Source organism: Zeus faber (genome assembly GCF_960531495.2).
Source record: "Zeus faber genome assembly, chromosome: 9".
NCBI lineage: Eukaryota > Metazoa > Chordata > Actinopteri > Zeiformes > Zeidae > Zeus > Zeus faber.
The window spans coordinates 26247048-26387433 of NC_137197.1; the positions used below are offsets into that span (position 1 = coordinate 26247048).

The following is a 140386-nucleotide window of genomic DNA, read 5'->3' on the forward strand; positions in this document are numbered from 1 at the left end:
TGGGTGCTGGGCTATCATAAAATCATAAAATTTATAAAATTAAAAAAATACATTTGTGCAAAACACCCTCATCCCATTATCAACCCTGATTGATTTAAATAAGAACATGTTATTCATTTCCAATATAATTAGCACTTATCTTAGTGGCACCTGTTATTGCCGAAGTCTCAAAAATCAGTGTTTGTTTCATTGGTTGAAGACAATAAAACAATGTTAATATTGTTCTTTATGAATCAAATATTCAAATAAACAGTCTGGAAATCCAAAGTAGCCTACATTTCACACAAAAGAACTAGGGTGAGGCATAAACCTAAAAAGATTCAACTGCAATCAATGCAGACCGGCCCATTGGATGGTTAATAATGAACAGCAGTTAAATTCATTTCAGAAATACCAGCAGCACTTAAAGCACCAGCCACCGACTGAAAGAAAGAAGAATCTAAAAACCCTTAGATAATATTATCTACTAGGCCAATCTATCTATTATCTAGTTCTTTTGCAGCTTTTTTTTTTTTTTGGGGCCAGACCGCAGCTCAGCCTCCCCACCTCGCAGCACCCCCCCCCCCGCAAGGCGAGCACAAAATAAGAACTACATCTCCCGCCATGCAGGGGCGGCGTCTCCGCCACATCCGGGATGCGCGGCCGCAGAGCGACGCTCCGCCGCGCCGCAGGAGGATGCGCCGATGGGGGGTGGAGGAGGAGGAGGAGGAGGAGGAGGAGGAGGAGGAGGAGGAGGTGAGAGGGTGAAGGCGGAGGGCGGAATGGACGGATAGGAGGGGAAGAGACTGCGGATCGCGGTGCTGCCAACCGGGTCTCCGTCTGAGAGGGATTTGGATCACAGCGGAGCGGGATGTGCGGAGCAGCGAGCGGCCTTGCGTTGCGGGGGTGGGTGGGGGGTGGTGGTGGTGGTAGGGGTGGTGGTGGTGGGGGCGAGGGGGCGGCTTTCGTGGAGCGCGCGCGCGCGCGCGCGTCGGGGGAGGCGAATGATGTGCATCTTCATTCACAATTAACACGGAGGGTTTTTTAATACTCCCTGTGGGATTTCAATTCTTATGCCTACACGAGATGCCCTCTTGGACTATATGCTATTATATATAATAATCGTGTGTCATCAATGAAGGGCTTCGGGGAGATTTTCTTCTTCAGCCCGCCATCACGCCTGGCTGCAGCTGTCATTTGCGCGAAACCAGCACCTGATCCCGGCGCCGAGATGTCAAGCTAAACACGGCCCAGCAACTCCAAATGAAACCGCATCTGATCTGCGAGATGGGAGCTCTCTGTCGTGTCACCTGGGTGATGCTCCTGTGGGAGGCTGCGTGTCTGGTTGGTGGCAGCCCCCATCACCCCGCGCCCAGCACCCCGGGCCTGCTGCCCCTGGCCATCCGGGTGCCGTTGCGTCAGGGGCTGCGCGCTGACCCGACGCCCGCCGCCGCGGCCGGGGGCCGCGTCGCGGAGAGGCCGCCGCGCAGGCGGAGGAGCGTCAAGGGCGTCAACTTTGTGCACATGATCGATAACTTGCGTGGGAAGTCCGGCCAAGGCTATTACGTGGAGATGGCCGTGGGCTCGCCCCCGCAGAAGGTAAATCTCTTTCCCTCACCCTCACCCCCTCCTCCTCCCCGCCCACTCTTCCTCTGAAATGACATTGAATGTCGTGGTAGGGAAACATACGTTCACATTGCCACAGCAAATGTTAAAGAAAAAAAGAAAAATGTCAACATTGCTTAAAAAAAGAAATGTGTATGTATGTTTGTATGTATGTGTGTATGTATGTGTGTATGTATATATATATATATATATATATATATATATATATGTATATATGTATGTATATATATATACAGTATCTGTCTTCCCTTGCCAAAGACACGCCCACAAAGCTGACTCTGTGTATCTGACTTTGCCTAAAATATAGCCTTGACAACCAGGGCTTAATTTGTGCCAGAACCTGCCGGAACATGGGACCTCCCAGATTGGGACCAGCACCTATTTGATTGGATCCAGCCCCTGGCTCGAGCTGCGAGCTCCGTTTTTGTCGTTTCTCCACGCAAAACAAATAGAAATAGTGTGTTTTTAGATTGTTATTTAGGGCTGTTCCCCGACTAAGAATTTTGTCAGTCGAATCGGATTCGCACCTGTCGCCGACGGTACAGACAATGGGCGGGCCAGCGACGAGGTGCTCGCGATCGGCGCGTGAACAGTGTTTGAATCTTACGTCTCCTTACGGAACGAAACAAGTGCGTATGGAACCGCAGGTGTAATGGGGACACTTTCTTCGTGACTCTCTCCCCGATCGCCGCCTCTCCATGCGTTATGCGCGGAAAATAATCTTAACGGGGCCTACAAGTCGTGGCCCGTTCCTCCGTGCTCTGTCCCCACACTGCTTTTAGTTGTTTTATTTGGAGGAACGGGGCATTGCTCCTCGTGTTGCTCTCCGCCCATCGGGGCGGACAACAATATATTTATGATTCCCCTTATTTATTTATTCTGTTATTGTAATGCACACTGATTGAAAAAAATACAAACAAAACGACTGCTAGACTTGAATTTCAGTCGACTCCCGACTGATGATTCCAATGTCTCTCAGGGGGCAGCCCTGTCATTTTTTTATTTACATTTCCTAATTGAACAAAACAAAAGAAAGCCCTGCGCCTCCTGTGCCGCGTTACGCATGGCAGCTCAAGCCACCACCCCCCTCGTGCGTTACGTGCATACTTTTTTTCTCCACCAGATCCACCAGATCCACAACCCCTCTGTGTTCCGGCACCTCCTGATTTACAAATTAAGCACTGCAGACCACTGGCGGCGCTCTAATTGCCATGCATATTGGTAGGAACAAATGTAGTTAAATTGCTCCAAAATAACTGTGCCTGTTGTCCTGTTGTCCTGCTGTCCTGTGTTGATGTCCTCAGCAATGACAGATGGCGCAAAGTGCCCGTGCGCAAAATAGAGAGCGTGAGAGCGATGGAGGGATGGAGGGATGGAGAGCGGGGTGGGCCGGGGGGCGGTGAAAGATAATGGAACCATTAATTCTGCAGAGAGAAGAGTGCCAGCTGGGCGCAGCTGCAGGGTACAGGCTGGCACAGGAGGCCTCGGATCCAGAGAAGGGTGGGCGGGAGTGACCCCCTGTGAAAACGAGAGATCAGATATGAACGAAAGAAGATAGAGGGGAAGGAAAAAGTCAAGTCAGGTTTAGTACCGTAGCCCTTAATCACAGTAAGGTCTCAAAGGGCTTCACACAGAAATTAATGGCGTCCCCTGGTCTACACCTCCACCCAGGCGAGGGAATACTCCCCGAAAAAAAGGCTAAATAAAAGGAAGAAACCTTGAGAATGTAAATGTAAATGTTGAGAAGAGGCCACGCAGGACAGCCAGGCTGCAGTGGATTTCTAGTGGGTAACATTATTAGCATTATGACAAGTAGGGTTAGGTGTGGTTATAGGTTCTTGTAATAGGGTTAGGGTTATTGTTAAGGGTTAGGATTTAACTAGACAGTATGGGAGTCCATTGGTAGACTTCTGCAGCATAGATGTGGTCAGTAAACAGCACCAGTCCAGGTCCTGGTTCGAGACTCCAGACCCGACAGCGGGTTCTCTGTAGAATACTGGGAAGAAAATCTAAGCTTATCATGCCGACGAAAGTAGATTTGGGTTGAAACATTTACGCTTCCTGGTTTGAAAAAGGACAATCAGAAGTGTGGCGCGATAGGTGAGTGACTCACATCTTCACTTGCTGTTACGACAGATGTCCCCTTTCGCTAAAGCTGCTTTTATGTATTTATTTATTTTTTTAAATAAATAATCCACGTGGCTGGCCAGATTTAACTCCAGTGCATGGAGTTAAATCACACACACACACACGTACACACACAGACACACACACACACACACACACACACATATAATATAATATAATATAAAGAAAAGAAAGGAAGAATTGAGAGTGGGGAAAGGTCTCTGTGTCGTGATGCAGCCTTAAGTCTTGTGTGTCTGTGTGTGTCTGTGTGTGTGTGTGTGTGTGTGTGTGTGTGTGTGTGTGTGTGTGTGTGTGACCAGGTGACTCTCAATCTCTCCCTCCCTGTCTCTGTGTGTTGGGGGAGCGGAAGCCGGCGATGGCTCATTCCTTGGTAGTCAGCCGATTAGTCTCCAGCAGAGGAAGACAAATCCCTCACCGTGTCAACTCTTTACCGTATAAGGGACACAAAAAGGAGTCAAACAGAGAGAGAGGGAGGGGGGGAGAGAGAGAGAGAGAGAGAGAGAGGAAGGGGAAAGAGAAGCGATAATCTATTTCGCAGCGTACTTGTTGTGTGTCTCCTGGCCCAGAGTAGCCGGCCCTCTCTAGATATTTATAGAGCCAATCCATTATTAAACAGCGCGCTGGCGTCAACCACAGACCTGTCTGTCTTCCCATCGTCTGTCCTTCATCCTGTCATTCTATCTATCTATCCGTGTGTCTCTGGGTCTGTCTGTCTGTCCATCCATCTGTGATTTTGTCGTTACTATTAAGACCTCATAGATCACCTTAGATGGACGAAGGAGGTGAGGGTGAGAGGCAGAGAGGGGGATAGGATGGGACGGAGAGTGAGCGGGGGGGGAAAGAGAAGGACACAGGGCGACAGGAAACAACACAAATCTCCCCACAGGATGCTGCAAAGGAAGAAGCGAGAGGGAGGTGGAAGAGGATCCAAGAGAAAACTGCATACGTAGGCACCATCCCCCCCTCCAAAAAAGGGGGGGATGGGTGGGCGGTATAGGGCCAGAAGTAAGATAAGCCTTTTTTTTAATAAATAGTAGTTGAATTTCATCTCTGGGGTTTTATAAAAAATAAAAAAGCCACCCCTGTCTCCAGGGGAACAGACATTTAGAAAATCTGCCCTTCAAAACAAAACAAAAAAAGATACAATCAATTTTGCAGTGTAACTCGAGCTGCAATTTTGCAAACACATTGATTTCCTGCGACACAGTGGACACTGCAGAGAATCAGCGAAATGCTCTTTCTACCTCTTTCTCTCTCTGTACACCTCTCTTCCACTCAGTCCTCCGTCTCTGTAACTCTTCCCTTTGTGCTCTCAATTTCTCTCTCTCTCTCTCTCTCTCTCTCTCTCTCTCTCTTTCAGTTGAACATCCTGGTGGACACCGGCAGCAGCAACTTTGCGGTCGGGGCGGCGTCTCACCCCTACCTGCGTAGATACTACCACCGCTCCCTGTGAGTAGAGATGCGAGTTGAACAAACGCAGTCAATTAACAAAAACAAAAAAAAACATGTTCTACATTCTAAGTGTGTTTTTCGGCTTCAGCTGTGTATGCGGAGGGGAAAGCGTCCTCTGCAAAGCGGGATAGCAACGTTGTTGTGGGCTTTATGCGGATTGTGATGAATTAAAATGGAATTAGAATGGTTTTTTTTATGGAGTTATTACCGTGGCGTGTTCTGAGTTACACCTGACGGTTGTTTCGGGACAGATTGCCTGGCTGTTTTTCTTTGCTGGATGAAGATAAAGATCTTATATATAATAATAGTTTCTTACCTCTGCAAGATTTTCACTATAGTAAATTAGGGAAAAAAGGTTATCAGAATAATCCCTGTGTCATAATTATTTGGTCTTTGTCATGTATGTTTTAGGTCCATCAGGGATAAAGCAAGATTAACTAACAACCCCCCCCCCCCCCCCCCCCCCCATTCCTTTATTTCTACTTCTTCCCACCAGCTCCAACTCGTACCGGGACCTGGGCCGCAGCGTCTACGTGCCCTACACCCAGGGCCGCTGGGAGGGCGAGCTGGGCACCGACCTGGTCTCCGTGCCCCACGGCCCCAACGCCACGCTGCGCGCCAACATCGCCGCCATCACCCAGTCGGACCGCTTCTTCATCAACGGTTCCAACTGGGAGGGCATCCTGGGACTGGCCTACGCCGAGATAGCACGGGTAAGGGAGGAGTGGGTGGAGGTGGAGAGGGTTAGATCACAAGGTAAGATGGCTAGATACAGGGAAAGAAGGTAGGCCTAGCAAAACAGAAAGGTTGGTGTGTGTGTGTGTGTGTGTATGTGTGAGTGTGGCTGACCGGTCACCGTTATATGGGCAAGAGAGTAGAGAATAAGAAGGTTGATAGAACATTGGTTGACCTGAGGAGGACAACCGTAATTTGTTTCATTGTTGTTTCATTGTTTAGAAAAACTCTCCACCCCCCAAGCTACAAACCATTTTTTCTCTTGCTTATTCAGGAGTCAAGCAATCCTCCTCTCCCTGCATGCTGACATCTGTCTCGCTCGCTCTCTTCTTTCCGTAGCCCGACGAGATGTTGGAGCCCTTCTTCGACTCTCTGGTGCGCCAGTCCTCTGTCCCGAACCTCTTCTCTCTGCAGCTGTGCGGGGCAGGGTTCACGCAGAACTACTCCCTGGGCAGTGCCACCGTGGGAGGCAGCATGGTCAGGCGCACACACACAGCCCAAAAAAAACACACACACACACACACACACACACGTCCTCAGACCATGAGTGCGTTGCTCACTCAACACCAGCATTTGATAGTTTTTGTCCTCGTACTCCCAGATCATTGGAGGAGTGGACAAGTTGCTCTGCGTTGGGGAGCTGTGGTACACACCCATCCGCAGGGAGTGGTACTATGAGGTCATCATCGTGCGCATTGAAGTGAACGGGCAGGACCTTAACATGGACTGCAAGGAGGTAATAGCCGTTTTAAGGATCATTGACTGGACGGACCGATGGTTCAGTCCATTTCTGCCACATACTAATGTCTTACCCTTCTCTCCATTCAGTATAACTATGATAAGAGCATCGTGGACAGTGGGACCACCAACCTGCGCCTGCCCAGAAAGGTCTTTCAGGCCGCCGTCAAGGCCATCGAAGCTGCCTCCTCGGTCAGTGCTCTCACCCTGCACACCTTTCCTACTGGGTCTCTCCGCTGCGTCCAAAGTAGTCCACTTCTTCTTTTCACCTTTTGTGTTATTCTCGTTCCACACGTGTATCCACGCATACAGTAGCCATCGCCAGTGTCTCCATCAAGTCCGACTGTTCATTGGTGAAATTGTTCAACCGCACACTGAACGCCTTGACAGTTTATCTGCTTTAGTCTGTGAGTGAAAGCACTTCTCATATGACAGCCATATTTCACCCGTGCCGTGGGAATATCCTGGACGTCAGTTCTTACTGTTGTCCTTAAAGGACACCAAAGAGTTGCCCTGGTTCACTTTTGCTGACGGGAACGACTTCTCGCCCGTCCACCTCTCTGTTTCCCCCTTCCTGCAGACGGAGCAGTTTCCCTCCGGCTTCTGGCTGGGGGAGCAGCTGGTGTGTTGGCAGGCCGGCACCACCCCCTGGCACATCTTCCCCGTCATCTCTCTCTACTTGATGAGCGAGAACCGCAACCAGTCCTTCAGGATCTCCATCCTCCCGCAGGTGGGCGTAACTACTCCCTTCCGCGCCAGTACAAAACTCTTCAACCGACCCGACCCACCACCATATCATCTAAACAGAGGTCTGAAGTGGATATTTTGTCGTCCTTCTGAAAACCACCTCGGTGTGAAGATGATATAAGATAAGATAAGATAAGATAAGATAAACCTTTATTAGTCCCACACTGGGGAAATTTACGTTGTTCCAACAGCAAAAAGGGGACAGCAGAAAATAAAAAGCATAATAAGGTAAGCACTATAAACAATATAAAATATATAGAAAAATATAAATAAAATGAACACCATAAATAGGAACCAGACTACTAAGTGTATTGCATATATCTTGACACATTGCACATCAGGGATTGCATTTTCATTTTTTCTTTTTTAATATATAAAATATTGCACTTGGATTTTTTTCACAAGTGTGTGTGTGTGTGTGTGTGTGTGCGTGCGTGTGTTCTACTGGCTGCACTGTTGGTTATACAGTCTGACAGCCGCAGGAAGGAAGTACCTGCGATAGCGCTCCTTCCCACACTTTGGGTGAAGCAGCCTATCGCTGAAGGAGCTCTCCAGTGCCGTCAGTCTCATGCATGGGATTCGTTCTCCATCATGGATGACAGTGTAGCCATCATCCTCCTTTCTCCCACCACCAGCACTGAGTCAAGGGGGCCTCCCAGGACAGAGCTGGCCTTCTTGATCAGTTTATCAAGTCTCTAACTGTCACCTGTGGTGAGGCTGTTGCCCCAGCAGACCACTCCATCAAAGATGGCTGATGCCACCACAGTGTCAAAGAAGGTCCTCAGGAGAGCCCCCTGCACTCCAAAGGACCTAAGTCTTCTGAGCAGATAGAGTCTGCTCTGACCCTTCTTATAAAGTGCATGTATGTGATTAGTCCAGTCTAGTTTATTGTTCAGATGAACACCCAGGTACTTGTAAGATTCCACTTTGTCAATATCCATTCCCTGGATGTTCACCGGTGTCAGGGGGGGTTTCACGTTCATTCCCGTGGATAATTTTGGTCATTCCCAACAAGGTTTGGATACCATAAGTCGTTCTTCCCCTCGCTTTAATACAGAAAGCAAAGGCCAAGCCGATCAGCAGCAAAAGCAAAATACCATTTCCAGAAGGAGCAATCGAACAGCATCCATTTAGTACCTGTGTGGAAGCTAGTCAGGCTTTGTGATTTCTCACCACGCATAGTGAGTGAGTGCCGCTCAGTCAGTTAACACATACAGTACAAACGGATACACACTCCTCTTGCTCACCTTTTTCCTTTTCACCTGGATCCCCTCAAACATTAGTTGAACTCAAAGCTCCCTTTGACATAATGAGGAAATAGCCGGTCTCTAGAGAGGACAGGTAGTTTATCAGGACAGTGCCAGGTGCTGGACTTTCCAGTTTGTACCCGTCTGGATATCTGATGAGTGGTGCAAGTAATTCACTCACTGGACCGTTCTCTCCACCTCCCCCCGCTTCCCTCTTTCTCTCACACCTATTTTGACCCGGAATTCCAGCAATACCTGCGGCCGGTGGAAGACGTGGCCTCGGCCCAGGAAGACTGTTACAAGTTCGCTGTGTCCCAGTCCAGCACCGGCACCGTCATGGGAGCCGTCATCATGGAGGGCTTCTACGTGGTCTTCGACCGTGAGAGGAAACGCATCGGCTTCGCCGTCAGCAAGTGCCACGGTGAGGAGGTGGAGCTAGGGGGACGGGATGAGAACGGGTTTGTGGTGAATTGAGGAGGCGCGTGTTGTGAATGAAAGGAGGGTTGGTTTACGGCGATAGCCAGGTTTGGAAGGCCCGGGTGGAGATTGATGTGAGAAATAGCGGGAGGTCAGCATTGTTACAACTCATATACTGTACTGTTCTCACTTCCCGTTCCTTCCCCCGTTGTGTTTTTGCTCTCTAGTCCATGACGAGTTCCGCACAGCGTCGGTGGAGGGCCCGTTTCACGGCGTGGACTTGGAGGACTGCGGCTACAACACGCCGCAGACGGACGAGTCCACGCTCATGACCATCGCCTACATCATGGCGGGCATCTGCGCCCTCTTCATGCTGCCACTGTGCCTCATGGTGTGCCAGTGGCGCTTCGACCGCTGCCTCAACCCCCACGGAGACTTTGCCGATGACATATCCCTCCTGAAGTGAAGGGGAAGAGCAAAAAAAAAAAAACGGATAGAGAGAGAATGTCAACTCTTTGGACTCCCTGGTTGAAACGTAGCGGGATAAACACGTTATGGTTAAAACTATAGAGCATCACCAGCCGTGGCGGCTGGTCATGGGGAGGTTTCTCCGCCGGCGTTCCCCCAGCTTTTCAACTGGGAAAATATGGATGGGTAAATGAATACGAGGCATGTCCGACATATAAGGCAAAGCAAAAGCAGATGTGTGTGTGTGTGTGTGTGTGTGCTTGGATAGTGGCGTAGCTGAAAGACGCTGGTATGTATGCAGCATGCTTGTAAGCGTGAACGCCACTAATTTAAGTGAAGACTATACGCAGAAAGATTCAACAAAGATGCAAATTTTTGACGACGAATAACGTATTTGAAATAAATGATTTTGCTTGTGCAAAAAAATACAAAATAAAAAATGCACAAGCAAAGATCTTCCGTTAATGCATATCATATAAGCATTAAGAAGCTGATTTGATTGGATATCGGATTCTTACAGCATTTACGACAGCTTCAGTTTTATTGCGTGTAAAACTGAAACTGATGATTAGGAATAACAACAGGTGTCACTTTTTCTTCCTATATTCTTAGCTTAAGTGTATTTATTATAAAAGTTTGTGCATTCCATATCTACGTGTATATGTTCAAATTTGTGCACGCACACAAACATGCACTCACGTTCGTGCACACGTTGCTTTAATCTCGCCTACTACTATTCCACTCTGTGATATAGGATTTGAATACATAACCAACCTAACAAACGTGTAAACCAAGATTTAAACCTAAGCCTAAATCACAAGCAGATACAACGGGGACCATCTTTTTACCAGCAGGATGAAACAAGCCCAAAAAAAGATATTAACACAAAATAATTATACCAACAAACACCAACAAATGTATGTCTTTATCAATTTCTACTGTCTGTGGGAAAACTGTAACTAGAACATCTCAGAAGTGTGTATTGAAATCTGCCAGACGACTGCTGGCAGCACTATTGAACCAATAAAACGTCTATTGTAAGTGAACCGCATCTTCGATTACTTGCAGCTTCTCAAGCACACCTTTCAACACTGGACGGGTCTGATGAGCACCCATTTTTGACTGAGTAACAAGGGGGGGGGGGGGGGTGAACAAATCATTGGGTCGTTCAAAAAATGTTTTGAACTCGTTGGAGATCCGCTGCGGAGGCCAACGACCAGCGTCCTCACAGAGCACAGGCTGCTGCCATCTGGCGGCCCCGGCCTCCCTGCGGCCTTCTACTGGAGCTCGGAAATCTACGTCGCTCCGCCGTTTCCGAGCCAAACGGGTTCCATTTTTGCACGCGGTCAATTTCTGGTTTTGTTTGCGAGAAGTCTGAAAGGTACGAACGCATGTCAGCGTCACTGGGAAATTCGACGGAGCAGTTAAGATCGAAGCCAGACGTGTTTTCGTGGGTTGTGAAAGGTGCGCGACGCCGTCGCTTAGTCGCAGGTCGGATCTCCCGCCGAGGTCCGAACTTCCGACTCCGCTGGAAGGCGGCGCAGCACGCGACGCTCCGCGCTCAGCCAATGAGAGATACCCGGGTTTCCGTCCAATCAGATTGCACGTTTTGACGTGTACGACGCTGTGACGTGGGCACGTCTATTTATGTTCTGCGGAAGTGCGATGACCCGCTGCTCCAATTCTCTCACTCACAAGCGCAGAAGGAGAAAACATTGACGCCGAAAGGTACAAGCCGCGCGGTTTTTTGTTAGTTACATTCACACGCGGATAAGTTGCGCTGGTCACCTCTTCGTACTTTTACACTTGTTCCGCTTAAGAAGCCGCTGTAACAATCGCTAAATCGCTGGCGTGTGTTTAGCATCTAAATTAGCTTTGACAAGTAGCCATGTACCTGCTACAGTTACAACTGGGCACTCAGCAGATCGCGCTTCACAGCGGTTTGAGGAAGGTCACATTTCTTTGGAAGTCACCTCTTCCACTAAGGAAGAGCTGCTGGACTTGTTGACTGGAACCACATGCAGGAAACGTTGGCGTTTTTACAGGAGATTTTTGAACCATGTAACATGTACAACAATTGTTTGGGTGGGGATACGCCATAGTTACAGGAAGCCCTCCACTAGAATGAGACCAGTGTGTGTGTAAGACTACTTATGGTTCCTGAAATCCTTTCACCGTGAGATCAGAAGCAGAGCTGTATTGTAATTCAAATGAAGACAATTTCTAAATCATTAGATTTAATGATCTCAAAGTTACTCCTGATGTCAATGCTATTCCCGGGTGTCATGACATTTCACTGCATATATGTATGACCGTATGTATATGTATGGGACAAATAATCTCTTGAACTAGAACTAATTAAGAACATTTTATTTCTGTGTGGGAGACATCCTGTCAAGAGTAGGTGTAACATCAGAATCTGCTTATTTGGCCAATATTTTCAAAGGAATTTGCCCATTGTTGTACAGTTTAACAGCCAAAGAAAAAGTTACAGTGCTAAAAAGCTAAACGAAATATACAAAATGCACACTTATGAGAGTACAGTTGGTAGTATTTCTAAGTGAATATTCTGTCCAGGATTATATATACAATAATATAAGCATGCATAATAATGGAGGAGTATGTCTAAATTACTACAATGTTATAACAAAATGATAACAATATATTAAGATTATCAAGACAATAATGGTTCCTAAATCCTTAATCGTGAGATCATGGTATTGTAATGCAAATCCAAATTATTATAATTTCTTTAGAGTTATATCTAAGAAGCTCAAAGTTACTCTTGATTCCAATACTATTAACATAGTGTTTTTTTCTTCCTTTAGTTATTTACATTTACATTTAGTCATTTAGCAGACGCTTTTAGCCAAAGCGAGTTACAAGGGAGAATAACATTCAAGCTACATTGGAACAGAAACATTAGTGTAACAACAAATAAATACTGCTAAGTAGTGCTAAGTAATTGTAAGTTAGGAGAGGAGGTGCTCTCTGAAAAGCTGGGTCTTCAAGTGCTTCTTAAAGACAGAGAGGGAGGCCCCTGATCTCGTGGTTTTTGGCAGCTCGTTCCACCAACGTGGAACTACAAATGAGAATAGCCTGGATTGCCGTGGTTGTGCAGCCGGCAGAGCCAGGCGACACTCATTTGATGAACGCAGCATCCGGGGGGTGACGTGCTCTTACAAGAGCATTTAAGTAAGTGGGAGCATTCCCAACAATCACTCTGTAGGCAAGTATCAGAGACTTGAACTTGATGCGAGCGGCTCCTGGTAACCAGTGGAGCTCGATGAGCAGCGGAGTGACATGTGCCCTCTTTGACTGGCTGAGCACCAGTCAGACCGCCGCATTCTGTATCATCTGCAGTGGCTTCACTGCACAAGCCGGCAAGCCTGTTAAGAGAGCGTTGCAGTAGTCGAGGCGGGGAAATCACCAAGGTTTGTACCAGCAGTTGATTGGCATATTGGGTCAGGTACGGCCTGACTTTTCGGATGTTGAATAGTGCGAAGTGGCACGACCGAGAGACGGTGGCAACATGGTCCGAGAATGTCAGTTGGTCATCGATAATGACACCTAGATTCCTTGCAGCCTTGGTAGGAGCAATTGATAAAGAGTACATTTTGATATCAATGTTGTGATAAATACCTTGTTTGGCCGGGAAGACCAACAGTTCAGTTTTTGCCATGTTTAGTTGAAAATGGTAATCTTTCATCCACGTGGATATGTCAGCGAGGCAATCCGAGATCCGCGTCGAGACAGTGGGGTCATCAGGCAGGAAGGACAGATAGAGTTGAGTATCATCTCCACAGCAGTGATATGAAAAACCATGCGAGCGGATGATCAGGCCCAGTGAGGTGGTGTATATGGCAAAGAGGAGAGGTCCCAGCACAGAGCCTTGGGGCACCCTTTTGGTGAGGTTGTGAGGCAAAGACAGCTGGCCTTGCCATGTCACACTGAACGAACGCCCAGTGCGGTAAGATTCGAACCAGGAAAGTGCACTGCCAGAGATGCCCATACTTGAGAGTATGGACAGGAGAATGCTGTGATTGACAGTGTCAAAAGCAGCTGATAAGTCTAGCAGAATGAGAACCGAGGATTGGGCAGCAGCTCTAGCAGTTTTTAAGGCCTCCGTCACAGACCTCAGGGCTGTTTCAGTGGAGTGTCCACTTTTGAAGCCAGATTGAAGTGGATCAAGAAGGTTGTTTCTTGACAGGAATTCTGTAACCTGTCTAGAGACCGCCCTCTCAATGGTTTTGGAAAGGAATGGGAGGAGTGAGACCAGCCGATAGTTTTCCACTTGAGTGGGATCGAGTGAAAGTTTTTTTGAGCAGTGGTGCTACCCTAGCCACTTTGAAAGCAGAGGGGAGCAGGAAGTGAGGGAGGAATTAATCAAATGTGTGATTGCCGGGGTGACAACGCCCTGTTTCACATTCATATAGTACATCACGCACGCAAGATATGAAAAATTGCATAAAATCAAATGGTAAAATGTGGTTCAATTAAGGCAAGTCTACAAACAGTTAACGCTGACCGACACTTTCAATTAAAACCCTGCTCCCGACAGAAACATTCAGCTGAAGTTCTCTCGGTAGGCTCTTCAAGGCAGAGACAGTTTTCTATGCAGCTGTCTTTCTGTGAGTCATCTGTTCAGAGGAAATCCTATGGAAATGGACCAGTTCCACTTCTCCAATGTTTCTGCAACATCTTTGTTTGCAGCATATCTTGTGTTCCGTTTGATCAGCAAATGAATGGGTGGTTAATATTATAAATATCAGTCCTTGTCCTTTCTTGCCAAACTCAGTTCAAATAGAAAAAGAAATTGCCACACAACATACTACTTTAAGTTAATTATTGACTACTGCCATTTAGCTATCTGGGATATCAAAACTCATGGAACAGCCTTCCTCTGTGAAAGCCTCCCCACATTGTGAACTCTTAGCCCAGGGGTAGACACGACGTGTGACAAGTGAAGGAATCTAAAGATGCTCTTCAGCCACAGCTGTCAGTGGTCAATGTGAGCGCCACCCTGCTGATGTAACGTCAACCTTCACTGTAACCACTGGAGATAACGTCTAGCTAGACTGTTCATCATGGCACTAGCAGGTTATCTATTGCTGTTCTTTTCTCATTCCTCCTTTTTTCTCTGCCCTCAGACCCAGGTTGGGGTTCAGATGACGAGGGGCTGCCACCGTGACCCCTCACGTTTCTCTCCGTTGCCATGGGAACACCCTATTTCTCCCTGTTCCTCCTCCTCATTTGCCTGTCCTCCCTCTGTCTGCTGTTTCTGAACTTCTTCCTATCCATTTCCCCCAATTTACCCTTTTCCTCCAATCCACTGCCTTCCCCATCCTGTGGCCTGGGCCAGTCCTGGGCAGTGCGGCTGCACACTGGCCCATATCTGGAGGATGAGGATGGGGAACACAACGCCGTGGACCTCGATGTAATTGCCACCAAGGTGAAGTACTTTATGAGCCAACAAGTTTTAACAGTTTTTGCCATTTCAACATTTACTATGCCTACGACCCAAAACCCACCATTTCAAGCTGTGCTAATCAGCCTTAGCCTTTTCCTCTCCCCAGGTGGCAGAACAGGCTGGGCTGAAGAACTGGGGCCAGATCGGTCAACTTGAAGGTCACTATCTGATGTGTTCCACTGATACTGCGGCTAGTTTTGATGCTGATGCTAAGGGAAAGTGGGCCCATCCGGGCAACCTGCTGGCAGCCCACCCTCATGTCCTCTGGCACTCTCAGGACAGGGTCCTAAGCAGGTCCAAGAGATCACTGGCCTTTAACGACCCCTGCTATCCCAAACAGTGGCACCTGGTGAGATCGGTCACTTATTTTTCCTTTCTCTGATGTTTCTCATCCGACCTCCTTCTTACCAACCCCTGTGTCCCGGCAGCACAACGACCTCAGTAAGGGCATGGACATCAATGTGACGGCCGTGTGGGAGCGCAACATCACTGGCAGAGGGGTCACAGTGGTGGTGGTCGATGACGGGGTCGAGCACACTCTCCAGGACATTCAACCTAACTACGTACGTCCATCCAGTCTGCACTATATGCACAAAAACTCTTTGGGTATTGATAAGCTTTCGCTAAACATGCATAGCCGTCCACCACATGCTGCCTTTCCCCGTGTAGAGTCCGGAGGGCAGCTATGACCTGAACTCTAACGATCCGGACCCCATGCCCCACCCCGACGCCCACAGCGACAACCACCACGGGACCCGGTGCGCTGGGGAGATCGCCGCTGTGCCCAACAACAGCTTCTGTGCCGTGGGGGTGGCCTACGGTAGCAAGGTGGCAGGTACAGTCAGTTAGGTTGTTGTTATTTGCTTTATTTTGATGCCGATTAAACCACTTGAGAGCAACCCCTGTTCCATTTATTTATGCTGAGCATAAAGAGAGCGTTTCGACGAGTTCTTGCCAGTTGGACCAAAAATGTATCACCCTTTGTTTTTTGCTTTATCTTTTTGCAATGTGATATTAAATAGAACTTTATGTGTTCTTATGATTCAAAATGTATTCAGTATCTACATTCTAACATGAAAAATGTAACTTTGCTATAAATTACCCATGTGTTTCACACCCCAACCAAATAACAAACATCTGAATGTCCACTTTAGGATACAGTGTTGGGGAATTTATCACATTATCAAGCTCAATATATTCTGCAGTACCACTTTCAACTGTTCAAATCCCCTTAGAATTGTTTTTTTTATTTCCAAATATCCTGCTGATATTCCCAAAGGTTTCCTCAGTGGTTGCACAGATAAGACTCTTATAAATATTTATTAAATTACTTATTGTAGGTATCAGAGTACTGGACGGCCCACTGACAGACAGCATGGAGGCCATAGCTTTCAACAAGCACTACCAGGTCAATGATGTCTACAGCTGCAGGTACCAAACGCTGTCTCTACTTACGTCTGTCTGTCTGTCTGTCTGTCTGACTGTCTGTCCGTCCGTCCTGTTCTTTTTGACACACATATAAATAGACTACTATTGCTTACCTTTTAATACTTGTATTCATAGACAGAATTTGAGTTTTCAAAACTTTAGTGTTTTGCACTTTCATATTCAAGCTATTTAATGCTTCCTCCTAGAATGATTCCACGGTCATACCTTTCCAAAGCCATACCCTTTTCCCAAATAACTGATTTTTGCACAACAGTAGCCAATTTCTTGTTAAAACTGTGCTTAGCAAAAAGTGATGCATGAATGTTGGAGCTCGCTATGAAATAAAACCACTTCCTTGCACTCGTTCCGTTATTACTGGTTGCCATGGCGTTGTTAATTGCTATTAAAACGAACCACACTCCCATTTCCCATCTGGAGAACAATTCTGGCAAGATGGGAAATTGGCCTTAAAATAAATGTTTTAAGTTTTGTAATTTGTACTTTACCTATGCTTTTATTTGAATTGCCATCAATATCAAGGTGTATGCATCCATTTTAAAACCTTTGATGTTAACTCAGCAAACTGCATGTCTACTCAATGTGTATCTAACTCAGAATGTCTTTATTCCCCCCCCCCCGTCTAGCTGGGGTCCGGATGATGATGGGCACACCGTGGATGGACCTCATCCTCTGGGCAAGGTGAGAGAAAACTGTCAAGCAAGGCAGGTTGTGTCCACCACTTGTTTCCTTTCCTGCAGGTGGCAGTACAGATCATCAAACCAGTCAAAAAGTAGATCCACTACTTTCTGTGCAGCATGTTTTGACCCTATTGTTGTATTTATTGTTTTCCACAAGAGGTGTGCGTGTGCGTGCGCGCGTGCGTGCGACATTAAAAGCAGAATCCTTCCACCTTTTTAAACAGCTCAGTGTTTATGTTTGAAATAAAAGGACATTGTCATGCCCCCATCCCCCGCAGGCGGCACTTCAGCACGGTGTCATCGCTGGCCGACGAGGCTTTGGCAGCATCTTTGTGGTTGCCAGTGGTAACGGGGGGCAGTACAACGATAACTGCAACTACGACGGCTACGCCAACTCAATCTACACTATAACGATTGGTAAGGTACTATAGACACGTGTGTGTGTGTGTGATGGGTGATGGGACAGTGTGCGATGCTGCATGTTTATACTGGTGTTTCCGCGTCCTCAGGAGCCGTGGACGAGAACGGCAGGATGCCCTTCTACGCAGAGCAGTGCGCCTCCATGCTGGCCGTTACCTTCAGCAGCGGGGGAAACAACTTGAGGAACATCGTGAGTCCCCTAATACACCGGCACGCACACATGCACTCATCTGCATGCGTGAAATAAAAAAACATATCACGTATGGAGAGAAAAGGTGGATTATGATGATGATGATGATGAAGGAAGAAGATTAGGCTAGATCTCATACACTGACATTTGTCAGTGGAGTGGCTGCTCATGCCCATGTGCTGTCACTCAGCTACCGCACCATTAATGTTTAATCCAGTTGTGGATCATGATGCGATGGTTCACAAAGACAATGAAGCAGCGAAACGTTCCATATGGGATGAGTCTATTACATGGTGATGAGCATGATACGATAATGCTAGGTGTGTGTGTGTGTGTGTGTGTGTGTGTGTGTGTGTGTGTGTGTGTGTGTGTGTGTGTGTGTGTGTGTGTGTGTGTGTGTGTGTGTGTGTGTGTGTGTGTGTGTGTGTGTGTGTGTGTCTGAGTGTAACCTTTGACCATTACCTCTCGGTCTACTTAAAAAATATAACTCTACCTACTCTGAATAGATATAATTGTGTTCCTGATAATGACCCGACTAACCGGGAGCAGACAAAACCGACAGAAGAGAAGTTTCACCCTTCATGAAGCTCATGTCACAATAAATCACAAATTTCCCTCCACCCCTGTGCGGTTACCGTTTCACTCATTGTTGCTCTCAGACAACAACTTTGTTTTGTTCTCTTTCTTTCTCCCTCCCATTTCTCCCTATTGCGGGCCTCAACACTAAACACATAGTTCTGTTGCGACAGCTCTGTGACACCGGCGCCTCATTGAAGTGCTCTCTGCCACCAGTCTCAGCATCCACCTCCACGTTAGCCACCTTCACATATAGCTTTATATTTATCCTCTGATGTGTGTGTGTGTGTGTGTGTGTGTGTGTGTGTGTGTGTGTGTGTGTGTGTGTGTGTGTGTGTGTGTGTGTGTCGTAAATGTCGCTTTGGAGACATTTTGATTGCATTCCTCATTGTCACCCTCTTATCTTTGCTCTTATTTACATTAATGGCCACTTTTCTTTTCAGGGTTGACTGCTATTGGGTTGATATGTGTCGGCTGGTGTTTCCTGCTACAAAGAATGTTTTAATGTCATGTGTGGGGTCTTCGCAGGTGACTTCAGACTGGTCCATGAGGCAGGGGACGGGCTGCACCGATGGCCACACCGGGACCTCGGCGGCGGCCCCTCTTGCGGCCGGCATGGTGGCCCTCATGCTGCAGGTGCGGCCCTGCCTGACCTGGAGGGACGTCCAGCACATCATCGCCTTCACGGCCACCAAGGTGAGCGCTCAGGGACGGGGACCTCCCAAATTGACGTTCTGCTCTACTTCAGTTCACAAGGTTATGGTGCTTGGATGTAAACATTTATTGGCGATGAGTCATTCTGCCAAAGGGAATGTGGACATCGGAAGTGATTGTGCGAAAGGTAACAAAGGTCAACATATTTTAGAAATTCCAAAAGTAGTTGAGTTGCACAAGTAAATACATAGTATACAACTTGTACAGGGCTCGACTGTGACTGTTGCCCAGTTGCCCTCGGCAACCAGATCAAGTCAATTGGCAACCATTTTGTGGCCTCTCGTTGCCCCCTTTGGCAACCACTTTTTAACATCATAAATAGGGACAGCAAACAGCACAACATGCACCCCAAAATAAATAAATTGGTCACATTAGTGATATTTAAATATTGTTGTTACAGTCGGGAACCATAAGGCTGCACGTGCCTTTGGTGCTCTTACTCAGGTGCGCATGGGCACCTGTTCACATTGTAATGCCTTTCTTCATCATCTGTGATGTGAAAAACATCAGATTTCCACACAGTCAGAGATAGTAGAAGTGTGCGGCCTGATTATAGTTGAGTTATAAAATACCAGTGCACCACGGAGCATCTCTCCTGCGGGGCTGCTGACAGCACTGTCAGCCGAGGAGTCAATCACACCGGATGGCAGTAGTCAGGTGCAGCCCATTTGAGCATTTGTTTGTTTTAATTTTTATCAGTCCAAGAGGAATGACACCATCAGTGATCGATTAACTAGTGGACTCATTCTCTGGAATTATGTTGAGATGAACTGAGAACTGAGATGCGGACACGGCTCTTGTCTCTGGTTGAAAGTACTCCAAAAACAAATCTAAATACAAATTAGAAATTAAACTAAAACTAGGTGTGGAACATTTTTTTTTAGTTAAACTAGACAGAAAAAAACGGAAACTGACAGACACGACAATGTGTACTTACAAAACTAACTTGTATAAAAAAATATACAGGAAATGTCTTTAGTTTTAGTCTTTTTTTCTAGTAATATTTGGTCAAATTTGTCAACATTTAGCCGTTACAATACAATAACCAGTTCTTATCTTTGTATACAGACAGCATTAATAATGAGCATGGCTCAGACCTCATTTGATGGAGAGCATCTTTTAAATGGAAAGATTCAAATTTGAATTTACCATCCTAACCATAATCTAAATAAAAATGAAGGAATCTCTGTCTTTCTGTATGTCCGTTGATTATAATGTCCTTCGATTATCTCAACAACCGGTCAACCGATCTACTTCACACTTGGGTGGCTCGTGTATTGCTGGATACCCAAGCCTGTGCAGTGTCGAATTTGGTACCATTTGGACAGGCGACATGAGTTATATTAATAACCAGCGAAAAGCAACCCGGTGCGGTTTCAGTGCTCTGCGACTGAGTCACAAAGAGTGTCTTTCCTCTGCGTTTGACTTTAATCTGGCAGTTTCTTCTTACATTGTGGAACACAGGACTGAATCATTGACATTTTGTTAAACTGCTATTAAAATGTCTTAGAAAGTCTTCCATTTTTAAAGGGCATGTACTAATTGTTAACAATGAAGGGACAAACAGGACTGTTGAGATTCTTATTGTCTGTGTGGTGAGCATATACACGTGGGTGTAAGAGACAGAGACACAGGCTAATTTTGACCAGAGGAGTCAGTGTTATCACAGCTCTTGTCTGTCTTGACCTGTCTTACTTCCCCTCTGAAGATTCATTATCTTAATTACTCAAAATATAAGGTGACTAAAAATGGCACAAGTACTTATTCTAGTAGTTAAAGATGGCTAAAAGTGATTTTTTATTTTTTATTTTTTCCTGGACCCATGCATAAGTGAATAAAAAGCTTCTATTCTGCTGACATTCACCCGCCAGCGTGAACACAAATGAGTTTGAATGTGTTTGTCCTCAAGTCTGATTGACTCTGCTTTGTCCAGTACGATGTGAGCGCCGACTGGAACGTGAACGGAGCGGGATTACATCACAGCCACCAGCACGGCTTCGGGCTGCTCAACGCCTGGAGGCTCGTCAACGCAGCCAAGGTACAGGACCAAAACCACAAACGTACGGATCACATTGAGCTTACATCAGCCATTCTCATTCGCCGTTTTTCCTCTCCCTCTCCATCTCTCTCAGGTGTGGGAGTCGGTGCCGTTCCTTCTGTCCTATCATAGTCCAATGTTAATGGAGGAGGTGCCAATTCTGACCTATCCTGTCAAGCTGATCCGCACCTGGAATGGTAACTTAGATCCATCGCTTCTCCCCTACCAGAAGTCTAAAGATTTTCTGGACCTGTTTGTCCATAATAGATAAGATAGATGATTGACGAGAGGAAATATTTTATTTTGTGCGATGAAACCATTTGATTAGGTCTACATTGCTCAGTTTGACAACAACTGCATTTGACATAGATGGAAACATATTGAATATGTTTGTAATATTTTGTATGACACAGAGCTGGCCCTAGCCTTTTTGGAGCCCAAGACATAAAACATAAAAAATAATATTTTGTATTATAAAAACTTTCTTCCGTAATTTTCTTTTCTTTCATTTTCATTTCCCCTTCTTGGCTTTGCGCCCCCATGCATGATTGCCGCTCTAGGCGACCGTCTATACGGCCTATGCTCAGAACCGGCCCTGGTATGACCCCTTAACTTATATCATTATGATACATGGAAAATCTGGAAACACTTGTATTCACATGTTATTACACAGGGTTGGGTTGGGGTTCATTGTTGAGGTGTAGGAGCACAAGCAGCTTCATAAACCTAAGGATGATGAGGCATGTGTAGAGGTTGACACCACAGAACTACGTTGATTCTCACATTGTTCATTGATTCAAAGGAGTTGAAGCATAATCTACTGGCTACATTAAAACTGAAGTCGTTCCAATGCATTTTCTTTCCAGTCGGTGGTTCTGCGACTACACATAACATTTTCCGTTGACTTCTGAGCCATATTCATAAAACCTCTTAGGGCTTAAAGCAGTTCTTACCCGGGCAATTATGGAGAAAGTCTGTACTGGACATGTCGTCCCTAACTATATATATAATTATTGTTGTTATTATTTTTTTCTTTTAAGGCAGGAAACTCCTAGTTCTGTGAAAAGTTGGACAAAGTCCTATAACGGATCACTCCACGTTTAGATTTCCTGTGACGACAAACATTGTTGCATAGTATAGTTAAAATTTTAAATGGGACTGGGAAATGTAGACTTGCACGATAAAGCTTGTTTATCCACGGAAACGAGGTCAATGGCCATTTCTCCGAGCTTCAGATTTCTCTTTCCATAGTGAAAGTAGCTCTTATCCGCTCGGGGATTAGGTTTTAAGAGGAAGTTTTAGAATTGCCTCAGGTGTGGCATCGTAAAATTTGTTGTTCACATTTATCCATTGCCCAAATCTGCCGGTGTGCGATTGGCTTCAGAGTTTCCACGTTTCGTCTCACAGCCGACCCCTCCCTCCCGCGCCCCCACCAACAGCCGACCGTCTCTCTGTCCATATTAGGTCATGTTCTCTGTCCTTGTGTACACTCTGCCGACAGATATATTGGCTGAGATATCAGACTCTCCGGCTTGTTATTTTCTAAATACCTCTCAATACTATCACTCCCTTTTATATTTCAAAGATTTTTCTACAAATTTGTTTTACTCCATGTGTCTTGGCTTGTCTCAAACACACACACACACACACACACACACACACACACACACACGCACAGTAACCTCACATTGGCTGAAGCATTTCTCATTTCTCATCTTCCCTCTTCTATGGCCCCTCTGTGGTTGGGACCCGTGGCTGTCTGTGTCTTTATTTGCTACCGGCGGCTTTGAATTTCCATACTGAAATTCTGACGTCACAGAGGTTCCCCGGGACAAAGTACAGAACACTTTCTTTATAGAACAGGTTACGCAACCAATCCGGCTCAAAGTGTTCCTGGGCTGGGTTTGAAACGGCCTCCAATCCGTACTTCCCAGACGCCTTTTTATTGCGCTTTTTCTCCGTTTCCCCAAAGTTCTTTTTTGGTTCTTTTTTCTTTTTTTTTTATATGCACGTCGCCGCACTACACTGCACTGCACAGTGTTTTGTTTGCGCTGGTTGCCATGCGTTTCGGCCGCAGGGACCTCCTCCTCCATGTGACGGCTCTCACCGCCGGCGTGCGTAAAGAAAGACCACGAAACTCGGGCCTCCTTAACCGCCGGCGGCCCAATCCCATACGCCAGGGAAATGAATGATGTTGCTATTTCAGAGATGGAACAGCTGGACAAGCAATAGACGCCATCATTACTGTGCTCATGCTGTTTTCTGTCTTTGTGTGTGTCCACATCTTCAAAAATGACTAAGCTGTCAATTAGCAGAGAATTGATGAGGTTTAGGCAAGATTGAGGTCAGTGGAAGGGAAGGCGCGATGCGAACTTCCCATCGGTGTTTACGAGAGATGGAGGGTGGGAGTGGCGTGGAAAAATTGACGTTTGACGGCTCAGCGGGTTGTTGCCCTGTGGGGCGGGACGCTCCCAAATGTTGGACTACAAGATGTGGTGCGTTAGCAGCAGTGACAGGCCAACAGGGGATAGCTGGTACTTAACTCAGTTTTGTTACCAAGCACAGCAGATGTTATTCACGTGCTCAGAACAGCCGCGTGTTTCTGTACATGTTTGAGTGAGTCCAAAGGTTTGTCTTTCTCTTCTTCTTCCACTCATTGTACCCTGAAAGATTTATTTTCCTCCATACGTCTAGTTCCCAGTCTTCCATGCGCCGTCTCCTGCTTCCTAATTTAATCTCCCCTTATTGGTCTTTTCTCTCCCCCGCTCTTCCCTTCTCCGATACCTGCCCTTCTCCTCTTCACACTCTGTGTAGGGCTGCCTTACATGATGGAATTCATCAACATGTATTTATTACGATATTTGAATTCACCTTCATGTTCATTATTAATTACATGTAATAGAATAGACTAAATTATTTCAGATTGTGGTCCTAACTTCTCATTATTGATTCAGACGACAGACTGTTGAGGGCCTGTGACAATAACGGCTGAAAAGCAGTTATTAAATTGTTAATATGGAAAAATTGACTGGTCTTAGCCACACTTCTGGGCATGCCCGCCTTTTCTCTCTTGTCTTTTCAACACCCTGATGTGTCCCCTGTAGTATGCCCCCCCCCCCTGCCCTAAGGACGGGTGCATCCCTACATGGTCAGGGTGAGCCAGGGTCCATTAGGCGGAGGCAGGGCCTCGGAAATGCCACAGAGTTACTCAACTGTCCCACTGGAATAAAGGAGATGCCGTGGACAAATGAACACTGGTTGCTGAGGGAAGTGTAGGGAAGTGAGAGCGTGTTTGGAGAGAGGGAGGGAGGGAGGGGGGAAGGGGTGGATGAGGGAGGGAGGGAGAGAGGGTGGGATCCTCCTTATGTCGAGTGCCGAATATGTGATTCTGGCCTGTTTTTCACGTACAGTTTTTTTTGGAGATCGCCGACCAAAGCTCCAGATCACAGTCAACTCGGGGCTCGCTCTCGTGAGCTACAATCACTGTGTGTACTGTTAAAGACGTGATCCAAGAGCTTGCGATGCCTCGCAGACGCCCGGAAGATATCAAGGCTAAATATCTGGTCCTGTCAGGGAACCATGCAACAAACTACAGCCAATGAGCGCAGACACGGGGTGAGGGAGAGGGGGGCAGTCGAGAAGGAGAGACGGAAGTGCTCCGGAGCAGCAGCAAGAACTACATGCAAGGCGACAACAACTGCCACATGGCTACAAGATATTTTATAAATTAACAGTGACCAACATTTTTCACCATTTTCTGACATTTTCTGGACCAAACAAGTAATCAATTAATAATAATTAATTAATTGGGGGTCCAGCCCACAGGCTGGCTTTATTATTATTATTATTATTATTATTATTATTATTTTCCTCCTTGGCATTTTTCAGGCTAAAAGTGTCTTGAACACGACAACCGCTGTAGTTACAGACACGATTGATGTCTTGTTAGATCCGGGACGTCACAGACATCCCTTGGTTCAAGTTTCATCCATATCGATGCACATTCGGCGCAGGAATTGGTGAAAAACAGATATAATTTGACCGGAAGTAGCCAAGCATTCGTGCATCGCCCACACGCCAAGGTTCTAAAACGTCCGGTCGGAAAAGTAAAGTGAGATGAGTTGGTGGAGTAAGACACTTTATGACAGCATCATACAAATTGCTGTTATATGTGCAGGTTGTGACTATGCACATTTGAATCGTGCAAGCTGTGTAGTGTAGACTCCCGGGGGGGGGGTGCGTATTTGTGTGTGTGTGTCCCCTTACCTGCTTGACGTCAGCAGGGCTTTCTGTTTGATATTTGATCTCTTTTTGTAACTATAACGCATTCTGTTCGCATCTTACTTGCTGCCATGTCCCTCCTTATTTTACGGCATTCGAGCCAGTCGTAACACAAACTGTAGCAGTCAAAAACAGTCCAAAACATTTTCTGTGTATTCGACATCACACATGGCACACACTCACTTGCAGCTCCAGAGCAACGGGTCTGAATCGTGTCCGTTTTGTTTTAGTCCCAAAAGTTTAAAAAAAGTTGATAATTTTTCTGAGGGACATGCACTATTTAATCCATTTGAATGGAAGTGTGTGATTTCCTTCCACTGAGGCAGGGCTCCTGGACTCCTTCAAATTTTTAGGATACAGTAATAATATACAACATCTGTTTCAGCTTGTATTAGTAATTCCGTGTGTCACCAGGGCTGGGAAAACTCACGTCAATACGTAGTTCAAGGGAAACCTGGAAAATTTTAACTTGTTTTAGTAGTATTGCTGATGTAAAGAGCGACAGCGCGAAGTGATGCTATGTTCCATGGGAACTCAGGAAATGGTAAATGAAGTCTATACTGGACCCCGTGTATTGCTGCCTGCAGCTATATTTATCATTGTTTTTATTACATAAAATGTATTATTATATGATTAGGCAGCCCTATTGTTTTTGCCCAGAGTTGATTATTTTCTCTCTTTATTATTTATTATCTCCTTGGCGTTTTTTTGGACTAAAAGTAACTAGAAGATTGCAACCGCGGTATGCCAGGGCTCCAAATTGCGTCCATTTAGTCTCTCACTCAGACAGTGCTACCAAATGTTATAACTTGGAGCACCTGCACTTACAAATATACAGAGGGTTTTTTTGGTGTTTTTTATTTTTATCCTCATCGTATTTAGTGTGAAACACTAGGAGTGTGAGTGTGTCAGTAATATCAACATTGACCGCCCCATAGGGCCTGCCCCCTGAAAGATGACGAGTCGAATCATCAGTCAGGAACCCGTCAAGACGGATTCTTCAAGTGTTAGTGTGCATTACAATAACGTCATAAAACAGATTACAAAATGCACAGAGATAAAATTTCAAAAAAGGATTTATAAATAAGGGGAATCCTAATATATTTTTATATGTGTGAATCATCCAAACATGGACATGAACACGGCTTTCTGTGCGCCCTCACCGCCGTGCCCGTTCCTCCAAATAAAACAGCTAAAAACTGTGTTTGTAGTTGGTTTATTTGGAGGAACGGGGACAGAGCAGGGAGAAATGGGGCTAGTGTGACGAGTTGGGATGGGTATCATGAATATTTTAACAGTACTACTACACTTACCGATACTGCTTATCAATCCTGTACTTTAAAGGTACTCTTATTAGTTATTATTATTATTTTTATTTTAAATTTTTTTTTAATAAAAAAGAGAAACTACAATAATTTAAGAACAGAATTAACACTGCTTCATTTTCTGCGCATAACGCATAGAGAGGGGGTGATGGGGCGCAATCTGCGCTTGCCGTGCCATTGTCATCACTCAGAGCTGTGTGTGTGTGTGTGTGTGTGTGTGTGTGTGTGTGTGTGTGAGCTAGGCAGCAGGAGCCGGCCCTGTCCCTTGCGATTAATTTTTTTCTTCTTTTTTTATTTAGTTGTTGTTGTTGTTGTTGTTATTTATTTATTTATTTAAAATTGGTGAAATCTTACTTCAATGTAGAACCGCCCAGTATGTACCACGATGGCACCAGTTTGATCGGTCTCTACCAGACCGAATGGCAACGCAGATTGCAAATTGCTGCATGTCTATTTCAGTGGTGCTCATAAACTTTTCAGCGGGGAGCACTGGTGCTCGTTAGAACCGGGACATGACAGACATTGGGAGCAGAAATTTGTGGAAAAACTGTTGTAATTTTACCGGAAGTAGAAGAACGTTGACACGATCTGATTGGTTTCAGGAGTGGGGTGCTTTGTGACATCATCATCCGAAGTTATATAAGTCAAAGTTTCGGCTCTCAGAAGTCATTCACATTTAGCCACTCGCGCCTTTTGTACTGCATCGCATTTGCTACGTGTAGACAGACAACTTGAGCTGACGCTGCGTTTAAAGGAAACTCGTAAAACTGTATCTCGTGCTACGTTTCACAAAGCCCCGAAAACTATAACCAGTCACAGAAGGCGTTTTCGTACAGCAGGAAGTTCTAAGAGCCTTTGGAGGAACCTTCCCTTTCTTTTGTCCCCCCTGCATGACCTAGGAACGATCGTAATTGTTAAAACTCCGTTCTTGAAGGACATTCGACTGCAGACTCGGTCGCGACCCTCAATCACTACAGGTTTTCCTCAGTGAGACCTGACCAAGTGCCATCGCCAGTCAGTAAAGGAGTTGACAGAACATCCACCCTTAGAGTTTAATCACACCCGTGTTTAAGACAACACCAAACAAATGTCATAAAAACCTTGAGGGGAGGAAAAAAAAAAAAAAAAGCTAACGAGTGGAAAAAACGGTGAAAAATTGTAACACGTTCTGAGTTTCACAGAACCCGGAAAACTAATACACACCAAACAAGACTAAACTGGACCCTTTGTATTGCTGCCTGCAGCTATATTTGATTATTATTTAAAAGTTGTATTGGTTAATATAATAATAATAATAATAATAATAATAATAATAATAATAATAATAACTAATCAATCAACTTGGATGGCTCCTTTTTTGCTGACATTCATTCAGGGAGATAAAAATCTTGTCCCACGCATGGTATCGCATCCTTTCCCGTGTCACTTCTCGCGTGTATTTTCATGACAAAATGTAGTTTGGAGACCAGACACTCGTCTGGAAATGAAGTAAAAAATGACGCTACACTATGAGTTGTGTTGCTTACATGAAGCACAAAAACAATCAAGGTGTGTTTAATGTTGAGGGGGGGGCGCTTTCAAAAACTCCCATTTTAGAATCGGATTTTCTTAGTCCGTCAGATATTTCCTGACGGCTCAACAACACACACCCACTTCCTCTCTCCAGTCACCGCGGCTAACCTGATGCAGTCGGGAATGCAGACGCTGGAGCACGTGTCGGTCACCATGACGATAACCCACCCGTGCCGCGGCAACGTGGAGATAGTGCTGGTCTGCCCGAGTGGCATGTCGTCCCTCATCGGAGCCCGCCGTGCCGTTGACAGGTACGCGCGCAAACGCACTCACACACACAGGTGGAACGGATACCTTTATGCTTCTTTGCATTCATCATTTTGGGTTGGCAAGGTCCCGGTGTCATTTCACAGCAAAGAAAAAATCAAATAAAAAGAAAGAGGGGGGAGGGGGGAAGCGAAAGGGAACAGAATAGTTAAAATCCAGTTTCGGGGTAATCTGAGCGGAATCCTATGTGTGTTCCAGAGGTTTGCCTTCTAGAAGGAATACGACCCAAACAGTGAGGACCACTGTGTTCTCCGTCTCTGTTCTGCCGCTTGTCAGCACCAAGTTCCGCTGATGTGTGGATGATTTTAAAGACGTCATACAGGAAGGAGCAGCCACGTGCTGTAGCTCCTCCTCTGCTCGCAGCTGATGAACACTCCTCTGTCTGGCGATAAACAAACAATGCCACGCTGCGATGCTTATGTCAGCCTCTTTGTCAATATAGTGATGAGGTTACCTTTACAATTACGTATTTGAATATTCCCCTTCCTGATGACATGTGAAACTGTCCGCTGGAAGACCAAACAGTTTAATAAAGTTTCTAACCAGGAAGGCATGCAGAGCTGATATTTCTTTGGGATTTTTGTGGTTTGGGTTAAGAGCAGTTGTCAGTACACGAAAGATGTTTCATGGTTGGTGGGGAACTTTCTCTCTCTCTCTCTCTCTCTCTCTCTCTCTCTCTCTCTCTCTCTCTCTCTCTCTCTCTCTCTCTCTCTCTCTCTCTCTCTCTGTGCTTTTTTTTACAGGGACCCCTCGGGCTACCAGGACTGGACCTTCTCCACCGTGCGCTGTTGGGGGGAGAGAGCTGAGGGCCAGTACCACCTCCAGATCACCGACCACAGTAAGACACACACACACACTGATAGAAGGAACATCGTGAAATTGTCTGACAAGCTGGAATCTGAATCTGACCCCCCTCCCGTAGAGGAGCCGTCCTCCATGCTGTGTGCCGCCGTGGGGAAGCTGAAGCAGTGGAAGCTGACACTGTACGGCTCCTCTCTGACCTACGCCGAGGTCAAGGACAGACAGAGGTCAGTGCTCGGCCCCACCACACACCCCCCACTTACATACAACTGGTTCCTGTGAAAACCAAATGACAGTGTCGTTCCAAGTGCTGATTGGCTGTGTGGTGGTGACTTTTCTCTAAACAGCCTGGTGGAGGAGGCCATGAGCGGACGTTATTTGGACGACAGAAACTTCTCTCTGCCCTGCCCCCCCGGCCTTGACGTCCCCCTGGAGATAGTAAACCCCTTCACTTCCAACAGCCTCAAGGTTGGCTACACGCGTATATCCAAGGGTCTCGTATGCAAAACCCTCCCCGCCGGTTTAGTATTTTTGAAACGCAGCAGCAAAAGATGAAAAATGCACTTTTTCCATTATTTTGAAATATGCGAATAACATGTTTTAAGGCATTTTCGATACATTTCCAGCTGACAGTTTTCACCCGCTCATCCGCTTTTTGCCCGCCGTTTCTGTATTTCAAACCCCGACGGGAAACTTGAAATGACTCATGAGACAAACTTATATCATCCACGCTTTACTTGTGTGGGGGAACTTTTTGATTTTTGAAAATGTCAAAATGAAAATGTATTTTACGTCTGACTTTCTTATTCAGCCTTAATTAGAATATTATTCCATATGACAAGTTACTAAATTGACTTATTGAAATCATTTCAATTTAAAACCAGTCGATACAAATACAACCTTTGATGCCCTCTTGATACTGAGCAGTAGGCCGAGTAAGGGTGAACAATTTAGAAGATAAATACTGGTGAAATCACTAATCGTACACTGTTGGGAATGACATTGACTATCTGCCTCCATTCCTCTAGTTCCTCCTACTGATGGGCTGCTTCGCTGTCTTCTGGTCGCTGTACTACACCCTGGAGGTGGTCCTGGCCCACCTGGCTCTGCCGGAGCTGCTCTGTGCTCGCCGGAGCGGCACAGGGCGACGGAGCAGGAGGGGGCGCCGGCCGAACGCCAGGGGCAAAGCAGAGGAGGAGGTGTCAGTGGAGGAAGGGGGAGTGGAAGACGACGACGACGACGAGGAGAGAGACGCGGGGAAAGAGCTGCACGCAGTGCTGGACTTTGACGCCAAAGTGCCGTTTCTAAACGGAGAGAGGCCGGCCACATAAAAGCAGGGCTCGCAGACCTTGGACCCCACACTCCCCACCACTGTACACCCCTCATGAAACTTTCTCAGGCTCTGCCCCCTTTACCACTCTGTTCTGCTGCTCGGCCCTCACCGGCCGAAAGCTGACGTCCCTGCTGACTGAGGGGAGGACTCGCTGTGGCCCCCAGAGTGTGTGTCTGTGTGTCTGTGTGTCTGTGTGTGTGTGTGTGTGTGTGTCTGTGTGTGCGCGTCTGTGTGTGCGCGTCTGTGTGTGCGTGCGTGTGTGTGTGCGTGCGTGTGCGTGGATGAATTGGGAAGAATTTTGGGACAAACTGAATGACCTACTACCACAACAGTCACCTTGGACTTCGATGTGCACTACATTATGGGAAAAGTGTGAGGTTACTGTTGGCGTGAGTTGGAACTTTTCTTACCGTGCAATCGTGTGTGTGTGTGTGTGTGTGTGTGTGTGTGGCCTGTGCGTGTGTGAATGAGATATTTTTAGTGTACAGATAAGCGTTTTTGAGAGACAATTTATCAGCACATATTCAATTCAAAGCCTTCGACCTTGACATCTGAGGTTAATATGCCGGATCTGAATTTCTTCCAGGATTTTTATTTATCTCGTTGGGTTTTTACTGTGAGGGATTTGAATATGTATTTTTTTAAGTGTTAATATATTATACATACGACATGTGCCTGCTGTACCGATATACTTCAACTGGATTTTGACGGTTACATAAAAATTTAAAAGGTATTAAAGAGTTCTAATTTTTTTATGTAAAGGAGCGTTTGGGGTGAAGTGGAAAATGGTTTTGCTGTGTGAGTCACAGGTGATCTGAACGGTAATAAACGAGGTTGATGGAATGTACCTGTCTTGTCTGTTTCTATTACCTGTCAAAAGCACCACCTCGGTCCTGTAATCGGTCAATTACGACAACCAGAATTGACAAGTCAGATCGGTGATGTATTTCAAATTCATTATTTTAATAAGACAACATACAAAAAATACTGGAGCTGAAACGGCAGGACAGCGTAGCATTCTCAAGGAAAATGGAAGATATTGCCAGTTTCATGGAGAGGTTCAGGATTTGTATGCCATCGATTGATTGCATTGCTTCCCAATTCGCATCAAACTTAATTTCATATCAGTTTAGAAATTTAAACAAAATTTATTTGGCATTCAAAGATGCCACAATGTAGACTTGTATTAGTAAGGAATACCTTTTGTAAGGAATTGTCATCACATCATGTAGAGTATGAGTTGGTATAAAAAAAAAAACCACAGTTTATGGTTTTTAGATCTAAATCCACATGTGGTGGCTGTTTTAGAGCACATCATGATTATTATTTTTTTTTCAAAATGTAATTCTGTTTTGCCGGTGTGTGTGTGTGTGTGTGTGTGTGTGTGTGTAACAAGAAGGGGGTTGTTTGAGACTGTGAGCTTGGCAATGATGGCTTTTGCAAGGATCTATGGGAGGTGTTCTAAGGATGTGCACGTTAGTGGTCGTGGAAGATTGGAGAATTAAAAGGGTTGGATTCGACATCTCAGAAGCGGATAAGGTGCAGAGGACGAGGCTCTTGTAGGGGAAGGTTTGCTTAGGTTTGTACAGGTGCTGAGAGTGTACAGGGCAACACAATTCTGAGGCTGAAGAGGTTCCGCGGCGACCGTGGTTCAGTGATTTCAGAGGATCTGTCTGGGTCGTCCATAGCTCATGCCCTCCTGTGAGGCTCCCTTGTTAGATCCCATTTGTAGGCCAATCACCTGTTTGCCTGCTTTCATCTGGTCATCGCTAAAATCCCGCTTGTTTTCCTGGGCTTTCCTGCAACGTACCATTGGAAATGTAATCAAGATGTTGCTTGTGCAGTTCAGAATCAAATAACCTAATTAAAGTATAGGTCGGTTTGAAGTTATGTGCAAAAGGTAGACCAGGTTCTGTCTGCCGTACTTACTTGAAGAACCAGTTGGGGTCTCCGCGGTAGGTGCCGTCGCTCTTAGTGATGGCCAAGCTGCCCAGAGCTGATAGGGTCCTCTGCACGGCTGCAAGGTCCTTACCTGTCACGACAAACACTTTTAAACTAGGGCTACTCCGCCTTGCCTGAGACGACTAACCAAGATGATTATCTCAGAGTCTTACTCCAAAACCGTGCTACACTGCCTTCAATCATTTCTGACCTTCCCAGAGGTCCACAGTCTGGAACATGTCGGTCTTGGTGACACCGTAGGTCTCGGCAGCCTGAAGGAACTGGGAGATCTGCTCCATCTGTTTGAAAGCCATGGCGGAGCTCTGGATCTTCTTCACTGGTTTGTCCCCGGTATACAGGCTGTTGACCAGCTCACTCAACACCTGGCAGGAGGCATTGTGAAGGGGTCCAAAGGAGGAAGATGAGGATAGAGAACGAGATCCAAGTTATACCTGATCCTAAGTACAACCTTGGAGTGAATCAACTACCACACATGTTTTAGTTGGGATAGAGACTCGTGGGCGCCCTTGTAAACTATACAAGCGGAACTGCTAAGACATCGTAAGGAATGAATATGCGTTTATTTTTTAAAGTGGGGGAAAAAAATGGGATTCTCACACATCCGTCCTTGAGCCAAGCCTGGAAGCCCAGTTTGCCCGCCTCGGGCTTGCCGATGCCAGAGCCGCACTGCAGGTTGATCCACTCCACTAAGATCTGCTCCAGCTCTTGGTCGTACTTACTGTCGATCTTATCCTGAATATGCCGGCTCAGGCCGTAGGATGGACCCTTGTTAGCCATTCCCTGGGAAGAGGGGTGAAGGAGGGGGTGAAAGAAGAGATAAAGGAGAGGAGGGAAAACAGATGTGGAGAGTGATGGGGAGGGATACGAGAGGGAGTGTGGGAGAAGGTTAAACGGAAGTTATTTCAATGTGCAAGTATCCAGTACAGAACACAGGAAGACCTCTGCTGTGCTTCTGACTGCAACAATTGAACCGATGTTCCCCCAGACGGGATTGCCTTCAACTTCAAATTAAATACTTCCTATAAGATCCTTACCTGAAATCCCTCGATATATATACAGTATATTACTGTACCTTATATTGCATTACGTCATACGACCGGCCATTGGTTTTTATCCATTTTAGAGTTTTACAACTTCTTGATACTTCAGACTTCTTCCAACTACCTGATCTGAAACTCCCCATCCGTTCAACTCTGCAGCGTTGTTTTGATGCACGACACAAACATGCGGACACATGCAAACGGCTTTGAATGGACATCCGCTCCATAAACCCCACCTGCCTCGTTGCAAATAAAAAAAAAAAAACATACCCACGATAACATGCATGTCCAAGGCGTGTATGTAAAGCACAAATGCTCAGCGTCCTATCGGTGAGAACCTCTATTTTGCCAATAAAGAAATAAACTGCATCAGTAGCCACGTGTCTCCAAATGCACACCAATTCAACTCTCTGAGCCAAAGTGGTTTACAATGGGAGCTCTGTAACAGCCAGCCGGTTTTACATACTTTCCTTGTCACACACTCACTCACACGCACACACACACGCGCACGCACACACACACACACACACACACACACACACACACACACACACTTTTCCATTCTCTGCTCATACACACATTTCTAGCAGTCTTTTGTCTTTGCTTTTTGCTTAGCGTTTGGGCCACCAGCCAAGTGTAAAGCCCAAATCAGAGAGCTCTCTCTGCTGTCACCTTTGCTGCCATTTTGATGTCAGGTCACTTCAACTTTCTGTTTCCTGGGAGAGGAGAGGGGGGAGGGGGGTGGGGGTGGGGGGGTTCAAAGTTCAGATGGAAAAGGTTAATACCTCGGGCTCACCTGATTGGAAGAACACAACTGCCGAATATCTTGTCATTGATGAGGTTTTCTTTCCCCCTGATCAAACTGAAACCTGTAGATTTTTCCACTGTCTTTTTTCGGGCTCATGATTCTTGCTCTGGCGTTCGTTGCATAACGTGTTGCGGTGCCAAGTCGGGCCCCGGCTGAGCTGAGTTTTGGGGTTTTCATCTTTTGAGCTTGAACTGCAGGCCTTTCAACACGAGCTGGAAGACGAGCGCGCATGCCGGTACACTGTAGCTCCGGTGCTAATGGCATGGAGGGGCCGCTGCCAAGACTGTCTGCTGAGCGTCACCGCCATCTTTATCTAATGTTCAAGTTCAAGTTCAATGTCCATTGCCTTCAAGGTTATCTCCTTTCTTTCTTAGGACCACATGTGACACATAATCTCTTGAACTTGAACTTGAACTTAAACATGGAGCCAGGAACCAACACACACACACGCACGCTAACACAGTTTGGTGATCACACACAGACGCAGGTACTGCTATTTTCGCTCTAAAGTTCTCTCTGACCGTTACAATTGTTATTTTGTCTGTTTCTGTCTGTCTGTCTGTCTGTCTGTCTGTCTGTCTGTCTGTCTGTCGGTCTGTCAGTTTCTTTCCTTTGCCCCCTTGTTTCCTCTCATACAAGCTTGTGCACTTGCTTAAAACCCTGCGCTACCCTCGCCGAGACGCTGCCATAAATCAATTACAAAGGAATGTGCGGTGGATGGGATCGTTGGCGCAGCCACGCCCGACGCTCGTTGGTTGGGCTAACGTGCAGCAGGTTAAAAACCCCATCCTCACACACACTCGGGATAGGCGCCTGTGTCATTACATGTTCAATCTGCTCCTGGCTAATTCCACCTTGCCTCCTCCTTTCTACAATGAACTGGTGTTAACAGCCACCCGTCGTCTGTGTCTCTGTGCCGGAGGGCCCTGAAAACGCCACTTGGGTGGCGTGTGGCGCCTGAACAGGGACCCGGGAGGGGCAGGGCGCCGAGTGAAAGGCGCCCCCCCGGAGCCGATCTGCTGGCTGCAGAAACGCCCCCGCGGACCTGGAGGAGGAGCAGGATTACCTCCGCTGCCAGCTGGGGCACGTCCTCGCCAGCGTGAGCTCCCTGGCGCACGCCGTGACCGGCCGCCGACAGGGAGCCGGCCAGAGGACCAGACCCGCGTCCGACCCCAGGACCCACGCGGGATTCCCAGGGTCCCCAGCCCGTCGCGGTTTCCCCCGGAGGACAACGTCTGGGGGGGGGGCGCTACGTCTCACCCCAGGACTCACCCGGGATTCGCCGGGTTCTGCGGTGCCGCGGGACGCTCTTTCCCCTTCCCTTGACTTCTAATCCCGAGCCTGGTAGACAACGATTACAAAATCGTACTGTACATGTTCTGTTTCCCTGTGTTCGGTGTGTTATGCACCCAATGCCCTTTATGTGCCGGAGGAGAGGAAGAGGAGCGATGATGAGATGAGAAATGAGAAAAAAGCAGGAGAGAAGAAAGGAGAACAGATGAGAAGAAAAGAATAGAGAAAGCAAGAGAGCAGCCCTCCCCTTCTCCCTCCGTGTCTGCATTGGTCTCACCATGCCAACCTTGAGGGTAACAGAGCAACCGGGGAGGTTAGTCGGGACCGTCGGGGCATAGTTTCCATTTCTTGCATAAATGTGACCAGGGACCCGTTGTTAGTTCTGGTGTCGAGCCTGAGTCCAATACGTCTGCAGAAGTTGTTTAAGAAGCTGTTTCCTGGCTGCCTCGTTGCTGAACCTCACACAGTGGTTCTAATACGTATTCAAAGCGGTAGGTGCTGCTTTGCATCACCAGCGATGTTCTCACATCCATGCCAGTTCATTAGACCTAACTTGGTTTGGTGCTTCAAATGTACCAACCAGACGCCACCGCTCTCGTTTCTTACCGCCACTGTAATCGTGCCTGTCTTCGAAACAGGAAAACCACCGAGAGGCATGCGGCCGGAGTGGTGAGCTTTGGCGGCTCGAGTGTACATGAGGTAATGTGGCCGAGCCGAGCATCTGCCGGGGCTAGCTAACAAACTCACCGCTGCGGGGGAATATGCCATTGAACCGCCGGTGAACCCCAGGGATGTGTAAGTGATCCGATCAGACGGAATTTTATTGATGAAAAAAATACCCCTCTGAGGGTTTTGAGGGTTGACCCTTTGAAATAGTATTTCTACTCTTGTTTTTTCAGGACTGGTGTTAATTTCCTGTCTGGAGCCTTAACGTCGTAGTAGGCCAGACCCAGCGCCACGAGGGGGGGGGGAGCCGCCTCAGACGATTTTTCAGCCCCCCCTCAGCTCGTTACCTGATCCAGCCTCTTAATCCCACTGAATTCAAACATGGTTCTGAAACACAGTGCTGTTGTTTCAGAATCATGGACATTGTGTTGTTTGTTGTGCATTGTCAAGATATTTGTTTATTTGATTTCAACGTCACGGCACGCTGGAGGCTGCAACTCTACTGAGGCAAGTTGAGACAGAATTTAGTTGGTTCATTTTTCTGCTGGCTGGGCATGTCGGAGACAGATACGTTTAGGTAATTTGCATAGGGCCGCGCGGCGCTGTCCCCGGTACTGAATGGAGCGCAGGAGAGATAAGCAGGACACATCACTTTGTTTCAGCATCGCTTGCTTTACGTGGTTGTAGATTAAACGTTTCCTCAATTTCTGGAACAATCCAAAGAAGAGAGAGGGAGAGAGAGAGAGAGAGAGAGAGAGAGAGAGAGAGAGGGAGAGAGAGGGATCTGATGATCTTTTGTTTTTTTCCATAAATGACCCTGATGCTATTGGCCATTATTTTGTTGATTATAGCAGTCATCTCTCAGTGGTTAGAAACCTACGTCCTTCGACCTACGTTCCGAATGCTCCGATTCCCTAAATTGTGCGAGGACACTCGCAAAATAAATGTATTATTTGATTTCAAGATAGTAGTCTTGTGTTATTCAGCCATTCAGAGGCTAATCATGGTTAAATCAATTCATTTCATTTAACCTACCACCAGTCCAATTTTAGGTGGTGACCTGGCAATTTGCCCCAAATCTTCCTATTTCATACAATGGCCATGTGGTACAAACACATGGAAAAGGGTAAGGTAGGGAATTGCTCGCATCTAGTCAAAACGCCACTATATTGCCACCCAGTCATGGCAGGATGATAACCTACTGTTTTACCATATAAAAAGATCTGCTGCCCCAGTTGCTTCATCCTGGCGCCGGGCCTGGGGTATGCTTTCTATTCCTCGCTGATCAGCGCAGTGAGTGTGCCGCTGCAGGACTGGGAGTGTACATGGTGTTATCTGTTTATCTCCTGTTGCTGCTACTTTGCAAGCCTGGTCGTCCACTAGGACCGTCCCTGTAGCATCAAAGAAGCTGCTGTCCTCCCTCGTCTTGCACCAGCACAATCTTCTTCCCTGCTCCCAGGGCTTTCCTACCGCATCACCCCGAATCAAGGGAGATGGGGGCAATTGGGATGTAGAAATGTCCACGGACAGTAAAGCACGAAAGAACAAGCTATGCTGAAACACCACGACACATTTTAGCAAAACATATTTTGGATCAATTTATACCGTTTGACTCTTTCCGTTAGACGCTCTCATCTACCCTTCAACCTGCTCCGCTGCACCCTCATTTTGTTTTCCTTCGATGCGGTACTGATATCATTTCCAAAAGTCAACCGGTGAAGTTCCGTCGAAACGAAACCCCACCTACTCAAAACGATCCTGACTTCATTGTCGACGTATTGCAGCGGCTCCATCGCCAGTGCGCCAGTGTGATTTCGGAGTGAAAACACAAGAATGTGAGGTTTACAGATGACAGACGCCTTTATAACATCATTGGGAAAATATAGCTGAGTAAATGAGTCCGATAAGGTTCCAAATCAGAAATGCTTTTTAAAACATGGTGCTCCTTTAAAAACACGTTGAGCAAAAGCGGTTGTGCAATTAAACAGAGGGAGTGTAGCGTGACATTACGATACAATTTGTTAATTAAAATTCGATAATTCATCGACCGCCGACGCATTGACTCACACAGTAACAGTCAAAAGTAATCTCAGCAAAACCGATTATATAGACGATGTCATGGAGGGCCTATGCAAGGCAAGGCCTTAAATAAATTTCCCAAAACTTCCCAAATGGCAATGGATCAGCCGACTGCCCTCAGGCCTGACGGATGGGACTGATCAGCTCCCACCGTCTGGCTCTCGCACCTGTAAGAAGCACCGTGAAACGAACGCCCCAAGCTGCGAAGAAGAACCCAAACCCTCAAAGAACTCAAAGGGATGAAATGAAGAAACGCCATACTCACTGTGCGAGGGAATAGGTGAAGAGTCTGCTGGTGCGTTTGGGGCTAAGTGCGGCCGCCTGGTGTGTGGGTGAATGTTTGTATATGGCTCATAGGTTCCTCCCTCCGAAAAGTGCCGGCTTAAAAGGAACAGTCCAGGCATAATGACTTCACTATACAAAGTGGGAGTGAAGGAGGGGGAGAGAGAGAGAGAGAGAGAGAGAGAGAGAGCGAGAGACAGAAGGAAAAAGGAAACCTCCTTAAAAGGGCATGGCCTTTCTGCCGCTCTCTCTCTCTGTCGCTCTCCCTCTCTCTCTCTCTCTCTCTCTCCCTCTCTCTCTCTCTCTCTCTCTCTCTCTCTCTCTCTCTCTCTCTCCCAAACCCCAGTCTAGTCAAAGAGCCCAGCCTTATTTGGGTAGAGCAGTTCCACAGGGGGAGGCGAGCGCAGCCAAACAAATTTGGTTTGGTCGGTGTGAATTCTCCAAATACTTTAACCACACGGCGCCCTCCTCCGTCCCTCCTCCTCCCGCAGGAAACATGAGGCTGTGAGCGTGCATTTGGGAGAAGGCCTGAGGAGAGAGACGGCGGGGCGAAATGAGTGACGGAGGAAAAACAAACACAGGAGCAGGCGATGTAAAAAGGAAAGACTGACGGCTCCGAGCGCCGAACTTTGAAACAAAATGGTGATGACTTCATGTAATGTAGGAAGCAGTGCGCCGTGACTCGTGGCCAAAATCAACGCCTGACGGCAGCCAATTTGTCCCTTCGGCCCCTGAAGTGAGCACTTCGGATGTGGAGGTGGAGAATGTATGGGAAAAAGTACAACGGAGGGTATTGTTGGTATAAAAAGGAGAAGGAGGAATAGGAAGAAGGTAACACAGCAAAGACTGAGAAGGTATAAAGGAGGGGGGAAGGAGAGGGAAAAAAAGAGGGGAGGAGGAGAGGGGAGAGGATGAGAGCAGAGGGGGTTGGGAGGGGAGGAGAGGGGGTGGAAGGGAGGAATTGAGAGGCAAGGGATTGGGGAGGTAGGACAGGACTGAGGATGAGTGTGGAAAGCTTTTGGGATGGGAGGACAGAAGGGGACAGGAGGGGAGAGGAGGAGAGGAGTGGAAAGCTTTTGCGATGAGAGGACAGGAGAGGAGGGGACACGAGGGGGGAGTAGAGGAGGGGACACGAGGGGGGAGTAGAGGAGGAGAGGAGTGGAAAACCTTTGGGGTGGGAGGAGAGGAGGGGGGAGAAGCAGAGAGGAGAGGAGAGGAGAGGAGAGGAGAGGAGAGGAGAGGAGAGGAGTGGAAAGCTTTGGGATGGGAGGACAGGAGAAGAGGGGACAGGGGGGGGGAGTAGAGGAGGAGATGAGTGGAAAGCTTTTGGGATGGGAGGAGAGGAGGGGGGAGAAGCGGAGGGGAGAGGAGAGGAGAGGAGAGCTTTTGGGATGAGAGGAAAGGAGAGGAGAGGGGGAGAAGAGGAACAGGGTTGGGAGTGGGGAGGAGAAAAGAAGAGGAGAAGAACAGAGGAATAGAAGGAAGGAGGAGAATGTGGCCAGAAATTAATAGAGGAAGCAGTGGAGCCATCACATCACTCCAGCAGGGATCACCATTTATGTCCTGTGTGTGTGTGTCTGGTGTGTGTGTGTGTGTGTGTATGCACTAGTTGTTTATGAATAGTGTGTGTGTGTGTGGGTGTGTGTGTGTGTGTGTGTGTGTGCGCGATCTAAACATGTCTCATTGTAGGACATTCCTATCCCATTACTGACCTTTCTCTTGGAACGTCACCAGTTTGACTATGTGTAGTGTCATCAGTGGCCCATGAGCAGCACGCTGCACGTTGTCCGCATTTCAAGAGTCCGAATCGGGAATTTCAAGAATCTGATGTCATTTTGTGAATCTCCAAAATATCTTCCCTTGTCCTGCCATAGCTCCGTATCACGCTTCTTTGCCTCAAAAGAGGTTTCTGCCAGCACACAATCAATACAAGGTGAGAGCGCGGGTCATTGTGCTGCTCAGCCAATATCAGCCAATCCTCAGGTTAAATGTCAAAGCTTGTCAAAGGAATGAACGTGTGAATAGTTCAGATTCAGCACGTGTAGTGTTTGTTCTTGTGTACTGAAAATGTCTGCTGGTGTGTGTGTGTGTGTGTGTGTGTGTGTGTGTGTGTGTGTTTGACCCCCCCCTCCCCCCACACACACACACACACATCTAAGGCTGCGCTCCTGAATGTGCTTGTATATGATACCATACACCTCTGTGCCTGTATATTTTGGCGCTGGTGCTTACAGTATGACAAAAAAAAAAAATAGGAGTGCTGGGACTTTTATGAGCAGTTTAGAGTACATGTACATTTTTCTGTTCATCAATCTATTTGTTTTTACCACTGAAGGAATCAACTGCCTGCCTGGCCGGCTGTGGTTTTTAATGATTAAGGACGGAATTCCATGGGAGACACATGTTTACAGTCTCATGCAATGCTGTCATAGACCAAATGTTAGTTGCTGCATGAGCTACTGTAACCATTTATTTGCCAGGGCAATGAGATGGATGTGTGTGTGTGTGTGTGTGTGTGTCTGTGTGTGTGCGTGCACGCAATAATCATGCTTTTCAAAATAAGCACAAATAGAAAAAAGTGAAACTTACATATTTTTTTATTGGGCTTCACATCTTTCAGTACATTTAATAGTGTTTGGCTTTCAGTATCCTTACATGTTTGTGTAAGCTTGGTATGGAAGTGTGTGTGTGTGTGTGTGTGTGTGTGTGTGTGTGTGTGTGTGTGTGTGTGTGTGTGTGTGTGTGTGTGTGTGTTCTTCAGTAGAGTAACCTAAATTGGTTTCAGTTTCCGGTTGGGGACACACCACATGGCACCTCCCGGTGTCTTTTTTTTCTTCCCAGGAGTCCTTCCCTTCATTACCCAGTTCACGTCTTCAGGGCTCGAAAATAAACCCCTCTAATAATCCGCGGTCTTCATTTTTTGGGGGGGGTTATCATTCATCGTAGGGGTAGAGGAGGAATCCGGAGAACTTGTTCTCGCCGATATTTCCGCACAGGCTCCTCCCAGGCACCAGCTCTACGTACACCTGGCTGCCTCTCTGCATCGCCACCACCACCACCTAGGAGCCCACGCATATCAGTGATAAACATATTACTTCATTACTGCGAGTGATCTTCAAACCCCATAGAGTTCCGCCCCAGCCCCTGCCACGGCCCGTACTACGGTTGATATACCTGCGTGCTGCTGTCCTCAACATCCTCGCGGTTGTCCTCCCAGGTAGACACCAGCACCACTCCGTTCTTCATCAGCTGGACCTGCAGACGGGGGAAATGGGTGTCTGGTGAACGCTAAATAGACGCCCGAAATAAACGAAGAAAGCCGTGCAATTAAAAGCCACTGTTCATAGTCACTGTTGGACATAATGAAGTGTCTCTTCTGCACCTTGTGGTAGAGGCGGTTCAAGGGCTCCCCCACGTGGGAATAGACGGTGAAGGAGAAGACGTAGAGGCCGGCTCTAGGGGCCGTGAAGATACCTGCAGAAGCGAGCGGAACAGTGAGCCGACAGGCAAAGTGTGTGTGCAGGTAGCCAATGGAAGTAGTATTCTCTTTGTGTTTGACGAAATGGAATTACTTTGGTCTAAGACTCCATGCCGTACAGTTTAATAACATGAGGTGTGTGTGTTTGGTAACAGAATTAGGCCATGCCTCCATCACCATTGTGAAGGAAGAAAACAAGGCCACTCCCACAATTGAGTATGGCAGGTTGAAAAGAAACTGAACTAGGCCACGGCTCCATTACCACGGTGAAGAAAACAAAACAAGGCCACACAGCCAATTGCATATTTGAAGGTTGATAATCTCTATAAAAATTGATCAATTACAGTGCAGTAATGACATACATAAGCATATTCCCTCTATCTATTCCATTTTATTTCATTTTATTTTTATTGTATTTTATTTTATTCTATATTTTTTTTATTTTATTCTATAAGTATTCAACTTACTGTATTATATTTTTTGGAATCAGTTAGTCGGTCTATTAGAAATATTTTCTTTTCCTAGGACATATTGTGTGTTATCACCGGGTGTGTTGCATTACATTTCACTGCATATATGTATGAAAGTATGTATATGTATGTGACGAATAAAAATCTTGAATCTTGAATCTTGAATCTTGAAAACGTGTGTGTGTGTGTGTATGTGTGTGTGTGTGTGTGTGTGTGTGTGTGTGTGTGTGTGTGTGTGTGTGTGTGTGTGTGTGTGTGTGTGTGTGTGTGTGTGTGTGTGTGAGTGAGTGTTTACCAAGTGCAGGGTTATATCCATTGCCATGATTGAGGGAAATCGAGGCGTAGGGAATGGGTACGTTTGTGGTAAAGGAACCGAAGCAATTCTCACTCAGAGCCATGGAGGCAGTGAAGGCAATCCTGATGTTTCCTGAAGGAGAGAGAGCAAGAGAAAGAGAGAGAGAGAGAGATGAATTACAGAGAAAGCATTGTACAGTATGTACCGTGGGTGCATGTGTGAGGGCAGGTGTGTCTACCTGTGAGTGCCTCCACGTCTGCCTGCACGGCGTGGAGCTGCTCCCACAGGCCCACCATCCTCATGAAGGTGGCCTCCTCCAGGGCGAATGCCTGGCTGGCCACGCAGCAGCAGCCTCGCTGCCGCCTGTATGCGCAGTTGCAGTCCCAGCTCCCGCATGGAAACGGACCCTGGTAGCTGGCTGGATTATGGATAACATGGATGCACAAAAATTATAACAATAATAATAATAATTAGAATAACAGATTTTTAGGACACAAGCTGTAAACTTCTGGATGTATCATATGGGATTTACTGTGGTCGTCTGTGAGAACATACAGTAGTCTAAAGTAATGCTTGACGGTTAAATTCACCATTATTTAATTTACAAGATGTTACCACCATTAGAGAATTTATAATAATGAGAGTTTTGATCCTAGTAATAAAAAGAATAATAATATAATGATAATAGTAATAATAATAATTAATAACATGCCCAATTCAATGCCCACTCCTAACAACGCCACTGGGGTGCACAGGAGTGTATTTCTTACCTGCCGCTTCTCTCATCACCTCGAAGGTGCTGGCTTGGACTCTGGCACAGAGATACAGCGCTCCCCACAGGCCCACAAGCGACGACGCGAGCAGCTTCATTTCCTCGAAAAACACACGGCAAAAGCCATTGGATGAACCAGTGCAGCTCCCGTGCAAAACATGCCTGTCCGGAACTTCCTTGGGTCCCCGGAAATTCACCTCCTGAACCCCCGTCCGTTGCTGCGCAGAGCAGCTCGCTGTTCGCTTGTTTACTCAGTTTGTTCATATCACACATTGCGTCCACATTGCACCAGAATCAGCACTGCACGTTCTAGGGTCTCCAGCGATACACAAGGCAAGTGTGAAGTAGATCGGAGAAATGGTTGTCGAGATAATGGAAGGGCATACAGACAGATTCCTTCATGACATCTCATCTCAACCTTGGGGTCGCACCCCTTGATTGACATTATTTTTTTAATAAAAAAGATTGTTAAATAGGTTTGAAATACATTAAAATGCCTTTGCAATGCATTTGCAGCTTAATATGCAATGTGGAATATCCGTGCTTTAACCAGTTATCTAAAATACAGTAAGAAATATTGTTATTTAGCCTCAAATATGTTGCTTATAGCCCTGCATGTGAAGTGTAACACGTAAAAAATGGTGCCACCTCCAAAATAATAATCAATGTAAATAAGGAAACATTTGATCCTTTTCTCCAATTTGTCATAATTACTGCATTAAAACAGTATTAGTAGGTAGTAGGGGATGCACTTGTCAAGTTTGTGATGTGATGGTGGTGAATGATGGTGATAATAAAAATTATTCCATTTCCATATAATTTGCATCAATATACTTACATTTCAGTATATTATTAAAATAAAATAAAATTGTATCAATACATTTGATTGAAAATAATGATAACTATGATAATAATTATTTATAAATATAATTATAATTATAATTATAGTGTTTACATACTATCCAAAGATACTCTTTTCAACAAATGGTCCAACCTTACCAACAATAACAAGTGTATAATTGGAGGTTGAGGTAGTTCATTTCTAATAGGAGCAAATAAGTTAAAAAAAAAAAAAAAAAAAAGCATAATAATAATAATAATAAATAATGAAACAACTTACAGGACTCACAGGATGTCGAATCTGTGCTGAGACGAATCTGAGAGTCCTGGCTGCCGGCCTCGTGAGTTTTAAGCGACCGTCCGTTTGACCGCCTGTGGTTGTGTGTCGGGTGTACCGCCCCCTCAACAGGGGAACGACTACCACACACACATACACACACACAAACAACCACACACACACATACACATGCACACACACACACACACACACACACACACACACACACACGCACACACACATTTCACAGCCAAAAACACTAAAGAAACTCCCATAATGGGAAGGCCCCACCCTGTTAACAGATAGTGTTTCTTTGATGTGGGAAATGTGGCAAAAGCCCTTTTCAGCCCGATCGCCTTTACTGGGACGCAGGGTGTCTGATTGCGGGCATCCTCCCAGGAGACACCGCTCGGAGGCTGAAACCGGACCGACGGAGGTGACGATGGTCTCACGGCTACAGGTGATAAGGAAAAAAGCAGGTAGGGATCTTATAGAAGAGCGTTATCAGTTCATCGGAGCATGACAGCCGTTCCCATGCTGTGGAGGGCTAAATAGGAGGATGGGAGGAGATGCTCCAGTTATTGTTTTGACGTGATGTACTCTTGGTCATTCGTTATCGCTTGATCGCTTGACTACTGAGCCCTGACCGTAACTAGGACAACCACCACTGAAAGAGAAAATCGGTTCAATTAACAAATGCGTCTATATTATTGGAAATATTCTGCCATCTTGTTCCACGTTTGGATGTCGAAACAATTCAAACAATTCACCTGTGGATGCCACGTGGTGTCACCGCTGACGCCTCTGCGGTTATCTGATGATGGGTTATGCGTCAGGTTCTTCTTCTTGGCCCCCATTTCGCAAATCGCAGCAGATAGGGGTCAGAGCACCTCAGGTGTTGATTCAATCTGTATTGTCCCTCAGCTGTCCCAATACGGATAAATAGTAGAATAGTAGTAAAGCAACAGGATGAATAGCTGCACTTCTTCATGCTCAACAACAACGTTGCTCGAAAGCCATTCTTTTGATATGAAAGCATGATGGCCACAATGAAATGGTCTACATACCATACCGTATACTGTATGTGTATACAGTAAAATGTGTATACAATTTCTTAAAAGCCACAATAAATGAAATGGCTGTCATACATTTTTTGAGAGTTATGAGATTTTATGTTGTTTTTATTTAGGGACACTGTCAACACTAAAGCACTTAAAGTCTATTTACAAATTAATATAATGACTACACAGCATGCCATGCAATTGTCCTGCAATTTTCCATTTTAGTACTTATGTTGGTGGATATTTCAGTGGATTTTTGGGAATTTAAGTGTATTACTTTATGCTGTATATGTATATGTATCAAGTGCTGTGTTTTCTTGTTGATATATAGATTTTTTTCTTTTATTGATTTATTTATTCACTATTCATACATTTATTTATTATGTTATTTATTTATTAATTTATTAATTCACTATTCATTCATTTACTTATACTTACATTTATTTATTTCACATTCATAAATAACACTTTAAACTTTTCCTTTAGAAGCAATTCCCTATCAAACATCAAACAATCATCTATGTTTATACACACACCTTCATTTCTGTTACTTTATGCACTTTGCTGTACTTTTCACATAATCACATAAGTATTCTATTAATATCTATAATCTATTATCTATTATTATTATTGTTATTATTATTATTATTATCATTATTATTATTGTTATTATCTGTTATTATTATTATTATTATTATCATCATTATTATTATTTAGTATCTATTAGTAATTTTAAAGCCACTGAAATAAGCCTATCCAACAGTCGAAAGTATAAATATTTGTTGTTTTAAATCAGGATCTTCACTCAGTTTTATTCGTCAAAATAAAAAATAATAATACAAGAATAGTAATTAGTAATTTAATCTGAATCCATTTAATACCTAATTGCCACCCCTACCCCCCAAAAAAGAGCTTCACTGTGTAGGTCTTTTTTTTATTTATTTATTTTTTTTTCTCATAAAATTCAGATTTATTGACGTCTGAATTCACAGGTTCACAGGTTTTCAGCATTTTCCACTCACAGATGACATCACATTACTGTACGCAGGATAATGAACGCTATAAAAGATTTGAACTAAAACCCACAAACAAAACAGTTATGGAGAACTCGGGAACAGCTATTTTTCTTTTTGGCGTGTGTGTGCACTTTGAATTTCCACAACCTCCACATGGATCCAACATCCAAGGTGTTACTGGGCCTGTGTGGCTGAAAGGGTGAAAAATGAGTTTGCAAAGAGCGAAGATCGTACCAACAAAACCCCCAAAAAAATAAAAACACAAAATAAGCAGGACCTGATAGTTATGACACAAAGCGGGTGTCTCTAAATTAGTCAGTTGCGTACAGGAGGAAACCCGAAAAGGTGTTGAAGTGGCTGTTGTTGTCGCACAGGAAACAGCCAATGGGCAGGTTGACGGCCACCTGGTCCCCGGCCTGCAGCTGCATGGCCACCACGTTGGTGGAGCTGTCCTCCTGGTCTTGGTCGTTCCTGTCATGGGGTCCGAACATCGTGGCGCCGTTCACGATCAGCGTGGCGCACGCGTCCAGGCTGGCGCCGGGGCTGCCGGAGTCGCTGTAGACGGTGAGGGAGAGGCTGTACACGCCGGAGCGCGGGACAGTGAAGATGCCGGTGGTGGTGTTGTAGCCATCCCCCAGGTTGATGAAGACATGCTTGTAGATGACCGGTCTAATGTCGCGGTAGGGGCCCAGGCAGACGCGCACGTCGGTCAGGGCCACGGAGAAGGCGCTGCGGCTGGCTGGAGGCGAGAAGGGGAAGAGCTCGTTAGGCTGCGTCGTGGGGCGCTTCGACTTCGCGGTCTACGTATGAGACACGGTATGAACACTTCCTCCGCCACCGGCGCGCCTCACCTCTCACGCTGTTGATGATGTTTGTCGTCATCTGCAGACTCGACTGCAACTCGTTGAGGCTCATGTTGAAGAACTCCTCCATCCTCTTCATCTGCTGCTGCATCAGGCAGCACCCACACGACGCCTGGTCCGTCAGACAAACTGTGCACACGCGCGCGCGCACGCACACACACACACACACACACACACACGCGCGAAAGGCCCGAGTTAATTCCCGCTCACAAGTATGGACAAAACACACGTCTTACAGCCTGGTTATTTTCTTACCATGCTCCATCTGGGGGTCTTCGGTGTCATCCGGAGAGGAGAACCAGGAGAATCTACCTGTGACATCTCCGTGAACTGAAGCTGCGGCCAGCAGGCATAGGATTAAAAATGCTGAAATGAGCACAGCACAAGAATGAACCGTCAGATGCGGGCAAAGCGGATGACTGGGCTCTGCACATCTCAGGCAATTCCAGAAGTGATTCTTCTAATGGTGGCCAAACATTCCCCAATGAGCCCACTCTTAATGCGTCCACTGAGCTTTCAATTCGAAACCACTGTAACAACTTGTCCATGTCTGCGTTCAATAGCATCCTTTCCAAAGGTCCTTCTGGACTTTGGGGTTCTCTGAGGTCCACGGAGCTCCCCCACTATGCCACAAAACAAAGTGGAACCCGTTGGGAGCGCGCTGCGGTCTCACCTGTCATGTTGACGCTTCAGGTGCAGGACGGGCAGCCTGAGGAACGCTCGAGGGTGTTGATGAACATGTGGTCGGAGCGAAACTGCAACGCGTTATATACTCTAGTCAGAGCCTCCACACCCATTTTCCCTTTTCTCTCCCTCGCCTCCTCCCTTTCGCCCGCAACCCTCCCGCCCAGCCCCCACCTCAACCGACCATGCCATCGTCCGCCAGTTTTTGTGTCTTAGATGTAGGCCAGGTATTGTCTTTCACGGGGTCATGGGTGTCTCCGCGGTTTAAACTCTTCGTTTCGGTCAAACAAAGGCCCTCTGCCGCGACTGTTTCTTTTCACAGGTGGCCCACAATTCCCCCCCTGCATTGGTATCACCAGTGTTTGTCACTGTGGAAAGTGCCATATTGTGTGTCAAAGACAGAGCTTTGTGTGCACTGACGTGGATACCTTGGGTGTGTGCGTGTGCCTCTGCGTACGTCAAAAAATGGGATTTAAGTCATCCCAATCGTGTTGTTTTTTTTGTGTCATGCTTTCCCATCCAGCATTATTTCAAAGATTAAACTCCTCATTACGTTCCATGCCAGTCCAATGTTATTTATTTCTCACCAGAAAGTTATCCAAGCACTCCACGCTCAAGCACTGGCAATACCTTCAAGGTTCATTATCATTTCTAATATATTGCAATGTCACCACAACGGTGAATTTTGTGCCGCCACGTGTAAAACGAGAGGCACCGCCGTGAACTTTAAAGTTTTTTGGAAGATGTGGGTTACAAGACGAAAGAGGCGGTTAGAAATGACTGAATCTGGGAAAAAAAAGTCGATAGGATGTGGAAAGACGGGGACGGGGAAAATACAAACAAAGATTCCTGCGGTCAAACCAAATCACAACAACAAATCAGGCCCGGTGTGTGCTTCATTGTGAGCTTATAGAACAGATCTTATCTGATCAGGGGGAAGAAGAAAAAAAAAAAAAAAAAAACAATAGTGGAGGTGAAATATCCCTGCGCTGATTCTTCTCATGTTTGTGTCCATCAAGAATACTGGAAATATAACTGGTAAGTGACGGAGAGGAGGAGAAATAAAAAGAAGGAAAGAGTCTAGAATAGTGCATTGTAGGAACTCTAAGTAACTCAACCACATGGCAACAACAACAATAATCATTTCTAAAAAAGCCGACAAGGTACTTTCTTTCTTTGATTTACCTTTAATATAGAAAAAAAATACAATAACCAAATTATCATTAAATATACAATTACAAATTCCTGTAGTATGACACAGCAAACGTGGCTAATGTACTATATATAAACAGATATCCACGCACCTTTACGACAAAACAAACAGACACAAAGACATACTGTACATACAAAGGCTTTGTTATCAGTATAGACGAGGACCTGAGGGGCCTCCGCCCGTCTCAAAGTCAGCCCAGTTGGCACACTGCCACTGTGGAGCCCACCCCTGACCAGAACCTGAAACCCGGGTAAAGGGCTCCAGTGAAATGGGTCTGCTGCCAGTGGATGAGGTGCGCCTGGCCGCCAGAGATCCTGTAGAAGGCGAGCGATCCGGAGTACTGGTCCACGTAGACTCCGATGCGCCGGGCTTTGGGGGAGCCCAGCAGCGTCTCCTGGGCCCGGTGCCAGTAGGAGAACCCTGTTCCCGACCAGTACAAGCTCCAGGACGAGGCGTTGTGGCCCAGGCGGCTCAGGTCATCGGAACCCTTGCGTTCCATCTCTTTGTAGGCTACGCCGATGGTAATCTGCATTGGAGAAGGAGCACGGACGCTCGGTCAGAAGGCTGTGGATTGACACGCTGACACAGTCCTCCCTCAGGTCACACAAACCGCATATCGTAGTACACGTATGATGACATTTTTAAAACCAAATGCGTCCAATGCATCTTAGCCCCATCTTCAGTGCCCACCTTCTGTCCCGTCCACTCCACCTCCCAGTAGTAGGGGCACTTGGCCAGTGGCTCTTTGCCCAGGACCTGTCTCCAGAAGGTGAAACGCTCGGGATGGTCCACCGGGTTCAGGTTCTCCGCTCGCAGGGTGGCCCGACGGCCTCCCTCGGTGAGCAGGATGTGCCGGAACGCGGTGTTGGGGTCCATGGTGGGCTCGAAGTGGTCTGGGGGATGAGGGGGAAGATAAAACAAATGATAAAACGCTTGAATGACCCTCGTCCAGACAGGGTCCTGGCTTTGAGTGGAGTTGGGGAACGTGGTAGACTCACGTGTCAGCAGCTCCTCTCTACTCTGACATACCACACCATCTGCTGCAGTCAAGGGAGATGCTAGAAATGTGAAAAAAAATAAAAAATAAAAAATGTACAGTAAATTGCATGATATATATTGAAGATATATTGGCAATAAACTTGTTATTGTCCGCAAAGCACTTTTATTTTTAATTTTTTTAATGCAGCAGTATGTACCTTGAGGTCGAGGAGGGGGCAGGGGTGGAGGAGTTGGAGCACAAGCTTCATACAAAGATAGAGGGAGTGGATTATGTAAGAAAAAACATTTTGATATATATTAAAAAAAAAATAATTAATTTGACATAACTTCTTCCCACTTAACATGAATCCTAATCCCTGTACCTTGTGGGCGACTTGGGAGTGGTGGAGGTGGAGGGGTGGGTGAGGCTTCATTGAAAAGCAGAGGAAAAATTAAAATTAAAAATTACAAAAATTAAAAAATGCCAGCACTTGGTTTCATATCAACTTCGGTCGCAAGTCGACTGGGTATTTGCGACTCACCTGTGTTTTGCGCGGTGACATTGACCCCGTCACCCCTTCCCACGGGGCCAGCTGCGGCCTCGCCGCCGTCCGTCAGTGCCACGGGAACAGGATTCACTGAGGGCGGGAGGGAAAAGTGTGAGCAACTCAATCGTTCCAGGACAGCCTCGCTGGGCAAGTCACGACCTCACCCCTTCCCGTCCGGTACTGACCCACTCTGAACATCTTGGCAAGGCTGTCTTTGCAGAGGTCCTGTATCGAGTCTTGAAGCTCCGTCAGGGCCGAGCGGATTCCGGCCGCGACCTGCACTTCCTGACCAAGGCCTGACTCTTCTCTTTCCCGGTTGCCCAAAGGCTCCATGGTTAGGAAGTTCTAAGGAAAAAATAAATAGTTAATAAATAGGATGAATAACCTGGCTTTTATACGTGAGAAGTGCATATTAAACTCTTGCAATACATGATGAAAATGCAGTGGCAGTGGGACGGTTTACACAACGGGAAAAATTGTAGTAGTCGTTTAAAGAAGCTTGCACCTAACGCATAGTCACCATGTACCCTTAAAGGGGTAGAAAATATAAAACAAAGGGTCAGTATGCAAACAGGTCTCATCAAAGTTGGCTGTTCATTTAAAAAAACAATAGCTCATGGGATAAAGGACGTCCTGCTGCAGCAGTTAGTGCCACAATATAGGATGTTAAATGTAGAACCTAAATCTGGAACTCGCTGTATAAAAAAGGTCCAGCAAGGCAGACGGCACCTGCACGTGATACAGCTGACAAATTATTACGATTAACAGCACTTATCTTGCAGGACAATTTAACAATTTTGCTTTAGTTTTGTTATCCTCTTTTACAACTGGCCGTGCTCCTAGCCAATCGCATCATCATGAGTCATCAGAAAACATACCAAGTTCTGTGACGACATTGGTGCGTGACAAATTATTTCCTGTACCTTCAAGAAACAGACGTTGTCCTGCATTTCTGCCAGCTTGTCCATCTCGTGACTTTTCCAGCGAAGCTGCGCCACTTCCTGCTCCAGCCTGTGGATGTGGCCCTCGGCCCGGCTGCCCAGGGAGGCCTCGTGGGCACAGAGGAGCTCCCTGACGTCGGTTCCCAGGAGCTCTGTGCTCTTCGCAATTTCCAAGAAAAGATCCACGCTCTCCTTCTGCAGAGCCTGCACCGAGGCCTGGCGAGGTAAGGAGTGTAGCAGCGAGGAGTAGAGGATAGAGGAAAAAAAAAAAACAGAGAAACAATTAATAAACAAGTCATTTAGAACAAGGGTGTCTGGATGGTTGAGAAAGGCTTTAATATTTCAGTGCTGAAATGGTTAAAAAAAAAAAAAAAAAAAAGTACTGAGGTGTCTGGGAATGAGTAGCGTCCCAAGACAGTGCCCATTGTCTCAAATAATAATTATTAACAGACGATGCCAGGGGTCTCAAGAGAGAGACAGAGCCCATTGTCAGGGGTCCCGGTGATAAGGGAGGTGAAAACGTGAACGGTGACCTATGTAGGGGAATCAGATGGTCAACATTGTATCTGGCTTAGCATAAAAGCACCTGTCTGAGTGTCATTCGACAGAGAATCCATCCGGCTCGGTTCTCTCCTGGGCATTCTAGGCAAGTCCAGTCTGATGCTGTACTTTTGTAATAAATCTATTATTTTACTCAAGTCAGCGTCAGCGGTCTCTCCTTCTTCATCAACACATCAAATTCACAACTACAGTACCTTGTAATCACTGGCAGCTCGTGGGAAGTCCTGTAGCTCCTTCTCAGTCTCCTGTATTTTTTTTCGTACATCTGCCTGCATCTGAAGTAACTCCACCTATAGACACAACCATTTAACCTAATGTCAGCAAAAACAAAGTACCCCTCTGTAACAGAAACTAAAAAAAACCCTTTGAAATAAGATGTAAACCTGGTGGATCACACACACACACACACACACACACACACACACACACACACACACACACACACACACACACACACACACACACACACACACACACACACACACACACACACACACACACACACACACTTTAAGTTAAGCCTTAAAACATCAGTGCCAATACAATAATATAATATTCCCCCTTCAACCAACACACGGGTTCAATAAAATTAAAGCAGCGAACCCAACTATTACAGTTCCATTTAGGGAGGATTATCTCGCACAGTATCTATATACCTGTCTCTCTCGCCTCTCATCCTGCGGTCTGAGCACACGGTGTCCCCTGTGTCCGTGTCGACCGCACTCCTCACACACACACTCCTTGTCATCGTGGCAGAAGAGGTCCAGGGGCCGCCGGTGCCGAGGGCAGAGCCTGGCCTCCACCGTAGGCAGCTGAGGGTACAGGCTCCCCAGGCGCTGAGGGCCTCCCGCCGCCGTCTCCCCGTTATGCGGCAGGACATCTAGGTAAATGGGGAAGGACGGCGGGGCGGAGGAACGGGGCGGGAAGGAGTCCCGCTGGACGCCGGTGGCTCGGAGCTTCTCCATGGCCTCCGCGAGGACCGTGCTCCGCGCCACCGAGGGCCGGGGGCTGAAGACCCGCCGACACTGAGGGCAGCTGTAGAGGCCCTCGGTGTCCCCCCGGTCCCAGTGGCTCTCGATACAACGCAGGCAGTACGAGTGGCCGCAGGGCAAAGTGGCCGGGTCCGTCATGTCGTCCAGGCAGACGGAGCAGACAAAGGTCTCCTCTTCGGGCCAGGCAGAGGCCATGCTGCCGAGGCTGAACGCTCAGAGGACGACTCGATCTCCTGGAGGTCGAGGGAAAGTGCGAGGTCGCCTTGTTGCGAGGACGATATCAACACGGAACGTCAGTCCCGAGACAGTAGGTCAGCGGCATTAAGAGCAAAACCGGTACTACCTCACATACGTCCCATCCTAAAAACAAGGTGTGAGTGGCCGGGGCTCAAGGTGGAGCTGGAAAAACAGGTCGGACCAGTAGTTTCTTAGTGATGTCACGGGGCCCACATCAGCTATGTCAAAATGTTGCACCCTCAAGATTGTGGAAATGACGTTTGAGCTCCTGGTGAAAAAACAACCAAAAAAAAGAAACAACAACCTTACATACAGTACAACAACAACAAATAAATGAACACACCCACTAACTCCAATACTGTGATGCCTTCTACATTATGGAAACCACCATTGACGTGAGGAATCTGTAGAGGACACACTGGTTTTTCAACTTGACAAACAATGGAGGGCATTTCCCCAAAGATTCCACAGAGGAAATGTTATTCGTCTCAATTAAACGTCGAGACCGTTTGAAAACTGGAAAGACTACTCCACCAATAAACAAGGGGGTGAGGTCCTGTGGAACTGGGCTCCTGTGCGTCTACGCCATATTGATATCGCCGCACGCCGGGGAGGGAGGGAGAGTCAGCCACCCACCCACCCACCCACCCATGTTCGGCTCCAGAAACGTTCAAGGTGAGTGTAAAATACACGTACCAACCCAACCCCCAAAACTAAATTCTGAGCCTACATGTTTAAACCCGACGGGAGCGGACATGTAGTCCCTGCTTTTCGCGGTCCCCGTGACGTTCTGCATGGCCGCTGTGCTAGTTATGTAGCACGGCGTGCTAACTACCGCAGCGTCGCTGTCAACGGGAGAAAGTTCACGAAAATGAAAGTCAAACACTAAGCCGTTAAACAACCGCCGAGGCGAAGAGAAGGCGGAACATTTTCTCACGAAATGACACCGGTTCGTTTCATGTAGATGGCGTCGACCGAGGAATGCGCCGGTAAGTCCCGCTACGTTACGGTAGCCGCGCTAGCTAGCAGAGCCACGGTTTGTAAAGTTTGGAGCCTACACCAAGTGTTGACACGCCGACGCTATTCTTTTGACCTTTATTTTCTTCCACTTAATTTGACAGTTATTTCACCGGCTGAATTTGAACGGCCACGCCTCGGCGGCTGCATTTCGCCCGACCCCCGTCTTTCCCTTCCACATTTCTTCCTCTCGCTTAACTTCAACGGCTGGATTTGGCTTGGACGTTGAGGAAGCAGCGATCGGAACCGTTTAAGAAATGGAATTAATTAAAGTGCAACTTTTGGAACCGGGACGCAGCCCAGTCTGCTGCTGGTGTGCGCCTGGGCGTTATAAAGGACGTTTGAGAAATGAAATTGGATTCTAATTAGTACTTGCTGCTGTTATTGTGATTGGTTTGTAGTACTTTTTGGAATGATTTGTTGACATGTCAAAGGAAACAGAAATGGATGTTGAGTTTAAAGTGGTAATCCATAGGATGTATGTATTTATATGTAAGATATGACATTTCACTGCATATGTGTATGCTCGTATGTATGTGATAAATAAACATCTGAAGAAGATTCTTTTGTACATGAAAATCCCATATTTGATATTTATACCATATCTATTTAGCTTCCACTTGATAAGAAATAGCCATTAAATGTATCGTGTTGTGCACGCGCCCCTCTATATGTTGTGTCCGTTGTTGGTGGCGGCATCCGCCACAGTGAATTTGATAAAAGCAGCATAGCCAGTGGAGGTCAATGAACTGTCAGTCTGGATGAACGTTCACATTAAAAGAACTGTAGGAGTGGGTGGAGAAGAGTGTCCGGAGTGATCTGTGACAGAAGGCTTCCACCAAGCGTGCAGGGGAAGGTTGAGGGTTGAGTTGAGGATGTTGAGATTTTCATTGGGAGTGACAAGGACGGACAGGATTAAGAATGAGTACATTGGAGGGACAGCTCAGGTTGGACAGTTTGGTGGAAAAGTGAGAGAGGCCAGATTGAGATGGTTTGGACACGTGTGTAGGAGAGATGAGAGTGACATTGGGAGAAGGATGCTGAGGATGGAGCTGCCAGGCAAGAGGAAAAGAGGAAGGCCAAAGAGCAGGGTTATGGATGTGGGGAGGGAGGACATGCAGGCAGTTGGTGTAAGGGAGAAAGATGCGCAGAACAGAAGGTATTGGAGGCAGATGATGATGGGGGGGGGGGGCAGTATAATCAACCAGATATGATTTTATGGATTGCTACTTGCCGTAGGCCGATTGAATGGATGCATGCCCTATAAAAATAATAATTCCCACACCACCACTAAAAGTTTTGATTCAAAATTTTGTTCCGTTCTAGCTCTTCTGCAATCAAAACATTTATGGTACATAAGCTTCCATCTGCATGTCGTCCTCCAGGATGTTCAGGGGTTCTCGGATGTTGTCCTGCACTATCAGGCCCTTCCTGCTCCGGGTCAGAGACCCCCACCCCAATGCTGTGCCTGGGCACACCTGCACGAGAGCCCAGAAGACTCTCCAGTTCTCCCAGAATTGGAGAGGGATCAATAGCAACGGAGGACGTCGTGAAGACTTCCTGTCGTTCCTCAAAGCGACAGTGACCTCTTTTTTACCTCTCTCACTGGACTGTAAGCGTTACCCCCCGCAAGCTGCTGCACTGCCAAACCTCCTCGCCAAAGCAACTCTTCCCCCAGACCCCCAGCTGCCTCAGGACTCCACCCAATCCAAACTTGCATTTCAGCCTCAGCAGTGCGGCTCCATAAGCAATGCAGCACACACCCCCAAACACACAAACACTTACTATGACTGTTCACACAACGCTGAATGCCTTCAACCGCAGAGGAGGCCCTCGGCGTGTTGGTCGTCTCTTTTGCACCTCGTCCAGTTTGGTGGACGTCCCACCCGCCGCCTCTCCACGCCCCAGACCCGAGCCCTCCATCAGGCAGCCGCCCGCGAGGCGCCCGCCCTGAGAGGCTGCCTGTCTCCGGAGAACGAGCAGAGGTGTCGCTGCAGCCTGGGGCCCAACCTGAGGCTCTACGAGGGGGACAAGCTGGGGAGGCTGGTCGGCAAGGCCAAGGGAAATAGCCAGGGGAGGTGGGCGTCCGTCCTGGTGTCCCTCTGCACCGTGGAGGGGGAGCCGGCGGTCCTCTTCACCCTGCGCTCCAGCATGCTGAAGGGACGACACAAAGGAGATGTCAGGTCAGTGTAGACTCGAGCACGTACTACCACCAGTGCTGGGCGATAAAACGATAGCAATAATTATCACAATATATTTTTCCTCGATGTCGACATAAAATAAGCTTGATAATTCCACCAATTTGTTCATCTATAGAAGTGTTTGGCTTTTCCTTGCAATTTGCCTATCGATTTGGACGATCTACTGTAAAGCTGACCTTTCAACTTTAGACCTTTCAATCTATTACATTTGTCGATTATAGAATGAGACCCAAGCCCCCCACCCCTGCGTAGGTTGCACTTGTAAATACACTGGCAATGGAGATAGAGCAGCAGCATCCAAAATTAGCAACTTGGAGGAGAAGGAGAAATGCAATACTGTATCTTTTTGATGATATCTGATATCTTAAGCATCGTTGACAAGAGGGCCACATACATTGATAGTGTGCTGTTTTTTGGGATATATAAGTTCCAACCCAAAGCAGACGGTAAATAAGGGGCAACACCACAAACTTTTTTCTTTATTTTGATTTTGGCCACCTTGCCATATTCATTTTGTTTTTGATTTTATCTAAATTTATTTCAGTGAAATGTTAATCATGAGTGCTGTGCAGTGTTCATTATATGAACATCATGTTTAACATTTTATCTTTGCCCCTATTTTTAATTGATATTTATTTTGTTAAAGAGGGTGATAACGCTGCTGAGTTTTGTTGGGATGTTTTTATTTACAATGTCGATTTTTGTTTTAAGACTAGTGTTTATATCTTACAATTTAATTCCACTAGTTAATGTGGTTTTTTTTCTCAACTGTCTTTATAAAAAAACATTAAGCATTTAACAGAAATTGTGATTTTTATTTTTTTTTGTTTTTATATATTGTCATAAATGTAATTATCGAAATGTTTTGCCATATCATCCAGCACTACCTAGCACTCCTCTTTTGGAGAAAATGGTCAGTTTTGTGTTGGTGTTTGTGCGCATGTTGAATTTTTGTACCGACCAAATGCTGTCAAAGTCAAAAAATAATAATTCCTCTTGTGCGTAGCTTTCCAGGTGGGAAGTGTGATCCCTCGGACACGGGCGTGGTGGCCACGGCACTGAGAGAGGCCGGGGAGGAGCTGGGCATCACAGTGACGCAGGAGAACGTCTGGGGCGTTATGAAGCCTCTCAGAGACGGGGTGAGTGGGGGGGGGGGGGGGGGGTCTTTCCAATTATAGGTCTCCCCTGACAACCAGACATTTCATTTCTTAATTTCCCCAAGAGGCTTTCAATGTGCTACAGCATTTAGGCCGGTAGGTTTGCTCGAGACATTGACACAAATGCACTGTCTACATTTTTAAAACTTGGCAGCTGTTTGAACAGTTTCCAGGCGTGGTCAGTTTTATTCTTGTTATGGTGGTTGAAGACATAAATTTTATACAGTGTTTCCCATACATTGATTTATTTGTGGCAGCCTGCCAAAATATCAACATGACCACCACATATTGATATCTTTTTTTTTTTTTTACTATTTAAAATGGGTAAGACCGTATTCCATTGTAGGTCTGCACGCAGCGCGTTGGTTCGCTCACTCTCTCTCACACACTCACAGACAACGGAGCTATCTGTGATTAGCCCCTCATCTCTGTTCACACTCTGAATAAAAACATGATCATGCGTGAGATGGGGAGTGGGTTCCGAAACCTGTCACCACTGTGGCACTGGTTCCTATACGATCGGTGTCTACTGGACCGAATCACAACGCAGATTTCGGTGCCTCATTTCGGTGCCATGCCCGAGCTGCCAATTGAAGTATCCACCTTCCGGTGCTCCAGAACCGCCACATGCACCATCATGAAACATCGTCATTTGGAGCGCGCCGTTCCAAACGATGCAACGATAAAAGATTATTTTATTTATTTATTTTAGATGCATTTTATTTTACTCAATTTAAGGCAGTGTGCATAGCAGGGACACTCTGTCACTCTCCACGTAAAATGTTGACAACAACCTAAGGCAAAAAAAGGACGCTTCATTTAAAGTCAACATGTCTTTCCACACAATTTATAAAAAAAAAACACCTACGTTAAAAAGCAAAACAGCGCCCGACCGCGCCGTGGACTCGAACCGACCCTCGACCTCAGGAGATATAGCAGGCTGTCCTTAGTGCGCCCCAACCAAGTCGCATCGCTCTAGGCGGCGACCAACCCACATACACTCTGCGCCTAAAAATGAAAAACAATAGAAATTGTGTTTTTTATTGGAGATTTATTTATTTAATTGATTTTAGTTTATTTCCAACGTTAATTGTTCCGCTCTCAGGTGGGGAGTGTCCCGCCCTCCTAGTCTGTGCTGTGACATCATATCATTATGATGGTAGTTTGACATCGGGACACAGGCATATAAGATGGCCAGACAGAAACACACACACAGTCAATCTGATCAGGTCTCAGACTAACATCTCTTTCGATCAGCCTCGTCATTGCCCTTAAGAAAGCACAATCTGAGTTTATTCATGCTGTTCGTGTACACATACAGTGTAGGAGCTATGACAACATATTAACAGGTTATTCACATCTGCATAGGGACTGATCTTTAATCTGCATATTTCTGTACTGTTCCACAGTTTTACACCGCTTCTATTAAAGATATCAAATGTGAGATCCTGTCTCCGGGTACTTATTAGGAGAGTGTTAAGCTCGCTGTATAGCAACAAACGTCTGCACGTGGTGAGGGCAGAAGAGTAATAAGAATGACTTCACCTCATCTCCTGGCCTCAGAACTTCAAAGCCCCTGGGAACTCCCAGGCCCCTGGGAACTCTGAGGCTCCACGGGACTCCCGGGCCCAAGTGGACAACCTGGCTTGGCGGAAAGGGCAGAAGGCCCGGACAGCAGTGGCAGTAAAACTTGACTGCGGAAAGTGGCTCGGAAAGTCATCCAGTAAGTCCTTCAAGTCAGCCAGCAGGTCCATCAAGTCCAGAGGGTTCAACGTCAGTGTGATTGCAGCAGCCCGCGCAAGAGCAGCATTTGCACGTACGGAGGCGAAGCGTCAAATGGATACGGAATTACAAAAGGCAGATTATCTGTCCAATAAGGGGCCTTTGTGGAGTGCATGTTCTCCCCGTGCTCACATGGGGTTTCCTCCATCTAACATCACTAAGGTCCCCCACCAAAAACATGCACACATCATCGTCTGACCACCGATGGACATTTGGAACCAGGTCCGCGGGTGAAGGAGGAAGGCTCCTGGAGGAAGGACAAGCCAGGATGGGTCAAATGCAGAAGCAACATTTCACCGGCCACCATCCAAAGCATGTGTGTGTGTATGCATGTGTTGTAGTGTGCCGTGTCGTGTGATCAGTAAAAGGTTCTTCTAATTCTATTTATTGACGCGGAGAAGGCACGCGTCGATGTGAGAGGTTCGCGGAGAGAGCACGCTTTGAGGCTGCAGAACAGGCGGATGCTGCACGCATTGAGGCCACCCTAAGGGCCCTTAAGAAGGAAGCAGAAGCAGAGGCTGCGATAGCAGAAGTAGAAGCTCTCGGAGCCCTTAAAGAGTAAAGGGAGGTGGGGGCCTCATCTTCTTAATCATCCAGGACACTCGGACGCCTCCTCATATCGGCGTGGGGAGCGATGCAGCACACTAGGGAGTATGTCAACACTCATGTCAACACTCATTTCGGGAACCAACGCGGCAATGCTCCCAGCGCTGATTAGACCACGATCACCCCCTACCAGCTACCCGATCTCAGCAGTATAAATAAAGGCCCTCAAGATGCAGGCCTCCTTTTGCCATCTCCTGGTGCCTGGCAGCATGGAAGATCCCAGGATGAATGCCTCCGCTTGACATCTCCTAGAGCCGGGCAGTACGTAGGCCGCCAGGACGTGGGCTTGGTTGCAATACCGCCCAAGCTCAGCAGTAAGGAGGCCCCAAGAACGGGGGCCCGGCTGTACCACCACCTGGAGCTTGGCAGTGTGAAGGCCCCCAAAGTGCGAGCCTCATCGCACCAACCTTCAGTGCCCCTCACCACGGAGGACCACCTGACTATGGCAACGACCCCCCTGGCCACGTCACACCCGTTGTCCAATGCACAGAGTCTGGCAGCGATCATCACATAGCAACTCTTCATGCCAGTCTCTGGACCGGCCACCACATAGCAGCTCTTCATGCTGGTCTCCCCTGACCTGGGCAGCAGAGTTTTCTGCCCTCACCACGTGCAGACGCACGTGGCTATCAAGCGAGCTAAACACTCTCCAAATAAGTACCCGGAGACACTTTTGGTATCTTTAATAGAAGCTAGTAAAACTGTGGAACAGTACAGAAATATGCAGATTAAGGACCAGTCTTTATGCAGATATAAATAACCTTAATTATTAAGTTAATATGTTGCATAGCTCCTACATTGTATGCATACACGAATAACATGATTGAACTCACAGATTGTGCTTTCTCAAGGGCAATGACTTATATGCCTGTGTCCCGTTGTCTACCATCACAATGCTATGATGTTACAGCACAAACTGGTGAGAATGACACTTCCTGCCTGGGAGCGGAACACTCCCCGGCTAGCATCTATAAGATGTCAAACCACCAGGATTCTTGACCTTGGGGAGTCGTGCTTCACAGTCCTCTGCCTTGGAGTCGCTGGGCAGAAGGTTGGGTGCTCTTGGTGGTCTAGGTCCGTGGAAACAGATGTCAAAGGCCTGGCATTGACCATCACTCTGACCTCTGCCATGGATGTTGTTTGAGGAGCATGGCGCCGGCGAACTGCTGGTCCGTTCTCTCTGGGTGGATTTTCAGGGTCTCCTCACCTCTGCGGTGGGACGCCTTGAGAGCCCCATGCTTTCACCACCATCGGTCACAGATGGTGAGCTGAAGATCTGATGGTAGATGGAGCGTACGCACGTCAGGAGAAGGTGGCGGAACACAATGCCCAGCATTGTGTCCTGCAATGCCCTCTCTTGAGCACTACTACAAGGGCTCCTGGACCGTCCCTGCCGAGGCCCATGCCCTCATACAACCCCTTCACATGGGTTGTGATGGGATTTTAGGCACAGCGGACGGACACTCCACGCCTCAAGGAGATGCTGGCTCGCCATTTCCTCCCGACCTCAGTGGGATCTTGGATTTCCAAGAAACCGCTCTTGCCGTAGGCGAGGGACCATTTCAACGCCCTGGCAACCCAGTCTGCGGTGGCTACATCGAATATGGCGATGCTTGTGGCATCCATCTCCCACCTCACCACCGGCAGAGAAGGCAGTTTCCAAGGCATCTGCCGCAATTCTCAACCTCTCCCCGGCAGCGTGCGCCGGCTGTGTTGTGCCATTGTCGGTGGTTACCCAGAGACATCTCTGGCTGACCCTGCCCGCCATGCGTGGGTCTGAAAAGGCAGCGTTGATTAACGCACCCAATTCAGACAACGGACTGTTCGGTGACACTCTCAGTGAGACTACCGAGTGTCTGAGGAGGAGGGAGGAGGACAGGAGGCAGCTCTCCCTGCACCTGCTGCTGGCAGGGAAGGGCTCGGCTCCTCGTCCCCGCACAACAACAGCCGCCGGAGTGTCCACCACCCGTCTGCGTCCTGCAGCAGTGATGCACCGCGGAGCCCCTTTGCAGCACCGCCACCGCCTGCAGCACAGAGAGCCTCTCCACCCGTGTGCACGTGGTCCACACCGCCCCAGGGAGCCCTCAAGAGGAGGTACAAATGACTGTGTGGCAGGGGGAAGCGCCGGTCTCCACCACCCACCAACTAGTTTGGTTGAAATGCAGCAAATCACCTCGGTGATGATTCCTCCCTCTCTGAATGAGAGGGAGAGTGTTAATAAACCACTGTTTATTTCTCTGGTGGTCTCACGTTCACCGCACCCTGGGCATTCAACAGAGTGAGCGGCTCCAGACTCTTCCACATACACGGTGAACTCTGAGCCCTCCTCGGTTTCACGCTTGAATTATTAGCGTATATTAAAGCAAGCTGCCGCATGTTCCTTCCCATATAAAAGGAGCGGCAAAGCCTTAGTTAATGATGGGAATAAAGGTTAATCGCCTTCCACTCCACCCCTGCGACAAACCCGCACTGGGTGTGCGCGGCATGAGGTTTATTGAGCAGCTCTAGCCCTGCCTGCTGCGAAGCGGGACCTTCAGCCCTCTATCGCACGAGAAGGCGGTAGAACTGGGGGCTGTTCGCGCACGTTACCCCACCGCTTGGTACAGGCCGTGTCCAAGCGGGACCCCCTTAGCTGCGCGGGGGAAGCCCCCCTTTGTGGGACAGGCTGCTGCTCAACCGGCGGTACATATGGAGAGAGCTCTGGGAGGGCTTGGAGGGCGTTCTCCAGATGGCTGCTCGAGCGCTATGCCAGGTGGCAGCTTCTCTGTGTGCTGTCCTGATGTATGGACGGGACACTGCAAGGGGGTTATGCCCTACAATTCCGCCGGATCCCACCGCCCTTATGTGGGGGTGGTGTGGACAGTGCAGATGTCACCAGAGAAGGCTGCAGCTCTGAACACAGAGATCAGCTCTTCTCAGCAAGGGAGCCGTGACGGTGGTGCCCACGGAACTTCGGAATAGATGGTTTTATCCAAATTACTTCCTGGTCCCAAATGGTATGGGAGGTGTGCATTCAATCTTTGATCTTTGCACACTGAATCGCCACATAGCGACTCTACCACTTCGCATGCTCACCGTGAAGGTGTTGCTGCAGGCGTTTCGCTTGGGCAATTTTCGTGCAAACAGTGAAAGGACGCCTACTTACACGTCCCGATAGTGCCGAAACACAGGAGGTTCCTCCATTTTGCCTTTCAGGGGGTGGCCTGTGAGCTTGTACCATTCGGCTACAAGCTCGCGCTGCGGGTGTTTTCTGCTTCGTCGTATCATGTCAGGATCCTGACATATCTCAACGACCTCCTGATCCTAGCTCCCTCCATGGAGTTAGCAGTTGCACAGCCCAGACTCGTGCTCGCTCACCTCATGGATCTGCGGTTTGCGATAAACTGGGAGAAGAGCACTCCCATACCCAGCCAGTGGGTCGTCTATCTCGGACTACAGTTGGACACCGTGCAAATGAGGGCCCGACTGTCCGAACCATGGAGAGCGGACATTGCATCCGCCCTCGGACGTGTTCGGGTGATCTGTCCATGCACCCACCAGTGTGGTGTTGCGTCGTAATCTGACGTTCACGTCTAAGGTTGTGACGAGTTCGGACAGATCGAGGCCTTTTTCCTCCTCACCAGAGTGTGCGGGAGGAACGGCTTCACTGTCTGTCCCGTACGTGCGTTGGCATGCTACGTGGACCGCACAGCTCGAATTTGGTTGTCATGACAACTGTGTGTGCATTAATGAAACTGGAACAGTCCATTGATTCCAGCACTTCGATGTGCACTGCACATGAGCATTTGAGCATGTGAAGATGACTGCCCACCGCTTACTGTGTGCTTGTCCCCGTCAGGTTTCAAACCCTCCAGGGTAAAATACCCTGGGATGATGGTAGAGCCGCTCTTTGGATAGAGGCTTGCTGCAGACGTCCCAGGGCTGTTCTTAGATGCTCGGTGAAGGACGAGAGCCGAACCACAGCTCCTGAGAGAGAGATTTCCAGCTGGAGAAATTCTCGAACCACGCACTGCCAACTTGGTCTAAAAGGCGCGTGACACAGGCAGTAACATCTAGGTGGAGCGCCGCATCGGTTCCAGGGTTAATAAGGTCAAAGCCTTCGTCAGGTGGTCGTGTTGGGTGCTCAGGTCTGGGGATGGTAAGGTCCGGTACGGCTGCACTCAGCTCGAGTCTGGGGATGGTAAGGTCAGGTTCCCTCTGACCTTAGGCGTAAGCCAACTTGAGGTATGCGATGGTTACAATTGCCTTGGTGGAGGCGCCACAGAAGATACTCTTTCCTCTGAGCTCTGGAGATGGGATGAATGGCGTCCCATTCGTCGCCAGCGGTAGTAAGTTCTCTCAGGTTCAACCCTAGAGGGTTGAATAGGCTGTTGTCAGTGGAAGGCACACTGCGTCATGTGAAAGGTCTTTCATTGGCTGCGGTCGTGTCGGTGTGTCCACAAAGTGGTCCTTCATCTCTGGTTCCTCGTTAAAGTCCGGCGTAGTGACATAAGGCGGTTGAGGGCCACTTGCAGAATGGAGCCCAACTGTTGGCGTAGAACCTGCCGTCCATGATGTCGAAGAAGGCTTCCTTGGCTGAGGGTGCTAGGATAAGGCCTATAAGATAGCCAGACAAAACGCAGTCAATCTGATCAGGTCTCAGACTCGGACTAACATCTCTTTCAATCGGCCTCGTCATTGCCCTTGAGAAAGCACAATCTGTGAGTTCATTCATGTTATTGGTGTATGCGGTCCCCGGTTACAGTGTTGGAGCTATGACAACGTATTAACAGGTTATTTACATCTGCATAGACTGGTCTTGCATCTGCGTATTTCTGTACTGTTCCACAATTTTACACCGCTTCCATTAAAGATACCAAAAGTGAGCTCCTGTCTTGGGGTACTTATTGGGAGTGTTTAGCTCGCTGCATATCAATGTACGTCTGCACTTGGTGAGGGCAGAAGATTAATTTAATGAAACAAAAAAATCCCTGTGCGGTGTCCTGATGCGTGCCCATGCCTTACGAAAGTCAAAACAAACTTTTAAATGACATTTTGTAGATCTAATTTGAGTGAAGATTCAGCGAAAGCATTGCATATGTATCGCCTCAAATTTGTACAGGAACAAATTTTGATGGACTGATAAGCTGAAGTAGTTTATAGACTAAATACAACACTGAACTCCACTCAAACACCATTGGCTGACGTCACTTCAGCGTTCTTACTGGCGGTGCAGATGCAACCAGAAAGAAATGCCCTTGAAGGTAGTTAGTTCTTGGGGGACCTCCCCAGTTCCTAGTTCCTAGTTCCCCACAGGGAACCCCGAGAACTGTTCGGTACGAAAACATCTATGTTCTAGTTCCACTAACCAGTGTGTGTTTCTCTGGTCTTGTACTCCAGTCAGGGATGTTGATTGCTCCTGTGCTGGCGAACCTCGGCCCCTTAGAAGAGCTGTCCTTCAAACCCAACCCAGGAGAGGTACGCCCTTTTCCTTTCCCAAATCAAATCCAAACTTGACAACAGTATTGATACCATCTGTGTTCACACCAGGTGGAAGAGATCTTCACGCTGTCACTCTCACATTTGTGTGATCCCGTGAACCGCGCCTACACGTGCTTCCGCACCGGCGAAAAGTACGGCTACACGCTGCCAGTGTTCCGCAACGGGAAGCACCGCGTGTGGGGCCTGACAGCCGTTGCCCTAACCCACACCCTCCAGCTGATTGTGTCGCCATAGCAACAGAATCAACCATAAGAATATCATGTTTAGTTAATAAATGATGTGATTCTGAATATATATATATATATATATATATATATATATATATATATATATATATATATATATATATATATATATATTTTACACTCACCTCACTCAGCAACAAAACTTTTATTTCAAATGATTTGTTTTTTTTGGATTCTGTCTTTAGCCACTGCTGATGCGCAATACTCTTGGGCAGTACTTTTGCTTCTACCTCTGTGTTTTTTTTTGTTTTTGTCTTAGGTCAGCTCCTCTTAACGCACAATACTGTATATGCCATTCCAATGCAATTCAACCCTCGTCTAATATGCACTTCCTTCCCACAAATCTGACTTGACTGATAATCTGACTTGACTGATAAATTATGCTATTAAGTGCAGTTGAACAATGCAATAAAAATATTTTATCAGAAAATGGAAAAATGTTGTTTGTATTGAATCATAATTTGTCTTTCCTTTTTGACATCTGAGCATTAGAAAAGCACGAAACATTGAAGACATACTTATTATTAGATTGACAACTTTGATTTGATTTTCAGCCCTGTTTAATCACATCACATGGGAATAGAGAAGTTAAAATGAACTTTAAAACTATAGTATTAAAGTGTAAAGGCACATTTCCCAAAATGTTAGATCGTGGCAAAGACAACTACTCCTGTTTGAAATCTTAAGATAGAGATGTGTTCTGTTAGTTCGTTTTAATTAAGTGTTTTGCAGGTTTAAGTTTGTCTCTACTTGTCAAATATTTGCTACTATTTCACATCAATTACAGTCAACACCATCTAGTCAGTTATAGCTTTATATTATATAAGTTATAGCTTGTCGGGTCTCACTGACAGTCCTCCATATTGTTGTCTGAGTTTAACACCCAACGCCTCTCCTGAGGACTCTTCTTTTAATAGTGCAAACTATTGGTGTCTCCACAATAGGGCCATGTGCAGACCTCATAAACGACAGAAGACTGAATTCTGGAAATAAGTGAATTTAAGAAAGCATTCCCCGGATATTGTCTCTCGGTTCCCCCTCCTTTCAACGCTGTTTGCTCTTTTTAGGGCAACGCGCACTCCAGGGGGTCCTGCGAGTCGGGCAGCAGGTGGCAGTTGAAGGGCCAGCTGAAAGAGAAGAGGTCCAACGCCTGGCTGCACTGCTGCTCGGCCGACGAGCAGACGGAGCGGCAGGGCTGGAGGATGCCGCCCTGGGGGCTGCAGTAGGGCATGAACATCCCGCACACCAGCCTCCGAAGGGGGTCAAAACACGCCAACTCCATCAGCACCTGGGGCAGAAAGGGAGACTTCACATGGCGACCATTGTAATAGCTGTTCCATGACAATGGGAATCAACTAAATGTCATATTGCCCCCACCCTCTTGGCATGTTATTTAAAATCCCAAGTCCCATAGTTTGCCGGTGTGTCCTCACCCGGTACTGTCGTAGCAGCACCGCGGCCTCTCTCTGATCAGCAATGTACAGCCAGATGTTGGGGAAGGATGTGAGGTTGTAGCTGAGGCCCTGACACATCTCCACCTCTATGAGCTCACACGGCGAAGCTAGAGGAAATGAGAGTGAGATAGGATTCAATTGTACTTTTGGAGTTAGGGGTATATGGGAAGGGTGTACAAGCCAAGAGCAACATTTGGGACTTCTGGGTATTGTAATAATGGTGGCGTCCGCCAGGGGTTTGTACTCGGTCCCCGGTTATGTAAGTATCTATGTGTTACCACTAGGAGGCTTGATACGTAGACGTTCACATCACGGAGCATAAGCTCAAGTTCGAGGGAGTGACTCACTGAAGGGCGGGTAGGTGGAGTTGTCACAGCCGTGCTCGTCGGCCCCGTCAGAGCAGTCGTTCCAGCCATCGCACAACCACTCGGAATGCAGACACTCCCCCGTGCTGCAGGAGAACTGACTGGGGCCGCACGTCTCTGGGACACAGGGCGGATGAGTCAAAAACCCAGTGTGAGATGCAGGGGGATGCAAGTAATAGAGTAGATTTCTGACTTGTTTTTCTACTCCGTCTACTGGACAGCTTTTAGAATATCCCTTTGTAGAGTCACCACGTATCAGGGTCATTTAGGCTCAGAATTCAACAACCAAGGCCAAATATCTCTGTTTGGTAACTAGGTTTTGTCCATAATGTTTCATATAGAAGCAATCCTTTATTTTGAATGCTGCTATTACTGAAGGCAAGTATTTTCGCATGGGTCTCAAACTCAAATAAATTGTTTTTTAACGACTTCATTGCTTAACAATACCCCCCGACATGTAATTATAAAAAAATCTTTATTTTCTGTTTTATATTCTGAAAGCATTAAGTAAAGTTGCGTGGATTACTTTAAGCATTGTGATGTGGGGTTGAATTTTATAGTTGAATTTGTGGGCCAGATGTGACAGTATACTGTATTATAAACACGTTACGAGCCCATTAAATTGTCTCGCAGGCCTGTAGTTTGGGGCCCGTGGATGAGGATGAGGTACTTGATCAATTACTTTTATTAGGACATTAATATGTAATATTTAGCAATTTACGGCACTCCTTGACAGTCTCGCAACTCTTTACATTGCTGGTTAGGTGGCAGATTGTGAGTGTGGGGAAGAAGGAAGAAAGTAAAAGAACACAAACAAAAAACAAATGAACAATGAATTGCTCGAAAGGAACTCACTGCCCGCCAAGGACACGGTCTGGTACGTGGCATTGAAGCCGCTGTCTGCCACCCCTTCATCCGCCACAAACACCACGGTCATCTGGGGACCGGAGGAGGTCAGGTCGTGGGGGAGGCCGGTTCCGCAAAACCTGAGAGGAAAGACGAGAAAAGAGGAGGAAAAAGAAAGAAGAAAAAAAAAAAGTCCCAGTTATGCAAGCCTGTTATGCAAGTTAAAAGAGATTAACCCCTATTTTTAACAAGCCACGTGGACCGCAGGGACGCTCTTATATAAACCGACTCCCCGGAGACGCGGCCGCTGGAGGGGGGAGAGGCAGAATCGTGCTAAAGAGCGGCCGTCGGAGGCCCTCGTAACAGCTCTCACCGTCCCAGGACCCTCCCGGCTCCGGTGTCGCCGCCGTCGTGGACCTCCACGTAGTCAAACTCACACACGTCCTGGGTCTCCAGGCTGAAGTTTGTGAAGCTCAGTCGGATCACGGAGCCCTCCTCCGCAGATATACGCCACGTGCACAACTGACGGCGAAGACATAAGGAAGCTCGATAGTGAGATTGTTCGCCCCGCCGGCTTCACAGACTCTTTGGATCGGGCCGAACAGGCTGGACATGTTCTCCGAGGGTTACCTGCTGGTGAGGGTAGGGCCTGGGGTGGTTTGGGCTCGCGAGGTATCCGCGTGGTTCCGTCTTCCGTCCACCGCACTCTGGTGGATAACGGGAGAGACATACTTTGAATGCTCACAGTTGTGACACGTTAAACCCTGAGCAAGGCAGTGTCACAGTGTCAGACGACCAAGAAGACCTAAGAGCGACGTTCTAGGTGCCCTCTTCTTACCCCTGTGCTTGTGGCTGCAGTTGGCCTCGTCGGTTTGGTCGCGGCAGTTCGGCTGGCCGTCGCACACGGACACCGTGAGGAGACAGCGGCCGCTGTCGCACATGAACTCCTCCCTGGAGCAGCTCTCTGACGAAGGAAGGGGCCACCATTTGTACTGGAACCAACACAAACTCAACAAAAGAGAACAGTTCCTCTCCATGTCCATATCGCCAAGGGCTCTCCACCAGCTCAGGGACCCATTGTGCCTCACGATACATTTTATGGTGTTCTTTAAGTTGTACGGCATTTTGGTCAACGTTGGTCGTTTTTGAATGCGCTTTATAAATAATTGCACTTGCGTGAATGAGTCCATTCACAAAAATGTATCCCTCCAATTCGAGTTCATAGACATAAGGACATGAAGACCCACGAGACCCCATGAAATGTACATTCACATACACACACATGCACGCACACACGCACGCACATACATTGTACAAGCTTTCCCATTCATTTTAAACGTACATTATCAACACACACACACACACGCACACACACACACACACACACACACACACACACACACACACATTGTAAAAGCTTTCACATTTGTTTTGAACAGACATTATCAACACACACACACACACACACACACACACACTTACTGTGTTCTGGCGCTATGGCTCGGTACTGTGCGGAGAAGCCATTGCCGCCAATGCTGGTGTCTGAGCGGAAGGTCACCCAGACCGTGCTGCTGTTGGCGTTGAACGTCGGCGGTGCAACGTTACCGCAAAACCTACGGGAGAACGGAACAAAACAGAACAGAATAGAACAGAAGAGCTTAAAAACAGCACAGAACAAATAGAGTTCTGAAGGATAACTGTTTATATTCCAAACTAAATGATTTGAACCTTCTTCCATTGTTCTTGCTTGTCTTGAATGTGGACTTTGTGCCTGACCTTAGAAATTCTTCTCAGGATTTGTAGAAGGAGGTTATATAACACTCGCAGCATTTCATGAATCCTAATATGAGAGTGGCACCGACCCAAGCTTGCTCTCTAAAGTTGGTGGAAAAAAAGCCACAGCAGTCGACATATAATTAAAATAAAAAAATTGCAATAATGATAATAGTATAGACCGTTTTATTCAGTCGCCCACGTTTGTCCTGAACATCCCCCCGGGGATTTATAAAAGGTTATCCTATATTAACCTATCTTATTGTAATAACTTCATTTAAAGACGGACCTTAACTGAAAAGTATATTGAGCATACACAGATCTCTGACGCCACCTACCCGCTGTTTAAGGTAACGATAAATACACTGAAACTTACAAATATCGAAAAAGGCATTAGAACAACACAAGAAACGTTGGGCCTCCAAATGACAGCATCTCCAAGACAATTTAGCTTATTTTTACCTATTGTTGCCTTATTTTGCAGATACAGTTATATATGCTGGCAGCATATCAGCTTAAATGACCCAAGAACATGATGGATGTCTGACTGACCAATCACAGCCTGGACCCTGTCCGTCGCCCAAATACCTGGTGACCACGGAGCTCCGGTCCGTCTGCTCCTGAACCTCCAGCCAGTCGAACAGGCAGGGGGAAGGCCCCTCCACCGTCAGGGAGGAAACGTGGATCTGGACCAGGGCCGGCGGCGGGACCCGGATCACCCAAACGCACAGGGAGTCTGGCGGGTAGGGGCCCGGGTGGTTCGGGGAACTGAAGCTCCCCTCGGCATCCGTCAGTATCCCCCCGCAACCTAGGAAGCCAAATGGGGATCAGTGAATGAGTGGGGATAATGGGGCGCGAAAAAGTCAAACCCGACCATAATGGCCGTGAGAGCTCTTACGGGTTTGGGCCGTGGGGTGACTGCTCGGCGGTGGGGCTGACGTGGTGCTGGCGCTTCTCTGGGTGCTGTTGCCGGGCAGAGTAGGCGGCGTGTGGGATACCTCAACGCTGCTCAGCAGGTCCAGGGGACTGGTGGACGGCAGCTCCCCGTCCACTGCCTGACCTTTCATCTCTGGAGCCGAGCGACAGGGATGGAAGGAGATACACCCATCACCATCACCACAATCTGACAAGCACTGGACATTGAAGTTAAACAAAAATCTCCCGTAAAATATCAGTGTCAGAAGCAGAATTTTTCATATACAAGGAACTTGTTGGGGTGAGCAATCTGCATTGCTGTACGGACAATTAGCTCAACAGTCTGGAAAAACGAAATAAAAAACAAATGTGAAAAAGTAAACAGGATGTACAAAATGCGATTCTACGGACAGGATAAATTCAAAAAGGGAATAGCAGGGACTCAGTGTATGACTTCTAATATTATGCACAGATTGAATAAATATGTATACAATAATATTAGCTTGGATAACATTGACGATGAGTGTGTTTAAATTATTACTGTATTATTGCTATCTTATTTCCAACTTATTACAGTGTATATACAGTGTTATTACACTATTATTACAACATATTTATTATTACATATTATTATGATAACATGCATTACATTTCAAATTTATGAATAGTAATCAGATTTTTATAAAATGACTAAAGAAAGATATTTAGTTATTTTGACAAGAGTAAGGTGGTTTATAACAGTTAAAGGGCAGAGGCTGCATTCACAAGATTTTTGATGTGGCAGACGAAACACTTTAGGTTAGGTTCAAGAGATATCAGCAAATCATACAACAAGGCCTGGGATTTCACCCAGCGCACGGTACCGATGCTGTGACAAGATTAGGATTTCTATTCCCATTATTCATTGCATTTTGTCAACGCCGTGACGCCACGTGCAGCCCCTTCCAACGACTCACGTGTGAGAATGAGGACCAGCACCAGGGCCAGGGTGACCAGAAGGAGCACCACAGCGGCGGAGACCACCACCGCCCCCCAGCTGCACCCCGGCCCGCGGAAACGCGTCAAACACACCCCGAACAAACCTCGGCCTAAGGGATAAAACACACACACACACACACACACACACACACACGCACACACACACACACACACACACACACACACACACACACACAGGGAAGAGCAGTGAAATAGTCAGACTGTTCATGGGGAAAAGTTTTATTCTGAGCAACAGACAAACAAAATATTGCAAAATATTCTTCTTAAAGACTTTTCAAAACGAGTTCAAATCCTGTGCAGCGTCAGTCACGACATCATCGACATGAGGAAAACCGATCGGCTGACTCACTGGAGGCTGGAGGCTTGACGGGTTCAGGGGTGGAGGAGGTCGTCCGGAATCCTTCCACCTTTCCTTCCTGCTCCCCTTCCAGCTCAAAAGCGGGGTTGCAGAACACATTCTGATGGAAAACAAAACAAGAAATGCCAGGGGTGGGATTAAAGTGTTTGAAACCTTTATTTTACAATGCAGAGTAAGTTGACTATTTACAAAGCAGGATTGGCTGTTTCAAGGGCCAGATTAGGAACCAGACAAAGTTGAACATTCAGCAAGCGATTCATGAGCAGGAGGTACTATTGACACAAAGGATGAGCCGTTTTGCACACTGCAATATTGAGCATTGTTTAAGGTCGGCTTTAGGAGGAAGTCTGCCAAATATTGGTGTCCAAAACGGACTTCAACGGGGGGCATTTTGCAGGTCGTGTACTCACAGACCTTGTAAATGGCACACGTGCCCGAGTACGCCACCACTTGTGTGAGGTCCGACATGTTTTACTCCGAATCCGCCGTCGCTACTTTTTTCTCGTCTTGGGGGAAAGAAGCGCGCCTCCGGTGCCTCCGCAGAGCCTGGTGTCATCACGAACACAGCGCAGGTAAGCGAGAAATCATCCATTGATAAGTGAGTTATGGATGGATAGAAATCTCGTCCTCAGTCGATCGCCTCACCATGGTTGGACGGGCCTGGAACCTTCGGTTAAGCTGTGGAGACCTTACAGGCTCGCCTCTCCTCCCGAGGCGCAGCGGCCGCTATTTTTCCCAATCCATCTGAATAACGCCGAAAAAGTAATAATAGCAAAAAATAAAATAGAATTAAAAAAAAAGTCAACCTCGCATTCAAGGATATTTAAGATAGGCTTTCTATTTCTTTCGTCGGGTTCGAGGGAATGAGCGACCAGTTACCACATAGTTTTAGGATTTCTGCCACGGTGTCCCACAAAGCCGAGTCAGCTGAGAGGACTGAGCCCTGAGGGGAGAAAAGAGGGGAGTGAAGGGGGATGGATGGATGAGGGGGCTACGGGAGAGGGGGGTCAGAGGGTGAGAGAGCGAGGCGAGGGGGGTTATTATGGGTCGATGTTAAATGTCTATAGGACCAGTAATAATAATTTACACCGCTGAACTGCATTGTGAGCACAACCACATAACCACACACACACACACGGTTGTACACACATGCTCAGATGTGTGCACGGCTACAAACACGTAAGCACAGGAGCACGTGTGCACTGCACGCCATGTTGGGCTAAAAAAAAACACCCAATGCTATGTCCGTGTGAATAATGGTTTGACTTCAGTGTGTCGGAAAGGCTTTTTTTTTTCTCGGTTCAAACATTACATTTGAGAGATGTAAAAAGTGAGCAACGAGGAAAGGGTTATTTGTTAACGCCTCTCAAAGGACACACGCCAATGTTTGGGAAGGGTGCCAGCGTGTTTGAGTTTTTCCAAAATTGCTTAATACCCCGACCCCCCACGGCCTTTCCCCGTCCTGTGCCCCTATGTTAATGAGTAATCAGTTTTCAAATAAAACATCTGCCCGCTGCTCGGTTAAGAGGTGCCAGCTTACACAGCGTTTGCCGTCACCAAGAGGGACAAACAACACAAGCCCGGACAGACACAAACAAACCGGTGGGGATTGAAGATGGTCGGGTTTGATGCGCCGTTGATATGCGCCCTATTCTTATTCTCTGTCCAAGTGGGTGAGTACCCTCCAAATCGATGTTCAAGTCAAACATTGAGATATATTATTATTTTCCTCCGTTTTCTGTCTTACAACGAGTTTGGTTCCGGTCGTATTTATTCTGGAAATACTACTCTCTCGCCACGTGCGCTCCAGTGCATCTGCAGTACGAGGATTATGAGTACTCTGAAGAGGAGTACGAGGAGCCAAAGCCTGTGAACTGCTCCACGGCGGAGACCATCCGAGGGGGTCTCGTGACCTACTCCCAGGTACAGGGCTTCTAAGTACACTCGATCTGCTCAATCGATCCGGAGTGGTTGCTACATTGATAATGAAGGGATGGCGCTTTAACAAAAGTTGACATTTCCAACCAGGATCTGTTGTGCCTCTGAATTATTTTCTTCAACATAAAATGTCATCATTTTGAACAAAAAGAAGTAAAAGTAACCAAACTCCGAACTGCTTCCGGTTTAGGGGGGGTTAGAGTCGAGTGTGCTGACCTATCACTGCCCCCGTGGCTACTATGCTTTCCCGATCAGCCAGAGGCTGTGCGGCGCTCATGGAGAGTGGTCCATCATGATATTAGCCAATAGCAGAAGATTCTCACAGGCCACCTGTAAAGGTAACATTTTGGATGGCGGCTCGCAAAAGAGGAAGCACGACTTCATATTTCTCTATACTGTATGTACCATCCTTCCTCTTTTTCCCTCGCCCTGTTCAGAGGTACTTTGTCCGGCCCAGCTCGAGTTAAACAACGGGGAAATGCAACCCAGGAACCAGTGGTTCCGCCCTGGGATGTTCCAGAGCTTCTCCTGCCTGGATGGATTCAGCCTTTCGGGATCAGCCAATCGGACCTGCACCCTGTCTGGGGAATGGACGGGAACCACCCCCACGTGTGACAACTACGGTGAGAAGGAGCAGAAATTGCAAATGGAGGCACCTGGGTTTCACTGGTTGGATGGGATATAGGCCTTCTTTCGGGCCGATTGAGAAGATTTATATTTACTCGAGTTCATCGGGTAAAGGCACTAAAGGCGACGGGTGCCTTAATGGGGGCTTAAGTGTAGGGGTCGTGTGGTTAATGCAGCCACACCTGTCTTTGGTCCAGGTAATTCGGCCAGGGTTAGGGTGGTTGTATGCCTGTTGCCCGTTAGAGCAATCAACGAGCATAGGTAACCCCCCACCCCCACACACACACACACACAGGGAGAGCCTCTGTCACGACAATGTTCCATATGCTCCCGGCTAGCTCCATCTTGCCAACTCTCCACAATGAACTGGTGTGTTTGCAACATCTCTGCCTGTGTCTGTGTCGGTACTCGGGTGGCGTGCAACAGGTGGAACTGCCACAACGGCACCTGAACAGGGACTCTCCGGCATGGGGAAAAGCAGCCGCAGCAGCCACCGTGGGTGCCACAGAGACATATTATGCTTTGTCCTTATTTTTCGGTCAGATATAATGTTCATATTAGACGTGACCAAATTGTTAAATAATGAGGTAAACTAATGACAAAGTAATGTATGAATGCTGCAGAACATAACGCTGAGGCTTCCGACCACTCTGAACCCTCCGTTTTTAAAGGGTTTTTTCTACTCTTTGCACAAGCTGATCAGCTCGTCACAGATTTCTTTATATGCTTTCTTTATATGCTTCATCCGGTCCGTGTCTCTTTTTATTAGATGAGATTAGATTCAACTTTATTGTTATTGCACAAAGTACTGAGTACTGAGACAACAAAATGCAGTATAGCATCTAACCAGAAGTGCAAAACAGGCAGTAAAGTGCAGCTTATGTATAAAATAAGTTGTGGGTATAGATATACTGTACTAAGTATGTACAGTATGAACAGAATTATCTTATTATCAACAGTATTGACATAATGAATATGATTGCACTAAAATATATACAGTATGAGCAGTATTAACTGAATGATGAGCAGTATTTACAGTATTAAATAAAGACAATATTAAATATAGTATTTACACAATGGATATGGATGCACTGAAGTATATACATTAAGAGCGGTATTAGCAGCATTAACAGAGTGGGTATGAATATGGTTGTCACCGTGGTGTAGACTTCAGCAGGATGACAGCTGAGGGCAAGAAGCTGTTCCTGAACCTGCTTGTCCTGGAAGGGAGGTTCCTGTAGCGCCTCCTGGAGGGGAGGAGGGCATACAGCCTGTGGCTGGGGAGAGCGGTGTCTCTGGCGATGCTTCGCTCCCTGCGCAGGCACCGATATTGTAGATGTATTTATTTTATTTTCCAAGTTTTACATGAAACAAATAGTATCGCAGTGCAGAGTCTGTCGCCCACAAGCTTGGGAGAACAGCAATCATAGTTGGAACAAATATTTAGAACTTGTAGATCTAATATGAGTAACTATTCAGCCACTGGATCGCTTATTTTTCGCCTCAAATTTGTTCAGAAACAGATTTTGGTGGAGTGATGAGGTGAAATCAGTGAAAGTTACGGAGTAAATAGAATGAAACCCGGAAGCCATGCTCAAACGCCATTGTCTCCCAGAACGTGTGGCCTCAGGAGGGTGGCTCTACTCACTGAAACAGAAGGAACACAGGAACACAGTGGATTTAGAGGTACGTCAGAATGGCTGTAATACATAATATGAGTGGTATTCTAAGCAAAAAAAAAAATCAAAAACATGTTTTGGGAACCTCAGAGACCTATATTAACTTGTGTAAAGAGGAGCATAATAGTTCCACTTTCAATACCAGCGCAGAGGCGTGGAGTAATTGAGGTCACGCTTATGCGCACCCAAGCGACTCAGCTTTAAGGGAAGACAAACATTGTTCTCCTATAAACATATTTTCATATTACGGTTCATTGCTCCAGTAAAACGGGTCACTGAACAAACAATAAATACGCCAATTCAACGGTTAGCCCCACGTGGCCTCGCACTTTCACCATACGTATACCAAAATGATACATCAGTAGTCTTTTTCTTTTCAACCCAGCTGACGACTGCAAAGACCCAGGGGTCCCACCGGGGGCGCGGAGGTCAGTGGGCCGGTTCGAAGTGGGAGAGACGGCGCAGTACCGGTGCCAGGCCGGTCTGGACCTGCTGGGATCGGCCAAGAGGGTCTGCTTGGAGAGCAGGGTGTGGAGCGGGTCCACCCCTCGGTGCCAGGGTACGGTTTGAGCGAGAGGGAGTTGGGGATGAACGAGATCAAGAAAGTCCACAAAGTGAGATGCCGTGACTTTTAGGATCATGGCGTACAAGTAGCACCTGACGTCGTTTTCCAATGCGCTTCCTCACAGCCACGCACAGCTTCGACAATCCCAGTATGGTTGCGGCAGCCATGGCGGAGTCTCTGACTGGGGTCATGGATGTGCTTTCTCCGGAGCAGAATAAGGAAGGTCAGTGATGTTTGTGTGTTTGTGTGTGTGTGTTTGTGTGCGAACACACCCTGGAAGACGGGGCTGGCTCTTCTCAACCTTCTTCCCAATTTCCTCCAGGGTCCTTTGCTCGAACCATAAGTCTGACTGACGACAGTCGCGTCAACGTTTACATCTTGTTGGACACGTCGGGCAGCATTTCCAAAGAGGACTTTAAGAAGTCCAGGGAGGCGGCTATTAGCCTCATCAGGAAGGTCAGTGTGAAACTCCACTTTATTAAACAGGGTCATCAGAACAAACAGGCAGAAAAGAAAGAACGGTCATAATAACAATGTTTTATCGACTTGTCCTAGTTGGACAGCTACGACGTCCAGATGAAGTTCCACGTGACATCATTCGCCGGCGAGGCAAAGGACATTGTGACAATCACCGATACCTTTTTCAGCGAAGATGCAGATATGGTCATAAGGAGTGTCCAGCTGTTTGACTACAAAAGTAGTGTAGTTCCAATAACACTTGACCTTTCGATCATTCACATTGTTCTCTGCCTCATTCGTTTGCTGACCACTCTGTCGACCTGTAGGCCATGGACACAAGACGGGCACCAACCTCTACGCCGCATTGCAACGCGTCAATGAGATGATTTCCATTTACAAACAAAACAGGATGGAAAACCATTTCAATGAGACTCAGAACGTGGTCATCATACAAACCGACGGTAAAGCCACTACAATAAAAATTTGGAAATCGGTGTGATCGTTGGGAGCTTTGCACAATATTTATATTTCTTTATGGATTCAGAACAGCATGTAAAGGGATCAAACAGATGTTCATCTCATGGAATTACAGTATATGGGAATGGCAAGCGAGTTATCAGACCAAAGCTGTAAAAACTTCAAATTAACTCCTTAATATATATATATATATATATATATATATATATATATTTATTTATTTGGACAAGGACAGAAAGAAATTGAATTCACTAAGTGCATTGTAATGATGATAATACTTGAATGTTAAAAAAAACAATCTAAAAGTTAACCACTGCAATTCCCAATATCACAAAACTACCATTTCGCACCAGAAAATAGTGAAAACTATTGGTGATTATGTCTTCTTATCTTGAATTGAGACTACACTGTTTTTCATGCTATGAAGATGATGAGGATGTTGTTAATCCATGACGATAACCGGGTAATATCATAGCAAAACACAGCCACAGTTCTCGGTTCACTTATGTTTAATTTTCCTCAGTGCACGGCTGTTTCTTATAACACTGAGGCGACCGATGGGGAACTGCACATTGAAAACGTGACATTTCTAGCATTGCCCAAAGGACACATTTCTAGGGTGTAGAAAGCTCCCGCTCTCTCTCTCGCTGCAGGGTTTTCCAACACAGGCACCAGCCCCCAAGCTGCGCTGGCCCTGATGCGACACCTGTTGGGGTACAGCAGCACATCGCTGGACCACAACGAAGAGATGCTGCTGGGTATGCCATGGAACAATAGCGCTCAAACTCAAATTTGAAAACATAATTTGTATTTATCAACAACAATAATAATAATAATAGTGTTACAGTGCACCGAATAAGGAAGAGTTCATGAGTATGCAAAAGTGTTTCCATTTGTATTTCCCTGCGTGTGTCCATAGACATCTACGTATTCGGTGTTGGGGAGAACATAAACAAAGCCGAGCTGAATTCCATCGCCTCACAGAAGCACGGCGAGAAGCACCTCTTCATCCTGAGAGACTACGAGACTCTAGGAGGGGTCTTCAACAGCATGATCAGTTGGGCTTCCATCATCCCTGGCCGTGTTTTTGTTTCGTTTGTTTTGTTTTTGGAGACAAATATTTGTCTATTATATTTATGTGGCGTGTCATGGATACAAATGGTTGTATTACGAAAAAAATGCTTAGCTCGGTGAATCTTTATCGTTGAAAAAGTTGATGTTTGAAAACGTAGGTGACAAGAGCGTGACAAAGTGTGGCCTGGCCCAGGAGGTTTCCATGAATCGGGGCGTTAACCCAGGGACAGAGAAAGTCGAGAACAGGCCCTGGCACGTCACTCTCACCATGGTGAGAATGGCGCTCCGATGATAGCTCTCAAATACTTCATCCAATCCTTCTTTTTGATTTCCATGCATTTCCTCACGTTCTCCACCTCCCAACTCTTCAGATTGGAGGCAAGTCTGAGACTAAATGTTATGGCTCGATCGTGAGCCAGAACTGGATCCTGACCGCTGCCCACTGCTTTGGCAGATCCAGCACGGCGGAAGAGACCGTCGAGGTGGAACACGGTTAGTAGCTGGTTAACCTCCTTCCCCCGATGAGGGGGGAAAAAAAATGGCAACTACTAGACAAAAATACGGCGCTAGTGGTGCCTCCGTGTCTTTGCTCACGCAGGTCTGGGTATGGCCATTGCTGAGGAGGTCATCATGCACCCCAAGTACAACCTCGACAAACTCAGAAGCAGGAACGTGTCGGAGTTCTACGACTATGATGTCGCTCTGGTGAGGCTGAACGAGAGCATCCCCCTGTCCCTGAAGACGAGGTGAGGTAAAATGATGAAAGGGGGACAAGGGTTTTCTGACTCCGATAAGTATAGACCTAGAGCGAACAAGATGGTTTTTGTGGATGAGTAATTTACCTGAGAGAACCTGGAGGGATCTGTACAGTATGTTGCTGTATCACAGATGGGTCTTTTGGGTAAACAGAGGATTGGATTTTAACGTTCTATACCATGTAAATATGAGAAATTATGAAAGACACTCAAAAATGGAGTTTGTGTCGTGCCTTTCATTGTGTGTAATACCAAATATGGTCGTGTTGTACGGCAGGCCGATCTGCTTGCCTTGCACAGTGGCAGCCGGCCGAGCCATGAAGAGGATCAACTCTAACTGCGAGGAGCAGAGTAAGACGCCACCTTTGACCCCGGACGCAAGTAATTAAAGAGAATGAAAGACAAATCATGTTATTACCACTGACGATCACCTCCGTGTGTGTCGATACAGGAAGGGAATTACTCCAGCACAAAGAAACTTTGGCGTTCTTCATCCACAAGGACTCCCAACGCAAGGAGACGTATATTCAGACGGATGATCAGGTGGGGCTTTCAAAAAAGCGAAGCCCAAATGAGCGGTGGTCTGCGTAGTCTTCACTATTGTGTACAGTACTGTAGGTACCGGTGGCTTTACACTCCGCAGAGGCAAAAGTGCGTGGAAGAGGCGAAGCGGACCCTGAAAAAACCCACCAATGTGACCATGGATGAGTATGTACCCGAGCGGTTCCTCTGTTCAGGAGGCTCAGGCAGATTCCGCCACTCCATCACCTGTAAAGGTGAACTATCAACTCAGACATATAAAACAGATTTAGACTCTCAAGGAAATAGCGACAAAAACCCGATTATCTGTCTGATCCCCAGGCGACTCCGGCGGTTCCCTGTTCCTGCAGAACAGAATGCGCTACTTCCAGGTCAGCAGAGCAACACCGTTCGCCGCCCAATCAGCAAGTTCCACCTGGTTGTGTGATGTGCAGATGTTTTGTTTTGTTTGTTTTTACAGTGGGTTGATTTTATCGGCTGTGTCCTCTAGGTGGGGGTAGTGAGCTGGGGCACCGTGGACGTGTGCGGCTCTGTCGAAGCGGCTCAGCAGGGGCTCAGCGCGGACCAGCCCCCTCCCGAGGCCCGTGACTTCCACATCAGCCTGTTCGCCATCGTACCGTGGCTGAAGCACTACTTGGGCCGGGAGATCGAGTTCCTGGCGTCGGAGAACTGAGACGGCTGCTCGAGGCTCGCACCCTTGGAGAGGAACGACCGGGTCGAAAGGATGGAAAGCGTTCCAAACCCATACACTTCTAGATGACCAATTGCTTTAGCCCAGGAATATACATATCTGTGGCTCTGGCTTTATTTTGAAAATACATACAGGTTCTTGACTCTAACAAGACAAAACTGAAAACATTTACGAAGTAAATATTGAAATAACATATAATTTCCTGGTTTCTAAGCCATTACCTTGTACACTCGCATCTTGCTCGGCGTGAATTGTTCAAAATTAAACGGATCAAAACACTGAAAAAAGCCTATTATAACATGTATACTCTGACCAAATGTACCAATTTATCCATACAAGTAGAGTGTTTTTTTTTGTTTTAACGGACATTTCTTTAATGAGAAACGTATTTAGTGTGTGGATCAACGTCGTCATTTGAATGTGCGGTTTAACGCCCGGCGTGCAGCTGGAACCGCTCAGAGGCCTCAGTCCATCTCGACAAGAAGAACTCAGGAGCTACTTCAGGAAATAGCGGATATCTACAATATCTTCTGTCGGACGGTTGCCGCTGCTTTGCCTCTCCTTCTATCGGCCATACCCTGAAATCTATGCCAGCAGAGCCGCTTCGGCGCCGGCTGTCCAATCAGCCTTTGGAGAACTGCCGGAACAGCTTCTCCGATTGGCCGTCTTTGAAGTCAGGGACAAAGTGGACCTGGAGGATCTCTGAGAAGCCCTCGGCGAGATCAGGGGCCACAAAATGTTTCCTGTCCAGAATGAAGCTCAGAGTTAGAGCGGATGATGAAAAGAAGAACCATAGCGATATCTTACATTCAAATTAAATGATTAAGTATTAAGAAACACGTCCCAAATGAAGACAGTAGTACTAGTACATGTCATGTCTTTTGTGCGGATAAGGACATAACTGCTATCTCCCATCTTTGTCTGTTAAGTGGGGGGAGGAGGGAGTAGCAGGCGTCTTTCTCCCTCCCCCCCCCAAGTGAGACTCACTTGTAGCTGTGGAAAATCATGTCGTTGACCTTGACGTGCTTGGTATCCGAAGGGGCCATCTCACGAAACTGCGAACGAGAGAAAAGAGCACACAAACACACAGAATTCATCATGTGGTTCCCTCAAAATGAGAAATTCATCGCCCCAAATTACTAATCGGCCCTGTTGAATTTGTCATCTGTTTCCCCTTTAAGTTGCTCCTGTATGAGTTTGTCATTCCTGCAGTCAAATTAATAATTGCCGCTTTGAGGTGGCTCATTTGTGGTCTAATTAATAATGGATTTACTCTTCAATACTTTGATGTCAATAACAACAATTCCCCTATTTCTATGCATAGCATAAACACTTTGAAATTTGTGGGCACGGATGTCTGATTTGAGAATTTGGCGCCTCCCTGGGAGGCTCTGTACGCATCCAAAACCAAATAAAAAATGTCCTACTCGGTTGTTGTGCTTGGCCTGCTCCAGGGAGGCGGAGAAGTGGAAACAACGACATGACACGCCGGCGGCTTTGGCCACATCGATGTATCTGTAGAAAGAAAAAAAATGAATGAACAAATGAGAGAAAGGTCAGAGTAAATACACCTGATAAGTGAGGCCCCAGGTTTCTAGCACTTTTAAACAAAAAAGAAAAAAGTCTCAATTCAGAGTCCTCACTAGTAACACACACACACACACACACACACACACACACACACACACACACACACACACACACACACACACACACACACACACACACACACACACACACACACACACACACACACACACACACACCATAGCAGAGCTACCTTTCTAATCTGGAATTATTAAAATAAAAGAAATAACAAATGCAATATTTAATGACAATGCAAAGAGTACCACAGTGTCATAAAATATACATATATAAATACAATAAACATAATATAAACTGTTTTTTGTTAGAATATTAACTTCCTTTACCATGGAGAAGGCACATCACATTTAGTGGGCATCCACACACACACACACACACACACACACACACACACACACACACACACCTTTTGCGTGCCTCCTGGTCCGGGTTGGTGTTGTCCACAGCTACACTGCGACCCTCCTTCAAAGCACGTTGGCACGCCGACACACAGCTCTGCCACGAACCCAGTGTGTCCTGCGCACACACACGCAGGGCAAGATCAAAAACAATCAAATGCTTTCTGAGTGTGTACTGTATATACAGTATATGGCAGAATAAGAATTTGTTCTCCATTTAAAAGGACTTCACTAACTTCTATCCATCTTTCACAGACATGACAGGTTGTTTGTTGCCTTTGGACTTGAGCCGGTTTGAGTTTTTCGTCTAGCTGATCCACTCACCCTGTTGACGTAAGCGTAGCCCTTTGGGACGACGTGGGCGTGGAAGAAGGTGGATTTGCCAGCTGTGGACCCAGAGGAACAGGAGGGGGAGAAATAAAAGCACGTAAAAGCGATGCAAACCAAAAGGGAGAGTGAGAAAAGTGTGGAGCGGGAGGGACTGAGGTCAACTACAAAGGAATTGACCCCTTATATTATCTTTACTAAGCCACCACCTACAGGCAGGGAATCCTACGGCGACGATGACCTCAGTCTGGCTGGAGGTGAGCGAGGAGCCGGGAGGGTCGTACAGCTTCCCGCTGGTGTCCAACTTCCTCTGCGGGGTTGGAAAACTGAAGGTGATGATGCTTGTAAATGAAGAGGTTTTGGCCGAACTGTCGTGCGCACGAACGCACGCACGCACGCACACACGCACGCACACGCACTCACAGGGTCGAACTCAGGCAGGCTGAAGGGGGCGGCCTTCCATCCCAGGAAGTACTCCTCTGGGGTGTGGAACTGGAGCCCGACGTTGAGAGCAAACTAGAGAGGCAGATATACAGACAGAGCGGGCCATGCCATGAATTAATACAATTCAATTTTCATATGAATTATAAATAAGACAAAATTTATAGACCCAACACACCCTACATTTTATGAATAAGATAAGTAAGATAAGATAGAACAGCCTTTCCCGCCCAATCATCTCTCTTTAAAACATTATTAATCCTCGGGGGAGGATTCAGGTCATTTAGGTAACTATCAACTTTATCCCGCATTATAAGTAGCAAAAGTCATTTGGTCCGTCAATGTCTTATAGAGATTGTAGAAGCATATGTATTAATATGTATGTATGAATTAACAGGCAGTTTGCCTTTTTCTGAATGAATAAACCTGTCAAATGTAGAGAAATTGGGGGGGGCAGACATCCCATTTTGAACTAGATGTGAATGTTTTTGTAAAATAAAAACATAAATAATCTAAGACAGACAGACAGAATCAATCAAATAATGACATGTTTATCTTTATATTTCTAAGGTCATCCCCATGGCTCATGTTTGACACCCCTGCCTTAAATACCAGGGCTAGGGTTTCATGGAGTTGTCTAGGCTTTACCAGTCGATCGCTGCAGGAGAAATCCTTCTTCTTCTTCCCTGGAGCCCAGTTTACAGGTCGGCCTGCTGCATCTGCGGACAGAGATGACAGCAGTGTCAGTGTGTGTTTGTGGCTATGCAGAGTCTTACTTCATTTAACCAGCTCACTTACCTCCTACGTATAAACACTGAGTCTTGTCAACAGTCACACCACCGTTAGCCTGAGGGGGGGGAGAACACGCACGCACGCACGCACGCACGCACGCACGCAAACACACACACACACACACACACACACACACACACACACACACACACACACACACACACACACACACACACACACACACACACACACACACACACACACACACACACACACAATAATGCCAAATGCAGGTGATACATGTGGTGGACAAAGACAATATATACTCAACGGGCCGTTCCTTTCCCTCAATTGTTTGTCAGCCATTAGCTGCATCTCCGCATCAACTACGGGTGTGTCGTCAAATAACATGGGTGTGTGTACATTAAGAATAGCTGCTGTTTACCTTCTCACACAGGTGATTCCACATCCCCGTCACCGGTTTTCGGTAAATCCCCGACCCAGACGCCACAAACACCTGAACCACACACAGAAAACTCCCTAAATTCCAACTGCTACGCACTCTGGCCTGGGACTGAGGCCGGCAGGGGAGTGAACCTGAGCCTCAGCCCTACCTGCACAGGAAGCTGCAGGGTGCTGAGGATGTCCTCCACTTTGGACCTGAAGACTTCCGGCCGGAGTTTGCCTCTGGCGATTCCCATCTGATTGGTGAAGAAAACCACCTGAAATAGGAGGAGAGCATGTGTGAGCAAAGTGGAGTAATGTGAACGCACCACAGACTATTGGCAAGATGTCCCCCCTCTCCACCTTGTATCCTCTCTTCAGCAAGCTAGCCAGGCGGGGCTGGATCTCAGGGAACAGAATCCTGTCCGAGGAATAGACAAAAAAAAAACCGTAATTTTTTTACATTCTACTATATATATATATATATATATATATATATATATATATATTGCATATCACAACATTGGATTGGACATAAGATAATAACTAAACACACAAACTATGAAATAAGACAACCCAGTCAGTTTTTTGTGAGCTATCTATTTCAGAAAACGTGTGATTCAACAAGTCGTTCAGATGTGCGACCCCTTCCTACGTCACATGGGGCCTCATTACAATCGGAACCCCCCCCCCCCCCATTTGAGTAATTCCATCCATAGCTGGAGAACTACCAAGCGCTGCTGGACTCCCTAAGCATGGGAACTGCTCTGTTGACTGCACAGACCAGCACAAATCCTTTAAAATAAAGAGGAATTAATGCAAACTGTCCGCCACAAAACTGCAGACGAGGAAAATGTGAGTATTTAAAAAAATAATTGTGCTGTGTGTTTCTTTCTAAAAGAAAGGGAAAGTATGTGGTCGGTTGACTTTAGGCTGTGGCTAATATGAGTGAAGTTCAGCAACTGGATTGATTATTTCTCACCTCAAATTTGTTCAGAAACAGGTAGTGGTGGAGTCCTAAGGTGAAATAACTAAGTTTACATACTTTATACAATGGAACCCTACTACTCATGCTCAACCCCATTGGCTCACAGAACTGGGGCAAACAATTTTGGAGTGGGCGTGGGGAGCAGCAAAAAAAGCTTTTCATCTAAAGCGACACACACACTGACACAGAGCATCAGGAACAGGAGGGGTTTTTAGGCATCTTAGAATGCTAGAAAGCTTTAATCTGAAGGTTATTTTTTATTTATTTATTTTTTAGAGATGTTTTTGGGACCTCAGAGACCTATATTAACCTGTTGAAACGGATATCATATGGCTCCTTTAAAACATAATACAAATAATAAAACATAGCATGTGCATCAAGCAAAATGTTAAAATCAAATAATCTCAAATAAATAAAAAAACACTCAGATAAGATAGGATTTACATGACGTACTTCCAGTCATCCGGTGCCGTGGGGAACACTTTACCAGACTTGGTGGTGATGATACAGCCATCTATATCGAATCCAGCAATCTGGTGAAGGAGGCGGAGGAGTGGGTGTAATTAAATTAAAATTAAGATAATTGTATGGAACAAATCACACACCTCACATACACACCTTGTGCAATAATACATGTGCAATAACACTGGCATTATGCTGTGTATACTGTAATAAGCTAGTTAGTACATAATACTAATACATATTTATAATATATACCCTGTATAGCCATAGCAATAATTGATCCAGTGCATAGTACCGCATTTCATATCGTCTGTATATTTCTACATATCTGACTATTTCTGTTTTGTATTTTTTATCAATTTTTTTTTTTTGGGGCTATTTACATATATTTGAATATATATATATATATTTGAATATATATTTTATTTTTAGTTCACTTTTTATTCAATTTAATTTTATTATCACTCCCTTTTTCTCTGACAGTTTTTTTTCCTCCTAATGCTAATTGCCTGCAGTGAAACACGACGAACCTCACCAGAACAAATTCCTAGTTTCCATTAATGTTTCAGGCGAATGAAACAATTTGTGTTGGACATCCCACCTTTGTACGGCCCTTGACCCCGGCGGCTGTGTAGAGCATCAGATTCCCGACCTGCTGCCACTGGCTCTTTGGGCAGGCTGACGAAGAGGAGAGAGACGATGGAACAGGCGAGGGCGGTGGTCGAGTGTCGCCGCCGCTCCCCGTCACTGCTGCCTTCTCGGCCATTTCCTGCAGCTGCCTCAGTTTTTCCTCCGCCAGTTGCTCCTCCTCTTCCTCTTCCTCCAACCTGGCATCTGAATTCCTCTTATCTTTCCTTCGCCGCTTCCCCTCTGAGCACCCTTCCTCCGGACTCAGGGACCTCTTGGATGGCTGAGTGTAAAAAAAAAAAAAAAAAAAGAAAATCCTTAAGAAACCGACTGAAACCCCTCTGAAATAAACACACAAATATACACTCTAGGTCAGGGGTGTCAAACTTACTTTCATCCCGGGCCACATCAGCATTACGGTTGCCCTCAAAGGGCTGGTTGTAACTGTAAGACTGTATAAATGTAACTACTCCTTAACATATTGTTAAATAACTGTCTCTGCATTTGATTATTATTTATTCAAGTGTACACAATTTGTACATGCATTTACATAAATGTAAAAATATATGTAAGCACATTGCTCCGTGTTATTAAAACATAAATCCCTTTGATTCATCAGGTTAAGAAACCCACATTACTCCATCAATCAAAGATCAAACTTTTCAAGTGAATGACAATGACAAATATCATCAAACACAAGTTATTACATCAACTTTGTTCAAAACGAGAGGGGCAGAACTATGGTACAACAAATAACTGTGAGCTGCTCAGGACATGTGTGACAGATGTGGCATTTTACAACAACAAATGGCTGCAGACAACCTTGCAGAGGGCATACATCCAGCTAATGAGAGATGGTTTTGATTAGTCAACATTTGGCTGCATGAACACATACACCTGTAAACAGTACATTGCTACACATACAAAGTAGTATATGTAATCAACTCAAAACAACAATAAGGGTTGTATCAGTTCACAACTATATTGGTCAAGTTCTGGGTGAAGTTGATAACGTGATGCACACACTGCAGGTGCGCCATCGGTAGTTAACCCACACCAACTTTTCCCAGGGTAATTTGGTTTTACTTACGGAACCTCTCAACCGCATCAAAAATGTCCCTCCCTGTCGTCGTCCCATGCATGGCCGCTACATCCAAGAGCTCCTCACTGACAGTGAAGTCTGCCTTCACGCCTCTTATAAAAATGGATAGATGTGCTGTATCCGTGTTGTCTGTGCTTTCATCAACAGCTTATGAAAAAACAGATAACTGCGTGTCTCTTCGGCCAGCTGCGTTGTCAGGTCGCCTGCTAGTTCCTTAACTCGGTCTGCGATGGTGTTTCTTGACAAACTGACATTTTTAAAAGTCTATATCTGGTTGGGGCACACCTGCTCACATACCTTTAGCGTGCACCGCTTCAAAAATGCACCCTCTGAAAAACACTTGGAAGCTTGGCAGATTTCTTCAGCCACAATAAAGATAGCTTTCATTGCTGCATCATTTTTGGCTGTAGCTTTTTTTAAACATTTTCTGCTGCGATTGCAGTCTGCCTTTAAATTCTTGGACAATTTGATGTTTTTCTTGGGGGTTCAATTTTGCATAGTTGGCTCTGTGTTTGTTGTCAAAATGCCAATGTAAATTGTATTCCTTCATCACCGACAGTGCCTCATAACACAGACATACTTGTATTTCTGTTTGAAGCACAAACATGAATTAAATTGCCTTCCCTCTGCATACATTTTTCTCTTGTTGGACATTTTGGCATTATTGTTAGATCTTTTTCAATTCCATCACTTGTAAGAAAACCGCTTTAGTTAAACACCGATATAAAAACAGTGCAATCTAGCGGCAGGATGCCATTATTTCGCGGGTCACAAAATGGACATGCATTACGGGAGATGTAGTTTATGGTCACTGTAGAGCAGCATAGACTTTTATTTTAAGACAATCATATGCCTTTTAAGCTCTTGCAGGCCACTTCAAATCACGTGGCCGACCAAATTCGGCCCGCGGGCCTTGAGTTTGACACGTGCCCTAGGTTATAATGAACAGGTATTAAGGATACATGGGGTGTATGTATGCCTTTGGTGTTTTATAGGTGTATTGATAACATTATGTTTACTCTTTATTTATTTCTAGGTTTATAAAATACATTATTATTGTGAAGTCAGTTTTCTGTTGATTTACAAAGTGCAATCGAAGAGTTGTGTTCCCCAAAATTGATGAATAATTGTGACCACATATTGAGCAAAATAATCATCATTATCATTTTAGCCAAAATCGTGCAGCCCTGAATCTTTCTCTAAATCGCTGTCAGCCTGAACCCTGAAGCTCCTACAGAGCTTCCACGCTGCTGTTTTGGCCATGACCTACACCGTTGAACCGACAACCAAACAACCAACACTTCTCCCTCCGCACTCTCGCTCTCTCTCTCCGACTCCATCTCCGTTTGGCCACACACTCCCCCGCACCAGATTGAGTGTACACATTCCCTCTCAGAAGACTTGTGAACAGATCGCAGTAAAACACATTATAACTGACAATTAAAAATACTCCAACGGATCCAGGGTCGTTACAATAGTATATTATCTATTATTATGTCAGAATCATAATATACTAGTTATTATTATATCTAAATGTAAATGCCATAAAGTAACAAAAATACTTGGGATTACCTGCCCTTTTATGAAATATATCTATTTGAAGGTAAGCAATTCTACTTTTATAGAATTGGCTTATTTTAATTTATAATGGAAAATGAAAAGAAAAGGAACATTCAAATGTTAAGAAATGTATCAGATTGCATCGTTTTGCATAGCATCGAATCGTACCAAAATGATTCGCACCGAATCGTATCGTAACCCATGTACTGTATATACATATATATATATACATGTCGACATACCAGACAATCCGATATACATATCGGATCGTCTTATAAGCGAAAGATGTACACCCCTACCATCCATCCATCCATCCATCCATTAATTTGATCCATCTATGTATCCATCCATCTACTAAATAGTAACATGTTACAACCCTGATAAACGTTGTACCTTTATGCGGGAAGAAGAAAAGAAATCCTTTATATTGTGCTTGGGCCCAGGACTTGACTGCGCCTCTTTTTCTACGCTGTTGCTCACTCCTCTGATTTTATCGGCAGATTTCAGGTTGTGATGTGCCAGACCAGAGGTCGTTCCGTTGGAGCTCGCTGAGTAATGCAGTTTGAACGGGTGGCTCTGGTTGACCAGGTAGAGAGTACCACCGTGGGAGAGTCTGCCTGATTGGCCCCTGCCAAGCATTTCACTGCCAAGGTAACTGGGGTTGGGGCCAAGCTGCGGAAGAAGATACATTTTATGTGAACCTTTGACTAGACTGAATGAACACAGGTTATACATTACAGACGTTTCCATGATATGGGAAACAGTCTCACCTGGGGCTAGGAGCAATAAAGTCAGAGAGATTGCTTTATCCAATATACACAGACGGTGACAACTTAAAGGAAAAAACATCATAAAGTGTATTAGTAGCTGACAGAAGAGCTTCAATGTTCCTTGGCATAGATTCTACAAGTCTTTGGTAGTCTGCTGGAGGGATGGAACACCATTCTTCCAAAATATATTCCCTCATTTGGTGGTTCAATGAGTGGTGGAGAGCGATCTCTAACACGTCGGTCCAAAATTGACCATAAGTGTTCCATTGGGTAATAGATAAAGTGGGCCATTGCTACGGCGTTTCATTGGGAAGGCCATAGCATAATTTGATATAGCATATCTAAGTAGGCTCCGCCCCTTAGGGCTGCGCTCCTCTTGGTATATCTATGCGGAAGTGCTAAAATGTATTCATCAACATGCTTCAGTCAGTCAGGATGGACCAGCATAGCCAATATAAACCGCAGAAGTGCTCCCTGTTTTCCTAATTCAGCTGCGACTGAATTACGTGCATCACTCATCGAAGACGACTCCAATCTCCATGACCAAGATTCCTATCCCCGACTCAAGCAGGAACCTACACGCTTTCTCGGCAACTTGAGGACATGACAACTTTTTTACGATTGATTTACACATTTACTGATTTACGCACCCATCTTCGAGACGGGGCTGTTTGGGGGGCGCTCTCACCGAGCCCATCGAGTGCCTCAGAGGGAGAAAGGAGGATAGGAGACAGCTCTCCCACATGAGGGTCTGCTGCTTTACATCACTATGTCCATCAAAAACTCCTAGGCGGTGATCTCCTACGACCGCGATGCACTCGTGGATATAAACCATTCTTTGAAAGAACAACTTTGGGACAATTTATCTGTGAATCCAGAGTGGCCAGTGCAGATTTTACGCGCCAACTCTCTCACGAAAGAAATAACAACAATGGAGTCGCTGTTCCACAGGTGGGCTAATGGAGGAAACACTGCGGTAAACGAGGGGGCCGTCGGATCAGAATGAGGACACATCCTACCGTCCACCTCTGCCCAGCATCCTCCTTGCCAATGTCCAGTCCCTGGAGAACAAGATGGATGACCTTCGACCGAGGATTACATTCCAACGGGATACAAGAAATTGCCGTCCTCTGCCTGACGGAGACATGGCCGAAGCCACCGGGGTTCATGATAAATTGTGAGTAAAGCACTCCCATACCCAGTCAGCAGGTGACCTATCTGGGATTGCAGCTGTACACTGTGCAGATGAGGGCCCAGCTGTCCAAACCACAGAGAGCAGACAATGTATCTGCCCTCGGACGTGTTTGGGTGGGCCACTCAGTCACGTCACTGATCATCATGAAGCTGCTCAGGCTGCTGGTAGCAGCCCACGTGGTAGTGCCACTGAGCCTCCTGCACATAAGCAGTATACGAGGATGATTTGGAAGGCTCCGGTGGAACCCGGTGCGCCACGCTTGCTTATTGTGCCATAATATCTCAACAGCGACCAAGCCTATTGGAGAGATGCCTACACCCTCACACAGTGTGTGCGTCTGGGTCGAATCTTGCGTCTGTATGCAGGTTTTTACAGTGTGGCCCCCGTCCACTCGTCGCATCAACCTCCTAGTACTGGAGACTGTGTTCCTGGTCCTGAAGTACTTTAAAATCCTGATACGGGGCCAGGATGTGCAGATCAGGTCAGACAACCAGGATACGGCTTATATCAACCATCAGGGGGGTGTCACCTGCCCTCCATTACGCAGCCGAGAGGCTGTGGAGATGGCCGCTGCTACGGCACCGCTATCTGTCGGCGAGCCACAACTGGAGCTATCTGACTGTGGGTGCGGACCTCATCTCACATGGAGGCCCCCGCGAGGCAGAGTAGCACCTCCACCTGGACATAGTAGTCCAGCTTTTGAGACTATTTGGGACAGTGCGGGTTGAGCTGTTTGCATTGAGAGAGACTACTCGGTGTCCCCCTTGGTTCTCCATCCACAGGAAAGACGACCCCCCTCTGGGGGTGGATGTGTTCACGCACCACCTGTGGATGAGGGAACTCCTTTACACATTCCCAAAGTGCAGCAAAGATGCTGCTGCCCAGACTGATAGATTAACTGCTTTTGGAGGGTCTGTCGGTGATCCTGGTAGCCCCCAATCACCCTGGGGCACTTTGCTTAATTGCGCTCCAACTGTGAGTCGTGGCGGGCTCGAGGCAGATCCCCATGTACCGCGATGCACTGTCGCAGCCTGGGGGCGTGGAGACCTTGCTACCAGCCCTGGGAAGTCCTCTGCTGGCCTGGCGCCTGAATGGCACAGGCATGAACAGAATGTTTTGCATAGCCAAATATTTGCGTCATATCTGATGATACCTGTGTTTAGTGACTAACAATGCTTCCCTTTGGTCCTTCAGTGGGACACAATGGATTGCCAGGGTCGCGGTGTGCATAGATTATGCCCACTGCCAGCTTTGGCTGCTTCAGCCTGAACCCTGAACCGTTACGCACTTGTGTGTGGAGTATTGGAGTATTAGCATAGCCCCTAAGGGGCGAGAATGTGTTGCCAACCATTTTTGTAACAAAATAAATGAAAAGTTATTAATGGAATGCTGTGACGTAGTTTATTTTCTTTAAGAATATTCAATTATCAAGCATAATTTATCTACATTTGATTGATTTAGCTAACTTTAATACACTTGAGGTGATATACCTCACCTCTAGTGAGTGGTCCAGCCCTTTGCATATTTTTCTGTATGTGGCCATCAGTGAAAAACAGTTTGGACACCCCTGGTCTAAGGGGACATTGTGGACTCCAACCATGCCAGGAAAATGCCCCCCACAGCCTACAGTAACAGCGCCACTGGATGTTATGTTACTCCACTCTTTTATTCTGGTTTTTCCCTTAATTTGTCACCCGTCTGTAGATAAAGGAGTGTGCATCTTGCCTGCAATATAGAAACTGTTTCTGAAAAGTTACCCCGTCTGCATCTTGACACTCCGGAGTCTGTGTATAATAAGAAATGCCACCTTGCAATGCGTGTAACTAACACATTGGTCTTGGGATTAGATGACCAATGACTTAGAAAGACACTTTTAATTCAGGTACTCCCAGCTCACAACTGTCAACCCCCGATTAAATACGTCAATACTCTGTTTATTTATTTCATACCTGAGTAACGAGTACATCCTTGTCCTTGTAACAAGCCACCAACTTCACTAGAGAAAAAAGTAAATGTAATATCAGAAACAATATTCTGATAGTATTGATTTTTAATATAGATAGTATTTATACGTCCAACGGGCATACCCTGGTGCCTGGAGCACTTCTTGTCAGCGACGTCGGTCTCCGGACCTCGCCCCAGAATCACGGCCCGTCCGTCCGCCAGAGTGACGCGGCGCCCAGAACCACTCACAAGAAAGCAAGGCATCTGAGCGAGCAAAGACAGGTCTACGGGACGCTATGTGGCTAACGTAAGATATTAATACTTGTTTTTAATTCAAAGATAGCCGTTTTAACAGGGCCCTTTCTTCCAACTATTCAGGGAAGTCGGAACAAGTCGTTCATGGCGGGACATGAAAAAAAGTTCATAAAGAGACACGGGGCAGGGATTGAGCGCAGCGGCGCCGGGTCCGTTGGGAAAATACGTCCGTGTGGAAAGGCTCATCTCGCAGAGGTTCCGCTTAACGTAGCATGCCCTCGGTTTGTTTTTTTTACCACGGATTCCGTTTAAATACATTTTAGACTTCAAGCGACGGAAGACCGTGCAAATATATGGTATAGTATATATAATAAAAGTGTGCTGAAGTTCCGTGTTCCTTTGCTCGGGGACGGAGAATCAGAATCAGCTTTATTGGCCAAGTATCTGTATAAATACAAGGAATTTGACTCTGGTTTTGTGCAGATTATATATATATATATATATATATATATATATATATATATATATATATATATAAGATACTAGAATACATATGGAATGACTAACAGGTTACTTGATATACATGGGGTTTGTGGACATGACAGTATATTCATGAATAGAATGTACAGTATATGCAATGTGCTTCGATTTATAGTGCCAATGATGATATTTACATGTTAAAAACTTTTCAAACTACAAAATATATCTTTTGGAATTTGCAGACCAGTGGGTGTTAAGTGGTACACGTTGAGGGGGTTGTTCCGACACTGTGTGATTGATTTAAGTGTTCATCAGAGTGATGGCCTGCGGAAACAAACTGTTCTTGTGTCTGGTTGTTTTGGCATGCAGTATTCTGTAGCAGGGGGGAGGACTTTGATACGTTGTGTCCAGGGTGTTGTGGGTCTGCACTAACGGTACCTGGCCCTTTTCTATCTCGGCACATGTGTAGTCCTGAATGGAGGGAAGATCGACACCGATGATTAAGTAGAACTGGATCAGCAGCTCCTGAGGCCGGGTTGAACTTCCTGAGCTGGCGCAAGAAGTACATCCTCCGCTGGGCCTTTTTGATGGTTATGTTGGTGTTGGGTGCCCACTTTGGCTCCTGAGGGATTGTGGATCCCAGAAACCTGAAGGTTTCCACAGCAGACGGTGTTGTTGAGTAGGGTGAGGGGGCTATGCTGGGGCTCCTACTGAAGTCCATTGTCATCGCCACAGTTTCGGGGTTGTTTTGATTGCACCAGAGGGCCATCTGTGCAACTGCTCGTCTTTATAAAGACTCGTCAACACGATGGATGAGGCCAATGACTGCTCTGTTGTCTGCAAACTTCCACAGTCTAACAGACGAGTCTCCCGAGGTGCAGTCATTTGTGTAGAGGGAGGAGAGCAGAGGGGAGAGCACACACAATTGTACAAACTGTAACAATCGGTTAAAAACATAGAATTATCTATAATTATAATTTATACCTATAATAATAACCTACGCTGTGCATAGGATCGTATTGTATATTTTGTATGTTTTATATATTTGACTATTCTTGTTTTGCTTTTTTCAGCTATTTGTGTATATGTGTGTATTTTTTTCAGACTCTTAAGCTTTTTTGATATGCTAAACGTCTGTAGATACGCACCAATAATCACTATGACAAATTCCTAGTAAGCCTACATAAATGCACCTGGCGGAATAGAATAATTCTTGTTCAAATTTTAATTCTGTAGTAAATAATACAATAAATAATTTTAATTATTTTCTATTTTATTTTAAAAATATATATTTTATAAAGGTAGGAAATATCAATTTTCCATGTGACATATGGATGGTCTTTAACAGTGTTAATCTTTTGGCAATGAACTGTACTGGCCAAAGTACGGTGGACTCTCCACATTCCTTTTATTTAACCCTGTAACAAATGTCCAAACAGGGTTTTCAACATTCTAACCTTTATCATTTCATTTTGCACACTACTTTTTTCGCTTTTTTTTTGCTTTTTTGCTTTTTACCCCTTTTGGAATAAACAGAAGAAAGAAACTGCTGTCACGTCACGTCCAAGATCAAACAACCAAGCTGTTGTAGCTGTAAACTGGTTTATCCCATGGACACTTATTTATTCAGAGGTCTCCAAGTATGTGCATATTGTCTGGCTTCGCTAAACAGGTTTCTGTTCTGGGATGACTTCTGTGTCTGTCTGTTTAAATCCACCCCAGACTTGCTTCCGCCCCTTTTAGCTCACAGTAAAGTATAAACATGGGCAGAGGGGAAATAGAGGCTACTTCCTTCTCCAAACAGCTCCACGAATGAGATCCAGACATTTTTTCAGGTAAACAAACATACATGTACATTTTCTTGCTATATCTAATATATTAATATTACTACTGTAGCCATCTCAATTAGTAATTATAAATAATGCTGCAATCTTATATATCTTTTGTACATATCTTCAATCATAAAGGTTCCTCTCTTTCTCATCTCATTTGAATACACTATATCTTTTCTCTCCAGCGGTAGGGTGTCTGGCTTGTTTTTTGTGCAAACTTATTGTATGTCCTGCTGTGGAGTGACCGGACCCGGTAGACTGCCCTTGAAGTAAAAGTTCTACGGGAGAAAATATCTAATCAGGTTGGTCTAAGGTGTGACATAAGATACCATAGTATGAAAATACGATAGTATAAAAGATGCCTCGCACCGTTTAGAAAGTTACCTTTCATTGTCAAGGCCATTGGTCCACTGGAAAAATAATACTAAGGCCATTTGTGATAATTGATTTTACATTCATTCTGTGCTTCCCTAAATTTTGCCTTGCAGGGCAGCTTGTAGACTGTTTCTACACCGCTTGGCACTGAAACCCAGTCCCTTCTCAGCCGTCGGAGCAGACCTCTGATTGAGGCATACTTTTCCACTGGCCGTCCTTCTACCGGACTCTCCCACCCAACATCAAATCTCTTCGCCATGTCAGCCCATTGCCAACACAAGGAGGCCTACCTCTCCCTGATGAGAGGCTTGAGGGAGCTGGATCTCCGGGGCCCCAGCGTTCCCAGCAAACTAGTCCTGATCGGAGACCACGCCTTCCCCCTAGCCATGAACACCCGAGGCCAGGTGCTGATGGCCGCCTCCCTGTACGGACTCGGACGGATGGTGGTCCTGGGCCACGAGGCATATCTGACCGCCTTCCCGGCGTTGGTGGAGAATGCTTTGACGTGGCTGAGGGGAGACACCAGATCCGAAAACCTCTCCCTGGGGATTCACCAAGGTTGCAAGTCAGTGGCTAATAACCTCAGCAGAGCCGGTTTCCAGGTCCAAGTGACAGGTGGTTTCCATCCGAACCTGGATGTCAGTGTATACGTGTCGGACGCCTATAGCGTTGCTCCAGATGTCAAGGGCCTGGTCGAGTTTGTGAAAGCTGGGGGAGGGATGCTGATAGCGGGACAGGCTTGGAGCTGGGCGCAGCAGCACCCGAAGGAGAACACACTGCTGGGCTTCCCGGGAAACAAGGTGTCCGCCGTGGCTGGGATCTACTTCTCCGAGCACTACGGAGAGGTCCAGTATCTTCCAGTGTATCCCCAGATCCCATACTCCTGGCCGGGTGTGACGTACGTTTTTGCTGTTTTTTTTAAAGATGTTGTACTATTTTTTATTTGGCTTTACTTTTGATTTGACACCAGAAAAGCTGCTTTGCCACAGGTATGACGTTATGTGTATATGTCATCCTAAACACAAATCACAGTATTTTAAAGGAGCCAAACTAGCCAAAGAGCTAACCTAGTCCAAGAAATAACAACTTTTGATGACAACCATGTTGTTTATTTTCCGGTTTTGTTGTTGTTGTTTCCTCTCTGTGTCTCACTTTCGCTCATTTCTATCCCTCCCAATCTCCCCATCTAGGATTGACAAGGACTTCACAGATGATTTAGAGTTCCTTCTCCGGGGAGTGTCAGAGTTTAACATCGATAGTGGGGGACTGCCTTCGGAGGTTCTTGTTCACGGCCCACTGTCCTTTCCAATCGGCACGACACCGGAGGGGCAGGCCTTCCTGGCGGGGTCCTACTATGGCCAGGGGCGGGTCATTGTGATAACACACGAGGGCTTTCTGGGCCGAAATGTGAGGAGGGAATTTATAAGAAGGCATCCAAAAATGTATCAAGGTTGTAATTGTGGTGCTTTGCTAGCAAATCACTCTGTTGATGTTATTTAATGTATTTCTATATCTCAATGTCTTGATCGTAGGAAATGGCTCCATTTTGGAACAACGCGCTTCATTGGTTGGATGAGGGCCGAAAGGGGACGATTGGCGTTCTTCCGTGCCTCGGCAACGCCTTCTCTCTGTTCAGCCAAACGGGATTGACGTGTGAGAAGACGGACTTCAAGAAGAACCTGAGTGTGTTTGTGTGTACGGCCTACAGTGATAAGAACGCAGAGGAAATCCAGAACTTTGTGGCGGAAGGAGGGGGACTGCTGATCGGCGGCCACGCCTGGTACTGGGCCCAGTCGCATCCGGGGAAAAATCCAATGACAGATTACAAAGGTACTGATAGATTTGTTATTTACTTACATTGCATGTACTTTCATTTGTCGGTCTGTACTTCAGTTGTGACCAAACACCTTTGTTGTACCTGGTATGAAATGTATATCTTTAATAGCCTTGTATGATACTATACCTCCATACTATACTTTGAAAAAGTAGATTTATCTGCATTTGGCAGTAAACAACACTGATAGATGGAATGATTGTATCGTAATAGGTCCGATTTGGTTTTTAATAGTAAGTTACTCATTTATCTTCTACTGCGTGCCAGCAAACAACCTGCTAAACACGATGGGTCTGAGCCTGCTGGGGTCTACTGTGGCAACCGGCTGCTTCAAGGCCCCGGATCCCAGCCAGGCTTGCAGGGACAACTACCACTTCCGTGACCTGCTGCGCTGCTTTGCCGGCCACGTGATCCAGGACGAGAAGCTCAGCGCCCAGCAGGAGGCGTGTCTCCAAAGACTGGGCAAGGACTGCGCTACCTACCTGCACATGAAGGCTTACAACTGCTGCTCCTACACACAGGTGGTGTCAACGCTCACAGACGTCCTGATGAAGTCAGGCATGCCCGAGGTGGGCGTCATTTTTTTGTTGCTAGGTTATTTGCTTTATCACGACGTTGTGTTCCTCACTCACTTGACCACATCGCATCATTTCAGGTGCAGTGGGCATAGCTGCATGTGTGTCAGTCACTAGTGGGTTGTAAATGACAACCCTCCATTACATCCAGATTTCCTGAGCCTAAATATTAGCAAGATAATATCAAGGAGATAAATTTACATACATTTGGCCTGTTAGGGTTTTTTTGTATTTGTCCAAACTTTCCTCATGATGCTTTAATATTCAATCTCCAACCATCATTACCTATATGTTCACTTTACTCAGAGGCTCCATTGCAACTTTTAAATGACCAAATACTTGAATGAATAGCGAAGAAAAGACTAAACGGGGACATCTGGTGGTCAATTATGTGAACTTTATTTATTTATTTATTATTATTATTATTTTATATATATATATATTATTTTCAGACCAAATCTAGAACGTCATATAACCTCAAACCTTTTCAGGTGAAACTTCTGTTTTTGGCCGATTTTCCTGTCCCTCCACACTCAGGCATGCGAAAGCTGTCCGGTGAGAAACCCGAAGGACCACCTGCTCCTCACCGTGGGGGCTGAGGTCTACAAGGTCTGCTCCAATCCCGAGGCGCTCCTTCCTTACCTCATCAAGGACAACCCCGCCATGCCGGTCGTCTACAACCATCAGATCAAGATCCATGCCAACACGGCAGGTCGGACCTCATACTCATGTTGTACAGATGGTTCTGCCGTATGTAGTAGCTGGTCTCATGCTCCTTTTGGGTGTCATTTCTGCTCTGTGTGTGTCAGGAGGAGAGGAGTGGCTCAGCACAGGTCTCTACCTTTCTCCCGGTATGAAGACCTACATGGCCCTGCCCACAGAGATCCTCAACAAAGGATGGAAGGTATGTAAGCGTGCAAGCTTTTAGATAGATTATATTATTTTCGATTAGATACTTTATACATCCCTAATACGGTGTCACAGCAGCTCTCATTGAAACAATAGACAATAATATTAATAGAGTAATAAGAAGATAAACAAAAAGCAAAAATGGCAATATGCAATAAACCTGAGAATCAGCTGAATAATGGGAATATCCAGTGAAATGAACCAGAAGACACAAAAAATGTGAAAATATACAATAAACCAAAAAATAAAAAATAAATAAAAAATAATACTTATAATAAACCAGAATAAACAAAATTAACAATGAGCATTAAACAATGAGAATAAACCTAAAATGAATGGAAATCTCTTTCTCTGAAATGTCGCTTCAAACCGAATTTCATCCCTGGATGTTGGTATTAAGTCTCTCCATATGATTTCCACACAGTCATAAAGCTTTATGTAACGCCGTCCCATAAACATCCTCTTTAACTGGATGATATAATTCATCATTGATGGAATGCCGTGAGCCTTTTAACAGGGCATAATAAAATTACATATTTTATATATTTTATTCTTTCTCTCATGCTACTTTGAATGTCTGCTCACCAAGACAAATATCTAGATTTTTTTTCATTAATTTTAAACCCAGATAAACATTTTGAATTAAAGTAAGTTTCAGGAGAGTTGATACTCCTGTTTCCTTATTGCATGACCTTTCCAGCAGCAAACTACCAAAGGGAAATAATTCATAATAGAAATATTTAATGCTTCCAACTCAATTTAAATTAATTGAATCCACGCTTGCTTCACACCTAATCTGTACCCACATCCGACAGGCGCATCCTCCCCCCTTGTGGCCGTCAGATCGACTGTCTGTTGTATTCGGTGTAAAGCAAGCTTTAAAGCAACACTATGTACATTTTTTACCTTAAAATAACAGCTTCAAGGTCATTTTCATGGTACACTGACTTGTAATATGGAGAATGGCACCTCTTTCATTTCCACCCACCCAACCGAACACCTGTTCCTGCACTATGTCACTTTGATGTTTGGGTTCAAAACCGCGGCAAAAGTGCATTATCCTTTATGGCACTTTGTCACTTCCTTTATGTTTGGCTCCGGTATTTATTGTTTTTTTGGCCTGGTAAAATTTATAAAAAAAGAAATGATAAATTATTAACTTGCAGGTCAAAATGTCCGGTTATAATGCTCATACAAAACGTAGCTGCTCCACTTTCCTGCCGGCGTGGATGAGACGGACCGCTGGTGCACCCGGCACCCGCACCTCAGCCAGCGCGCGCTGACCCTCACTTTCATTGCACCACAGGGTTTCTTTCACCCTGTGACTTGTGCGTGCGAGCCGATCTGCCAGACCGAGCACATCTGGTACCTACACCGGTAGCAAGGGGCCCGATCTCTCCCCGCCCCTCCATTACTCCATCCATTAGTTCATACATTCCTCCCTTACCAGGTCCAGGTAGGTTGCCAGACAGACTATCTCAATGCCAAGGAGCTGAAGAGGGCGCCATGCGTCCACGAGTGCTTCCCCATTGCCACGGAGATGATGCAGGTGTGCAACCTGTGGGGAGGGCTCATCTACCTAGTGGCCCCGCCCAACACACAGGTGAAGGGGGCAGAGGTCACGGTGCAGATCTCTGTTCTTGCACCATACTACAAGTCTGGTGAGTGGGTGGTTTGGTGAATCGTGTGTGTGTGTGTGTGTGTGTGTGTGTGTGTGTGTGTGTGTGTGTGTGTGTGTGTGTGTGTGTGTGTGTGTGTGTGTGTGTGTGTGTGTGTGTGTGTGTGTGTGTGTGTGTGTGTGTGTGTGTGTGTGTGGATGCCCACTAAATGTGATGTGCCTTCTCCATGGTAAAGGAACTTAATATTCTAACAAAAAACAGTTTATATTATGTTTATTGTATTTATATTTTATGACACTGTGGTACTCTTTGCATTGTCATTAAATATTGCATTTGTTATTTCTATTATTTTAATAATTCCAGATTAGAAAGGTAGCTCTGCTATGATTTCTATGCCATGAAACCAATTATTTTGCAGATGCTAGAACCTAAATTCCTTCAATGAGAGATCATAATTCACGTCGAGTTGCATGAAAGCATTAGAAATTATTACAAATAGTAGTCATTTTATCCTTGATGTATAATTAAGCTTCAGTGTTGCCACAAGTTGTAATCAGCAGTTAATAGTAGAGACCCCATGGTCACATGACAGGATTTTCTCTATTGTTTTGTTTATTACAAAAATTAGCTCTGCCCTCTTTTCCTCAGTCCCAAGGGTTGTTTGATCAGCTTCCTGTTATTTTCAGCAGCAGCGAAAAGCGAAAGCCCAAATCCAGTCTTGTTTTGATTTGGTGGGGCCACATCCGCCACTACCAGCTGGCTTCAGACATTTCAGTATTTCTTTTGAATACCTCTCAAATTGATTTGAGGAGACAGAAGGGTTGGGGAACCATAGCTGTACATTACGATGTTCCCCACATTAAAACAAACTCATTTACTTAATATAGAAAGTAAGGTGTTACAAAACATATGTGTCGTTTTTTGGGGTTTCATTGCCAAGGATGGGGTTTAAAAAAGAATGTAGACCATGACAAGGTGACAACAAGGTTACAAAAGTTCTGTAGCTAGATTTTTTTACCATTTAAATAGATAAAAGGATTACATTTTCATACTATAAGATGGTGTATTGTTGTGCATTTCAAGGTTAAAGAATTTGCAATGTAAAAATATATAACATTGTTGAGATATTGATCTCCATACCTTCTTAAATGTTTACGTATTTATGTCCACCTGAGAAAACCAGTTCCATGTCTCCAAAAATGCAAATTGTCTTCCAGGTGTTACAACACCCACAGATTGGGCATCCGCGCGCGCATCGCCGGCCCCCTGGGCGGAGTTGGAGTTCGACAACATCATCCTCACGGTACCGTCGGACGCCATCCGAGGCCTGGAGCGCCCCGATGAGGTGGCGGCGCTCTGGGACGACATTATGAGGGGAATCGCTGACCTGGCTTCCGTCCCACACAAGTTCCCCCGCAAAGAGCGCTTTGTGGCCGACGTGCAGATTTCCCACGGTGAGCGGCGAATTCTCAAAGAATGTATTGCGGCCGCTTATCGCACCATGAGTCGCGTGTCAGTTTTTCACCCGCTCTCAGCGTCAACTTACTGTCCATCTTACCGGCGTGCCAAAAAGATAAAAATAAAAAGGTTGCGGTGCCTCAATCCACTCTGCTGTGTGATTAATAAGCATACCTGTCAACATTGGGATTTGAAAATAATGGAAATGGTCCGGCGCCCGCTGGGGGAGGGAGCGTTAGACGGGGAGACCCCCAACGGGGTGCTCGTGACAGGCAACGGGGTCTCCCAATGGGGTCTCTCCGTAATCGGACACATAACTCGGAGACCCGTTGCGTCTGATCGCAAAATCCCAGTTGTGCGTTGCCAGTTCTCCGTTGGGGGTCTCCCCGTGTGTTTTTTTGTTATTTGCGGTTTAGTGGCAGCAAAAGCCGCGCAATCCTTTTGTGAATTCGCCCGATTATCCTCTGTCTTGTCTCTCTCCTTGCCTTTCAGGAAAAGGCTTGCAAATATGAGGAGGGATATCTCTTCTCTCTACATTGATTATCAATGCATTGCCACATGCAGCCACAAGTTTGCATAAGCACTTTCTCCTTTCTCCATCTCTTTGTTTAGGGTGGATGCATGCAGGCTACCCCGTCATGATGTATTCGTCTGTGGCGCCTGAACTGGTCGACACAAAGGCTGCCAGGAGCAAGGGCCTTTGGGGCCCCATCCATGAGCTGGGACACAACCAGCAGAGAGGCTGCTGGGAGTTCCCGCCACACACCACAGAGTGCACGTGTAACCTGTGGTCGGTGTACGTCAGCGAAGAGGTGCTGGGAGTCCACAGGACAAAGGTGAAGAACAGTTTTGATGAAGGAAACTTGACAGGGATGCTTTTTTTAATCTGCCTATAATTTTGAACCTTATGGTTTATGATGTGGTAAATGCGACCTGTAAATGTGACCCATGCAGGCCCATCCGAATGTGACCCCCGAGCAAAGGGCACGTGGCCGAGAAGAATACATTAAGGGAGGCAAGGACCTCAAGAGCTGGAGCATGTGGGTGGCCCTGGATATGTATCTGCAGGTAAGAGGCAGCTGTTCTCCCTATCACCTGAGGAACCTGTTCTCTAGCCAACAGATCAAGGTAGAGTTCAAGATTCGGTAAAATGTTTCATCTTGCTCCTCCAGCTTCAGGAAGCATTTGGCTGGGAGGCCTTCAAGAAGGTGTTTGCGGCCTATCATACTATGAGCAACTTCCCCGGGGACAACAAAGGCAAAATGAACCTGTACGCCCAGACCTTCTCCAACACCGTGGGGAAGAACCTGTGCGGGTTCTTCAAGGCCTGGGGCTGGCCCATTGAACCTACCACCGAGGAAGAACTCCGCAGCCTGCCCCCATGGGGGGACCACCCCATGGTCCAGCATCAGTAAGCGGCACACTGCTGCTGGGGGACAGATTTCAGGCAGTTTAGTGGTCATTATGGTTAAAGTATTTCTTCAATGGGGGACGGTTATCATTGTAATTTTTCTGTCATTTTATTCTCATCATTCTGGAATAAAAATACCAAAAAAAGTCATACTTTGAAGAATGCACAGATACTTGGCTGTTTTAATATATGGTGCTTTATATTGTGTTGCAAACTGATTTGGGTTAGGAATTAGGTTATGATCAATTCTATCAATTACCAAAATATGGAGTCCTAAATCGGACGTTCCATATAAAATTGACTATCCTTCTACTCTATTTTTTATTTTTTATTTACAGCCCCAAATTCATGCAGGTTAAGTGAATCCACCAATTGTTTATTGTAATAACCCCATTATAATAATATGATATATGAATATATATTCCACAATATACTTGATGTTTTTCAAATGTGCTACGACTACTATACTGTCACAGTATAACAGGGGTGTTTAATTAGGCTTTGGATTTGTATTTTATATTTGAATCATATGGAACCTATTTACTTATAGCCAGCAGAAGCAAAGAAGAAGAAAGCTGTGACATGCAAAATGCTTGATTTGCTCTGTCTTACGTTATAATAAATAGATATGTCACTGGGATCGGAGCTGGTGTGCATTGGATCCTGTGTCTTTGTGTCGTATTTGGTGTGCAGATTCTGGTAGAGATGCTGTTAAGCCATTTACTGTAATTTATTGACCATTTGGTATGAAGACTTAGCATTTACATTTATATGCAACGTATACAATTTTTACAGTTTATAATATGGGTGGAAATTGTCTTTAAAGTATTCTGCAGACGGCTTATTATGCTCATGCTGTCAATGGGAGACTAGTATTTTACAGATACAGGTGCAGTTACTAAGACAACAGTTGGCCTTTGAACCTCAGTTGCTATAGTAACAAGGGGCACAAACACACACAGACCTGCCACATATATAGATGGATGGATAAATAGATCGTCTTGGAAACCCATGTTAAACATAATTAAGGGGAATTTCCAACATGGCCCCGCCCCCTCGGTAGCTGCAGCAACTGGGCGGGTGCAAGGTCATGTGATGTCTTTGTGACGTAGCAACTCCCCCCCTATAAAGCTGGGTGTTTGGAGACCTGCCATCACTAAAGACCCCTCACCCCTGCCGTCACTTTACGCCAAAGAAGAAGAAGTTACATACATATACACACACACGCACGTACGCACACACACATACATGGCCCGCACACTTGCAATATCGCCAGGAGTAGTCTATTTTTAACTGTCCTTGTTGAAGCCTTAGCTCTGCCATGTGTAGTTAACCTGCTGCCATCAATGCCAGTCAAAATTTGACATTTATATTTTATTGATATATTCATATTGTTTCGTAGCCGAAAGTGACAAGGATTGCGGTGCTAAAAGTTTATGGGTTCACGTTGGGTTTCTTGAAAATTAAAAATAAATAAGCTTACACACTGGTTATTGGGGTTCACAAAACCATCTTAATGGTAACCTCAGAAATGTCACACCAACATTTCAACGTGGTAGAGCAGCAACTAAACTTACCACCTACAAATGTGTTTACACGACGCTGAAGCAGATTAGAAGTCTTGACTAACATTAACGCGGTTGTGTAACGTGTGAAGAGCAGACAGCCATTCATCCTTGACCTGGAAACACGCTGTGTCGTTATAACATTACACCGAAAGCTTGTTAACGTTTCTATATCTGGTGATCGCTAACTACATATTTCTTGTAGAATTATTTACAATGAAAGAAATGGGTATGTTCTGTTCTGTTGAGAAATTATAAGAGCGCTTAGCAGCCGCACACTTTCAAAGCCATATTGCGTCACGCTACTCCCCCCACGGTTCTCAAGCTGAATACACGCGAAATGCACCAAGACGACCGGCTCGATCCCAACGGGTGTGCCATAACTTTGTGGGAGGTTTTGGCCAGCGAGTTACAGAATATTCCACTGAGTGTGTCAAAAGTGCGCCCAAGAGGTTTCCTATTAAAAAAAAATAGAATGTCGCAGAGAAATCTACGGCTATGTCTATGCGGGGGGGAGTCGTCACGGATGCCTTATACATAAGGCTATGCATACATTATACATACATACACATACACTATATAATGAATGGCAATGAAATTAAGTCACCACAAGCATCCTTTAATTGCATATGAAAATATGATTTTCTCTGGTAATTCTCTAGTTATTCTAGTTAAATGCAAAGGTAGCTGGCAAATTCAATTACTTTTTGTCTGTACTATTTGGGTAACAAACTTTACAAGCTTATAACTTGTATCAATTATTAGCAGTCCAATAAGCCCCCCTCCAACCCAGCTCTAGTAGAAGGAATGTCAGATTGTACCTTACTGTTCAACCAGGAGCCAGTTCTCCTATAAATTCTGATCTCAAGTTCAAGTTCAAGTTCAAGAGAGATTATTTGTCACATACATCTGCAGGGTTGTTTTTTTTCTTACTGCAAAGATCACAGGTAGTTGTGCTCTAGTGCACCTTTTGATCAAGGCATCAACTTGAGAAGTATTGCAACTGAGCTGGCACAGAACACCGCGCCACCGAATCTCTTTTTTCCTTTCATATCTGAAGGACCACGTAGAATGGGGGGACACAACGGGGTGGGAGGCTGGGTGGGGGGGCAAAAGAGTGACTGAGGAAGTGTCCCCATCTCGCACAGGGTTTTTATTTGTTTAAGGAAACCTTTAATAAGGAAACGGAGCACAATAAAATACTTGTTAAGTAAAATACAATTGTCTTTATTAGGAGAATGTGTTAGTGTGTTAGGGACGCGGAAGTGGGACGTGGAGGCGGAGATGAGAAACACGCACTCATGGTGTGGTCGCAAACAATAGCAATAGGTTTTAGACGTTATCTCAAACATTCTATTACCGTAATACATGGCATAGACGTTCTCGCCAAAAACACTTTTGATAATACCTGAAAGCGGGGAGACAAATGGGATCTTCCCCCGGAAGCAGTAGTATTCCGCAGCAACAAAACATGCTTCTCATCTTTCAGATGAAATGATACCGATGTGTGAATTTGAACAGCAGCCCGTGTCACTATATGAGCTCAGAATATTAGGTACGATGAAATTCATAACTATAGCGATGCCACTATCTACTATCTTCTGCACTCCTGTCCCACAGTTTCACCTTTTAGAAGACTTAAGATAACGCATTTTGGACCCCCCATTGTGTGGAACGACAAAATTGTGTCGCGATAAAGTGTGCAGGTAAATATTTCTGCGCAATCTACGTCTTGGTTCACTTTGGTTTTCTCCATCTCCACTCCATCCATCGTGCAGGGGTCAGTCATGCCCTTCGGTAACACCCATAACCAGCTGAAGATGAATTATAACGCCGACCTGGAGTATCCAGACCTCAGCCAACACAACAACCACATGGCCAAGGTCCTGACTGCATCCATGTACAAGCGGCTGAGGACCAAGCAGACTTCCAATGGATTTACTCTGGATGATGTCATTCAAACTGGAGTTGACAACCCAGGTAAAAAAAAAAAAGAGCCCAATGCTCTTAGACTCAAAAGGGGTAGTCAGGCTGTTTGGAAACCACCCCCAGTGTGTGTGTGCTGAAAACTTTGCCTGCCCGTCCAGGCCATCCATTCATAATGACGGTGGGATGTGTGGCTGGAGACGAGGAGACTTACGAGGTGTTCAAGGAACTACTGGACCCTGTGATCGAGGACCGACACAGAGGCTACAAGCCCACGGACAAGCACCAGACTGACCTGAACCAAAGCAACCTGAAGGTAACCGAAGGCTTCCAACGATCCAACCGGGCAGTGAAACAACACAACTAATCTGGTGTGTGTCCATCTTTGTTTGTTTGTGTGTGTGTGTGTGTGTGTGTGTGTGTGTGTGTGTGTTTGTGTGTGTGTGTCCAGGGTGGTGATGACCTGGATGCAAACTACGTCCTGAGCTGCCGTGTCCGAACCGGCAGGAGTATCCGGGGCTTCTGCCTGCCGCCACACTGCAGCCGCGGGGAGCGCCGTGCTGTTGAGAAGCTCGCCATCGAAGGTAGAGAACACAGCACTTCCTCCTCTGTAGATGAAGGAGATGATTGGCTAACACAGCAGGTGAAATGTGTCCAGTTGGAGCTGGACTGACCAAGGATGGTGTTTACTGCTGTCACTGGCCATGATGGTATTTTGGGTAAAAGAAGTAGAGGAAATCAGAATTAACCACACAGTGCCCAACAATGTTATCATCCATTAATAACTATAAACTCATGAAAGTGAAAAAAGTGGCCCCTGTGTTTAACCACTCCTCCAGGACCTTGCTCAGATGTTTAAAATGTCTTCCATGTTCCTCCAGCTTTGTCCTCTTTAACCGGAGACCTGAAGGGGAAGTACTACGCACTGAAGAACATGACGGAGGCCCAGCAGCAGCAGCTCATCGATGACCACTTCCTGTTCGACAAACCTGTCTCTCCTCTACTGCTGGCCTCTGGGATGGCCCGCGACTGGCCTGACGCCCGCGGCATCTGGTCGGTACCTTGTACCTTTAAAACATGCGGCAGGAATCGTTTTTTTTTATGTAAAACATTGTTAGTTTCTAAAAAAAAAAAAGTGAGGAACGATTCATAAAAACGTGATTATTCTGTTGAGTAAGTATTTGCGTCACACAGCCTGCCCCTTTTTAGATTTATCAGTAACTTTGGTTTGTTCTGGTTTTTATAGGCACAACCTTCAAAAGACGTTCCTGGTGTGGGTGAATGAGGAGGATCACCTACGAGTCATCTCCATGCAGAACGGAGGCAAAATGAAGGAGGTCTTCACCCGATTCTGCACGGGCCTCACACAGGTTGGTTAATGGGAAAACTGTCCATTTTAGATGGCATTTAGGTTCCTCCACGCCACATACATGGATCGTAGTCCAGCCAGTTGCATTATGACAGTCTAAAACAACTAAATACAGTATGAGTGCTTTTCCTGGCTCTATTTAGCTTTTTTGAAAAGATGACACAAATTACTTTTTTTTTTCCCAGATTGAGACCTTGTTCAAAGAGAAGGGTTTCTCGTTCATGTGGAATGAGCACCTGGGCTACATTCTGACCTGCCCCTCCAACCTGGGCACAGGGCTGCGCGCCGGCGTCCACGTCAAGCTGCCCAACATGAGCAAACATTCCAAATTTGAAGACATCCTCAAGAGACTGAGGCTCCAAAAGCGTGGCACCGGTACGGAGAGCATATCATGTCGGCTGGGTAGCCCTGTCACAATTATTACATAATCGCCGGTCAAAAAAACCCCTTCACAGTGTCCTCAAATAAGCTATTGTTCGTAAAATCTTGCATCCGCAACCGCAAAAAATTGTTCCCTTGGAAAAATGGTTGCATGTGACAACGGTCATTATTAACAGACAGCGGCCATTATTGATAAATAATTGGCCGCTGATCACCACTTTTGGCCAATTAGAATCGAGTACTCCACAAATTCAATTCTAGGGCCTTGGTCACCATATTGGTCATCTGGTCTTGGGCATCAGATTCAATAGATTACTTTTTTTTTCATATTTAATTTGCTTACGTTTATCGGCTGGCTTGTGTCTTTTCTTGTGGGAACTGCTTTCTGAGCCAAGACCAGTAGTTTGTGTCTGTTTCTCACTGTTTACCACTGACTATCCATCTCAGGTGGCGTGGACACGGCTGCCGTGGGCGGAGTGTTCGACATCTCCAACGCCGACAGACTGGGCATCTCAGAGGTGGCGCTGGTTCAGATGGTGGTGGATGGCGTCAAGCTCCTTGTGGACATGGAGAAGTCGCTGGAGAAGGGTCAGGTCATCGACAGCATGATTCCTGTCCAGAAGTAAACTGTTCCTGACTGCCAAAATAAATACGTAGCCAAAATATAGTGTATTTTTATTATCCCCTATTGTTATTGTTTGACAATTTTTCTCAAAAGATTTTGGGCTAAAACTATCTGGAACAGAACAATGTCAGAAGCTACGAACACGGTTGACATCTGTTTGAACCAGTCAACTTTCATCCAAATCAATCCACATACGGAGCAGATTTTAGTGAAAAACCGACCAAATTTGACCGACACCCCAACATTTGAAAAATAGTTTGATGCTTTGTGACGTCATGGTACTATGTACAGTGGGAGACTCTGTCGCTCTGTAGTGGTTAGAGATTACAAACTGTCTGTGGATCTGTTCGATTGATATTTTATTTCTTTGGTCCCCATTATTTTGCCGGATTCGTGAAAAATCACTAAAAAACATTAGTCCTCGGAACTTGTGACCACGTCGAGTTGACGTTAGACCAATTAACAGGTAACTGACCACTCTGATTCCAATCACCTAGATCCAGGTCAGGTGTGGCTGCTCAAACCCGACCATCATCACACCACAGTAACCTATCGAAAATGTAATCCAAGGAAAGAAGTCACCACTAAAATTACGTAAATTAAATTGTGGTACACATAGTGTGTGGTACACATAGTGTAGTGGGTTAGGTTTCAACACCTCGACTCGCCAGGGACAGATACGCAAGGGTCCTGTTTGTGGATTTCAGCTCGGCATTCAACACCATCGTCCCTGAAATCCTCCGCTCCAAACTTACCCAGCTCACTGTGCCAGCCCCCACCTGCCAGTGGATCACTAACTTCCTGACATACAGGAGACAGCAGAAAACCACATCCAGCACCCGGTTCATAAGCACTGACACCCCCAGGGATGTGTGCTCTCCCCTCTGCTCTACTCCATCTACACCAACGACTGTACCTCAGGAGTCCCGCTTGTTAACAAGACTCTTAAAGTTTACTGACGACGCAACAGTCATCGGCCTCATCCGGGACAGTGACAAGTCTGCATACAGACGGGAGGTTGAACAGCTGGCCCTTTGGTGCGATCAGCACAACCTGGAGCTGAACAAGCTTAAAACTGTGGAGATGACAGTGGACTTCAGGAGCCCCCCGACACTGTCCCCCTTCACCATACTCAACAGCACTGTGTCTGCTGTGGAATCCTTCAGGTTTCTGGGATCCACAATCTCCCAGGACATAAAGTGGACACCCAACATCAACACAGCCATCTCAAAGGCCCAGCCGAGGATATAATTCCTGCGCCAGCTGAGGAAGTTCTGCCTGCCTCAGGAGCTGCTGATCCAGTTCTACTCTGCAATCATCCAGTCTGTCCTCTGCACCTCCATCACTGTCTGGTTTGGTTCGGCCACCAATCATGACAGGAACAGACTACAACGGACTGTCAAGACTGCAGAGAAAATCATTGGTGCCAACCTGCCCCTCATTCAGGACTTGTACGTGTCTGGAGTCAGGAAACGTGCAGGAAACATCACTTTTTACCCCTGACACCCTGGATACAACACGGTACACCAAAACAACCAGACACAAGAACAGCTTCTTCCCACAGCTTCTTCTCACTCTGATGAATACTTAATTTTCGTTGTCAATATAAACCAGAACACTGAGTACATACTGTACATTGTATATATGCATATTATGTCAAGTCCACCTACCTCATGTAAATAAAGTAACCTGTTAATTATCCCATATTTATTCCAGCATCTTTGCACTCTGCACCATTGCACTAATGACTTCCTGCTACAATTTCACTGCTGTTGTTTTTATGTGTATGTATATATATATATATATATATATATATACACACATATATACTGTATATATAAATATATACATATATATATATATATATATATATATATATATATAAATGTATGTACATCTATATCTGTATAATCTAGTTAAATGTTCATGTTTTAGCTTGTTTTTGTTTCAGCTGTACAGCATGTCTAGTCCATGTTTGTACATTGAGAGAAAGGAAAAAAACTGGAGTCAAATTCCTTGTATGTATGTGTACATACTTGGCGAATAAAGCGGATTCTGATTATGAAATTTGATTACCTTCATAAACCGCCATAAATAAGCGAACCTCTGTAAATACGTCACTTCAAAAATGTGACATGAACAGCCAATTGTACGGAGCATAGAAACAACCATGTGACGCAAACAGCCAATCGTACAGCAGGAGTGACGGGGCTTGATGGGGCTTCCTTGGGTTCGATTCCTGCCTGGGGCGCTGTTGGCACCGTGCTCCGGCGGGTTATCTCCCAAATAGTAGCCTTTCTGTGTGGAGTTTGCATGTTCTCCCCGTGCTCACATGGGGTTTCCTCCACCTCACGTCAGTAAGGACCCCCCTCAAAAACATGCACCCATCATCGTCTGACCAGCAATGGACACTTATCACCTGGTCCCCGGGCGCGTCCACGTATGCTGCCCACTGCTCCTGGCTGTGCCCCCAGAGGAAGGACAAGCCAGGATGGGTCAAATGCAGAGGATCCATTTCACCGACCACCATCCAAAGCATGTGCATGTGTGTGTGTGTGCAAGCATGTGTTGTAGTGTGGTGTGTTGTGTGACAAATAAAGACTGTTTTTTTTTCTTCTTCTTCTTCTTCTTCTTCTTCTTCTTCTTCTTCTTCTTCTTCTTCTTTCTTCTTCCTCCGTTCTCTCCTCGGCCACGGCGCTCTCCGGCCAGGCAGCACGCAGTGGGGATGATACCACATGGAGATGACACAGAGGATTTTCCTAAAAAGCCAATTTGAACTCAAACTCGCACTCCTCCAAATTCGAGCCCGGCACGGCCCCCATCCCCGCAAAAGGAGAGTGATTAAAGAGAGATTCTGGGGTAGGAGCGAGTCCCTCGATTTGTTCCAAGCGTCCTCGCATATAATCACAGAGCACAGATTCGGGAACCTCGGAACCTTCGAAAGTATCTAACATAACTAAACTGAACCCTGTGTGTTGCTGCCTGCTATATTTATTATTATAACTAGCGCATGCCCATTCAAAATTTCAAAGACATTTGAATGGCACAGTTTAACAAAATGTCAACAATTCAGTCCTGTGTTCCACAGTGGAAGATTAAACTGCCAGTTGAAGTCAAACACCGGACGAAACCCAATGTTTGTGACTCAGTCCCAGAGCCCTGAAGCCCCGCCCCTGCTGGCTCAAAGTTTATAAATATAACACGTATCATGTCCAAATTCATGCGCCAAATTCGACACTGCACGTTCTTGGGTCCGCAGAAATACGCCCGCCAAGTGTGAAGTACATCGGATAAATGGTTGTCTAGATAATCAAAGGACAGACAGACAGACAGACAGACAGACAGACAGAGATTCCATCCTTTATAGTTAGATTTGCAAAAAAGTTGTCAAGTTGTGACTCAATTAAACCTAAGCAGTAACTTTGCAATTAACCGAGAAAATAAAAATGATGACAAGTGATGGGAGCCCTCATTGTAAACAGTGAAGGAGACCTTTACTGTTATTGACAGGCATGGATTTTGATTGGCTGAGATTGTAATTGAATTTGGTAAAATGCACTTCACACTTGATCTGCATCTCTCATCTCTATCTGCACCGATTGCAATCTCTTCTGAAGGGTATTGTGTAAAAGCCAAATATTCCTAAATGTATTTCCTTGTGAGCCATGTAATATTTAATTAAATTGAATGCAACTTAATGCGTGCATTGTTTAAGTAAGACATACATTTTTAACGTATAACACGTCTCTGAGTACTACTAAAAGCGCTATATATACTAAACTTCTCCTTATTCTTAATAATATTGTTGTTATACTGTAGCTAACCAATAATAAATGAAATACTTTTTACCATTAATGCGACTGTGGTGCTGCATGGTTTTGCTGATGCTGAGGTTAAGCTTCACGCTGCGTTGAGGCTTCCATCAGTTCAAGGTGAGCATAGGTTGCTCTTAATGTTTCAAAGGCTCGAGAAAGACTGCTCACATGCGTATGTAGAGCCAAACATGGTCAATACGGCAATACTCACACGCTGCATTGCGTGGTATGCGACGGGAAGCTCGTTCCAAGTTTTAAGAATCAGCTGGTATTCAGGTTGAAGTTTTTTCATTTCTGTCCACTTGCGTTCACTTGCCAGCTCTACTCGCCATCACGCGAGCAGAGTCTTTCCAACTCTCCATTCAGTGACTTGAACTGACTCACCCACATGTCTGAAGCCTTCAGGTCAGCAACTTCCAGCTCCAAGTCTCTGATGCAGACCCTGGGGATGCATGTCAGGTCGGCTTTGTCCGCTGCACACTCGCGTGGTTGAGTGATGAATTTAAAAAGAATAGAGCGCTCACAAAATTCTCTAAACCAGCTTTGAATGACTGCAGGAGTTTGGACATAAAGCCAGTTGGCTGCTGGAGATCAAAATGTTGAGTGGGGTCACTTGCTAAGCACGCACCTCTAAATTTTCGCAGTCTTTCAAAGTGTAGGTGACGGCCTGTTGAAGGGATAAGACTGTGTTTCCTGTGCCTTGCATTTTCACATTGAGCTGGTTCAGATGTCCAGTCATGTCCAGGAGATAGTGAAACTGCAGGAGCCACTCGGTGTAAGCGAGCTCAAGATGCTCGACGCCTTTCATTTAGAGAAAAGTCCGGATTTCACCCAGGCAAGCCACAAAACAGCTGAGCACCTTCCCCCTTGACAACCTACGCACATTGCTGTGTAAAAGCAGACTGGTGCAGAATGCAATGAACACTTAATGTTCACGAGGAAGTGATGCAGTTCGATGCAGCTAGCTACTAGCTGGCTATCTGACGAAAAGGAGGGAAGTTTATTTATTGACCTTACAACGACCCATGACGTACCGCATTATCCAATGAAAATTTAGTTTTGGTGCAGACGGATTCAAATAAATCAGAATATTTAATATTTTGAGTTTTATTTTCAGAATTGTAATTTCTCTTACTTGTTTTACTTTAAAATAGCACAGAATAATTATTTATTACTTGTTAATCGTGATGAAAGAATTTTACCTCAAAATTGTCTGCGAGCCACATACCATCATCGAAAGAGCCATTATTGGCTGGTGAGCCATGGGTTCCCGACCCCTGCGTTAGGGTAAGATCTAGCTGATAGCAGTTTGTTTTTGAGATTCAAGCATTTGTTGAGAAGGTGTAGGCCACATACACAACCATTGTTGAGTGTTCAACTCCGAACTCTAGCTCCAGCTCAAAATGTTCACACGTTTTAATCTCAGTAATATTTTTGGAGGTATTTTGCATAGTTAATTATTTTGGATGTACTTCCTCATTCACTTCCTTGGTTGACCAATGTCAACAACTTCTGGAAAGAGGAACTTGTGCTGTTTAGTGATCGTTCACTTGTTCACTATTCATCCAAATTATATCTATCTTTATTTGACAAGTATTTGGAAAATACCTATGAATAAATAATGCATAAATGCATAAATAATGTCACTCTGCTCCTCCAACGCAATTTGTATGCCAACACCACCATTTATTTGTGATTGAACGTTAACAGTAATATGGTCACAACAGCGTGATATCTTACACCACTGTCACAGTATGAAACTGAAATGATATCACTGTAACCAATATCAAAGAACATCTTTGATACTAAGTCATGTGTAATACTTGATAATAGTTAAGTACCCATCTGCAATGCTTATCTATGACTTAGATGCAGTTGTTGTCAAACAGCTCCCCTACTGGCTTATTGGTGAACCTCTTGAGGAACTTGCCCAGCCCGTCCAGAGAGTGTCTCTCCACACAGTTGTCCTTGGTGTTCCTGGCCGAGCCGCCCCCGCTCTGGACGGGCTTGCCGTTGTTGTCCACACAGCAGAATGCGTTCCACAGGTAGTCAGGGACGTTCACCCTCTTGGTCTGGTTCTTGCCGATCCAGTTGTGTGCCGACGGGATGGCGCCGACCAGAACGTAGGCCTTGGAGCACTTGGCGCGGAACAGATCGGTGAGCTCGGCCTCGTACATCCTCCAGGCGTTCTGGTTCAGCTTGGTGTTCTGTGGGACCACGTTGGTCAGGGTGAAGGTGGCATTAGAGCTCGGGACTGCAAGAAGGACAGAGGGGGAAGAGTGGTAAATAAATAGACACAGGATTAGTTATTTAAGATGTATAGGTAATGACATTGCCATTAGATGGACGTGGCTAAGATGTGACAGGAGGGTAGGGTGGAGAAGAGGAAGTGAAGGTTCATGTAGGGACCTGCATGGTGTCCATTGGGGTTGAGGTGTCCACGGTCGAAGCCAGAGTTTTTGTAGTCCTCGTTGAGGGCCTGTCTCTCCCCCTGGTAGACTCCAGGGTGGTCTTTCCCCAACTTTTCGCCGGTCTTCATCCCTGCTTGCCAGGAAGAGTTCACCAACTGCACAGGGACATGATGATACGGATCCTCGTATCCAAAACACCCAGATAAAGAAAAGGAAATCTAGGCAGAAGATCTTTCATAGCCAACCTGAGGCTCAACAAACCAACGCTTCTCTCTGCCTCCGCCGTTGCTGGGCTGGAAGTGATAGGCTGAGTAGACAGCGATACGGTGGTGGGTGTCGTACAGAGTGGCAAAGTGGTACCTAGGTGCACGCAGATAGGAGAGTAATGTTAATAGTTAATAGTAGCAGCTGTGCATCCCTTGACAGGATACTCATTTTGTCTTGAATTGGAAATATTTACATGTACTACCAGCATTAGATGGCAAAACCTCTTTCTATCTTCTGATGTACCTTCCGACATTTAGTTTGTGTATACAATAAACAGTGCAGGGGAGGGCTAAATCACTCAAACACCCTATGAAAATGGAGTCTAACGTTGAGGTAGCAATTTAGTTCAATTCAGCTATAAAAGAGGTCTGACAATTGCCGTTTTGAGTGCGGTCAGTCCAACAAAATTCAGTGTTTGAACATCCAGAAAGTAGATTAGTTAGTAGTAGTAGAAAAACATGTTACCTATTGACAAAGCGCTGGCAGATGCGGGCTGCATCAGGGGTGGCCTCCCCCCAAATCGGCACCATGCCTCGGTAGAAGAACTCCATGCACTGTGGCTGAAAATGGAGAGAGAAATTGTGCCCATTGTGGCCACAAAACACTTTAAGCCTCAGATCTCATTTGGGGTTAACCAATGCACAGGGGTAAAAGTGTTTACCAAGCGGGTTTCAAGGCAACTCACCTTGAAGCTGGTCACAACGTCAGCGCTGATGAGAGAGAGGAGGGAGAAAAGAGAAACCAGAGCTACTGCGATCTGCATCTCGCTAGAAGACAGGTGTACTGTTATTCCCTTCTGCTGGGTGGGAAAGGAAAGGAAACAAAAGAGAGAGGAGAAGTGGGAGGAGAGAAAAGGAAAGGGTAGTATATGGTATTCAAGGAAAACTCATATAACAAATGCATATATTTCAGTTTTTGCATGGTGTGAAGGAGCAATAACAAGATTAATTGTGTGTTTCTGTGTGTGCTCACCTGGAGACCTGTCCACCTCCACGGAAAGCTTAGGACAGATCTGGCCTTTTTAAACACAACTTTGCCTCACCGTTCACCTGCTTTTCCCTCCCTCCCTCCCTCTCTCCCTCTCTCTTCAGTAAATTAGTACTTCCTCATTCAATTCCTTGGTTGACCAGTGCCAACAACTTCCAGAAAGAGGAACTTGTTGTGCTGTTTAGTCATTGTTCACTTGTTCGCTATTCATCCAAATTATATCTCTCTTTATTCGACAATTTTTTTTTAAATACCTATGAATAAATAATGCATAAATGCATAAATTATGTCACTCTGAGCGGTAAGTTAATAGACACAGGATTAATTATTTTAGATGTATAGGTAATGACAGCTTCTGGTGGAGATGGAGAAGTCCCTGGAGAAGGGTCAGGTCGTCGACATCATTATTCCTGTCCAGCAGTAAACTGTTCCTGACTGCCAAAATATATATGTAGCCAAAACACTGCTGCCTCACAGCAAGAAGGTCCTGGGTTCGATTCTCACCTAGGGCACTGTTGACACCGTGCTCCGGCAGGTTATCTCCCAATTATGGTCCTTTCTGTGTGGAGTTTGCATGTTCTCCCCGTGCTCACATGGGGTTTCCACCATGTAACGTCAGTAAGGACTCTCACCAAAAACATGTACAATATCCTCGTCTGACCAGCGATGGCCATTTGGAACCAGGACCTCGGGTGTGTCGTTGTATGCTGCCCACTGCTCCTGGCTGCCCCCGGGAGGACGGATAAGCCAGGATGGGTCAGATCCAGAGGACTCATTTCACCAGCCACCATTTCAAGCATGTGTGTGTGTGTGTGTTTGACGCCGTCACTGCATGAATGCATGTGTTGTGGTTGCGCTGTGTGACAATTAAAGATTCTTCTTCTTAAAAAAAAAAAGATAGTTTATCCTTATGATCCCCTTTTGTTATTGTTTGACAATTTCTTTCAAAAGATTTTGGTCTAAAACTATCTGGAACAGAACAATGACAGAAGCTACGAACACGGTTGACATCTCTTTGAACCAGTATGTCGCAAAGATCTGGCCGTTCAACTTTCATCCAAATCATCCACATACGGAGCAGATATTAGTGAAAAACCGACCAAATTTGACTCCAAGTATCCAGGTGGTCTAGCGTCTCCGACACACCAACGTTCGAAAAATAATGGAACGAGATGAGGTTTAAAGTCTGACGCTTTATGACGTCATCATACCATGTCCAGTGGGAGACTGTCGCTCCGTAGTGGTTAGAAGTTCAGACTAGGCATGTTTGTGTTTATTAACCTTCTTACCGGTTATATGTCTGTGGATCTATTAGATTGATATTTTTTATCTCTTTGGTCCCCACGACTTTGCCCGATTCATGAAAAAACACAAAAAAACTTTAGTCCACCACGTCGAGTCGAGTCTCTGTGAAAGAGTGATGAGTTCATGTACCAGGAATGCATCGGAAAAATAGAACCCCTGAAATTGTAATTAGTCATAGAAATACACCAATGTTTTTTGTGTTTCATGGAAATGTAACTGGCAGTTTTGCCTACCACACACCATCCAAATGACGTTTTCGGGGCCCGCCGGCACAGAGAGCATTTGTTGAGAAGGTGTACGCCACATATACAACCATTGTTGAGTGTTCATCTCCCCACTCTAGGTAGCTTCAGCTCAAAAAGTTCACACGCTTTCATCTCAGTAATATTTTTGGAGGTATTTTGCATAGATTATTATTTTGTAAGTACTTCCTCATTCATTTCCTTGGTTGACCAATGTCAACAACTTCTGGAAAGAGGACCTAACTGTGCTCTTTAGTCATCGTTCAATTGTTAGCTATTCATCCAAATTATTTCTATCTTTATTTGACAAGTATTTGGAAAATACCTATGAATAAATAATGCATAAATGCATAAATAATGTCACTCTGCTCCTCCAACGCAATTTGTATGCCAACACCACCATTTATTTGTGATTGAATGTTAACAGTAATATGGTCACAACAGCGTGATATCTTACACCACTGTCACAGTATGAAACTGAAATGTTATCACTGTAACCAATATCAAAGAACATGTTTGATTCTAAGTCATGTGTAATACGTGATAATAATTAAGGACCTATCTGCAACACTTATCAACCAATTAGATGCGGTTGTTGTAAAACAGCTCCCCTACTGGCTTATTGGTGAACTTCTTGAGGAACTTGCCCAGCCCGTCCAGAGAGTGTCCCTTCACCAAGTTTTTCTTGGTGTTCCTGGCCAAGCCGCCCCCGCTCTGGACGGGCTTGCCGTTGTTGTCCACGCAGCAGTATGCATTCCACAGCTAGTCAGGGACGTTCACCCTCTTGGTCTGGCTCTTGCCGATCCAGTTGTGTGCCCACGGACCGACCAGAACGTAGGCCTTGGAGCACTTGGCGCGGAACAGGTTAGCGAGCTCGGCCTCGTACATCCTCCAGACGTTCTGGTTCAGCTTGGCATTCTGTGGGACCACGTTGGTCAGGGTGAAGGTGGCACTACGGTTCGGGACTGCAAGAAAAACAGAGGGGGAAGAGCGGTAAATAAATAGACACAGGATTAGTTATTTAAGATGTATAGGTAACGACATTGCCATTAGATGGACGTGGATAAGACGTGACAGGAGGGTAGGGTGGAGAAGAGGAAGTGAAGGTTCATGTAGGGACCTGCATGGTGTCCATTGGGGTTGAGGTGTCCACGGTCGAAGCCAAAGTTTTTGTAGTCCTCGTCGGGGCCTGTCTCTCCCCCTGGTAGACTCCAGGGTGGTCTTTCCCCAACTTTTCGCCGGTCTTCATCCCTGCTTGCCAGGACGAGTTCACCAACTGCACAGGGACATGATGATACGGATCCTCGTATCCAAAACACCCAGATAAAGAAAAGGAAATCTAGGCAGAAGATCTTTCATAGCCAACCTGAGGCTCAACAAACCAGCGCTTCTCTCTGCCTCCGCCGTTGCTGGGCTGGAAGTGATAGGCTGAGTAGACAGCGATACGGTGGTGGGGGTCGTACAGAGTGGCAAAGTGGTACCTAGGTGCACGCAGATAGGGGAGTAATGTTAATAGTTAGTAGTAGCAGCTGTGCATCCCTTGACAGGATACTCATTTTGTCTTGAATTGGAAATATTTACATGTACTACCAGCATTAGATGGCAAAACCTCTTTCTATCTTCTGATGCGCCTTCCGACATTTCGTTTGTATATACAATAAACAGTACAGGGGAGGGCAAAATCACTCAAACACCCTATGAAAATGGAGTCTAACGTTGAGGTAACAATTTAGTTCAATTCAGCTATAAAAGAGGTCTGACAATTGTCGTTTTCAGTGCGGTCAGTCCAACAAAATTCAGTGTTTGAACATCCAGAAAGTAGATTAGTTAGTAGTAGTAGAAAAACAGGTTACCTATTGACAAAGCGCTGGCAGATGCGGCTACATCAGGGGTGGCCGCCCCCCACTTCGGTAGAAGTACTCCATGCACTCTGGCACATCCTGAAAATGGAGAAAGAAATTGTGCCCATTGTGGCCACAAAACACTTTAAGCCTCAGCTCTCATTTGGGGTTAACCAATGCACAGGGGTAAAAATGTTTACCAAGCGGGTTTCAAGGCAACTCACCTTGAAGCGGGTCACAACGTCAGCGCTGATGAGAGAGAGGAGGGAGAAAAGAGAAACCAGAGCTACTGAGATCTGCATCTCGCTAGAAGACAGGTGTACTGTTATTCCCTTCTGCTGGGTGGGAAAGGAAAGGAAACAAAAGAGAGGGAAGAAGCGGGAGTAATACACTACTCACAAAAAGTTAGGGATATTTGGCTTTCGGGTAAAATTTATGGAAAATGTAAAAAGTTCACGCTACAGTGATATTATATCATGAAAGTAGGGCATTTACTGTAAGTAGAAGCATGCAATGGTGATTTCCTCATCTCAAACAATTTATTGAAACAAAAGCCAACAACAGTGGTGGGTTTACCACAACAAAAAATGTCAATGTCTCAATAACTTGTCATGTGCCCTTGAGCATCAATTACAGCTTGACAACGACGTCTCATGCTGTTAACAAGTCGACTTATTGTCTGCTGAGGCCTGGCACCCCACTCTTCTTGAAGAGTGATCCTCAGGTCATTGAGGTTCTGGGGTACAGAGTTACGAGCCTCTACACGATGACTCAGTTGATCCCATAGGTTTCCTATGGGATTCAGGTCTGGAGAAAGTGCAGGCCACTCCATTTGAGGTACCCCAGTCTCCAGCAGCCGATCCCTAATGATGCGACCTCGATGAGCTGGAGCATTGTTGGTCATGAAGAAATGAAATGAGGCCTGTGTTGTTCATGCAGGGGCACAATGACTGGATTAATGATGTTATTCAGGTAGTATGGGCTTGTCACTGTACCATTCACAAAGTGTAGGGCAGTTCTGTATTGACTAGATACACCTTTCCACACTGTAACACCACCACCACCAAAGGCTCGTCTGGTGACAACAGTGGCTGATGCATAGCGCGCTCCTTGACGTCTCCAACATCGTTGGCGGCCATAATTTCTGCTCAATGTGAATCGACTTTCATCAGAGAACAGCACTGAGGCCCACTGGTCCCTCATCCAGCGTAAATGCTCCCTGGCCCGTGCAAGACAATGATGCCTGTGCCTGGTGGTGTGGTCAGGTACCCTTGTAGTTTCAAATGGTTTCGAATGGTCTGACGTGACACTTGGGTGCCTCTCACCTCCCTTAAATGTGCCTGGAGTTGAGTGGCATTCATCATCCGGTTCCGCAGGGCACTGTTCATAATGAAGCGGTCATCAGTCTGGGATGTGGCCAAAGGACGTCCACTTCTATGCCTTTCTGTGACTCTTCCAGTCTCTCTGTATCTCTGTTGCAACCTGCTGATGACACTCTGTGGCACTCTAAGCTCAGTGGCCACTTCCCTCTGAGAACATCCTGTTTGAAGCCTCGCAATGGCGAGGTACTGTTGATCAATTGTTAGGTGTCGTCTTGGTCTCACGATGTCAAAATGTGAACAGCATGATGAAGAGGACTGTTTAAATACCAGTTCTAATTGAACCAGGAAATGTATTGTTCGATTCATGGATCAAACACCTGTTGTGAATTTTGCTGTTCAGCTCCTTGTTAGAGAACAGCAAGTTGTGCAAAAAGTACTGAAACATTGAACAGTTGGACATGTGCATTCAAAAGTTTAGAGAAGGTCAAATTAAGCTCACCTGTAAAGGTTAAAGTGCATTTTAGATTCATCCTGAAATTTCACCCGAAAGCCAAATATCCCTAACTTTTTGTGAGTAGTGTATGTAGCCAAAACACTGCAAGAAGGTCCTGGGTTCGATTCTCATCTAGGGCACTGTTGACACCGTGCTCCGGCAGGTTATCTCCCAATTATGGTCCTTTCTGTGTGGAGTTTGCATGTTCTCCCCGTGCTCACATGGGGTTTCCACCATGTAACGTCAGTAAGGACTCTCACCAAAAACATGTACAATATCCTCGTCTGACCAGCGATGGCCATTTGGAACCAGGTCCTCGGGTGTGTCGTTGTATGCTGCCCACTGCTCCTGGCTGCCCCCGGGAGGACGGATAAGCCAGGATGGGTCAGATCCAGAGGACTCATTTCACCAGCCACCATTTGAAGCATGTGTGTGTGTGTGTTGGACGCCGTCACTGCATGAATGCATGTGTTGTGGTTGCGCTGTGTGACAATTAAAGATTCTTCTTCTTAAAAAAAAAAAGATTGTTTATCCTTATGATCCCCTTTTGTTATTGTTTGACAATTTCTTTCAAAAGATTTTGGTCTAAAACTATCTGGAACAGAACAATGACAGAAGCTACGAACACGGTTGACATCTCTTTGAACCAGTATGTCGCAAAGATCTGGTGGTTCAACTTTCATCCAAATCATCCACATACGGAGCAGATATTAGTGAAAAACCGACCAAATTTGACTCCAAGTATCCAGGTGGTCTAGCGTCTCCGACACACCAACGTTCGAAAAATAATGGAACGAGATGAGGTTTAAAGTCTGACGCTTTATGACGTCATCATACCATGTCCAGTGGGAGACTGTCGCTCCGTAGTGGTTAGAAGTTCAGACTAGGCATGCTTGTGTTTATTAACCTTCTTACCGGTTATATGTCTGTGGATCTATTAGATTGATATTTTTTATCTCTCTCTATCTCTCTCTCTCGGGACTTTGCCCGATTCATGAAAAAACACAAAAAAACTTTAGTCCACCGAAACGTGTGACCACGTCGAGTCGAGTCTCTGTGAAAGAGTGATGAGTTCATGTACCAGGAACGCATCGGAAAAATAGAACCCCTGAAATTGTAATTAGTCATAGAAATACACCAATGTTTTTTGTGTTTTATGGAAATGTAACTGGCAGTTTTGCCTACCACACACCATCCAAATGACGTTTTCGGGGCCCGCCGGCACAGAGAGCATTTGTTGAGAAGGTGTACGCCACATATACAACCATTGTTGAGTGTTCATCTCCCCACTCTAGGTAGCTTCAGCTCAAAAAGTTCACACGCTTTCATCTCAGTAATATTTTTGGAGGTATTTTGCATAGATTATTATTTTGTAAGTACTTCCTCATTCACTTCCTTGGTTGATCAATGTCAACAACTTCTGGAAAGAGGACCTAACTGTGCTCCTTAGTCATCGTTCAATTGTTCGCTATTCATCCAAATTATTTCTATCTTTATTTGACAAGTATTTTGAAAATACCTATGAATAAATAATGCATAAATGCATAAATAATGTCACTCTGCTCCTCCAACGCAATTTGTATGCCAACACCACCATTTATTTGTGATTGAACGTTAACAGTAATATGGTCAGTCACAACAGCGTGATATCTTACACCACTGTCACAGTATTAAACTGAAATGATATCACTGTAACCAATATCAAAGAACATCTTTGATACTAAGTCATGTGTAATACGTGTTAATAATTAAGGACCTATCTGCAACGCTTATCAACCAATTTGATGCAGTTGTTTTAAAACAGCTCCCCTACTGGCTTATTGGTGAACTTCTTGAGGAACTTGCCCAGCCCGTCCAGAGAGTGTCCCTTCACCAAGTTTTTCTTGGTGTTCCTGGCCAAGCCGCCCCCGCTCTGGACGGGCCTGCCGTTGTTGTCCACGCAGCAGTATGCGTTCCACAGGTAGTCAGGGACGTTCACCCTCTTGGTCTGGCTCTTGCCGATCCAGTTGTGTGCCAACGGGCCGACCAGAACGTAGGCCTTGGAGCACTTGTCGCGGAACAGGTTAGCGAGCTCGGCCTCGTACATCCTCCAGACGTTCCGGTTCAGCTTGGCATTCTGTGGGACCACGTTGGTCAGGGTGAAGGTGGCACTACGGCTCGGGACTGCAAGAAAGACAGAGGAGGAAGAGCGGTAAATAAATAGACACAGGATTAGTTATTTAAGATGTATAGGTAACGACATTTCCATTAGATGGACGTGGATAAGACGTGACAGGAGGGTAGGGTGGAGAAGAGGAAGTGAAGGTTCATGTAGGGACCTGCATGGTGTCCATTGGGGTTGAGGTGTCCACGGTCGAAGCCAAAGTTTTTGTAGTCCTCGTCGAGGGCCTGTCTCTCTCCCTGGTAGACTCCAGGGTGGTCTTTCCCCAACTTTTCGCCGGTCTTCATCCCTGCTTGCCAGGACGAGTTCACCAACTGCACAGGGACATGATGATACGGATCCTCGTATCCAAAACACCCAGATAAAGAAAAGGAAATCTAGGCAGAAGATCTTTCATAGCCAACCTGAGGCTCAACAAACCAGCGCTTCTCTCTGCCTCCGCCGTTGCTGGGCTGGAAGTGATAGGCTGAGTAGACAGCGATACGGTGGTGGGTGTCGTACAGAGTGGAAAAGTGGTACCTAGGTGCACGCAGATAGGGGAGTAATGTTAATAGTTAGTAGTAGCAGCTGTGCATCCCTTGACAGGATACTCATTTTGTCTTGAATTGGAAATATTAACATGTACTACCAGCATTAGATGGCAAAACCTCTTTCTATCTTCTGATGCGCCTTCCGACATTTCGTTTGTATATACAATAAACAGTACAGGGGAGGGCAAAATCACTCAAACACCCTATGAAAATGGAGTCTAACGTTGAGGTAACAATTTAGTTCAATTCAGCTATAAAAGAGGTCTGACAATTGTCGTTTTCAGTGCGGTCAGTCCAACAAAATTCAGTGTTTGAACATCCAGAAAGTAGATTAGTTAGTAGTAGTAGAAAAACATGTTACCTATTGACAAAGCGCTGGCAGATGCGGCTACATCAGGGGTGGCCGCCCCCCACTTCGGTAGAAGTACTCCATGCACTCTGGCACATCCTGAAAATGGAGAAAGAAATTGTGCCCATTGTGGCCACAAAACACTTTAAGCCTCAGCTCTCATTTGGGGTTAACCGATGCACAGGGGTAAAAATGTTTACCAAGCGGGTTTCAAGGCAACTCACCTTGAAGCGGGTCACAACGTCAGCGCTGATGAGAGAGAGGAGGGAGAAAAGAGAAACCAGAGCTACTGAGATCTGCATCTCGCTAGAAGACAGGTGTACTGTTATTCCCTTCTGCTGGGTGGGAAAGGAAAGGAAACAAAAGAGAGGGAAGAAGCGGGAGTAATACACTACTCACAAAAAGTTAGGGATATTTGGCTTTCGGGTAAAATTTATGGAAAATGTAAAAAGTTCACGCTACAGTGATATTATATCATGAAAGTAGGGCATTTACTGTAAGTAGAAGCATGCAATGGTGATTTCCTCATCTCAAACAATTTATTGAAACAAAAGCCAACAACAGTGGTGGGTTTACCACAACAAAAAATGTCAATGTCTCAATAACTTGTCATGTGCCCTTGAGCATCAATTACAGCTTGACAACGACGTCTCATGCTGTTAACAAGTCGACTTATTGTCTGCTGAGGCCTGGCCCCCCACTCTTCTTGAAGGGTGGTCCTCAGGTCATTGAGGTTCTGGGGTACAGAGTTACGAGCCTCTACACGATGACTCAGTTGATCCCATAGGTTTCCTATGGGATTCAGGTCTGGAGAAAGTGCAGGCCACTCCATTTGAGGTACCCCAGTCTCCAGCAGCCGATCCCTAATGATGCGACCTCGATGAGCTGGAGCATTGTTGGTCATGAAGAAATGAAATGAGGCCTGTGTTGTTCATGCAGGGGCACAATGACTGGATTAATGATGTTATTCAGGTAGTATGGGCTTGTCACTGTACCATTCACAAAGTGTAGGGCAGTTCTGTATTGACTAGATACACCTTTCCACACTGTAACACCACCACCACCAAAGGCTCGTCTGGTGACAACAGTGGCTGATGCATAGCGCGCTCCTTGACGTCTCCAACATCGTTGGCGGCCATAATTTCTGCTCAATGTGAATCGACTTTCATCAGAGAACAGCACTGAGGCCCACTGGTCCCTCATCCAGCGTAAATGCTCCCTGGCCCGTGCAAGACAATGATGCCTGTGCCTGGTGGTGTGGTCAGGTACCCTTGTAGTTTCAAATGGTTTCGAATGGTCTGACGTGACACTTGGGTGCCTCTCACCTCCCTTAAATGTGCCTGGAGTTGAGTGGCATCCATCATCCGGTTCCGCAGGGCACTGTTCATAATGAAGCGGTCATCAGTCTGGGATGTGGCCAAAGGACGTCCACTTCTATGCCTTTCTGTGACTCTTCCAGTCTCTCTGTATCTCTGTTGCAACCTGCTGATGACACTCTGTGGCACTCTAAGCTCAGTGGCCACTTCCCTCTGAGAACATCCTGTTTGAAGCCTCGCAATGGCGAGGTACTGTTGATCAATTGTTAGGTGTCGTCTTGGTCTCACGATGTCAAAATGTGAACAGCATGATGAAGAGGACTGTTTAAATACCAGTTCTAATTGAACCAGGAAATGTATTGTTCGATTCATGGATCAAACACCTGTTGTGAATTTTGCTGTTCAGCTCCTTGTTAGAGAACAGCAAGTTGTGCAAAAAGTACTGAAACATTGAACAGTTGGACATGTGCATTCAAAAGTTTAGAGAAGGTCAAATTAAGCTCACCTGTAAAGGTTAAAGTGCATTTTAGATTCATCCTGAAATTTCACCCGAAAGCCAAATATCCCTAACTTTTTGTGAGTAGTGTATGTAGCCAAAACACTGCAAGAAGGTCCTGGGTTCGATTCTCATCTAGGGCACTGTTGACACCGTGCTCCGGCAGGTTATCTCCCAATTATGGTCCTTTCTGTGTGGAGTTTGCATGTTCTCCCCGTGCTCACATGGGGTTTCCACCATGTAACGTCAGTAAGGACTCTCACCAAAAACATGTACAATATCCTCGTCTGACCAGCGATGGCCATTTGGAACCAGGTCCTCGGGTGTGTCGTTGTATGCTGCCCACTGCTCCTGGCTGCCCCCGGGAGGACGGATAAGCCAGGATGGGTCAGATCCAGAGGACTCATTTCACCAGCCACCATTTGAAGCATGTGTGTGTGTGTGTTGGACGCCGTCACTGCATGAATGCATGTGTTGTGGTTGCGCTGTGTGACAATTAAAGATTCTTCTTCTTAAAAAAAAAAAGATTGTTTATCCTTATGATCCCCTTTTGTTATTGTTTGACAATTTCTTTCAAAAGATTTTGGTCTAAAACTATCTGGAACAGAACAATGACAGAAGCTACGAACACGGTTGACATCTCTTTGAACCAGTATGTCGCAAAGATCTGGTGGTTCAACTTTCATCCAAATCATCCACATACGGAGCAGATATTAGTGAAAAACCGACCAAATTTGACTCCAAGTATCCAGGTGGTCTAGCGTCTCCGACACACCAACGTTCGAAAAATAATGGAACGAGATGAGGTTTAAAGTCTGACGCTTTATGACGTCATCATACCATGTCCAGTGGGAGACTGTCGCTCCGTAGTGGTTAGAAGTTCAGACTAGGCATGCTTGTGTTTATTAACCTTCTTACCGGTTATATGTCTGTGGATCTATTAGATTGATATTTTTTATCTCTCTCTATCTCTCTCTCTCGGGACTTTGCCCGATTCATGAAAAAACACAAAAAAACTTTAGTCCACCGAAACGTGTGACCACGTCGAGTCGAGTCTCTGTGAAAGAGTGATGAGTTCATGTACCAGGAACGCATCGGAAAAATAGAACCCCTGAAATTGTAATTAGTCATAGAAATACACCAATGTTTTTTGTGTTTTATGGAAATGTAACTGGCAGTTTTGCCTACCACACACCATCCAAATGACGTTTTCGGGGCCCGCCGGCACAGAGAGCATTTGTTGAGAAGGTGTACGCCACATATACAACCATTGTTGAGTGTTCATCTCCCCACTCTAGGTAGCTTCAGCTCAAAAAGTTCACACGCTTTCATCTCAGTAATATTTTTGGAGGTATTTTGCATAGATTATTATTTTGTAAGTACTTCCTCATTCACTTCCTTGGTTGATCAATGTCAACAACTTCTGGAAAGAGGACCTAACTGTGCTCTTTAGTCATCGTTCAATTGTTCGCTATTCATCCAAATTATTTCTATCTTTATTTGACAAGTATTTTGAAAATACCTATGAATAAATAATGCATAAATGCATAAATAATGTCACTCTGCTCCTCCAACGCAATTTGTATGCCAACACCACCATTTATTTGTGATTGAACGTTAACAGTAATATGGTCAGTCACAACAGCGTGATATCTTACACCACTGTCACAGTATTAAACTGAAATGATATCACTGTAACCAATATCAAAGAACATCTTTGATACTAAGTCATGTGTAATACGTGTTAATAATTAAGGACCTATCTGCAACGCTTATCAACCAATTTGATGCAGTTGTTTTAAAACAGCTCCCCTACTGGCTTATTGGTGAACTTCTTGAGGAACTTGCCCAGCCCGTCCAGAGAGTGTCCCTTCACCAAGTTTTTCTTGGTGTTCCTGGCCAAGCCGCCCCCGCTCTGGACGGGCCTGCCGTTGTTGTCCACGCAGCAGTATGCGTTCCACAGGTAGTCAGGGACGTTCACCCTCTTGGTCTGGCTCTTGCCGATCCAGTTGTGTGCCAACGGGCCGACCAGAACGTAGGCCTTGGAGCACTTGTCGCGGAACAGGTTAGCGAGCTCGGCCTCGTACATCCTCCAGACGTTCCGGTTCAGCTTGGCATTCTGTGGGACCACGTTGGTCAGGGTGAAGGTGGCACTACGGTTCGGGACTGCAAGAAAGACAGAGGAGGAAGAGCGGTAAATAAATAGACACAGGATTAGTTATTTAAGATGTATAGGTAACGACATTTCCATTAGATGGACGTGGATAAGACGTGACAGGAGGGTAGGGTGGAGAAGAGGAAGTGAAGGTTCATGTAGGGACCTGCATGGTGTCCATTGGGGTTGAGGTGTCCACGGTCGAAGCCAAAGTTTTTGTAGTCCTCGTCGAGGGCCTGTCTCTCCCCCTGGTAGACTCCAGGGTGGTCTTTCCCCAACTTTTCGCCGGTCTTCATCCCTGCTTGCCAGGACGAGTTCACCAACTGCACAGGGACATGATGATACGGATCCTCGTATCCAAAACACCCAGATAAAGAAAAGGAAATCTAGGCAGAAGATCTTTCATAGCCAACCTGAGGCTCAACAAACCAGCGCTTCTCTCTGCCTCCGCCGTTGCTGGGCTGGAAGTGATAGGCTGAGTAGACAGCGATACGGTGGTGGGTGTCGTACAGAGTGGAAAAGTGGTACCTAGGTGCACGCAGATAGGGGAGTAATGTTAATAGTTAGTAGTAGCAGCTGTGCATCCCTTGACAGGATACTCATTTTGTCTTGAATTGGAAATATTAACATGTACTACCAGCATTAGATGGCAAAACCTCTTTCTATCTTCTGATGCGCCTTCCGACATTTCGTTTGTATATACAATAAACAGTACAGGGGAGGGCAAAATCACTCAAACACCCTATGAAAATGGAGTCTAACGTTGAGGTAACAATTTAGTTCAATTCAGCTATAAAAGAGGTCTGACAATTGTTGTTTTCAGTGCGGTCAGTCCAACAAAATTCAGTGTTTGAACATCCAGAAAGTAGATTAGTTAGTAGTAGTAGAAAAACATGTTACCTATTGACAAAGCGCTGGCAGATGCGGCTACATCAGGGGTGGCCGCCCCCCACTTCGGTAGAAGTACTCCATGCACTCTGGCACATCCTGAAAATGGAGAAAGAAATTGTGCCCATTGTGGCCACAAAACACTTTAAGCCTCAGCTCTCATTTGGGGTTAACCGATGCACAGGGGTAAAAATGTTTACCAAGCGGGTTTCAAGGCAACTCACCTTGAAGCGGGTCACAACGTCAGCGCTGATGAGAGAGAGGAGGGAGAAAAGAGAAACCAGAGCTACTGAGATCTGCATCTCGCTAGAAGACAGGTGTACTGTTATTCCCTTCTGCTGGGTGGGAAAGGAAAGGAAACAAAAGAGAGGGAAGAAGCGGGAGTAATACACTACTCACAAAAAGTTAGGGATATTTGGCTTTCGGGTGAAATTTATGGAAAATGTAAAAAGTTCACGCTACAGTGATATTATATCATGAAAGTAGGGCATTTACTGTAAGTAGAAGCATGCAATGGTGATTTCCTCATCTCAAACAATTTATTGAAACAAAAGCCAACAACAGTGGTGGGTTTACCACAACAAAAAATGTCAATGTCTCAATAACTTGTCATGTGCCCTTGAGCATCAATTACAGCTTGACAACGACATCTCATGCTGTTAACAAGTCAACTTATTGTCTGCTGAGGCCTGGCACCCCACTCTTCTTGAAGGGTGGTCCTCAGGTCATTGAGGTTCTGGGGTACAGAGTTACGAGCCTCTACACGATGACTCAGTTGATCCCATAGGTTTTCTATGGGATTCAGGTCTGGAGAAAGTGCAGGCCACTCCATTTGAGGTACCCCAGTCTCCAGCAGCCGATCCCTAATGATGCGACCTCGATGAGCTGGAGCATTGTTGGTCATGAAGAAATGAAATGAGGCCTGTGTTGTTCATGCAGGGCCGCAATGACTGGATTAATGATGTTATTCAGGTAGTATGGGCTTGTCACTGTACCATTCACAAAGTGTAGGGCAGTTCTGTATTGACTAGATACACCTTTCCACACTGTAACACCACCACCACCAAAGGCTCGTCTGGTGACAACAGTGGCTGATGCATAGCGCGCTCCTTGACGTCTCCAACATCGTTGGCGGCCATAATTTCTGCTCAATGTGAATCGACTTTCATCAGAGAACAGCACTGAGGCCCACTGGTCCCTCATCCAGCGTAAATGCTCCCTGGCCCGTGCAAGACAATGATGCCTGTGCCTGGTGGTGTGGTCAGGCACCCTTGTAGTTTCAAATGGTTTCGAATGGTCTGACGTGACACTTGGGTGCCTCTCACCTCCCTTAAATGTGCCTGGAGTTGAGTGGCATTCATCATCCGGTTCCGCAGGGCACTGTTCATAATGAAGCGGTCATCAGTCTGGGATGTGGCCAAAGGACGTCCACTTCTATGCCTTTCTGTGACTCTTCCTGTCAGGGTTCGCCCGGGTCCTACCAGCATCAGCCACTAGATGCCGCCAGTACTGCCTTTTCAAGGTTGCTCTGCTTCACCTATTTCTGTTCCTGATTACCCTGCCTCATTAGATGATATGTTTCACCTGTGTCTCGTTTGGTCATCCCTATTTAGACTCTGTCGTTTGTGTCCTCGGGCGCTCAGTCTTGAGTTTGTCTAACCTCATGACAACGCTCTTGTTCCAAGCTCCCGAGACTTCTTATTTGTTTTTGCCCAGTTTTTGTACTTGTTTTGAGTAAACCTCTATTTTTGCCACCTCGCCTCTGCCTTGTTCTCTACACCTGGGTTCACTCAGCACACCTCCTAACAGCAAGACTGAGCCTACAACATGGACCCAGCAGAGAGTCGTCCTCCAGAGGTGGAAAGCCTGCGGGTGGCCTTGACGCACCAGGGGGCTGCGATTGGCCGACACGAGCGGGTTCTCCAACAGGTCCTGGAAAACCTGCAGTCGCTCGCCCAGGCCGTCCAGCAGAGCCAGGCACAGGCTCCACCTATGGGCCCTGCGCCAGCGCTGCCTCCCATGGACCCGCGTCCTCCAGAGCACCGCGAACCACGACTGCCGGCGCCAGAGAGGTACGACGGTAACCCAGGGGGCTGTCGTGGCTTTCTGACACAATGCTCCCTGGCTTTCGAGCTCCAGCCGTCACAGTTCCCCACCCAGCGCTCACAGGTGGCATACGTGGTCACGCTACTCACCGGCAAAGCACTCTCCTGGGCCACAGCCATCTGGAATCGGCAAACCCCGGCCTGCTCCAGCTACCAGGCTTTTGCCGGGGAGATGCGCCGAGTGTTCGACCACTCAGTCAGTGGGAGGGAGGCGTCGACACGGCTACTCCGGCTCCGCCAGGGGGGACAGAGCGTGGCGGACTACGCCATCGCATTCCGCACCCTCGCCGTGGCGTCTGGATGGAACAGCGAGGCACTCATCGCGGCCTTCCAGGAGGGCCTCAATGAGGGGGTCAAGGACGAGCTGGCATCCCGGGGGGCGCAGGTGGACTTGGACACGCTCATCGATGCAGCGATTCGGGTGGACAACCGCCTCCGGGAGAGACAAGGGGAACGCGTTTTCCCCGCTTCACCAATACCAGCGCGCAGAGCGGCTCTGGGGACGAGGCCTCCCGAGCATCTCCTGGCTATCCCGAGCTCGCCTCCAGCATCAAGGGAGGAGCCGATGCAAGTAGGCAGCACACGGCTCTCTCGGTCCGAACGTGACCGGCGGATGAGAGAGTGCTGCTGCTTGTACTGTGGGATCCCGGGGCATTTCCGTTCTTCCTGCCCTGAGCTCTCGGGAAAAGCCAACTCTCGTCCAGGGTAGGGAGAACTGCGACGAGGCCAACCTTCTCTCCCGAGCTCGAGGCGACCAGGGTCCTGCTGGCTGCCTCCCTCGCCTGGGGAGATCAACATCACTCCCTCCAAGCTATGGTGGATTCCGGCGCTGCAGGAAGCTTCCTGGATGTAGGGCTAGCAAAAGCCCTAAAGCTCCCTCTGGCACCTCTAGAGCATCCTCTCACGGTGACAGCCCTGGATGGAAGACCACTGGGTTCCGGTAGCGTGTGCCATCTCACCGCCCCACTTTGGCTGTCACTGGAGGGAAAACATTCAGAGGTAATCCAGCTCCACCTCATCCACTCTCCTGAGTTTCCACTGGTCCTGGGCTACCCATGGCTAGCCCGTCACAACCCACATCTGGACTGGGCCTCCGGGCGTCTCACCGAATGGGGTTCTGCCTGCCACACCACCTGTCTTCGTTCTAGTCCGTCTTCTCACCCTCTCGAGTCTCTTGTCCGTGTCCTGGCTCCAGTCCGTATTCAAGGTCCCATCCATCCCGAGTTTTCACGAGTGCCCCACGAGTATGCCGATCTGAGGGAGGTCTTCAGCAAGAGACGGGCCACCACGCTTCCTCCCCATCGGTCCTATGACTGCGCCATCGACCTTCTGCCTGGCACCTGCCCTCCTCGAGGACGTCTCTTCTCTCTCTCTGCCCCTGAGACTACAGCCATGGAGGAATACATCCGGGGGGCGCTCACCTCAGGTTTCATCCGCCCTTCTACCTCCCCGGCGGGCGCAGGGTTTTTCTTCGTGGGTAAGAAGGATGGCGGCCTGCGTCCCTGCATTGATTACCGTGGTCTGAACAAGATCACGGTCAAGAATCGCTACCCCCTTCCTCTCATGTCCACATCTTTCGAGCAACTGCAAGGCGCCACCATCTTCACCAAACTCGATCTTCGAAACGCATACAATCTCGTCCGCGTCCGCGAGGGGGATGAGTGAGAGACCGCCTTCAACACACCTACCGGCCATTATGAATACCTGGTCATGCCTTTTGGATTGGCCAATGCTCCCGCTGTCTTCCAGGCCTTTGTAAACGACGTCCTCCGTGAGTTTCTCAACCGCTCCGTGTTCGTCTACATCGATGACATCCTCATCTTCTCCAGGACCCTTCCCGAACACATACAGCATGTGAGACAGGTCCTTCACCGCCTGCTCGCCAATGGCCTCTATGTGAAGCTGGAGAAGAGTGAGTTCCACGCCACCACCGTTCAGTTCCTGGGGTTCGTCATCACCGAGGGTCACGTCCAGATGGACCCTGCCAAGACCGAGGCCGTCCGGGACTGGCCACTACCCACCTCGGTCAAACAGGTGCAGCGCTTCCTCGGGTTTGCCAATTTTTACAGGCGATTCATTCGGGGTTTTAGCACGGTGGCAGCTCCCCTCACTGCCCTCACTAGGACATCCACAGCCCGCTTCGCCTGGACTGCGGAGGCTGAGGGGGCGTTCAGGGCTCTCAAGATGCAGTTCACCGCTGCCCCTGTCCTGGCCACACCAGAGCCTACCCTACCCTTCGTGGTGGAGGTGGATGCTTCCGATGTGGGAGTGGGGGCCGTTTTGTCCCAAAGGACTTACGACAGGAAGCTCCATCCATGTGCTTTCTTCTCCCGTCGCCTCACCCCAGCGGAACGGAACTATGACATAGGGAACCGGGAGCTACTGGCAGTCAAACTGGCGTTGGAGGAGTGGCGGCACTGGCTGGAGGGGGCCCAACACCCATTTGTCGTCTGGACCGACCACAAGAACCTGACATACATTCAGGATGCCAAACGCCTCAACTCCCGTCAAGCCCGATGGGCCTTGTTCTTCAATCGGTTCAACTTCATCCTGTCGTATCGTCCCGGGTCCAAGAACCTCAAGCCCGACGCTCTCTCCAGACAGTTTGACCCTCCTGAGCTGGTTGAACTCCCCGAGCCCATTCTCCAGAGCTCCTGCATCTTGGCTCCGGTCCGCTGGGGAATCGAGACGCAGGTCCGGCAGGCCCAAAGGAGGGAGGCGGATCCCGGCAACGGGCCCCCGGGTCACCTGTTTGTCCCGAAGGCTGTCCGATCACAAGTCCTGCAATGGGGGCATTCATCCCGCCTCACTGGCCACCCGGGGATCTCCAGGACCCTCGAGTTCCTCCGCAGGCGTTTCTGGTGGCCTACCATGGAGCAGGACGTCCGGTCCTTCGTCGCTGCCTGCACCATCTGCACCCAGAACAAGAACCCCCGGTCACGTCCCATGGGGCTGCTGCATCCCCTTCCCATCCCCAGTCGGCCCTGGTCACACCTCTCAGTGGACTTCATCACCGGCCTTCCACCGTCTCGGGGCCACACTGTCATCTTTGTCGTTGTAGACCGGTTCTCCAAGGCTTGCCGTTTTATTCCTCTGCCCAAGCTCCCCTCAGCTCTGGAGACTGCTGAGCTCATGGTGCAGCACGTTTTCAGGGTGTTCGGCCTGCCCCTGGACGTGGTGTCAGACCGCGGTCCGCAGTTTGCATCCCGGTTCTGGAAAGCATTCCACCAGCTCCTCGGCGCCTCCGTCAGCCTGTCCTCCGGTTTCCACCCGCAATCCAATGGCCAGACGGAGCGGGTCAACCAGGACCTGGAGACAACACTGAGGTGCCTTGTGTCCTCCAACCCTGCCTCCTGGAGCGACCATCTAGTGTGGGCGGAATACGCTCGACTGCAGTAAACAGGGCAGGTCTGGCTCAAAAACAGTGGTTTTGATGCGCAAGATGTCACGCAGGTGAGAGTCACTTAGTCTTGTCCTCACGCGGTTCTTGTTAATGTTCATAACTGAGAACGTCTTCTCGCACATGTATGTCGAGCCAAACGAGCTCAGCATTTTCTTAGCAAATGTTCGAATCTCTTGGAACCTGTCTTTGTCCAGCCGGCGGTAAAAGTTTACAAGAGGGAGTTGCTGGTGCTGACTGTGACACTCCACGTCACACTGCAGCTCAATGAGCTCCAGCTGCAGGTGAGCTGGAGCGTCATTAGGATCCACGGAAAAAGGAGAGGAAAAAAAATCTCCTTTTCAATGGCCGCAAAATCCCTGAAATGCTGTTGAAACTTCTCAGCCAGAGATGAGATCTTTGCTGCATACCTCCTCATTTGCGCAGTGATATTGTTTGCTGGAAAACTGGTCATCATTTCCTGCAGCGATGGGTAATGTGTGGTATTGGGCTGCGTTTGTGACAGGTGCCTTTGGAAAAGTAGCAGCTATGTCCCAAAAGCTTTGATGTGTGAATACAACTGGCTTACCACTGCATTTTTTCCCTGAAGGCTCGTGTTCAGCGTGTTCAGATGTCGTGTTATGTCAACTAGAAATCCAAAATCAGCCAGCCAAACAGGATCGGAGAGTTCTGGGATCGGTTGTCTTTTTTGTGCCAAGAATTGTCCGATTTCCTTTCTGAGAGAGTAGAATCGCTGCAGTGCAGACCCTCGACTGAGCCATCTTACGTCGCTATGATACACAACATCTCCATATTCAGCGTGGATGTCGATCAGAAACTGTTGAAACTGGCGGTGACACAGGGCTCTGGAGCGAATATAATTAATAGCCTTTATCACCGGTTTCATAACGTGATCATATTTCAGATGTTTATTCGATGTTTAATAAATTCACCTTCAGTAAAAGGTTTGCAGTGCTTGGCAATCAGCATTGCCGCCTTGTTGCTCGCCTTTGTAGAATTTTCATTTGAGTCACGGGCTCTTTTGAAAAAGCGCTGCTGTGCCATTAAAACAGCTTCAAGTTGCTTCAGTTTTTCGGTGCGTTCGTTTGCCGTTAGCTAATCGTAGTTAGCATGTTTCGTCTGATAGTGCCATTTAATATTGAATTCCTTGAAAAGAGCCACAGTCGCTTGACAAATTAAGCACACGCAGTTGTTTCACATGTCAGTGAAAAAATACTTTACACTTGTCCTGGAAACGGCGGCCCTCGTTGTCAACTTTCCTTTTTTTAGTTCCAGTTGCCATTTTATAAATGGGCTTAAAATATACCACAGTGGTAAAAGTTCACACAGGGGTTACGCGGCGAGTGTGCGGCCACAAGTCTACTGCCATCCTCTGGTGAAATATAAAATTGCTCTTTTGTACGTGCTGGCGGGCCACATATTATTGATTTTATGACAGACGCTTCGGGCCGGTGGAAATTTAGACACGGGTCGGATTTGGCCCGGGGGCCGGACTTTGGGCATGCCTGGTCTAGCGTCTCCGACACGCCAACATTCAAAAAATAATGGAACGAGATGAGATTTAGAGTCTGACGCTTTATGACGTCATCATACCATGTCCAGTGGGAGACTCTGTCGCTTCGTAGTGGTTAGAGATTCAGACTAGGCATGTTTGTGTTTATCAACCCTCTTACCGGTTTAGATAGAAACTTTAGTCCACCGAAACTTGTGACCACGTCGAGTCGAGTCTCTGTGAAAGAGTGAATAGTTCATGTACCAGGAACACATCGGAAAAATAGAACCCCTGAAATTGCAATTAGTCATAGAAATACACCAATGTTTTTTGTGTTTTATGGAAATGTAACTGTGGCAGTTTTGCCTACCACACACCATCCAAGTGAAGTTTTCGGGGCCCGCCGGCACAGAGAGCTTCAGCTCAAAAAGTTCACACGCTTTCATCTCAGTAATATTTTTGGAGGTATTTTGCATAGATTATTATTTTGTAAGTACTTCCTCATTCATTCCCTTGGTTGACCAATGTCAACAACTTCTGGAAAGAGGAACTTGTTGTGCTGTTTAGTCATCGTTCACTTGTTCGCTATTCATCCAAATTATATCTATCTTTATTTGACAAGTATTTAGAAAATACCTATGAATAAATAATGCATAAATGCATAAATAATGTCACTCTGCTCCTCCAACAACAATTTGTATGCCAACACCACCATTTATTTGTGATTGAACGTTAACAGTAATATGGTCACAACAGCGTGATATCTTACACCACTGTCACAGTATGAAACTGAAATGATATCACTGTAACCAATATCAAAGAACATCTTTGATACTAAGTCATGTGTAATACTTGATAATAATTAAGTACCCATCTGCAATGCTTATCTATGACTTAGATGCAGTTGTTGTAAAACAGCTCCCCTACTGGCTCATTGGTGAACTGCTGGAGGAACTCGACCAGCTCATCCAGAGAGTGTCTCTCCACCCAGTTGTCCTCGGTGTTCCTGGCCGAGCCGCCCCCGCTCTGGACGGGCCTGCTGTTGTTGTCCACACAGCAGTATGCGTTCCACAGGTAGTCAGGGACGTTCACCCTCTTGGTCTGGTTCTTGCCGATCCACTTGTCAGATGACGGGACGGCGCCGACCAGAACGTAGGCCTTGGAGCACTTGGCGCGGAACAGATCGGTGAGCTCGGCCTCGTACATCCTCCAGGCGTTCTGGTTCAGCTTGGCGTTCTGTGGGACCACGTTGGTCAGGGTGAAGGTGGCACTACGGTTCGGGACTGCAAGAAAAACAGAGGGGGAAGAGCGGTAAATAAATAGACACAGGATTAGTTATTTAAGATGTATAGGTAACGACATTGCCATTAGATGGACGTGGATAAGACGTGACAGGAGGGTAGGGTGGAGAAGAGGAAGTGAAGGTTCATGTAGGGACCTGCATGGTGTCCATTGGGGTTGAGGTGTCCACGGTCGAAGCCAAAGTTTTTGTAGTCCTCGTCGAGGGCCTGTCTCTCCCCCTGGTAGACTCCAGGGTGGTCTTTCCCCAACTTTTCGCCGGTCTTCATCCCT

General features: G+C 46.3%; 13 protein-coding genes across 17 annotated transcripts; 6 read left to right on the forward strand and 7 right to left on the reverse strand.

Annotated features, from left to right (window-relative positions):
* The first annotated feature begins 1079 nt into the window (after positions 1-1079).
* Positions 1080-10584, forward strand: bace1 (beta-secretase 1). The gene is made up of 9 exons (XM_080007417.1): positions 1080-1578; positions 5114-5202; positions 5702-5918; positions 6280-6417; positions 6542-6676; positions 6769-6870; positions 7259-7408; positions 8922-9093; positions 9317-10584. The coding sequence occupies exons 1-9, from the start codon at positions 1243-1245 to the stop codon at positions 9553-9555; spliced, it is 1578 nt and encodes a 525-aa protein (XP_079863543.1). The 5' UTR covers positions 1080-1242; the 3' UTR covers positions 9556-10584.
* A 628-nt stretch (positions 10585-11212) lies between these two features.
* On the forward strand, positions 11213-31513 carry pcsk7 (proprotein convertase subtilisin/kexin type 7). Its single transcript, XM_080006283.1, has 17 exons — positions 11213-11285; positions 14708-15009; positions 15134-15376; positions 15456-15590; positions 15697-15862; positions 16368-16458; positions 17100-17154; positions 17432-17570; positions 17663-17763; positions 18868-19035; positions 20987-21091; positions 21186-21288; positions 28364-28520; positions 29280-29374; positions 29459-29564; positions 29685-29805; positions 30366-31513. The coding sequence occupies exons 2-17, from the start codon at positions 14773-14775 to the stop codon at positions 30666-30668; spliced, it is 2325 nt and encodes a 774-aa protein (XP_079862409.1). The 5' UTR covers positions 11213-11285; positions 14708-14772; the 3' UTR covers positions 30669-31513.
* Positions 31514-31612: 99 nt separating this feature from the next.
* Positions 31613-38928, reverse strand: tagln (transgelin). 2 transcript variants are annotated; one of them, XM_080007372.1, is made up of 6 exons: positions 38784-38916; positions 34345-34388; positions 33230-33412; positions 32823-32994; positions 32600-32702; positions 31613-32469 (listed from the first exon to the last, which is right to left on the reverse strand). In XM_080007372.1, exons 2-6 carry the CDS (start codon positions 34354-34356, stop codon positions 32331-32333), a joined length of 609 nt encoding a protein of 202 aa, XP_079863498.1. In that variant the 5' UTR covers positions 34357-34388; positions 38784-38916; the 3' UTR covers positions 31613-32330. The 2 variants fall into 2 exon arrangements, with proteins under 2 accessions (XP_079863498.1, XP_079863499.1); XM_080007373.1 differs by lacking the exon at positions 34345-34388 and having other exon boundaries at positions 38784-38928.
* Positions 38929-47320: 8392 nt separating this feature from the next.
* On the reverse strand, positions 47321-48552 carry LOC307234868 (complement C1q-like protein 2; the record flags this gene model as incomplete). Its single annotated transcript, XM_080006733.1, has 4 exons — positions 47321-47748; positions 47861-48001; positions 48128-48238; positions 48546-48552. The coding sequence occupies 4 exons, from the start codon at positions 48550-48552 to the stop codon at positions 47321-47323; spliced, it is 687 nt and encodes a 228-aa protein (XP_079862859.1).
* A 1184-nt stretch (positions 48553-49736) lies between these two features.
* On the reverse strand, positions 49737-55620 carry ftr86 (finTRIM family, member 86). Of its 2 annotated transcripts, XM_080006978.1 has the most exons (11): positions 55157-55620; positions 53454-54294; positions 52992-53087; positions 52219-52452; positions 51481-51640; positions 51290-51385; positions 51131-51175; positions 50966-51010; positions 50768-50827; positions 50460-50662; positions 49737-50295 (listed from the first exon to the last, which is right to left on the reverse strand). In XM_080006978.1, exons 2-11 carry the CDS (start codon positions 53982-53984, stop codon positions 49960-49962), a joined length of 1806 nt encoding a protein of 601 aa, XP_079863104.1. In that variant the 5' UTR covers positions 53985-54294; positions 55157-55620; the 3' UTR covers positions 49737-49959. The 2 variants fall into 2 exon arrangements, with proteins under 2 accessions (XP_079863104.1, XP_079863105.1); XM_080006979.1 differs by lacking the exon at positions 55157-55620 and having other exon boundaries at positions 53454-54572.
* On the forward strand, positions 54689-66545 carry nudt8 (nudix hydrolase 8). 3 transcript variants are annotated; one of them, XM_080006981.1, is made up of 5 exons: positions 54689-54701; positions 56370-57226; positions 58251-58383; positions 66169-66246; positions 66319-66545. In XM_080006981.1, the coding sequence occupies exons 2-5, from the start codon at positions 56415-56417 to the stop codon at positions 66502-66504; spliced, it is 1209 nt and encodes a 402-aa protein (XP_079863107.1). In that variant the 5' UTR covers positions 54689-54701; positions 56370-56414; the 3' UTR covers positions 66505-66545. The 3 variants fall into 3 exon arrangements, with proteins under 3 accessions (XP_079863107.1, XP_079863108.1, XP_079863106.1); XM_080006982.1 differs by lacking the exon at positions 54689-54701 and adding an exon at positions 54931-55015 and having other exon boundaries at positions 56429-57226; XM_080006980.1 differs by lacking the exon at positions 54689-54701 and adding an exon at positions 56151-56202 and having other exon boundaries at positions 56429-57226.
* A 595-nt stretch (positions 66546-67140) lies between these two features.
* Positions 67141-73693, reverse strand: mfrp (membrane frizzled-related protein; the record flags this gene model as incomplete). Its single annotated transcript, XM_080006734.1, has 13 exons — positions 67141-67803; positions 67949-68076; positions 68317-68451; positions 69190-69320; positions 69554-69702; positions 69811-69887; positions 70019-70144; positions 70663-70793; positions 71542-71761; positions 71852-72022; positions 72825-72956; positions 73217-73325; positions 73640-73693. The coding sequence occupies 13 exons, from the start codon at positions 73691-73693 to the stop codon at positions 67579-67581; spliced, it is 1788 nt and encodes a 595-aa protein (XP_079862860.1). The 3' UTR covers positions 67141-67578.
* On the forward strand, positions 73692-82012 carry LOC307234870 (complement C2; the record flags this gene model as incomplete). Its single annotated transcript, XM_080006735.1, has 19 exons — positions 73692-73797; positions 75036-75148; positions 75354-75501; positions 75601-75786; positions 77855-78028; positions 78159-78257; positions 78357-78490; positions 78590-78731; positions 78820-78954; positions 79624-79728; positions 79890-80027; positions 80203-80315; positions 80416-80536; positions 80643-80790; positions 81077-81150; positions 81251-81342; positions 81443-81575; positions 81661-81710; positions 81830-82012. 19 exons carry the CDS (start codon positions 73692-73694, stop codon positions 82010-82012), a joined length of 2394 nt encoding a protein of 797 aa, XP_079862861.1.
* Positions 82013-82238: 226 nt separating this feature from the next.
* Positions 82239-94984, reverse strand: pnkp (polynucleotide kinase 3'-phosphatase). Its single transcript, XM_080007089.1, has 17 exons — positions 94769-94984; positions 94631-94677; positions 91110-91388; positions 88029-88337; positions 87419-87498; positions 86341-86398; positions 86148-86255; positions 85979-86050; positions 85600-85648; positions 85450-85520; positions 84784-84876; positions 84574-84670; positions 84358-84419; positions 84042-84151; positions 83458-83545; positions 83018-83085; positions 82239-82773 (listed from the first exon to the last, which is right to left on the reverse strand). Exons 1-17 carry the CDS (start codon positions 94887-94889, stop codon positions 82653-82655), a joined length of 1833 nt encoding a protein of 610 aa, XP_079863215.1. The 5' UTR covers positions 94890-94984; the 3' UTR covers positions 82239-82652.
* Positions 94985-95168: 184 nt separating this feature from the next.
* LOC307235396 (TRPM8 channel-associated factor homolog) lies at positions 95169-105856 on the forward strand. The gene is made up of 14 exons (XM_080007477.1): positions 95169-95236; positions 97083-97195; positions 97378-97494; positions 97681-98465; positions 98758-98974; positions 99100-99397; positions 99669-99970; positions 100514-100688; positions 100786-100880; positions 102336-102546; positions 103722-103958; positions 104575-104798; positions 104917-105030; positions 105135-105856. Exons 4-14 carry the CDS (start codon positions 97825-97827, stop codon positions 105375-105377), a joined length of 2757 nt encoding a protein of 918 aa, XP_079863603.1. The 5' UTR covers positions 95169-95236; positions 97083-97195; positions 97378-97494; positions 97681-97824; the 3' UTR covers positions 105378-105856.
* Positions 105857-108725: 2869 nt separating this feature from the next.
* On the forward strand, positions 108726-111240 carry LOC307234627 (creatine kinase B-type-like; the record flags this gene model as incomplete). The annotated part of the gene is made up of 7 exons (XM_080006452.1): positions 108726-108918; positions 109026-109180; positions 109316-109448; positions 109746-109917; positions 110111-110234; positions 110419-110608; positions 111062-111240. The coding sequence occupies 7 exons, from the start codon at positions 108726-108728 to the stop codon at positions 111238-111240; spliced, it is 1146 nt and encodes a 381-aa protein (XP_079862578.1).
* A 5679-nt stretch (positions 111241-116919) lies between these two features.
* Positions 116920-118495, reverse strand: LOC307234871 (endonuclease domain-containing 1 protein-like; the record flags this gene model as incomplete). Its single annotated transcript, XM_080006736.1, has 5 exons — positions 116920-117308; positions 117464-117620; positions 117711-117825; positions 118198-118292; positions 118418-118495. 5 exons carry the CDS (start codon positions 118493-118495, stop codon positions 116920-116922), a joined length of 834 nt encoding a protein of 277 aa, XP_079862862.1.
* Positions 118496-130572: 12077 nt separating this feature from the next.
* Positions 130573-132119, reverse strand: LOC307234872 (endonuclease domain-containing 1 protein-like; the record flags this gene model as incomplete). The annotated part of the gene is made up of 5 exons (XM_080006737.1): positions 130573-130940; positions 131096-131252; positions 131343-131457; positions 131861-131916; positions 132042-132119. The coding sequence occupies 5 exons, from the start codon at positions 132117-132119 to the stop codon at positions 130573-130575; spliced, it is 774 nt and encodes a 257-aa protein (XP_079862863.1).
* Between the last annotated feature and the right edge of the window lie 8267 nt (positions 132120-140386).

What these genes read in the sequence shown, in the direction of transcription:
- bace1 (XM_080007417.1), top strand. Translation starts at nt 1,243, where the DNA reads ATGAAACCGCATCTGATCTGCGAGATGGGAGCTCTCTGTCGTGTCACC. An exon ending in TGGGCTCGCCCCCGCAGAAG is followed by an intron (nt 1,579 to 5,113) that starts GTAAATCTCTTT and finishes TCTCTCTTTCAG; the next exon opens with TTGAACATCCTGGTGGACAC. An exon ending in TTAACATGGACTGCAAGGAG is followed by an intron (nt 6,677 to 6,768) that starts GTAATAGCCGTT and finishes CTCTCCATTCAG; the next exon opens with TATAACTATGATAAGAGCAT.
- pcsk7 (XM_080006283.1), top strand. Translation starts at nt 14,773, where the DNA reads ATGGGAACACCCTATTTCTCCCTGTTCCTCCTCCTCATTTGCCTGTCC. An exon ending in TCGCCTTCACGGCCACCAAG is followed by an intron (nt 19,036 to 20,986) that starts GTGAGCGCTCAG and finishes TGCTTTGTCCAG; the next exon opens with TACGATGTGAGCGCCGACTG. An exon ending in GCTGATCCGCACCTGGAATG is followed by an intron (nt 21,289 to 28,363) that starts GTAACTTAGATC and finishes TCCTCTCTCCAG; the next exon opens with TCACCGCGGCTAACCTGATG.
- tagln (XM_080007372.1), bottom strand. An exon ending in GACTGTGGACCTCTGGGAAG is followed by an intron (nt 32,703 to 32,822) that starts GTCAGAAATGAT and finishes TTGTCGTGACAG; the next exon opens with GTAAGGACCTTGCAGCCGTG. An exon ending in GACCCCAACTGGTTCTTCAA is followed by an intron (nt 32,470 to 32,599) that starts GTAAGTACGGCA and finishes GGTACGTTGCAG; the next exon opens with GAAAGCCCAGGAAAACAAGC.
- ftr86 (XM_080006978.1), bottom strand. Translation starts at nt 53,984, where the DNA reads ATGGCCTCTGCCTGGCCCGAAGAGGAGACCTTTGTCTGCTCCGTCTGC. An exon ending in ATGAGAGGCGAGAGAGACAG is followed by an intron (nt 53,088 to 53,453) that starts GTATATAGATAC and finishes TTGTGTCTATAG; the next exon opens with GTGGAGTTACTTCAGATGCA. An exon ending in GCCCCCTCCTCGACCTCAAG is followed by an intron (nt 50,828 to 50,965) that starts GTACATACTGCT and finishes TCACATTTCTAG; the next exon opens with CATCTCCCTTGACTGCAGCA.
- nudt8 (XM_080006980.1), top strand. Translation starts at nt 56,159, where the DNA reads ATGCAGGCAGTTGGTGTAAGGGAGAAAGATGCGCAGAACAGAAG. An exon ending in CGACACAAAGGAGATGTCAG is followed by an intron (nt 57,227 to 58,250) that starts GTCAGTGTAGAC and finishes TCTTGTGCGTAG; the next exon opens with CTTTCCAGGTGGGAAGTGTG. An exon ending in TCAAACCCAACCCAGGAGAG is followed by an intron (nt 66,247 to 66,318) that starts GTACGCCCTTTT and finishes TGTTCACACCAG; the next exon opens with GTGGAAGAGATCTTCACGCT.
- pnkp (XM_080007089.1), bottom strand. Translation starts at nt 94,889, where the DNA reads ATGCCTTGCTTTCTTGTGAGTGGTTCTGGGCGCCGCGTCACTCTGGCG. An exon ending in GACCAGGAGGCACGCAAAAG is followed by an intron (nt 83,546 to 84,041) that starts GTGTGTGTGTGT and finishes TTCTTTCTACAG; the next exon opens with ATACATCGATGTGGCCAAAG. An exon ending in AGGCCAAGCACAACAACCGA is followed by an intron (nt 83,086 to 83,457) that starts GTAGGACATTTT and finishes TCTCGTTCGCAG; the next exon opens with TTTCGTGAGATGGCCCCTTC.
- LOC307235396 (XM_080007477.1), top strand. Translation starts at nt 97,825, where the DNA reads ATGTCAGCCCATTGCCAACACAAGGAGGCCTACCTCTCCCTGATGAGA. An exon ending in TGCACCATACTACAAGTCTG is followed by an intron (nt 102,547 to 103,721) that starts GTGAGTGGGTGG and finishes ATTGTCTTCCAG; the next exon opens with GTGTTACAACACCCACAGAT. An exon ending in TGGGAGTCCACAGGACAAAG is followed by an intron (nt 104,799 to 104,916) that starts GTGAAGAACAGT and finishes TGACCCATGCAG; the next exon opens with GCCCATCCGAATGTGACCCC.